This window comes from Parus major, chromosome 3 (genome assembly GCF_001522545.3).
Source record: "Parus major isolate Abel chromosome 3, Parus_major1.1, whole genome shotgun sequence".
Taxonomy (NCBI): domain Eukaryota; kingdom Metazoa; phylum Chordata; class Aves; order Passeriformes; family Paridae; genus Parus; species Parus major.
In genome coordinates, this window is record NC_031770.1 from 62,591,321 (window position 1) to 62,735,499 (window position 144,179).

The 144,179-nt window shown below is 39.1% G+C and overlaps 3 protein-coding genes and 1 long non-coding RNA gene across 4 annotated transcripts in view; 1 reads left to right on the top strand and 3 right to left on the bottom strand.

Moving 5' to 3' along the window:
* Positions 1 to 12,984: 12,984 nt before the first annotated feature.
* CLVS2 (clavesin 2) lies at positions 12,985 to 68,458 on the bottom strand. The gene is made up of 5 exons (XM_015623177.2): positions 68,032 to 68,458; positions 59,676 to 59,850; positions 28,732 to 28,842; positions 26,028 to 26,248; positions 12,985 to 21,306 (listed from the first exon to the last, which is right to left on the bottom strand). The coding sequence occupies exons 1-5, from the start codon at positions 68,418 to 68,420 to the stop codon at positions 21,219 to 21,221; spliced, it is 984 nt and encodes a 327-aa protein (XP_015478663.1). The 5' UTR covers positions 68,421 to 68,458; the 3' UTR covers positions 12,985 to 21,218.
* Positions 68,459 to 115,433: 46,975 nt separating this feature from the next.
* LOC117244130 lies at positions 115,434 to 116,409 on the top strand. Its single transcript, XR_004496637.1, has 2 exons — positions 115,434 to 115,840; positions 116,185 to 116,409. It is a non-coding gene; the product is annotated as an uncharacterized LOC117244130 (long non-coding RNA).
* Positions 116,410 to 128,470: 12,061 nt separating this feature from the next.
* Positions 128,471 to 140,954, bottom strand: SMPDL3A (sphingomyelin phosphodiesterase acid like 3A). The gene is made up of 8 exons (XM_015622719.3): positions 140,811 to 140,954; positions 139,167 to 139,380; positions 137,964 to 138,108; positions 134,951 to 135,047; positions 133,521 to 133,699; positions 132,187 to 132,367; positions 130,155 to 130,279; positions 128,471 to 128,990 (listed from the first exon to the last, which is right to left on the bottom strand). Exons 1-8 carry the CDS (start codon positions 140,899 to 140,901, stop codon positions 128,679 to 128,681), a joined length of 1,344 nt encoding a protein of 447 aa, XP_015478205.1. The 5' UTR covers positions 140,902 to 140,954; the 3' UTR covers positions 128,471 to 128,678.
* A 2,602-nt stretch (positions 140,955 to 143,556) lies between these two features.
* FABP7 (fatty acid binding protein 7) overlaps positions 143,557 to 144,179 on the bottom strand; it is a 3,417-nt gene continuing 2,794 nt past the window's right edge. The window contains exon 4 of the mRNA XM_015622720.3: positions 143,557 to 143,829. Within this exon, the coding sequence (XP_015478206.1) occupies positions 143,779 to 143,829 (51 nt within the window). The 3' untranslated portion in view covers positions 143,557 to 143,778. The remainder of the gene's footprint in view (positions 143,830 to 144,179) is intronic.

A 144,179-nucleotide genomic window follows, 5' to 3' on the forward strand; every position in this document is an offset into this window, starting at 1 on the left:
ACACAACCCCATATCCACTATTGTAAGCAATATATAGACACTATTACAGTACAGCAGCTTCAACAAATTCACAGTGCATGAAAATCCCATATCCATGCTCCCCCACAGACTGATAACTTGCTTCATTCTTTATAAGAAACATGCAAGTACTTACCTCACCAATGAGGCCTGCATAATAGTGGCTGCATCATTTTGGACATTTAGACAGGCATAAATCAGATATGCATTTTTTTTCCAGTAAGATAAATCTTTGCACCCCCATCGCTTTCTTGATATTTTAAAAAAATGTTTATGTTTATATAGCAAAGCAATAAGGTAAAAGTTTTATAAATCTTCAAATAAGCTTTCTAACAATAACAAATATAGACCCACAAAGTTTCTCTTCTTACTACAAGCAACATAAACAACACATTACAGATTTATGCTATAAAGACAACTTCCCCCTTCCTCATCATCTTCTTTTCATCAGATTACATAGCTGAAATAGGCATATATAAACTACTATTGTTGATTAAGTATCTAAGGAGTCATTAAAAACAAATCTACCACCCTTGGAGTCACAGTGCTACTGAAGATTAAGATTCAAGCTGCTTAAAAACACAGAAATACCTAATAAGGTTTTTGGTATTAAAACTTCCCAATTAGCTAGTTTAGACTGCTCACACTATCACCCTCATGCATAAATACATCATTAGATAAATTAAATTGGTCTTGTTACTCTGCTAACTGGAACCTTTTTTCCCACTAAATGAACTTAACGCCCAATTCCCAAATACCATCTTCAAAACATTTAGGTACCCATCTGAAAGTATATCTGCTTTCTGCTTGAATGTGTGTTATTTAAAACACTCTTAGTAAATGTCTTCTTAAATATTGAAATATCAAATTTTGAAAAATACAATAACATGGTCAGTCCATATACTCTTTTTCATACACTTGAATTTGATAGAAATGTGTAAGAGATTTGCCGGGTCTGGGACACGGCAGAGACCTCTCTATAGTCGAGTTAGATGTTAGTAGTTTATTTCAGGGTATGGGTGAGGGAGCCCTGCTAAGAGCCAGCAGATGAATCTCAAAGCAGGCTCAGAGGGAACAATAGAAAAAGGGGTAGAACATGAATACATGAGTTCAGGACTTAAGATAGCTAAGAAAGAGAGTAACAGAACAGAAGTAAGAGAGACGGAAAAAGAGAGCGAGCTCTCCTTTACAATTGTTTATATAATCTATATATTGAATATTCTATTCCTTCACCAACCAATCTTTATAAGTATACTAATACAGTAACATTTGTGTGCGACCTATAGAAATTGTCGGTTTTGCATATATTTAACTATCTCAGGGTACTTCGGACTTTTGCTTATAAGGCTGGGGAGAGGGGTCCCAGCTTAGTTTTATTGGGGGGAAGAATGTGTTCTGGCATATCAGACCGGTTTCTTTGAATTATTCAAATCGTGCTTTGATTTGTATTTCTTCCTTAGCCTCTCTGGCTAGGGAGTCATATCTATAATTCCTTTCTGATTCTACCTTTCCAACAGGAAGGTTCCTTCAGGTCATCCCTACATCAGAAAAGTAATCTGACCCCTGACCAGCCCATGTGTGAGAGCAGGCAGACACATGCCTTACACTAAGCACACACTTGTTCTCTTCCTAAAGCAGACAGAAGAGAAGGACCTTCTCCACCCAGCTGAAAGAGTGCCTTGCCTTCACATCCAAAGACAGAGATGAGTTATAATCACAGTGAAAACTAAAGATATGTCTGGAAATAGAATGTCTATCACTCCTTAAAAGAAGTGTTTTGAGTTGCCCTTTATAGCCTCACAGTTCTTCAAGGAGCTCCATGTCATTCAAGCTGAAGACTCAAGACGTAGCCTGTTCTTCTCATAATCCCTTTTGGAAACACAATACAAGAAATCATGGTCTGAAGAAGAGGATTGCAATGTCATAGGGGATGGGGAAAATAATGCACACCTTCTCAAAGGAGGTCCTGAAGCTGCAGTCTGAAGTGCCAAAATCACCTAAATCTGATCTGTCTCATAAATCCTTCCTTCCCTTACATTTACAACTGCTTGCTTGTTTGCTTTTTTTTTACAAATAATGCACCAATCCTCTATCATGAAACCAAGCTAGCACCAAATCACACCAAGCTGATTCCCCAGAATCCCAGAGGAAGACCATGATCAATATACAATGTCTTTTTGCAAGACTTTAAACACAGTAGGACTACAACCAATTAATGTATTTTAGAGAAGCCAGCCATCCTAAATCATTGGTAAACACAAGTCCAGAAGATTAGACTTCTGAAAAACCTATCACTGAAGTGCAATAGATTGCTATTATTAAAGTTTCTAATGGGTTCCCATGGAAGGAGTGATTGATTTCCAGTAAAAAGCATTGGATTCACAATAGGAAAGCTACCACCTGCTTCTGTTTAAAAAGAAGGTTTGAAATGTATAAAGTAGTTTGTGTACAGCATTCTCTTTTCCTGCTGTTAATTCTTTAAATTACCTTTTTACTGCTACTGCTACCATTTCTCTTTCGTTCATTAGTCTTAGGTGGCCCTATCACAGAATTCTCATAACAAACTAGAAAATATCCTTCAAACTTTTATAGTAAACATTGTTACCATCCATACTTCACAGAAATGTGACTGCATAATGAAACATATACAGTCAGATGTATAGACAATTTCATGGCTGGAGTCAGAGGAATGTAATATAAGGATGTACAAGAGGGTAAGAGCAATTCCATGTGAAACAAGCTCAGACAATTCATGGAAAGACAGAGAGAAGAGGGGCTTTTTTTAATTATTAAGAGGAACAAGTAATTCTGAAATAAACTCGGGCCACAGAGTTCTGATTCCTGTTGAGATGGATACTGTCAGGCCACACTTGATTTTCAGGCTCCCAAATTTTCTGATGCTGCCCTCAGTCATTCAGGAAAAACTAGCCAAACTCAGACACACCAGCAATACACAGATTTTGGCTCTGGTTATGCCGCCTGTCATTTTGAAGGAGAGCCATACACGTCGGTCCATCTCCAGCTTCCTGTGTCTGCACAGCTAGCAGTGCCTCTGGCTACTTTCAATACTCCATGGGAAAGGGTGGGTGGCTGCTTAAAGAACTATTTAATTTGAGAGCAGCCTCCAACATTGGATAGAGTAAAGCTCCAACAGACACATAGACATCCTAATACATTAAACACTTTGCTGCCATCCCTTCTCTCATTCCTTTTACTCTTTTGCCTGCTTTAAATCCTCCACATACAAGGTTAGTTGTCTTTTTAAATTACAGAATAAGTACAAAAATAATTTTCTTCTGACTGCTGCAAGCAGCAAATAACAATCCTTCCTTTGCTGACTGGTAGGTCAAGAGAACAAGACCTGCATCTCCACTCCCTGTTCCCATATGAGTCAATGTTGAGCTAGTGCTCAAATGCACAAATTCTTTACTCAGAGTAAAGATCTGAGTTATTGACATTTTCCAACAAAGTTACAGTAACTTCAATCCCAAGTGAGTAACCACTGCTAGTTCTGAAGATTTCCTTCACTCTATGAAAAATAGAATAATTTTTAATTTAAACATGTGGTAACTTCCAACTGCTCCACTTAAAACAGCTATGGATCTCTGGATTATGATACCCCCTCCGCAAAAGGACAGCAAGACCTTAGAATGAAGCCTCTGAGAGAAGTCTTTGGGTCTCCATTGCTGTTTGAATAGAGGCTGATTTTTTCAAGGGAGAGATTTATCTGACCACACAAGAAATATTCTCCAGATTCATAGGCAACGAGTCCATGGATCCAGCACAGGACCCTATGATTTTTGGATTTTTTTATTTTTTAAGGAAAGAAGAAAAACATCAAACACACCCATCTCATAAGCTAGTTTGATGTTTAGTATGTGTTGAATAAAGAGGCACAATTTGTTAAGAGACACTGTTATTACTCACATTTCTGAGGACTTGAATATTCACCACAATAAAGATCAATGTGGAAAGGCTTCCTGCCCTACCACAATCCATTCTTTTTGCCTTGTCTCTTGGAGGAGTAGCTGGAGCACATTTCAGTACCTCTAGCACGGGCTGATACATCTTCTGAAGGAGGTGAAGGAGAGGTCAGATGTGTGTGCAATGTGCCCCTTTGCTGATGCAAGCCTTATGAACTGCATTTTATTAAGCAAGTATTGTCCTTTAGAGACCTACCTCTTAATTACAAAGAAAGTGAGTAAAAACAGCTTCTTCCATTTTTTAATAACTTGTAAAGAAACAATTCTCTTCTCCTGGGGACTGCCTCTGTGCAGTTCATGGGATGTTTCAGGTTCCCATTATGCCTCCCCTGCCAGTCGTATCAACAGCAGCTTCCCCTAGCTAAGATTTCTGCTTTAGGATATGTTGAGTAGTGCCTTAGAAAGACTGTTCCTCTTTATTGATGAAGGTGTATAGAGTCAGGTCACATGTGAATGAAGGTTGGTCAAATGAATGCCATGCATTTTGACTCAAGTAGTTCTTTGTCAGGTGCTCTTATTGTACATTCTCCTTCACGTAAGTATCCAGCAGCTGTATTTTTGCATCAAAACACCATAACAGCAAGCATTTCGCTACAGATTAGCAATGCAAAACATAGCATTTGGAGCATAGATTATATGAAGATCTCTGGCTCAAGGCAGATGGAGTACCTTCAAAGCATTGTGGTACATTCAATTTGTCTGAAGGAGGAGTGGTGAGCAATTTAAGTGTCATTATGAAGAAACAATGACCTATTATAGATGCAGATCAAGAAAATTTGAAGAGAATGGTTTTTGGCTTTGAAAATAATATATAGACAGTTAAAGGTGTAGGTATAATTGTAAGTATAGACACAGATATTTGGAAAATTATTTTTCACTGGTGATAGGAAAAACACTGAGGTAACAACTTCTTTCCATATGGCAGAAAGACAGTCGATTTTATCTTGAACACAAAAACAATACTCAAAATAATATATATTCTATTGAATGAATTCAAGCACCAGGAGCTTGAACTGGAACAGTCCAGCTCCCCTGAACCTAAGCAATAGCAGCCCACTCTTCCTTGTGCTGCCCTTCAGGTGCTCTGCTCTGTGTATACCTCCTATCTGATATTATTCTTAGGCAGTTTCATTTCCATTTTACAGCTTTTTAGAACCAGAAGTGATTTAAATGCATTTTTTTCATTCCTAGCTAGCCCTACAAATTGCAGAACTAGGATTTTATGAAAATAATGAGGCAATTAACACATTTTTTCTGGTCAAATTTATCTTTTGCAGACATGTTTTAAAGGAAGAAGAGGGTCTTTCTGGATAACAAAAGATGTCTTTAATGTCTTTGTGGTTCCCAAAACTTGTTGAAGTCTGTATGCCAGAGAGATTTTCCAGTTGACTTGCCCTTGCACTTTTGTTTTAGAAAATACACCACTCTCTACTTGGAAAAAAAATTTTAAAACCACTTTGTTTTTGCAATGTGCTCCATGAGGGAGGAAGCAGAACCAGAATACAACTCTCTACTTCCCTTCCTGACCAGTTCTCCCTTCACATTTTCTACAACATGAATGCCGGTCAAGGGCAGTGAGAATTAATTTCTTGGCTCCCCTTACAGAGAATGTGTCCCCTTCACACAGCTTATCTCCTAAGGGAGATGACAATAACCATGAATTTTCCTCGTCACTGATCAGAGCAGGGATTCAGGTGATTACCTCACATATACATGTCTAAAGTCACTTAATGTGAATTTCCCATATCTATCTTAATGACAGCAAGTCCCTGCAGCAGAACAGTCTTTGAAGAATCCCAAAAGAGGACAGCTCTTACAACCAGCAAATCTCAAATCCATCATAGCGTTGGACACTGAATAAGCCTGTAGCATACAAGCTATTTTAGTGAAGGTAGGAAAAGACATACTGGGGAAGACTAAAGGTCTGTGTGGTTGTTTCTGACAGTGGGCTGCAATTGATGCCCAGGAATGATATGAGAATTCTGCAATCAGGAATGGATGCTCCTCTAATGAACCATCAGAATACTTATATCCTTTGTCTCAAGATCTCCCTGAGACAGTGGACATACTCCTTTTGTGTTTAATGACCCTAAATAAATAATCCTTTTATAAATATATTTTTGAAAGTCATATATATTTTCAGCATCTACAGTGCTCTATGGTAATGGTGAAAATGTTTTAATTAGAGGGTGAATGAAGACTCATTTTTTCTCATGCATCCTGAATTTACAGCCTGATAATTTTGTGTGGTGACTCTTTGCTCATGTAAGAAAAAAAAGCCCCAGAAAGCTATTCATTTTCTCCAAACCACTCATGAGTTTTTAGGCTTTTATCATACTTCAAACCCCACTGGCTATTTTCAGGGCTGAACTGTCTTAACACATTTACTCTCCATGTGCATATACCATTACATCATCTTTGTTATCACTCAATTAAAAATTTTTAGTTCTCTTATATTCTCTCTGTGCAAGCAAGCTCAATGCTGAACTTTCTAGACTGACTATTGATGGTAGTCAACAATGCTGCAAAAAGTGAATACAATTTTTTTAATAAATAACACAATAACATGGTGTGCTCTCTGCTAAAGTAAATTGATTTTCAGTTGAGATCTGGTCAGAAAGGAAAGGGAACCATTACATGCTGGAATAATACTTTGAGCATGGCATTATTTATCCTAATGCTTTAGTTCATTGCTCTCACCATCACTCTAGATCTTCACTTTTCCCTCTCTCTTATCCACCTCTCCCCCTCCACACTGTGGGTTTTTTTGCTTCCTTGATACACATTGGTTCCTTGTCTACCATAATATTGAGAAATTTGTTGGTTTTTCATATGTAAAAATGAAAAATTAGAAAGTGATTCTGACATCTAAATCAGAACTTTTAAAATTTTAGGATTTTAAAAAGAAAGATGCAAAGACACAAACATTTATTTAATTAACACCTCAGAAGATCTCTTCAGCTGTCATCAGGTAACAGAGGATGAGGTCAAAGCTTTGGGATGGATAAAGAGGAAAGGAAAAAAAAAGAACAAACCTTTGAATAGATGAATATGATTCTGAAGGACTGGAGTCGCATACTAAGCAAATCATGACCTTTCTTAAAGGCACCTACAGCAAACAAGAAATGCTGATCCAAATAAAAGTTAAAAAAGGAAATTTAGTTCATAAAAAAGTATATGGATTTCGAAATGATACTTACCTCATAGTATAATGAATTGTAAAAATCCCAAAGGTTTTAAAAAAATAAAATATCCAAGTTGAAGCAGAAGTATTTTATGCCATCATTTAAACTAATATATCATCAAAGGAATAATTTTATCAAAATAGACATATTTAAGCTATTTTATAAAATTACTTCAAAAATGTAGATGACATTGAAATGTTTTACAGTTTCAAACTTGCTACATGCAAAATCTTCAGTAGAAAATAGCTTCTTGGACAAATTCTGACCAGTCTTACTCAGGAGAATAAAGAAAGATGGGAAAAATTCAAAGGCTGAAAACTGTCCCTTCCCACTCAGCCTGACTCATCACACAGATGCAGGAATCAAAACAGGGTGGCATTAATCATCTGTGCCCTGGAATTATGGACCTCACTATCTTGAGGATGGAGGCAATAAAGCTGAGGAGTGCGTTGCTTAAATTTATAGAGCAGGTGCAAGCATTAACTAAACTTTTCAGAAGACTAGTCTTGCATTTTAAGATGGGAGTTAATGACATGACTATTTTTCTAGTTCAGTAAATCAGGAAGCAAGTGACTTTTACTGTCCTCTTAGGCTCTTTAATCTTATTTCAGTTCATCTGTTAAAGGAACCAATATATATTTGCAACTTATGACTTTATATGACAAAAGTCAAGCAACAGAGCACATTCAATTTAAGATCTTCTCACCCATGAGAAATTGTGGTAGTCTGGCAGATGAGACATAGAGCCAAAATGGATATGAGAACAAAACTTCCTTTAAGAAATGCAATGCTAATTATTCAGACTCCTGATATCACTAATAATCGGAATAGCACGCTTGATTAAAAAAAATATTTTGTTTTAGTTATAAACTAAACTAGGTTATAAACAGGCAGAAAATCAATTTTAGAATCAAAGCCATTTTGAGAAGGAAAATCAAAGTCAGGTAGCTTTAATCAAAACGCTCTTGCAAATAATGACTGCAAACTTGAACATTAAAATCAATACCAGTACTGCCACTAGCCTCTGGTAGTTTTCCTCACAAAATAAAAAGTCCCTTGGGAAACTGTCTCAGCTTGGAAAAGCTGACAGTTTTATTCTCTGCCTTCCCAAAATTAGTTCTGTGATGGCACTGATACTTTTCTCCCTAGGGTGCAACAGCTCTGTTCAGTCAAGCTGTGTGACAAAAATCCCACAGAAACTAAAAGCCATATAAAGTACCACTTATAAAGAAGAGGTTTCCATATCTGACATGCAAAACAAGGAGCTCTACTGTAACTGGTCTCCATGGCCCCTCATTATTTGATGACTTCAACCAAACACAAACTTAACTCTTCAATCTGAAACACACAAATATCACACTGCAAACAAGCAGTGATAAAAAGCAGCAGGCAGGTGCCTTTTTTGTTGTGGTGCCCAACCAATACACAACCTTCCCTGACAGCCTTTTATAGCAGATAAATTCTTACCTGAGCTTTAAAATGCAAATAAATAAATAATTAAACAGTGGTCATCTTATTAGTATTTTTTTTCCTCAAGTGTGAAAATTAAGACGGGGTAAAATGAATTCTTTCCAGTGGAAAATACTCAAGATAAACCACATTATTTGCATTTTATTCTCTGAAGAGGTATAAATTGCTGTCATCATGGGCTTTTTATTGCATTGTTAAGGTGCTTCTAGGAAAGGGAAACTAGGCAGGAAATTGGCATAATTATGCATTTTTAAGCTGCTTATATTTAATCATTAAAAACAGCAAATATTTGAACAATAAACTGGCTGGAATAGACAGTCAAAAATAAATTTTTGTAGCTGCTGGATTGTGAAAATGTCATTTGATGAATTACCTTGAAACAGAAAAAAGGAGCCATCTCCTCCCCTTCCAAAAAAACCCCAAAAAACCCAAAACCACAACCACCACATGAAAAACCCTCACACAAAAATCACCTCATCATCAATAAAATTGGAAGACAGGAAAATAGTAATAAATGAAGATTAAAGCAATTCTTCTCTAGTAGATCCACAAGCTTCCTTTCATAATTCAGGACATTAGCAGAGAAATTTAAAGGCAATGAACTTGAGAGAATTTAAAGAAGGGAAAAAGCAATGACAGCAGGTCACAGCTGCCCCGAAAGCCTCTGCATGGTCCTCCACCAAGCATCAAGTGGCAGAGGATGTTACTCACAGGAATTGTGACTTCAGGTCAATCTCAGTTAATGACTGAATTTTAATTAATCCACACTGCACTGCAGTTGCCTCTGTATTTTACTAAATAATTATAATGAGGCAGTTTTATCATAGTGAGAAATTAAAAGTAGGCTAAATTTTAGAATCCCAAAACAGTTTGGGTCAGAAGGAACCTTAAAGATCATTAAGTTCCAGCCCCTGCCATGGGTAGAGACACCTTCCACTAGACCAGGTTGCTCAAAGCCCCATCCAACTTGGCCTTGAGCACTTCCAGGGATGGAGCATCCTCACCACTCTCTGAGTAAAGAAATTTCTTCCTTACACCTAACCTAAATCTCTCCTGTTTTGCTCTCCCTTGTCCTTACATTACCTGCCCATGTAAAAAGTCATATTCCTAGAAGATATACTTCTTTCCCCTTGCCTAATTCTGGAGGCTGAAGACCATAATTTCCTAAAGTGACTTCAAATCACATCTCTTTTAGAGACTATGTACCTGACAGGTAGGTTTGCAAGCATTTTTTCAAACACTTTCCAGTGCAGTATCATTATTTCACTATTAACTTTAGTCTGCAATTTATTTTCAAAAGTCACTATATGTCAAAGGGTTTTAATGACACTAACACAACTTAGAAGACTATTGTGGGTTAGCCTGCTTGTATAGGGTTGCATCAACTTGATGATGCTGAGATCCATGGCTACATTTATTTTACAGAAGAAAACAAAGTCACACAAACAAGAAGTTAAGTCAAAAAAGGTAAGTTGTGATGTGCCAGGTATATGTTTAATTTCTTTTTTTTTTCTGCAAAAAACAGTTTCTCCTCGAGGTCTTGGCAACATGAGCATTAAAAGGATTTAATAATGATAATATAAAGCTTTAACAGAAAACATCCAGTTGACAGTATAACACACAGCTGTACCTCATACTTTATTCTGAGCACTTTCAGATTTCAGGATACATTCTTGGTTTGCGCTTGCTTGATCTGAACTGTAAAAGGGTATATGCATTAAAGAAAAAATTGTAAAGCTTTGAATTTGTTGTCACTTTCCACTACTTTGTTTATTTAGAAACTAATTCAAGGCTTAATATTTCACATTCAAATTTTTTAAATTTTTGGTCTATATATCAAAATCTAAAAAAAAAATTCTCATTAAGATCAGCAAACTGCTTCTTCATCAGGGTTAGATTTTATTTGGTGATTCTAGGATTGGGACATGGTTAAAATCAGTCTCATTTTTACTTTGTTGCTTTAAAAGGAAGAAATTATATGTGTGTTAAAAAGGGTTTTAATTTTCAGAGACTGAAATTAAAATAATGCTATTAAAACATATGATTATCTGTTTTCTGTAGCATTACCACTGCTGGAAATAAAATTTAAGCAGTTATATTTAAATAATATTTTTTCTCAATATTTTTTCTGTAAATTTAATGGTGAGAATTGCAAAGTTGTATATCTGAATAGAAGAGAATGATAGTGTAAAAAAGAAAGAAAAATATTGTCTCCATTTTGACCAGTGTGACATAGTTTTGCTACACAGGCACTTTCTCAGTTGCTAATCTCCAGGGGTTTCAGCAGTTAAGCTGATGGATGATGGGAAGAGGATTTCTTGACAGCCCAGTAATCTGTCCAGAGGGGAAAGGATGCTGTTGGTCAGGGTTCAGGTACTGGAAGGGCTTTTGACTAGCCAACCATCTGTACACGTCTGGAAGGCCAAGGGCTGTTTTCCCCCACTACTCAGCTCATGGGAATGAAAACAGCACTGCCGAGAATCATGCAGGCAATGCGACAAATTACTTTATTTGCTACTGACACAGAGAATTTTTTTTTGCTTTGTGAACACTCACTTTGTTTTTATTGTGCTCAACAGAGAGAGATTTGTATAAACACTGTTGGTACTATTGAAATTATTAGCACAGCTCCCAGTTTCACTGTGCACTCCTCTACCCTTCATCACAGCAGCACTACTGTGGGCTGCACCAGAGCTGTGGTAGCACGATAGGTAATTAATCCCAAAGACTCTCTCCCATATTCCTGCACATCCTCCTGGCCATGCCACTACACTGATGGGAGTTACACTGACAATCTCCTTTTGACTGGAGGTCGTGTATGAACTCCTGCCCACAGGGAGCAAAAGGCATTCCTCTGCCCACCTACCTACTGTTATGGTACTCCATGTCAAAATGTCTCTGCAGCCCCTGTGTAGGTCCCCATTGCCTCCCAGTTCCCTCAGAACAGAGGCAGATCTGGTGCTCTTTCTGCCATCCTCCAGCTCCCAGACTGGTCTCTTCTGGTAGGAACTGAAGGTACTGGAGTCTCCTGCGAACTGCGGGCTGCTCCAGCCAGCTCCACATCAGAGCCAGGCAACCTGAGCATATCACAACACACTGTCACATGTCAGCACAAGATGCCAGCTCCTCTTCCCACAGAAAACCAACACTGGGAAAGGGGGTCAAAAACATGGTGAAGGTGGGGTGAGACAAGCACACACACCTACACACACCCCAAAGGTGCACACACTGGGATCAGACTGTTTGCAGGGAAAAGCAGCCTGGCAACACACAAATGGATAGTGGTTATAACTCAGAGCACTGGCATTGCAAACCACATCGTTATAGGGGCTCCAACTCTGCTCAGTCAGAGGGATGCAAGTGAGGGATTTCCAAGGGAGCAGAGACATGTATTGACATGTAACTTGTACAGTTATGTCATGGTGAAATGCACCCTTATGCAGCAAGGCTTATATATTGTGTACAACCATGCAGCACCTGGGAGCTGAGGGACTACATTCACACATAGATGAGAACCCATCAGCATTTCTTCAACATGCTGGAGTAAGAAATGCATCTGCATACACCACTGAAATTATGTGTGAAACAGGAAGCTACTATAGCCTGGTTTGTTTGGGTTTTTTTAATCTCTGTAAACCAAAGAAGAGATATGGGAAATGTACAGAAGAGGTGAATAAGTGTCCTTGTGTCTAAAACAGGACATACTACAAAAATGATATCAAAGAAGCACATAATTACTGTAATTTACCAGCCTCCCCTCACATGGGAAAAACAAAATCTAGAATGAAATATGGTCATTTGGCAGGCAGTGCTCCAATGTCACAAAGCCTGCTGTATCCCACCCTGATTAATCTCTCCTGAGAACAGAAACACTTTCCTGGAAAAAGGGATATCTCTGTGAAGAGCTAATACTGTCTCTCCCTGATGTGGCATCAAAAGAAAAGTCAATGAACACGAGACGATGCTAGGAAACACACTACAGAGGAAGCTTAGAGGCAGGAGAGTATGAATTATCTTGGAGAGGGAAATGAGCTTTTCCTGTGTTGCATCTCTACATGATCTTCACCTGTGAGATAAGAGAGACTTCCAAGTGATGGTTCAAAATGGTATTGTAAATGTGAAATATGTTAACTCTCTAAAACTTACTGATGGGTGGAAAGAGACATTGTGTTACCAGACTTTCATGCTGACATACCATGCAGAATTTTTCTTTCAATACCTTGGTAAAAAAAATGCAGTTCACCCAGTTAGAGTATGTCTCCATATATGTTTTAGCACAAGGAAGCCAGACAAACACTCCCATGTACAAACACAAAAATATATATGTATTTTAATTTTCATTTTGTCATATTTTATTTAACAGAATGTCATTCTTCCTCAACAACCAATGATGATTTAAAATAGTAGCACTCTCCAAAGCAGCCCATTGATCACAGAGAACTGATGATATTTAAATATACAATATAAAGAGTGATGTTTCACAAAGTTGCTTTGTCTTCAGACTTTAGGTTAGAACACACCAGACCAAAATTAACCATTTCACTAGGTCCAAGAATAAAATTCAAACCGACAACAAGTTATGAAAAGAGATAGTTATTGAAACTTTACAGAGAAAGAACATGATTAATAAACTTGTCCTGGCTTTACAAATCTCAGACCCCCTGAGTCCTAACAGTACTAAACTGAGAAACAAACAAAATTTATCCTGAGGATACAAGCACTGTTTATAAATTACTCCTGTAATTTTATTTTGAATCTTGATATGGTGATATAATGTTTTCCAAATATTATATTTTCCAAGGCTCCAAAGTAGATTGCTGCATGCAAAAAGAACATTATTCAGTAGTTACTGCTATGTAAGTACTACAGATCACAAGAGCCTTAAGGCACAGATTGCCAATCTGCAATTTTAGATGTCACCATGACTAGCTGTTAATCATTATTCTTGTAACAGAGTTGTATTAATAGATAATGGGAGTGCTTTTCTATTTGCATGAGTGCAGAATCAACAGAGTTAACAAGATTAATGCACAGCCTTCACTGGGACATGAGTACTTCCATAACATGTTGTTGATCAAATGTTGGGGCAGTAGTTCCTACATGAAGAGTGACAACTAAGTCAGGGAAGGTAACATCTTCAATCACAAGAGTTGTTTCATCTACACCCCTAGCCAGACTCTTTTGTTTAGTATTCCTCTATGATGTGGTTGGCCTTGGTCTCATTTTCCATCTCACCCTGTAAACCAGAGATTTATACAAAGGAAATATTTAAAATACTGGTCCTCAAGATCTAGTCTGCAGATTATCAGTGTGATGGGTTTTTCTTAAGAGTTTTATTCAGTTATTCACAGAATAAAGTACACACAGAAGACAGGATGCTGTTGAACACAAGAGGGTAGGAGAAGGGATGAAAAGCTGGGAATGTTTTGCAGAACACATTTCACACAGTAATCCAAAGGGTGAAAGAACTAGAGAAGCAAATGATTTAAAAGAGCCATTATTCTCAAGCTGAACACTAGGAAACTGCAAAACAATTTTTCTTAATAGTGTCAGGTAATCTCAAAGTGCCCCTCTAAACGTATTTATAGCATTAGAATGACATTTTCTACTATTTAATTCCTTCTACCATTGCTGAATCAAAGATACATGTGAACCTCAGGGACAACCATACTTAAAGGCAAGTGATTATACACTAAGTCCCATCAAGGATACAAAAGCAACCAAACCCTGGATGTCTTTAAGATATCATAATCTTAGGCATTACTTGTAACAATCACCAATTTCATATTCTTAGGCATTAAGTGTAATGCTTAAAGTTGTCAGTTTCCTTTAAATCATCTCTGCTCTGAGTGACTAATGGCTACAGTTAACATCACCAGCAGCACTTTGAAGACACAGGACACAGATCACCAGCTACAGCTCAAAGGCTGCATAATTAGCACCGAGACATCGAGGTTTGCAGGGGACATTCCCACACCACTTCCACTCACAGCTTTCCACAGAGTAGGTGCTGATACTGATGTCAGGGCAAGGCAGGCTGTAACTTGAGCAAGTGCTGGATTCTTCCACAATTTTTTCTCTACAGCAGGGTTTTGCAGAATACATCCCTCCCTTGTCTTCCTATGGACAGGTTGGGAGGCTCTACCCTTCCAGTTCCTGCATGCTACATGATACCCACATCCTGGGAGCTACTGTGGAAACAGCAGCAGCAGAGGCACTTCAGGTTTAGCATATGCATCAGGTTTAAATGTACTGAAATTGAGTTTGTGTGGGAAAGTGAGAAATGTTATCTTTCCTTCCTGATGACACATGCGTCATGGGGTTTGTAAGTAATCTCTTTTATTACTGAGCAGGTGAAAGCCTCCCTCACTATGAAAATGGTTAACCAGTTCACTCCAAATCCCCAATGTTGTCTTCTCCCTAGGCCTGCCACCTTTCCTTATAGCCACAGGGCTCCTTTCATTCTCTCCTTCCATGACCTCTTCAGCCAGGCAGGAGGCAGCACTTCTCATATTCCTGAGACCCATCTACAGGTGAGGCTCTGCTGTTGTGTTCTGATCCCTTAAATCATGTTCACAAGCTCAGCTACAGCACCTACCATTTTACATGGTAATTAATTTTCTAAAGATCTGGGAAACTCCACTGTGGCCATACATGATAGACCATGTGAAAAATGGAAACTCTGCTCATAATGTAGAGGGGGGGACTCATAATAGTGCTCATAATAGGCTACTGATTAATTTCTTGGAAATGCTAGAAACAAATTCTATCACATCATTTTTGCTGTTCATACAGCTCTCCACTGCAAGCTTGTTTCTGTTTTGATTTTTTAATTATTTTGTTTTATCATCTTCTATTATCTCTTCCCTTGATTTTTTTCTTCTCTTAAATTTTTATTAACCAAGGGACCTGATTTGAGATGCCTGCCTTTAGGCACTGCTGTTTGTTGCCGATGATGCGACAGCCTCTTTAAGGAATCACAGCAGCATTTCCATATCAAATAAAAATCCTAATTAACTCCTGCCATTTGTCTACTGCAAATTGACAGATATGTCAATTCTCTGGAAGTGAATTCTCTGCAAAAGGAAGCTTTGTCATACCTTTATTTTTTAGAGACGACTTACTGTAAGCCACTGATTCAGAGAGAACAGAGCTGGCTGACCACCATCTCTGCACACAAAATACTTTGGCCACATTTTAACAGAACATGTACCATAAGGAATTATCAGCATCTTCCTTTGGAGGTCTCTCTATTTCACCTGCGTGCAGGGTCCCCCTCCCTCCCTCCCCACTTTGGATTCCACAGCAATAGCTGACCAGCTCAGATTTTGAACTCACTGCAGAAACCTCTTTTTTCTCCATTTTTAAATTCATATCATGCAAATGTTAACATGTCTTTTATCAATCGAAGAGGTTTACACACACAAAACACTAGAGAAGGAGTGACACAATAGCGGGAACTTCTGTCCATGTTTCAACTTCACCACTGCCCAGCACTGCACAAGTTGTTATTTTTTTAACAAAACCACTTCACAAACTGTGCAATCCAACAGGGGTCAATGTTGTTTTGTGCCAACAGACCCCTTATGAAGGAAACAAATTAAGATCCCAAAAGCTAACAGGAAGAGAATTTGTATACAACTGAAAACTGAAATGCAAACTGAAGGGAATGTCCAGGTCAATCTGCTAAATACAGACTTTTGACACAGGATTGTTCAAAGTTACAAGGCAATACAGGATGTGGGATTTTATCTACCTGGCTTCCTCTTTGATTTGGGGTCACCTGGCCATGACTAAACAAAATGTTGCTGTTCTTTGTATAGTTAATGGGAGATAAGTATCTTTTTTCATTCCTGACAGAATTCTTTACAGGGAAAATTTCCTTTTGAGGGGTCTTTGGATTAAATTACCTTTATTTCTCAACAATCAGACAGGGGAAAAAAGTAATTTAATTTGGGGGACATACACATTTTTTGTCATTTCCTCAGTGCAAATGGTTAAATGTACATTAATATTTAACCCCACAGGAAAGCAGACCACCCCTGGATTGCAAAGGTCTCATGATAAAGTGTTCTAAAGAAACTAGGCATGAGTGAACTGACAGTAAGACCTTCTTATACAAAATAGGGACATGTTATTTTCTCTCCTGCAGTTAAAATCAGACTGAGTGATCAAAGTGTCATCTTTTCTACACAGAAAAATGTCTTTCATTGAGATATGTCTCTAACTCACTGTGTCCCTGCTTTATTACCTGAGAAATTGGATAACTATTATTCTCTCAATTTCTTAGAGTGTTTTGAAGTTTGTGGACAAAAGAACTATTCTCAGCACCAGAAGTACACTCTTACAAGCTACTTACAAAATACCTTTGTTTAGAGGGACCTGATCCAGCTAGCCATGTGATTGGTTTTTTTTCAGTATAATCCTTTGAGACCTTTGCTCTTGTCTTTCATATCGATATTTATCTTCCAAATTTGTCTTGGAACCCAACACTGCCAATAGCTCAGCAGGAAATTTCCCAGATACAATTAAAGATTATAAAATCCAAACTCAGCATCACCCTAAAATCCCATTTTAATATTCTAAATAAAATCCTGAAGCCTGATTGATTTTGGTTTTTTCTCTCTTGCATGCTCTTTCAAATATGACTTTATCAAAAAAACCTAACAAATACCTACAACTATAATCATAACAGAAACTATATAAGAATAGGGATATTAACAAAGCTTATTGCAAAGAGTTTTCCAAGTAATGCTAAATGGTAATTCTTATGATGCTTGACAAACTTTAATTTCCCAAACAGAACAGATAGTAAAAGGCATGAACAAAATACTGTCAGGTTACAATTTTGTCAGATAATGTGCTTAGGCTTGGCTGTGACCGAGATTAAATAATACAGAGAACATTCCATGCAAGGTACTGAGCTAAAACATTTGAGAGCGACATTAAAGTGAATCTGCTCCTTGACATATCAGTGACCTCTTGAGGTCCCTTTTATTCCTCTTTTCTTTAATTCTGTGTTCAGTTTGTGACTAGGCATAGCATGTTTGTAGAGTGCAAAACATCTTTTTAAATATGCTATACAGTAAATTTACATTTCTGTAAAGACATCTCAAACTATTTTACAACTAATAACTATTGGGAGGGAGTCTGTGTATTTGTTGGAGCTTAGTGGGTCTGATTACCTGTCTCTATAAAGTCAAGATTCTATCGACATCTCTGTTTACAAGGAGGTTTTGGTCATGGAATTTTCCATAACTTTTTCATATGTTTTTAAGCATTTGTGTCTTGGAAAAATCGTCATGTAAGAGGATATTTTTAGATCTTATCAAAGGCCCAAAACTATCAAATGTTACACTTTTTTTTTAATCCTCTTTTTTTTTAACATAGTTGGACAGGTATATCCAGTTTCTCCACTAAGTTCCTTATATTGCAGGATATTTTTATATGCATATCTGCATGCATAATTACGACAAGGTTTTATTCTACCCAATACACAAAAAAGGTAAGAAATTAAGAAGAGTTCCTCCCAAGCATGTGCATTCTGTTTTTAGCACTTCAATTCTGCTATAAAAATTAGACAGCAATTCCTATGGTAATAAAGATTGGAAAAAGTTTTCAGTCCAAATTCATCTAATAAAAATTGAACTACCTATAAAGATTTTCTACAAGAAAGGTGGAACCTTTTATGTACCCTGATATGTAAAAGAGAAATGCCTTCAAAGAATACTGAAAGCAGGTAAAGTGTGTTTATTTCTCTTACCCGTTTCCATATTCTTTTTCAATGTCACAACTGCAATTACCACTGTCAGAATTTGCTTCAGTGAAATAAAAGTTGCATCCAAGAAGACCTGTAGCCCAATTCTTCAACAGAGAGAATCTTATTGAAAAAACAATTTTGCTGAAAGATGAGGTCCCAGTTACACAAAATTATAATATATCCTACTTTCACTTTCTGGAAAGAATGTATTAATACTCATTACCTTAAAACTGAAATCAGACATCAGAAAATATTACATAAATTACAGTTAAGTGCACAAATAAAGGATTTTCAAACAAAAAATTATAAGCTTCAAAACAATTTTTAAGCTTCATACAGTGGAACAGATTTGCATTTTTTTATTAGACAGGTGGTGCACTCTGAAATCAGCATTCTGCTGTCTTACACCAGTCTGGCCCATGTAGCTAAAAGGATCCATGAAGATTTTGATCACCACTGTGTCACAGCTTGTATACATGTGGAGTACTGACTAAACCCTGAAGCCCTTATAAAGAGGAAATGTCTAGTGATGTTTTATTTTAATCTGAGAAGAATTTTTAAATCATAACTATGACAATATACTATTCTATTAACCAGAAGTGTGGAAATATATAACATACATTCAGATGTGGCACTTACGCGAATACTGGAGACACATCTCACTTACACAGCATGATTTTACAAAGAATGTGAAAAATAGAACTGAACAGTATATAAGAACTGATCATTTTTTCAAGTCTCTCAAACCACAGAAGTAGTATTAGGACAGTTTCTACTACTGACAACTTGTAGGACAGACTGATAAGAAGTTCAGGCTCCATATCTTTCCTCTCTGCATTTCCTAACGCATACCACAAAAACAGAATTAGGAAAGCAGAAAGGCAATGAGTTGTTCAGACAAGTTCCTGCAAGGTGATGGCATATTAGGGCTTACACTATTTATCAGTGCTGCTAATAACCTGTGAAGCAGGAAAGCTTTATCTGTGTGCTGCCTGGGCTAATCAAGGGTGATGCTGGAAGAGTCAGGGTCGTCTCAGCCCTGAGAAATGCTGAAGCTGCCACCACAGGAGTTACAGCTAAACTCGAGACGACAGACTTTCAAGTTTTCACTCTCTGCTCTTTCCTCAGCCTATCAAATCTTACAGCTGTAATCATCCTGGATGAGAAGATGTGACCTACAACCAGTAACTTTGAAAGTTCACCGATCACTGGAGTGATGGAAGGAATGTTTAAACTTGGGCATTTTGAGGCAGGGTTGCCGTGAGCTGTCACCTCCACTGTGGTGAGTGTTTTCTTAACTTAAATCCCTGTACTGCCTGAACATGCTCTTACAATATCTCTAATTATTCAGATGTCTTGCTGGGCACTCTGTGTGTCTTCCCACTCTGACTGTCAATTTAAGTCCTAATAAGAAATTACATTCTTGCCTCAGCATACCACAGGCTGCACACAGATCAGCCAGCACAGAGATGACACAGTCCCTACGTTTCAGCTGATTTACCCAATCCCTAGTGAAATCTGTTGCCCTTTTGAGGTAAAATGTACTTCTCTATTATGGCACATGTTCAGTATATACAGTTACACTACAACCAAAACAAAGGTGTCCTAAACTATAGGCTGAGATGTTTGACTACAACTTATTCATATTAATCCTTGCTTGGAGTGGGATGCTGTTGATCTATGGAAAGTTTTACTATATTAATAATGACGGTGTCTCAATATACAATCTATAATATATCTAAGTACATTGAATAGGTATGATTTCTTGTATAAACCTTCAATGAAATATACTTATCTAACAATGTCACCTTGTATGCTTGTCAGAGATTGGTAAAAATATATATATATGTGTCCAGTCTCCCAGTGCACAGGATTCAGTGATTAACCTCTGCTGCCAGGCTTTACTTTCAGATACTGGTTATTGGACTCTATTGAGAGGACTAATGTCTCAATCCAAGGGAGAACAGAATTCTGGAAAAATTCTTGATGTGCACCCAAAATGCAAGAGAAGTAACTCCAATGTGTCCCACATTATAACACCCAGATTATGGTACCAAGCCAGTTACTTGTGTAAATGAAAAGTTAGGGAAGAAACGTCAGCGATCCATACAGCTAAACGACAAAGCTATCTAAGAGTTGGTTCCATTTCACCTGTGATCTTTCCTACAATGCACATAGTTTATGCTAAATCACAATCCTAAGCCCCAGTGTTATTTGAGAAACCAGTTCCTACAGTTAGGAAACATTCCACTGATTGCAGCATCTCCCAAGTTCTTATATTCCCTCTTTATCTTAGCACACTGTGTGAGCATTGCAGAAAAAATCCAGTACTAAGTGTACTAGTTGGCTTCCCATGGGAAGGACAACATTTAATTGGCTTTGATATTTTTCTTTGTCCAGTATGTTTGTGTATGTGTGCATGTGCATGTGAGAACACACGTTTTCTTCTCTTTTTTATAGTGCACTTCACTGACATATTTAATAGTCACTCATTCCCATAGCATTTGTTTACCATAACTTACAAAGTAAAATTGGAGGGTTATATTGTATTTACAAACAAGTTGGCACTTACAGAATAAATTATTGATTCCTTTTCTTTTTTATTTCATTTTCTTTTTTTTTCTCCACTTCTTTTTCACCAAAGGGCATCCAAAATTCAGGCAGAATAGTAACACCTGCTGCCAATATGCTACATTAACAAGAGTAAATAGGATTCCAGCTGTTACACTCTTTTCCAATGATTTGCTTGTTGCTGAGAGGCAGTGCCTTCCACCTCAGTTCATGTCCAATGTTCAGAAACTGTTAGTCAAGTGAAAGCAAAGGCTGCATGTTTTCTTCCTCATTCTTATCCATGCGCTTCAGCACCCCAGGATCCACAACTGACTGAGACCTGCAGAGGGACAACATGTTTATTTGACATTTCTAGATCAAGACAAATGAGGGTAAACCTCAGCTTTCTTTTGTTTATTTTAATTTCTGTTGGAGCTTAAAAATAAGGGTACAGCTTTACTGTACAAGCATCTGATCATTGCAATATCCCTCATGGAAAGATGACAGGGCTTTACAGGGCTCAGTGCTGATTTGTAAATATAGGAACAAAAGGCAGAATAAAGCAGTTTCTCTCTTCAGTGAAATCGTGAAGCAGGGAGCATCCTCCACACTCAAGAGCAAACTAAGCTGTCCTCTGTGGTGACTTAAGCACTGACCATCTCTCCAGAAGGTTATACAGCACTGGGCTGGCAAGGAAGGTACAATTCAGCCACCCAGCTGGCTAATCACACACTGCAATTAGCAGGATGTGTTAGCTGGAAGCACAAGTTGCTTCTCTTCGGAATAGCATCTTAATTCAACAGTGCAAGATCCTAAGCCAAACCTAGGAATAGTGCCATGGTTAGCAGGATTTCTGGAGCAGCGGACAAATGTGTCAAACTCACTTTTCAGCTCAACTGAACAGGGCAGGGAAGGATGATCGGGGCAAATTCAGTGATGATTGTAAAATTTCTCTAGATTCTCTGTTTCAGCCCAGAAGCATAACATGGCACTGGTGCCCTGCAACAGCCATATGTGATGGACAACAAGGAAAGACAAGTTTCTGGCAAAATCAAAATGTTCCACTGGAAACAAAGCCTGGAGTGTTAAACTGGGGGTCTCACATCAGTGACGGCTCAGATCATCAAAAAAGCAGCCACATCTGGGGTACAGTAAATGCAACCCTTTTTAGATGTTTCCTTTAGTGAGGAAAATCTCACACAGGAAATGCCTACTTCTCTCTCTTTCTGTAAAGATTTGAGATGACTAAAGAGCATGTGTACATCTCTACAATGCAGGCATCTATTTTTGATCAGCGGAAGCACACTGCGCCTGCAGCATTGCTACAGATTTGCCCATTTAGAGGGCTACAGTGCAGAGAAAAACCTTTACAGATTCTAACCTTTCCTGAGATAAGCATATGGAGTCAATTCCCCCCCGGCATCATCCAGTGAAACCAATGAATGAGGCTGGTGAGGTCTTTCTCAAAAAAATCTAAAGAAAACTTACAAAAACACAAGAAAAAAACATCTGACTTAAAGCCTAGGTGAAAACTTTATGCACAAGGATATTTTTTAATAATATTTATCCTGTTCTCATACTAAAAAATCAAGAAAATTAACTTTAAAAATATGATCATCTCTCTTGTGATAAGCATAATTTAAACTTTTTAAATCAAGAGTATACAATAACACCCATCCTGAACACTAGTCAGTTCCTCAGGCAGAAAACTAAACCACTGAATTAAAAATGCTTTTTTTAAATCTTCACAAGGTACCGTGCCAATGCAAAGCTGATTGAAAATTTGCTGGTGGGAAGCTGCACTCATGGAAAATCCAGTTCATCATGATAAAAATTGCTGTGGAAGCAAATTAACTTCAAAGCTTTGCCAAGTGGATGTAAGTGCTAAAACGGAGCCTTTTCCTCAGCTGCCGATGACTGAGGAAACAGGGTTTCCAGTTCTCATCTGGGGAAAACTGAAGGGGAGCTGGAATGGCTGCAAACCTGGCCTCCAATTCCTGGCCATAAAATCCCAGGGCCTCCAAAACTCCAGTGCAGGTGTGAAAATTGAATTGCAATAATCCTGATCCATGGTTTGTAAGCTCAGATGCCCAAATGCCTTGAAGAAGAAGGAGAAATAATTTGCACCCATTTTTAAACAGAAATTTAATATCATGCTTCATCCCATTCACCAGCAACTCACAGATGAAGGTATGTGGAAGGAAAAACATTTAAGTGTATAGCTCCTTCTCTTCTACCTACATCTCCAAAATAACTTTACAAACATTACTGAATACATTTTGAGAAAACACAGTGGGACTGAGTTATACTATAAAGTCCCGTTGCAGAGGTGAGGAACCAAACCACAGCTCCTCTGCAAAGTTTATCAACACAGACACCTGCCCTGCTGGGTTAGGTGAGAAGAGGATGCAGGTCTCCAGCTGGGTGCCTCAGGATGACAGCCACAGACTAAACCTGACTGCTGAGACGGCTGCAATGTTGCCAGATGACATAAACAAGTTCTCCCCAGAGGTCTGTGCTAGAGGTGGCATTAATTCCTCCTTATCTACATCATCGTCCCCCCAGTCAACCTTCTTTTCAAGGTAAGGTCATCCAATTCACTAAAAATTCAAGGAGGTCTGGAGGAGTGTCAGTGGTTCACACTGGGGACAACAAATAAGTAAGAAAGAGATTAATTCTCTGTAGGATTTTGGTTTTAAAAGGACATTCAGGATAGTAAACTAATTTTAAAATGGAAAACCAAATTAAACAAGAAAATTGTTGGAGATCTGCCAGACGCTTGTGAAACTTGTTCTAAGACAAGCACTTTTCATTGTCTTAGTCATGATTTTTATATGTTAAAAATCTTCTGCACTAATATATCCTACTGACTGTGGGTTAAAACTGAAACAACCATCAGTTGCTGAAACCAAATTAAATTTAATTTTTAATTAAATAGAGTTTATCTTTTTATCTTAACTTTTCTATTTATGTTCTAACAGAATCTGTGTGCTTAATACACTGAAGGCTTGGGGCTTTCTGTCAGTCTTAGTACTAGCCACAGTAAGTCTATTTAGCACTTTTTATGTCCAGCAGCAGGGAACAAGGATTCCAGCAGATGCTGGAGGCATTCTAACTGAGAAAGCATGCATAGAAGGTGAAGAAACTTTAGCATAATATTATATAGATAAAGATTTCAACATGTTTATTTTCTGTACTAGGTCTCCTACTTTGTTAGATCACCCAGACTGAAAGAATGTCAATTTGAAGCTTACACTGAAGCGTAATAGTGTATGAAAAGAGTTTTCAAGAACAAGTTAAATGAAAATAAAAATTAATTGAGAAAAAATTAAGAATCTGGTCAACTCTTTTCCACTCACTACTTTTCCACTTAATAATATGCTTGCCCAGGACAATCTGGAACACTCTGCTCCAAACAGGCAGCTCCAAAAGGACTTGTCACAGGCCTTCTCATATTCTTTGTTGCACCCTTGGATGAAGTTACTTACTCTCACACCATCATTTTGCAGCAGGACTTCTGCATTTCAGTTCCTTAATTCCATCCTTCTGTCTAAGACAGCTTCTCTAGTGTCTCATAATGCTTGTATTGCATGCAAATCATATAAAAGTGTATTTCTCACCTTTTCCCTCCCCTGCGTCTTTTTCTCAGTCACATTTATTATGTTAGTTACACAATTCTAGCTTCATATATATGGGCACTGGGGATTTGGGAGGTTCTGGGAATTTATGGCCAAAACTCCCTCCCTCACTGGGAATTTGAGACCAGGTTTGCAACTATTCCAGCATCCCTGTTATACAGTTTCAGAACCCTTTTTAACTTCTTATCCTAGCTCATTTCTATTCAGTTTCTTGCTATTTCCCACTTTCAATAGAGTGGAGGTTTTTTCAACACAAAATCCTTAAACTTTACTGCTTTTTTCTTTTTTATTTCCTATAGCAATCATATGTTGTCTTCTGTTTCCATAAAAACATCTCCCTTTTAAACCACATCGTCCTTCCCAGTCTAGGCAACATTTTCCAGCCAATATCATCTTCCTGGCTGAGAAATCTGGAAATATTTTATCTTGTTTGATCTGTTTCCAGAGTTTCTTTCCCTTTTGCATCACATGCTGTCTCCTGAAACTGGGTTCCCAGCCTAGCATATCCTAACTTATTTTTAATGACTTGATTTATTGGTTTCTGTCTTATTTGTTCTTTTTTGATCCAATGCTAGGCCTGCCCCTTATGAGCTGCACTTTGACTTTTGCTGCCCTTTCTTCTGCCCTTTCTGCTACCTTTTCTATCTCAGTTGTAATGTTTACCCTTTTTCCTCCTACTGCCTTGGCAAGCTTGGATCAGATTCACCCCTTCCAAGTTAATGACCTCACTGCTTCCACAGTTACTGGAGTTACTGGAGAGGTAACTAAGCTCTTCCTGTACTTTATTCTGAATGGTAAAATGCAGCAAGAAATTACACTGTACCTCCTCAAAGAGAAGAATATCAGAATGCCAGGATGTTTACCAGACTTGAGTATAACAACTGGCACTAATTTTGGTCCTGGTTTTCCTCATATTTTGTTAGGCATGGAGTCACTGTGACTGATGGTTCAGATGCTGTAAATGTCCTGGCACCTATAGGCTGATGGGTACCAGGCAGTGGGCTATGAGATGGAGGAAGATAAGAGCTAACATCACCACCCAGAAAGATAATTGGCCCAAATTTACCCTCTGCACAGAGGCTCACTCCAGCTAGCACTGTTTCTCTAATAAGTGCTGTAGGCTGAGCTGAGATAGCTTATTCCAAAGACAGCGCTGTGTACACAACTTACATGGCACCACAGAAATAATCAGCTGTACTGAGTTCACAACTCACATGGGTAATAATCAAGGCCATGATCTCTCAACAACACTGATCTTTTTAGGAAAGGGGGAAAAAAACCAAGTGTCTTCCTATATAATAGAAACTATGTAGGAATTTCCTGTAGCTACCTATAAGTGAACTACCTACAGCTTCATAAAGAAGGAAGAAGGCAAATTTTAACCTTATGGCAATACTAGAAGACAACAGTACCTTTAACTCACCTTTTCATGGATTTGGGAGAGAGGTCCTTTTCTATATCCTTTGCAGGAGTGTTGTAGGAGTCCGCATTGCATTCACTGTCGTCATCGTATTCATGGTCAAGCAGTGTTCTCGCCCACGTCCCCATGTCATAGGGGGGCAACATTCCTCCAAACTCTGAAGGCAGGATCTCAGGGTGTATGAGTTGATGCAGGCTGTTGAGGTTGTTACCATGCAGGAATATCTGTATGTACACATGCAGGTAAAACACAGGGCTATCATCAAAAAACATCAAAGCCCAAATGACATCATCATTGTTAAGAGGATATTGTACAACTTAAGCATTCTGGTTGTGTTGGGCTAACAGAGGTGCAGAGGAAGGCACACATCACCTCTGCCTTAAGCACGGTCATACCATGTTCATAAATCTCCAAAGTGATTAAAGCATAAATAACTTAAAATGTTTGCAGGGAAAGGGACTTAGTGAGGGTAAGAACTGGTGTCTGGTATCTAGATGGACAGAATATTAGATCGATAAATTGCCTTGTTAATCTCTTGTCAATTGCTCTCCCTAATTCTGTGATTTAAGTTAATAAATTAAGATTATAATAAATAAATAAAAATAATATGAGCCATATACAACAAGGAATATATATTGACTTTCAGCATGCAGCCATGAGTCCTATAAATAAGATATATTGTGCAGAGTAATGGTAACAGTGCTGAAAAACTTTTCTTCCTTAATCTAGTCATACCAGTAACTGCTATTTATACTTGACAATAAATGAAGAAAGTAATAACAGTAAAATAATCCCTTGTGACAACACTGAGGGAATAGCTGATGGACTATTTGATATTTTCCATCAATGTTTTGGTAGACTGATATTCATATATACTTTATATTTATATATCTATATATTAGTTTGACATGACATGAATACTTGTATTTATGTTTAACTTTAGTGCTTCCCCTCAGAGATCCTTCATAGTCCACTTCACCTTGCAGGGACTCCTCTGGGCATCTATACCCTTAGTATGACTTATAAGAGTTAAATTCAAGAGGCTGAAAGACAAAGACCAAATATATGCTTGTCTTTTATTGCTTACTTCAGACCACCTTCCGGTCAGCTGTAGACCCAGGAAAGTTAATATGACTGTGCAAAACTAGTGATTTTCTTCCATCTCAGAAAGGAATTTATCCTTTTGCAAAAGAAAGTTTATTAGTGGTGAAAGTTATTTGCTTTATAGTGCTTTCACAGCTAAGTGTTTCGTTTCTTACCAATTGTTTTTATAAATGCCTAGTACTGCATTTATCTGAATGTAAGTATCAGCTGCAAATATACATGACAAATTGAAAAAAATCATATTTCAGGACAAAAACAACAGCTAAAAATCTAAAGAGAATTCTTTTGGGTTTGGAGCTTTTTTTCCCTATTGTTTGTTCTGCATCTAATAATTTTTTTTTTAAAGCTAATTTTAAGCTTTATGTGCTGGTCATAACTTTCACATTTTGACACTATATTTACAAGTGTAAATCAATATTTAACCACCTAACTACTTTTTATAGGTATTTGGTATTGACAAAAAACGGTTGTAAAAAGTCAGCATTTCTGCAAATATATGCCATTGATTCAGGTGTCTAAACAAAAATTTAGATGCTAGCTGATAAGCCTCTATGTTCAACTGCCTTGTCACTTATTTTTAATGCTGTAACACTCCTATGAGCTGCACTTTACTCCCTAGTTCTGCATATGCAGCACTTGAGTTGAAAAGGCCTCAGACATATCTGGCACTACGATGTTCTTTGCAGAAGCTGCAGTCAACAGAGTGCAACTGAATCCTGCAAAATGGGGCTTTATTTGCATATTTATAACAGATATTACATAAAAGGCTTTGTGATCTATAGTTCAAAAATCAGTAAATACCAGAGGCCTCTCAAGCATAACCTGTCAGTAAAAACCAGCTCAACACCAAGGATCATTGTGGCCTTGCAGAGTGTGTTTGAGGAGAAAAAATAGAGAGCTGCTTAGGGAGCTGATTCCATAAAAAAAAATAATCACGTTCTTTGTACTGCCCCTCTACATGATGTTGATTGTGTTTTCCTGGATGACAAAGTTCCTGTTACAGAAATAATACCATTCTGTATGCTATCACCACCAAGCTCTAATTTAATTGCACTGGTGCAAATGGTACAAATTCAGCAACATCTCAGAGGTTGCTCATGCTTATGCACAGATGCATGCACACAAATTCCCTTCTATTGGCTTTCATTCAAATTAGTATTTGCAAACTAATACTACTAGAGCCAGCTGGGTATTTTAGCTCATGGTAATGTCAAGGAAATCAGACTAGGATAGGACTTTGTAACAGTCACTAACTTTGTTTTTAAAAGAAAGAAAAAAATATTTTTTACAGAAATTAAACAGACCAGAATTGAATACAATCTTAATAGAAACTATAATGTTGGCAATATTTTTTTATATATCAACCCCAGGAGCAAGCATATGCTTACATTTGAAAATATATTTAAGTGCACTGCTTGACTGTGTCCTTAAAGGATAATGTTCTAAAGTTTCTTAAACAGTTGAAGGTACCCTTTAAAACACAGATATATTTAAACATTTCCACCAATAGCAAGCTGCTATCTCATGTTAATCTACTTTATTAGAGTATGATGCATCTGCTGATGACAACAGCCAGGAAACAGGCAATTAAAAAGAAGAATACCCTTTTTCGTGTCTTCTCCTTTAGAAAGGGCCGGATAACTGTGTAGAGAGCATGGATATACCACGGCTGATTGACAAAATGTATTCCTCCAAACCGAGCTGGAAAGCTGTCCTGTGTGTCACAAAACAAATATATTTCATTTCAGCCAATTCTTAACACATGTTGCACATGCATCAAATAGCGTTTTGTTGTTTTTTCCCCAGAATGCCTTCATTGTAATAATAAACCTTTAACAAGAAGAAAGATCATTCAAAACTGTGTCCTCTCAGCTGAGTTCCAGCATTCCACACCAAGAAGCAACACACCTTGTGTGGAGGAAGTGCACTGTGATAGCTTTGCTATTCAAATAAAGGCAGAGCATTTCTAACCTTCAGAAATGTTTTAAACATTTATGATTTGCTCATAATCCATCCATGCAATATATTTTTCTCTTTTTCACTTCTATGGATTTTATTCATTTTTAATAGTAACAATCTCAACTCTCCCAGTGTCATTGAAGAGCACTAAAAATGTCCCTCGTCTCCACCTTAAAAAGAAAGTGTAAATCTAAACTACTATTCAAAATGTCTCCAATATTATCCATATTTCATAAAACTGAGACTGCATTAAATATTATGCATGAACCGTTATGCAATATCCATGACAGTAATTCTTGTCACATAGTCAGAGGCCTTCTGGGAACTTAAATGTAAGGACAGCATATCTGTATTGAAGCAATGGCTTTTCTTTTTTACTTGCTGAAAATCACAAGGGGCAGATAACTCACTAGGAAAAGATTCTGATATGCATTTTCAGTTTCTAAGGCAAGAGAATATGCCAGAGGGTTCGGCAGTTTGAGGAGGGCAGCCACTCTGTCCTGGAATACAATTGCCAAATTCCTTGTGTTGTCCTCATTTTGTCTTTGCAAACAATGCAATAAGGCAGGTCCTACATTTCCTAGGGTTGCACCATTGAGGAAGGAGGAAAGAGATGCAAACAAGTGCAGTTGATGCACATACTCTTTTGTTTTCATGGCTTATGTCAGAACCTTCTCAGTGAAGGACCTTCTCTTAGTTACACAGATGTACTAAATTAATGTTTTTGAAGCTTAATTCAACAGGTGACACAGCATAGGCAGCCATGGTAGTCACTCAGATCAAAACCAGGTTCATCACAGCAGCAGCTCCCATTTGACCATACAGGTAACAAACCAGGACATCCTTTCCAGCTACATCTCCTCCTCTTCCTCCTCTCTTCCTCCACCTATGTGGATGCAATAAAGGCAACTTTAGGTCTGTGCCACTGGGATCAAAAGCTCAAAAGGAGGCAATCAAACAGTCTGACATGATGCTTTGTGCAAATAAACCTATTCTGCCTCCTTTGGAGACAAGAGAGGAGGCCCTACAGAAGCACCCAGCAGCCTTGACGTAACCTGCAAAGCACCACTTGAAGCATATGGTCATATGCGTACACCAACAAAATGCCCATGAGAAAAAATTATAAATTATTCCAGCCAATCAAGAACTGTCACAAAAGGAAGGCAGAAACTGCAGGAAGGAAATCTTTCATTAAATATTTCCAGGTAGGAATAGACTTTGAAAAAGTGCAACTGCCAGCACATCCACAGTACCTCTTCAGTTCTGTAAATGTGTTTAGACCTGTGGGAATAATGAAGTACAAATCACTTACTCCTCTCCAAGGATCCATTCACATCCTGTCAGGCATGCCTAACCCAGGGGCTCTTTACAGCCAGGTACCTCTTGCCTTCACATGGTAAGAACTTGCTGGATTTCCCATCAAGGAGGCAGTACCTTGACAATAATTTACAGGGAGGATGGCAACCACAACACTCACCACTCACGTCTGGCTGGCCAGAGCACGACAGTCAATGCAATCAATGGTCTGTTTTGCAGCTTTTTTTCCAGAAACTTTTGATTAACAGCAGGTTTGAAAGAAAACAATCCTATTGAAAGACCGCTGCAGAAGCCTCATTCTGCTAAATGCCCAATTCCTGTCAGCACTAACAAAATGTCAGACAGGATGGTTGATAATTTGACACATAATTCACCCTGTTGTGTACTGTAAATCTCCGAACACCATTCTGAGGACACAGCTATGATGTGCAAAAGGTAGTAAATTATGTTTGTATCATAGTGATCCAACAAATCCATTAGGAAGGATAAATCACCGAATGACACCTTAACCTTTAGTTACAGGAGATACAATTAATCTACAGACAGTTGTGTTTATTTGGATTACCACTGCTTGTTCTCCAGCAAAGAGTGCTCCATGCTGCATACCATGCACAAAAAAGCACATACTTAAAGCTGCAGAAATCTCAGCAGAGCTGAGAGTCACACAGAAACTGAGGACAATTTGTGAATAAGATGATCTCAATAGGCAAACTGACATGTACGAACACAGATTCAGAGCAGAGTACCAAAGGCATTTATATTCTAATGTGGCCTCAGAATGCTCTGTATCTTTTTAAAGATATAAAATTTCCAGCAGACAAAAGGATTATCCTTAAGAAGTACCAATTTGACACGTCTGCTATCTTCTCCTGTATCTTGGAAACCATTTACAAGGAGGATCACAAATATATGTGGAATGACCCTCAAACAGAAGATGCCACTTGAAGGTGAAAGCCAGTTTGTTTCAGTGTTTCCCAGAAATTCCAAAGGCATTTTCTGGAACTAAAGAAGATGGGTATTCATCAGTCTCTGTGACTGAACTGTGGTGCCCAGATTCAGAAGGACTACCTAAGGTGTAATTAGGACCCCCAAAAATTTGTGCCAAAAAAGAGAAAGGGTGATTTGGTCAGAATGATCCTGCATTGTACACAGTGCTTAGACCAGTATTCAAAAGCTCCTGAAAGTAGATCCAAAAGCAAATCTCAAAAGCACCTTCTGAAAAAATAAAAAAGCAGAATAAGCAACTACATCTGCTGGAGAAACAGGTGTCAGAAGGTTGTCTTGCTCTTCTCAGATGTACCTGATTTCCACAGGGGGATTTGCCAGACAGATGGTCATCCTACACAAACAGCAGGTAGGAATTTCTTTCAAATCACTGATTCCTCTGGGGTTTTATGCAGATTAGGTTACAAGCACAGTGGCAGTCACAACTGCTTCTGCAGACATACTGCACTTCAACAGATGAGCCTGTAACCCATGAATCACATGAATTCTAAGTAAAAGGAATCTCTTGTCAGAAAACTGTAAGAAATGGAGATCAGCTGTAAAGTGAGCTGTGCTTCTGACTGAAAAAGCAATGAGTCTGATGGGGTATTACCAAATTGAAAAAAAGAACTAATTACATATACACAGTGGGTGGCTTTTTCTTCACGTTCACTGTAACCTCAGAACATAACTTTTGCCTGTCTCTGATGAGCACAATTTGTGACATGGCCATGCCATAGACACAGACAAGCAGGCAGCTACTATCAGAGACCACAGGCCCCATGATATGAGGCTTGCAAGTGACAAAATTAACAGTAGGCTGCCGAGGAAGAGGCATGATCCTACCCTACTGTCTGCAGCACTGGGGGACTGCCAGTGCACCGACAGCAGCACAGAATGATCCCTCTCTGGGTTTCCATCTCTTGTGAAATGGTTCTGTGGACTCACAACACAGCAATTTTAACCTCTGTAGACTCAAAAAACAGCAATTTGAACCTCTCTGCCAAACATAATTTATACAAACTTTCTTTACAAGCTTTCTCTCCAAGGACCCAGCTGCTGTTGCCTGCTACCACCCTTGGCACATACTAAGAAGCCAGGTTTCCAGACACCACACTCCACCCTGTGCTGGGCTCGGCCATCACCTGAGCCAGCTCTCAGGGTTTCAGAGTCCCCTGCTCCACTTTGGCCAGCAGCAACTCCTACAGCACAGGCAGTAACAGCAAAACCAGCATATGTCATTTTCAACAGCACTTACGAGAGGAAAGTGACAACTTCCTACTGAAAACCAGTGTGAGTCTTCTTAATGGTGTCAGGACTGTTATCATATCATAAAAATGACCCATATTTTTATCTTTACCAAATGTAAAAAGTTAAAGAACTTCTTAAAGGCCACAGCATTCTTCACTCCTTGAGCATTGTGTTTACATTTAAATCTCTAAAGTCTACTCTTAATGAAGCAGCCCTCCTGGCTGAACTCAGTACTGTAATCAAATTTGTTTGCACAGCTTTTAGAAATGTAGTCTTAGAAACTGCTGAGACCACTGTGTGCCCAAAGGTGCTTTGGCAGCCCATTGTCATCAGAGCCTTGAAAGCATGCTGCTCATCGACAGCAAACAGACTGTCTGGACACACCTTGCCACATATTAACACTGAGACAGTGCTTGGGCTTGTGTGCTCTGGGGTTATTTTTGAGGGTTTTCTGACTTTATGTGCAGTGAAACTGTTTTTGTGGACAGTCAAGAGACATCCTTCAAAGGACAGTCTAGACAAACACAATGAATACACTCACACCCTTTATTTAAGGCTGCACTCGGGTGCTCTGGTGAATTTAGGCTATAGCATCTGCAGATAAGAGGTTACAAAATCAAAACTAAAACAGCTGTATCTTCATAACAAAAACTGCAAGTTCAAAGAAAGCATACAAAACTGTTAATATCTTAACTGTGACTTAAGACCTATTCCTGAAGAGAGCACATTAGCCCTCCTTTAGGTTTTCTGAAAAGGCAAGCACTTCCGGGAGAAAAAAAAAGAATTATGATGATGAACAAAAATAGTTTCTTTATAATGGAAAGCGACACTATAAAAAAACAAACATTCTGTCTGCTACAAAATGCATCACAACTAAACTTAATTTTTAGCATGTTAAAGAGAAGATTGTGGAAACTCATGGAAAGAAAAAGGCTCTGACTAGAAGGAAGAGTTCACATCCTTAGTACTCAAGAGCTGAGCTACCAGAGGAACCATGAGTCACTGCCATCTACATCAGGAAAGGACACCCATCTTGCTACCAAATTGTCACTTTCACTGAAGGTAGGAAAGAACAAGGAATTCCTAATGCCAACCTTCCTGCCAGCATCCATCCATGACATGAGTACTTCCAATACCTCAAAATGAACAAACCTTTATGTCAAGATCACCTATGTGCAAGACATGACTGGAACCAATGGTGAGGACTGGATGATTCAGAGACTGGAAAGTTAATCTTTGGCATCTAAAAGAATTTGGGTTGGATTTTTTTAAGGAACAGAGGCTAAACACACTAGGGAGAATAAATAACAGGTGAGGAAAGAGTCTTTCAAAACAAAGGACAATGTTGACACTGAAACAGAGGGGAGAAAACTGACCAGGAACACAACCAGACTGGAAGCTGGTAGACAGCTTTGAATAGCCAAACATGCAACAAGACTGGCAGGGAATAAGCACCCTAACTCATTTTGATAAAATTATGAAATTCTGAAGAAGCTAAGCTTCAGGTTGTCAAACAACAGGAGACTTTCCCTCTGTACCTCTCTGTTAAGGCTCTGCAAGTTTCAGATCCAAAAAATAAGTCTTGGGTGGTGCAATTTTGCTTGATGCCTGGAACAGCTGCACTTGTGATTTCTCTCTGTAAGACTAAAATGTTGTTCTCTCCAAGTCTGAGCTTTTCATTTTTATTATACAATGTTGAGCCATTTCTAAGACAAATAAAAAGTGCCCAAATAAATTTTTGTTACTGTGTTCAACCAAAAGCACAGTACCTAAAGGCAAATTAACATCATTCAGTGACATTCCTACAAAATAAGATTTAATTATCTAGAACTGTATGTTGTCATTTTGCTAAGAAGCTTCCAGTGAATTTGACTTTTGGCAGTCCTTTCAATTTCTATTAGTCATTTTATCTTACAGCTCATATAGAACTATGATAAGTTGAATGAAATGAGAAGGGAGATGGTATCTATCCAGTGAGAATATTGTTTTTTTTTACTGAAGTATCTGTTTTAATTTCAAGTAGTCTTTTTCATTTTAATTTGCTACTAATAAAAATTATATTGTTTAAATTAATTAGGTGGGATTTAAAAGTCATTTGACCATATGTGTCTGCATGTTTATATATAAATATAATAAAATTTAAAACCTACATAGATTTCGTGCTTTCACTGTTTGGATAAAGGGATTATATCATTCTCAATTTTTAATTAGGTGGACTTGATAAAGAAAGTATTTTGTGTAAAACCTTCATTTTAAGTTGAAATTACTTTATTTCTTTGCAAATTAACTTCAATAGGTTTTGACTTTTTTTTTTAAGTTTTAATCAGAAATTGTGAAATTATTTTCAAAATTTTTCTTCCTTTTGATGGGGACTTGTGGTATTGAACATTGGTGCTTAGCCTATTTGTTTGGCTTAAAACTTGAAAATGGAGGCTTTAATTTTAAAGAAATGGAAAATGCTGATTTTCAAAGACAATACTGTTCTCAACTATCAGCACTGCCTCTTTTTTTAATTTCTAAGACTTCATTTGAAATGTAAGACATTAAAAAGGGGGAAAGGATCCCAAAAGATTTTACAGCCTGATGCTATTTTCCAAATCAGCACAGCCAGAAAAATAGTAAGAACGAGGGTAGAAATAGGTTCTTCTGTTCTGTTTTCTACCCTGTGATGAAGATCATTCTTTACAATAGACAATTATTAGATAGTGATTTCTTCTACAGAAATTCCCATGGGGGAAAAAAACGTCTGTTTTCCAGGCAGCTTGTGAATGTCTTATTAGATTAAGATTACAGACAAAGAAAAAAAACCACTACACTGCAAACTGTTGTGCATAAATACAGTAGCAATACTTTCATAATACTGGTGGAATAAAAATAATGTGGAAAATTACTGTTCATAAAGGATTCCATACTCTAGCTCCTGAAGGCAGAAGTCTTTGGCCAGGGACTGCATAGTAAGAGCTGAAATGCCACACCAGCATCTCAGCTTGTACCGCCCTCGTCCTGAAGCCACCCTCTTTTTGTGAGTGAGACTGTCCAAACAGCCCCTGGTCTCTGCCAAACTGCTGACCACAGGATTACTGTCAAGATGCTTTTCATCATGCAGAAAACTTCCCACAGGCCTGAGATCATTTCACAGAGACGCATTAATAGCTATCAGATACCACCCCCTTCCTTGTATCTGACCACTTCCAAATATGAGTAGGTTAAACAGCACCTGTGAATGAAGGAATATTTTAGGATAATGTTAAGATGAGGATTGAAAGAAACAAAGCAAGGCAGAAACCACAGAAATAACATCAAAGTGAGGAGCAGAGGAGATTAAATAAAAAAAAGGATTTCAGGGAGAGATATCAAGATACTACTACGATGCACAAAAGAAAAACATTCACCTTGCTCCCTCTCTAGCCTCTTTTCAAAATTTCCACAGGAAGGTTGGGAAAGATAAATATAAAGTATTCCTGCATGGAGGACCCATGTTTTACAGTTACATGTCAAGACTGATTTTGCAGACCTAAACTCAAACAGGGTAAATAAATACCAAATCTTGTATCTTCCATGTAATTTTGTATATAATTCCAGCTGACAATCTCCTAAAACCAGACCGAGCCTAAGGATTTTCAGTTCAGGATTGCCTTCTGTCAAAATTTGCAAGAAACTAATCTGAACCTGTCCAGGCAATGGGATGCACAGGTCTGCAGATGGATGAGGTGAAGAAAGATCCTGCAGAGAGGGGAAAAATGCATGTTTTCAAATAGCACAGCATAGCTATCCAGTGCCAGGAGGTTACTGAGTTGAAAGATACCATTTCTCCTACCATAATATTCACTCTTTCTCCCCTGGAAATGGAGAACTTCTAAATTGGTGTCTACAATTTTATCATTCAAAGCTCCTCCAAAAATGCAACTCTCAGTTTCAGACAAGATGCATTAAAATTGGATTAGCCCTTTGTAAGTTTCAATTTACAACAATACAATAAACTGAAAACTATAGTGTTTCAAGAGTCATTTTATAAGCCACGTGTTTCTTCATACTATGAGGAATCAATCTCCATCACTGCAGTAAGTACTATGAGCCGCAATCATTTTAGCCCTCTAATTTTAATCTGTCACTCCATGCAAATGACAGTCCTGAGATTTGAACTGAACTGTAAAATTGGAGCGATAGTGACTTAAGAAAAATCAGCTGAGGACAGCTACTGAGATCTAGAATGCAGCATAATTAAGCTTTAAATTACTGAGGAAATTGAATACTGACTTGAGATCCATTAATAAGTATTATATTTTATTAAGAGTAGAGGTATCATGAACTGTGCAGCATACATAGTTTCAAGAGGTCAGTTCCCCAAAGGACAAATCTATTTCCAAAAAGTGTTCAAGTATCTTTGTCATAGTACAGAAAGAAGATTTATTTCAACCTTTCAGCTTTAAAGAAAGCATTAGTCTGAGCTGCTCAGCTACACTTTGTCATTACAAAGGTGCTTGAAAAGGTATGACTTCCCACATGCTAGGTCCACTTCAGCTTCCCTCTTCTTCTGCACTCCTGAATGACTGCTGGGGGTACACACTGGTACCTGGGAATTTCAATATTGTTTGAGGGAGAACTTGCATTCAAGTTATTACTCTAGAGGTCCCTAAATCACTGCTGTTGAACTCTAACTTCAGACATCAACCCCCTGTCTTTGTAAAGCCATATAAGCATGGGTGTCTCTGTGCTAGCTTCTATGGAGGAAATCTTCCAGTAAAAATCAGAGATTCACAACAACTGGGAAAATAAACAGTTACATGTTTTACCATACACATCTAGGGCAAGGCTAATGTGTTTGCTGTCCTATCAGGATATGCCAGTAATGAAGAAATGTGATGTAGGAGCTCTCCTAAAAATCACACTTTTGAAAATTCATGTTCAAGGAGTTGGGAGATCAAAACCAGAAATGCAAATGTTTTCTTGCTAAGATAAAAGTGCAAGCCATGTGAATGTATTCTCAGCAAGAGTAAACAACAGTAGCCTCAGTTCACATCACATGGATACCCACAGAGAAAAGAATTCAACTCTGAAACTGTCTGGAATGTGGGGTCCAGCACTGGGATTCTCAGCACAAAGCAGACAGACACATACTGGACACAGTCCAGCAAAGGGCCAGGAGGATGACTCAGGGATTGGAGCACCTCTCATATGGACAGAGACTGAGAGAGCTGGGAATGCCCAGCCTGGAGGAGAGAAAACTCAGGGGAATCTCAGTGATGTATATAAACACCTGAAGGGAGGGTATGAGAATCTGTAGCCAGGCTCTCTCCAGTAGTGCCCATTGATAGGATCAGAGGCCATGGGAACAAACTGAAACACAGAAGGGTCCTTCTGAAGATAAGGAAACCATATAGGAGCACACAGTTCTAAACAACTTAGACACTGATGAAAAATATAAAATCAATGAGGTTAAATAATCTTTTTACCTGGTATTTTTCAAACCACTTACCACAGTTGTGCTATTTTTGAAATTCCTCACCAGCAGAAGTAACCAGTGTCATGACAGACTCCTCAAAGGCAATTAAAAAACAATTTGCTAGTAGATGTTAATATTTACCCTATGCAAGTCAGTCATTCTTGGCCTGGCTGAGGTCACTCATCTTAACAAGTGACTGTCAAAAATGTGCTTGGATTTCTCCACCTAAACAAAGGCTTACCTTACCTGCAAACCCTGACATTTTGAATGACATCACATTCTCTGAACCAGGATTACAGAACATAGCCACTGCCAAGCTGTCTGCACGACACTGAACAAGTTTAGTTTCCAAAGGCTGGGAATGAGCTGCCTGCCCAGTTCTGGCAACCACCAGTGAGCCTGTCTTTTCAGAAATGTCAGAGGGCAACACAGGCAGCTCACAGACCAGGGAAAGTCAGCAACAGTCAAATTAACTCCATTCATTAACAACACCTCTAGGAAAGAAGTTCAATTCCCGTTTTGAAATGGACTATTTGCTGCTCTGCTCTTAGCTCTAGCAACATAACAAAGGGTGGTTGCATATGAAAGTATGTGTTTTTTCTAAATATAGCATTATTTACAAAGATATTGCTTTTGCATAAGTAACATCTTCAGATGTTTATAACTAGACACTGCAAAATGTTTATTGCTCTACTGCTAAAACCTTATTCAAATTGTAGCATCTTAAGTGCAATATAATATACTAGACCAGTGTAACCTACTTTTTACAGAAAGCATAAGAATGCATGCAAAAAGATCCTACTTCCCTCACCTTCCATTCTACTTTTCTGATTTAGCCACTTTCTGATTTGCAGCCCTCTTCTACAGCGTGGCTTAAATTTTCTGCTTTCCTCTACTCCTGTCGCTCCAGTGCTAGTGGTTGATGCTAACCAGAGAATTAAATCCCCAGCACAGGGATGATAGCATGTGGCATGCGTGAGTGGAGACTTAATGGAAGGCAGAGACACCCTGCTGGCTGTCTCTTGCTTCCCATCCACTAGCACCACACGATGCCATGCCGTGCAATCTGGCACATCCACACCATCAGTGCCACGGCCGTGCAGCCGCGTCGCTCATGTCACAGCTTGTGAAGGCCCCTGCTGCGACCACCGTGTGCACCTCCAAAGGAGGCTGAAAATACAAAACTCCTCACTTCAGTGAGAGTATCATTAAACATTAAACCCTAAACAAGCTTCTACCTCCACTTAACTGAACAGCCAAGAGTCAGCAACAGAGGAGAAGCTGAAATAAAATCAGAGCCAATGCTAATATAAGCAGACACGGCCTCTTTCAACCTATCCATTCACAAATGGCTGCTGTTGTTGAGACCATGTCACAAAGCTCTTGCATCTGTACAAAAAAATAGTTTAAGCAAGCAAAATCTTCTGTTAGGTATTAACAGGTGTGGGGTCAGAGCTAGATGCAGATACAGACTCAAAATGTATCACATTGCCTAGACTTAAGACGTCTTCAATTGCCAATGAACAGAACTGCATTGAAATCTAAAAGGAATGTGTCAAAACAGAGAGCATGTGTGTCTGTGTATAAAAATAATTATGCCTCAAAATGGAAAATTAGTATCTTTAAAAAATTATTAACATGGATAATTTGGCAATTTCCAGTAGCCTAATCACTTTAACAGCTTTGACTACTGGCGTAGGACAAAAAAGGCATTTCCTATCTAGGAACCAGAATCAATTCTTTGTGCCCTACTGGTAGATCAATTATGTATTAGAGCTGCTGCTGCTTGACTTTTAATCCACATTAGTTCACAGACCTTAAACAAATTTGATGCTACCATATTAAAAAGGGAAAGCACTGGAATAAGTTATACATAAACAAAAAGGAAAACAGATCAAGCAAGAGACCAATTAATCAGTCAGATGCTGGCAGTGTGGGGACAGGCTGCCTACTGCCAGCACACAGGGAAATAAGAAACACACAGATAAACCATTTAAATTCCCTTAAATGTGATTAAATCCAACCTGGAATAACCGTACAATAATTTTAAACATGTTTCTTTGTTAACCTTAGTTTTGGCAATTCAGACAAAGAAATTTGCTGATGTGCATATATCTTCGTAGTACTATAGACCTATAATAACTGTTCTCATCCTGAATAAACACTTTGAGCCACATTCTGGATATCAGACACCAGCTGTACGCTTAGCCATTTAAAGATCCTGGCTGTGTACTTCCTGAAATAGATAATTTAAAGCAGTACTTCAGTCATCTCTCCCCGTTTTGGAGCCTGGCTGATAAATCTTCACATGTAGCCGAAGCATTAAAAAATCTTCCATTTTCTGAGCCCAAATTCCTGCATCATCGTATCCACTACAGTCTTTCAGCACTAAAATTAAAGGCAGCATGAATATTTAAATGTTCTTTGACAAGAACGCGGCAGCTAAACCTCTGCCAGTATACAAAATGCAAAGGCTACCTTAGAATTTGAGTTCACTGGGTGGAGGGAAGGAAGGTAGATGTAAAAAAAATAAAAAAAAGCAGGGGGGAAATTATCTCAGAATTCTTCCTAGCTATTGCTGTTGCCCTAGGAGCTGTAGTTTGAGTGCTCTAAGCTTCCATTTCCTTACAAAGACACTGTTATTTAGTTGAAATATTTTTTCCTACAGTGCACAACAGTCTCTCCTGGAGAACAGATACAGCCTAGAGGTAAATGGGGTGAGATATCTGAAGGCTCTACTCAATGCTGGAAGCTTTCCCAAAATGAAACACTTCAATTTTGACCCATTTGGTACTTTTCAAATTAAAAAAATCTCTAGAAGGGAGACATTTTACATAAACATTTTCTTTTCGTCATTATGGAACATTTGTGATTCTTCTTAGAAAGGCCTCAGAGTAAATGGTTGTAATGTTTCTGTTTAAATTTTTAGAAGAACTATAGGCTTTTTTTTTTTGTGGATAAGAATGCAGCATCTTAGAGCTATTCTAACAGATTTCATTCTGTTTCTTGCTGTGATCATACATAACACAAGCTTACGCCAGGATAAGAAATTGAATTTCATGCAGATCTGATATGGAGAGTTATGTGATGAAATAAATCACAGACAAGTACAGTCCTGTGTGTCCCAAGACACCCTCAGTATTCAAACAGATTGCTTTGTTATTTTAAGCTGTCACACTGCTGCAAATTTCATCACCCAGTCCTGTGACTGTGACAGACCTCACCTGCAAAGTGAGGCCATGCAGAATGACCTCCAGGTGGAACCCAAAGTGATGGCCAGTGGTTGCTGGCACTTCAGTAACTTGTTCCTCTCCTCCAGCTCAACTCTGCCCCAAAGTTCCAGCACAACTGAACAGTTGGTGTGCTCACTGCAGCTGCCAGCTTTCAGCAGGAAAAAAGTAACAAAGGTTCTTGACCATTTCTGGGGGTATAAAGTTCTGCAGTGCCATTGTAGATGGAGAAGCATTAACCTCAATGACTTGGTCAAATAGCAACTCAAGGAACCTCACTCTGTATATCTAAATCCTCTCTATACTTTCAGTTGACACCAGCATTTTTACAGCAGCATTCAACTGCCTCAAAGTATCATCAAGAGCTGGAAAACACCAGACACGACAACTGATCCAATGTAAGATGTGATCATGTCATCACTACAAATGTTGTAAGAATTTATAGCAAGTGGGCCTGATGAGCTCAACTAACTCTGTGACATTCCAGTCCTGCTACCTCAGCCTGCAGGGGTGACTACAGGCTCAACAAAGATCTCCAAAGCAACGTTCCCCACATACAGCTCACTCGCTTGAACTCACTGTGGACTTGCAATAGTTTGAATGTATTGGGTGTACTCCGTCATTTCTGACTACAGAGACAGGGCTTTCCCTAAGAAAATGTGCCATAAGTACAAAGATACACAAAATAACATTGTACAAAATCCCAAGCAGCACCCAGAAACATTCGTGGAGGAGAAACTCAATTATCTACACTGTGTAACTGTTAAAAGTAAGTTATAGTCAGCATCCCTCTCCCAAAAAGTCTGTAAGGTAAACAGAAATCAGACACCATTTCCAAAATGACCTTTGAATGTACCTATATGCTTAGGTTAACAAGAATAATAAAGGTCAGGACATAGCTACTACAGCAGAAGGGAGCAGCCCTGGGCATGTCTGTTTTATTAGTGCATAGCTATACTCTCTTAGAGATGTTGTCCACTGGCTGCTGCCCATTATAAACCAGCAAGAAACTTAGGGGAACATGAAGCAATTTTAATTTATTATGCCTCATACAAAACAAACATACTCAATTTCAAATGTTAGCTATGGATTTTTTAAATTCTATTCATTACACAGATTAAATCTTTTAAATACCATTAATTAAACAGAGTGGCTACTCAAGCACTATGAAGTCTATTGTGTAAATATATATTAAGGAGTCCCTAGACATGTATTTGTCCACTACAGTGACCTCTACTGAATAGCTTTATTTTTACAAATATTAATATCAAACAAATGCTTCTGTTCATATAATATCTGCTGAAATTTTTATTGTCCGTATTCTGTATAGGTTGAAATGGTGACTAGAAATGCCTGCAAGATACAAACAATTCTCCATACAAAATATGCATCATTATTACCTTCTTAGCCATCAGGTCTTCAGCATCATTCAGTTCCTTTTCAACAGCACTGAGAAATGTACTGTCATTTATATTTAAGGTAAGTTATAATTAATTAGTTAATCAAGTTCTGTCCATATTCCAGTTAATTCAGCAGGTAATTCAAAGGTTTCAACCAAGAACCCTGAGATCATTAATGACATTTGGTAAATAGGGAAAGTGAAGGAGAAGAGCCCAGATCTGAATATCAGTCACAAGTGAAGGACACCCCTCATGAAGAGCTCACTGATCAGAAGATACAATGAGAACATGGAGGGGTTTTGGAGAACCTCAGTCACAGCAACTCAACTATCTCTGAGGAGCTGGACTCTGCATCAGGTGAGAATCAAGTCCAGTCTGATTTATTTGGATAAATCCAAAATAAATAAAATCCACACAGAGGGTTGTAAACGTTGATGATAATAACTACTTCTGATAAAAAGTAATTTACCTGGGCTATGTGATTCTCCTTTTTCAAACAACTTACTGTCTGAAAACAGTTCTCTACTACTCAGTATCTACTGAATGCTTTTTCTACGTAAGAGGGTTCACATGCATATAATAAAAACAACTTATTCCTTATCATCAGTAGGGTGAACAGCAAGACCCCAGTGGGAATAGGAGCTAGATTAACAGACAAGCTGAATTCATAGTAAACAAAAAATGTGAGCAAGACCTTCGAATGGTTTTGCATTTCATAGAGGAAAAAAAAATATTTACAAGCATTTTATACTTTTGAAATAAAATGCTCCCTCATTGTGTTGGTTTTCTTTGGCACTAACATAAATATAGATGTAGATGTATTGTCAAAAAATGAATTACCTTTTCTTCAACACCACTGTTAAACAAGCATTGACAGATTAATATAACTCAGCATCAGTGCAAAGACCTTACGAAGTATATTCCAACAGAGCATAAAGTTTATAAAACAGATGCATTGCTGCATGATCAGCAGGCTGTATATAGTTTTATATAGTCAACACAAGCTATAATTCTTCCATGACCCATACCTATCATACTGGCATGTGCTTCTCAGTACTACACAAAGCAATAACAAGTACAGATGCTATTTACATTCAAACATGTGCACAAGTATTTGCATCACCTACAAGTTCTGCAGATGAAAAGTATTCCCAGCAAGGATCACACTGCATTGCCCTGGACATGGCATCCAGCCAGGTAGGGAAGATTTTCTCTTCAAATGAGAGATCCAAACTAATGCCTGAAGCAGGAATCAAGCCAGAAGTCAAAATATTGAAATTCAAGCAAGTAACTCTCTGTCCAACCTGGCAGGCCTAGCTTTGTTTAAATCCACATCAAATTGACACCAGCTCTGATGATCTCCATAGACAGGCGACCGCTGCCAACTCTCAAAGCTGCAGGGCTTCGGAAGCACAGGAGGCTGCACCAGAGCTTGCAGGAGTATGAAGATAGGCACAGAGAATAAAGAGAAAATATAAAGACACAGAAAGACACCAGCATCATGGATAGGAAAGTTTGGATCTCCTGCACTGAAGCTTCTTGTCTAGCTTGAGAGGAAACAGGGTTTGGATCAGTTTTGGTAGCAGTCACCTGCACGCTCACTGCAGGTAACCACTGAGCCTTTTCTGCAAGGATAGAGAGCTGCATTCATTACTTTAATTGTGTTAACAAGAAATTTTATTGTTAAAAATAATTAAAGATATTTAAAAGCTGGTTTGACTCACTGTTATGTAACACTAAGGGAAATTAGATCTATTTTAGGACTCTGAAAATGAGGGCAAAACAAATGGCACACACAAAGATAAGCCTCTATATCCAAGTCCCACTTCACAGTCTGGACATCTCCCAGCCTCAACACACTCACCTGTTACCTGGGAAACAATGTGGAAATTTGACTTTCCAGCACCAACTCCTCTCACTCTATGCCTGATGACATTTTCTTGCAGTGACAGCTCCTATTTTCACCCCTGCTGCTCCTTCTCATTAACATATAAATGCATTACGGTATACTTCATTCTAAAATAACTTGCTGTTCATCCCCTCTCTATTTTACAGTTAATGCCCAAGAAACAGGATGCCCTCGGTTGCTGCATTCTCCATCCTCTCTGCCTTCTTCCCAGTCTCCTGGATCCATGCCAACTGCCCTCCCCAGGTTTCAGTGCCGTGGGTCACCTTTCACCATTTCACAGATTTCAGCACTTATTCCTTGCTCACTTCACAGAGAACATCAACCCTAGAGAACTCCCTTTTCCTACAAGCATTTCAGTATCAGTCCTGTGTCAATATGCATATACCTCAACTCGTGTCTTCCACTGCCAAGCCTCAGCCATCATTACTACTTGTCTGAAAGCTCACTAACAGCTCTAAGCTCAAATTCACTCCATTTTTATTTTTTCTAGTGTTGTACCAATCCTCAGAGTGCACACAGCCATCAAACTCACAGCCTTGGGTTTCTCTGTAAAGTCCTGTTCTCCACAGTGTTTTCAAGACAAACATTTACCATATCTTTCTACATAAAATGTTGTGGGAAACCTGACCCTGTTATCTTTAACATCCTACTGCCACATTTTGTGCTGCCTAAAAATTATTCTAAGGGTTGAGGTTTTTTTAATCAATATGGGTTTGATGAGCCCAGGGCTGTGAATTTCAGTCCATGTTGAAAGGATCAAACTCAAGAGAGAAAAGACAGGATCACCCACCTAATATAAGCAAAAACAAAACCAAGCTAACACTATTTGGGAGACCAGAATTGCGATATATGTGAATCCTGAATGAATTCCCTTCTAAATTTTTACTGTGAGTTGAAAAGAAAAGCAAGGCTCTGAACAAGGAGGGGCGAGAGAAGCAAGCAACACCTGGTCCAATATGACGCACTAATAGCAAAAACATTAATTTTCCTTTGCAGCAAAACATCTCTCCTGCAATATAGCATGTGAGTCAAAGCTCATTAAGCCTGGGCTTTGCTGCAGAATGTGGAAACAAGCAAGTCATCCCAAACCAACCCCCCCATCGGGCCACGGCTGATGCAAGGTCAGGAACGCCAGATAAAAAGCTGAGCAGCATGCCAGGGCTCCACTCACTCCATCCGGCCTTACCTCAGGAAGAAGGACAGATGGTGCCAGTGACTCAGAAGAACGCCAAAAGGCTCTCATCTCACAGCAATAACCTATGTCCCAGCCCTGTGACAGTCTGCCATCCAAGCAAATGGGATTTTTCAAGGACATAAGTGTGAACTTGACACTGGTAGGAAAACATGACAGAGTGCTCTCACAGACAACCTATGTTTTTGCAACCTGGGCAAAGATAATTCTATTGTGCAGTTTCACCTGTGTGCCCCTCTATGTGAGAAGACAGGGCCTTGGGTAATAATGCCTAGCAATATAAATTACAGCTTAGTGTACTGCTTCTGACTAACTTTAAACTGTCAAAAACCTATCCAGGAATAAAAAGCCTCAGGGAAAGCTTAAAAGATTTGTGAGCAAGACTTCATAACCTTAGAGGAAATCAATCTCAACTTTAAAATCTGTTAAAAAAAACCCAACAAACCATATCCTCCAGATTCTGCCCTTCTCTTTTCTGGGTTTTTTCAATTACTGTGTTTGCAAAATAGAACAAAGAAATTGTAGGTCTGTTCCCTATCTCTTTATTTTTTTTTTTTCCCCCATTAGCAAAGTGCAAAATTATGGTTTCCCATTTCTACTTGTGGGGGAAAAAAAATGCTATTGTACTTCTTTTCCCCAAAAGCAGGCACTGAGTGAATAAATGGAGCGAAGCACTGGTTCAACATCTGGTCCCATAGAGAAGGCAGGACTGACTTAGGACAAACAGAACAAGGACAGAGTTCTGCATTGATAGACCAAGACCTGGGCACAAATGAACTGCTGAAAAGACCTATGCCAATAACAGCTCCTACAATGGCATTCTTAGAGACACAATGCTGAAATGACATAAGCACATTAAGCTTCCTGGGGAAGAATAATTTTCTCCTATTAGATAAAATAGCACAGAATGAGACATCTACATATTGGCCCAAAGTGCTATTTTGGGGAGCTGCTCCACAACAAAAGCTTTATGCTGCACCTTTATGTTCCTTACGACACAGATACTTCTAGTCTTCCAGTCTCAGCCCAGTACACCAAACACCTGGGGATTTGTCAATAACAACTCAGTTTCCATCTGCGCTCCCAGCTCAGAGTTGTTTCTCAAAAGACCCATCCTGCTTCACATGGGCCCTGAAGTACTCTGCCCTTTGTCCCATTCTTTTTTTCCCATGTGGCAGTCTGAGTGCAAGTTCACACTTCACCTCTGTGCTGGTAACTCACATGGAGATATCCCCAGTGCCCTTCTGAACACTAACTTAAATATACAGTGTGCTGCTATAAGAAATGTCCAGCTAAAGCTCAATGTAGCAAGAAAAAGAGGCTCTAAACCTGCCAGCCTTACCTCCATTCTCAAAACCTGCACATGACAGAGCTGAGTCATTCATCATATTCAGGCCCTGTCATATTTGATTTCAGCTGCTCTCAAGCCCCACACATCTCACCTCTGCTTACGTTCTGCAAATTCTCCTTGCATGGTGTTGCTTAGACAATATAAATGGCTGAGAGTGTGCTCACCAAAGCAGCAAATTATCATTTTTTTTTCCAAAAACAAAGAAGTGTGGCTTTCCTGTTTTTCGGAGAAGACATCAGTGCTGCAGATACAGTTTTTTCATCTCAGTCCTCATGTCTGCTTTCCTAGCCTGTGATTTAATGAAAGATTAAAGACTAGCTTATGAAAGTTCACCACGGCAACTGCTGATGTCATTGGGAACTGGATTCCCAGTCAGGGCTTAAAGAAGATGAAGACCATATTGATAACTGACAATATTTCTGACATTATTCATCTACCTAATTAAGCCCCAACCCATGCCACTACATATGCTCAAAACCGACAGAAGATGTAGCACCCTTAATATGCTTAGCCATTGGTGATACATAAAATTAGCCTACAGAAATTAACTGTTCATAGAAGGTGTAGATTATTTACTCCTTTCTTATGAAGCAGCAGAAAAACAGAATTATTCATTCATCTACTTCATGATGCCATGCCTTTAATAATCCTACCAAAAAAAAAATATGTGCATTCCTCTTCAGAAAGCGAACCTAAATGCTGCATCCTTCATGCCATAAAACAAAGTGAGATTTTTTTATTCATTTAATTTCAAGCACATTCAAGCATAGAAGGAAAGGAGACACACTGACAGCCTGGACAGCTTTGCTGGTAGTCATTGTCGTGTTTGCCCTCCTTTAGGGATGAAGCTAAACTTTTGTCTATGTACAAACACAAGAATAAAAAGCACATTCAAAGTAACCAAAGTGTACACATATTCCCCTTCTGACTTTTTCTGAAACAAGTTACTGCTAAAATGCCTTCATGGTAGTTTGTTGCTTGCTTCATCCTCCTGCAGCAGTCCAAAAGTAATATACTGATGGGCAGTCAGTCCGTAGCATGGAGATACACCCAGTAAAGGAGATTATCTGCCACAAACCAATAATTTTCAGGGATGGCAAACAGGGGGCTGCTCAGGACTTTAGCAGCTTTCATGAGGAAAAAATGCAATTAGGGGAGGAAGCAAAGGTTGATTTCACAGATTTAAGAAATGCTAGCGATGAGGACAAACAGTTATGCTTCATGTATCTACTATGATTACAAGTATTATGATGACAGGAATGAGAATGGAGGTAGACAGACCATCCTCTCCCTGCATTTAAGTGAAAGCCATGAGACCTGGAACTGTGCCTGAGCACTGGACACAGCCAAGAGGCTCTGCAGTTCTTCTGCACAGTGTGGCTGTCATCCTCATTACAAAAACAGAGTAAGGTTGTCAAAGGGGAGCTCTTGAAAGAAGACATTTACAGTCCCTATACGAAACTAAAACAATCCACCAAGAAGATTTAATGGGACAGAGTATCAAGAAGATGAAGAAAAAAATACATAGTAAGGCTCACCTTGCATGTAAGATGCTGCTTGGTTTGCTTCACTCCTACAACTTAAAGCAAAAACACACATGGTCCAAGATGTTCCCATGGATCTTCAAATAAATTCATTCTTAACTGGCTTTTACATAGTTGTCTTTAAAGACATGTGTGCTACTTTCATTTGGTACTGCATTGATTTTCTCTGAAGTTTCCTCCTACCATGGCTACCCTGATCAATTAGTGTGCTATAAATAGAGCAGTCAGATTCCTTTCACTGGTCTCATTAAATTGCACTCCTGCTGAATTTCTGTGGAGAACAGAATTGGATCGTACTGACAGCAATAGTATGAAGACATCCTAGGGTTTTCCAGAGAAAATCAATTGCTCAATATTCCTAACAAAATGCTTTGAAAAGCATGACCCGATGGATCTCAGCTAATGCCCAAAACATATGTCAAACCTTGCTTGCAGTTCTGCATCTCTAAACCACTGAAAAATAAAGGATGAGAAAATAAGTGGTTAAGAGGCTCAGGCAGCTTCTCACTGATACATAATCCCTCATCAATCACAGCTATTTAACTGCATCCCCTCATAATGGTAACATGTTGTGATGCCTTGAGAGGCTACCTAGAACAGAGACTAGACAGAGTTAAAGGAATAAAGTAGGTATTTATTGAAAAGGCCTTCAAAGGATACACCTTGGGCAGTACAAGTTGCCAGCTGTGGCTCTACCCGAGATGGACAACGGGTCACAAGCTTTCACACTTTTATAAGTTTTGGTCCATTTACACATTGGGGTTAATTGTCTAATTACAGCCTCAGGTTATGAAGTCGCATCCTCCCAGATTGCTCTCCTCAACTCCCTGTTGTTTACACTTTTTGGGCCTGAAGCTGCAACGATGTCCTTGGTTCTTGGGCTGGAAAAGGATTGTTTTGTCTAACTGCACTGTGAAGAGAGCTTGCTAACACTTTATATGAAGCTCAGAGTTATATATCAATACAGTACAGAATCTGGAAAATATGAAAGCTAAAGATTAAGACATCAGTTGCTGGAGGTATGCAGTTAACCCATATAATTCTTCTGGAAAATGAATTAAGAATTTGAGGAGGCACACTTGGTGCCTGTCAAAGTCACTATGTAATGGTGATGTGCTCGCTGACTAAAACTAGAGGGGAATGATAATATCTAGTGCTATGGGAAAGGTTAGTTATTGCAGCAGATGTGTGACAGCTATGATTTCAAAGATGTTTTACTTTCCAATGGTAGGTCAGTACAGCTTTTAAAAAATTTGTTTTAGACATGACATTTTATTCAATGACGTTGATAGCAGTCATAAAATAGGAAATATAATTGTCTACTTTGAAACATTTCAAAATCTCAACTGAAGGGCAGTTTTTAGGTCTGTCTTCTGCCCAGCACCTTGCTCTATCCTTTCAGAATTATCCTGTCTTCTCCTGACATCATTAGTGTCCTCTTTGTCCCTCTGTTAAGCAATATCCTTCAAAACCTTTTCCATCTTCTTCGGAAAATGAATCAACATTTTCACCATATACTCTTTTGCAGGTTGAGAATTCCAATTACAAAGGCTGCACTTGAATTACTGAATGTATCCAGTGTTTTTACATAGATTTACTCTGTCTAGAGCATTATCCACGGGGTTTCTACAGAAAGATCCACTGCAGATTTCAGAGGACTGGCTGTACCTTCCAAAGCCTTTCTGAGGAAAATGCTGGAGGACTACCAGTACTTGATGATTTGCCCTGGGTTCTTCATACTTTACACAGTGGCCTTCAGCCAGAAGATGCAGTGCTCTAAATTACACTTTCAGTCAAATAGCTTAGTATGAGATAAAGGCACATCCCAACAAACTCAGAAGCTTTTGCAGGTAATAAGGCACATTCAGTGTAATGTCAGATAAGAATTAATGAAAATTGCAGATGAAACACACCTTCAGGGAGGCCCACTCCTGAATCACAGCAGAATCTCTTTCTCCTTCCAGAAAATGTTTTCAGTAGTAGAAGTGGCCAAGGGTTGAAATCCAGTTCTTCTCTGAAAGGAAGCCCTACCCCAAAAGATTCTAACAGCTATAATGGGAGAACCAACTAAAAGGAGCAGAGAAATAACAAATACATTTGAAAACACAATCTTTAATCACTGATTAAAGATTGCATTTTTCAATAACACTGTGTGATTATACTGTGAGGGGCAACATGAAATGTAACCCAAAAGAGCAAGCAAGCACGTTGGCATAGCCAGAACTCTGCTGGAGGAGATGCTGACTTGAGGCTTTCTCAGTGTTGGGCACTAGAGTGAAATTCTTTTTTTTTTTTTAACTGAATGAAAATGTATTTTCCTCAAAAAAGACGATATGTTCAACCACCTCAGATTTCAGACCATATCCATGTTATCCATTCATCATGTGTAAACAAAACATTACTACCAAATCCTTTTCATTACGGAAAACACTGGAAAATATTATAAGCACTATTTTCATATTTCACATAATAAGAAGAGATGTTTTTTAAGAACATATTCTGATTGTTGCAAAATATGCAGGAAAAGACTACACAAGTGCTTGTTGGGGAAGGGAGCTTTTTGTCAAAATATATTTTTAATATTTTTAATATTTTTTAAAATATTTTTAATATTTTAAGTATATTATCCACGCTGGAGTATGAGATCTTAGAAAGAATTAATACTTAATTTTTTTCTTCAGAAATACAATTTTCTTCATTTGTTATATATCTAAACTTTCAGCTCCTGAACTACTTTATATCACCACCAAAGTATCACTTATTTAAAAAGTAATTAAAAAGTAAAAATTCAAAAAAATTGAATTTTATAAATTGTTTTATGATTAGGAAACATGAGATGAGAAAAAACATCACCAGCTATATAATTTCACATTTTTTATGGTGCTTCCCTCAGAGAAGATTCCCACAGTTGTTTTTAAACATTAGTGAATTATGACAGCAGTGTTCTTCCTGCACAGCAATCACTTCTAAACAAAGTAAAAATTTTGCTTATAACCAAAGGCAAATTGGATTCATAAAAAATAATTATCAAATGAGGTGAACACTTGCTAAGGAATATAAGCCAAAATCACAAGAAAAATACATTGTATTATTTTGTGGATGAAGCACTGCAAGACTTTACTGGCAGAGGCACTATATTCATGGGCATATGTACAGTACACACTAACATAAAAAAAACTGTTCACAGCCTAATAAGATCACAGGGGATTTATTAGCATGATGGAAAATGAAGGTTAGACTGGTTTCAGAAAATAATTACAAAGTGATCCAGTGTCTACTCTTGAGGTAAAAGTGAAAGATACATATATAGAATGCATTGATAACACAGGTAAATTAAACTCTATAAAAAAATAGATTTAGGCTCTCCAGATAAAGAGGATCCCACCAATTTTCACATCTCAACATCTCCAGTGCCAAACAGTCAGAAGGAACATCTCCAGGTCCTGATTCCAAATTACTGCCACTGCAGATAGGTACTGCATCACAACAATTCTTTTCTATGGGTCACTGAGAGTCACATGCCAATTCCTGCTTTGGACCCAACAGCACACAGTGAAATAGAAAAGGGATTTATAGGAGTTGACATTTTGAAATAGAAAAATTAGGATTAATGCCGAGAGGAAATCTGAAGAGCAAAAAGTCACAGAGAGGTTTCCAAAGAATCTGCCAGACCTGCCTCCGAGCTTTTAAATTAAACTGTGAGAAGCACTAGAAAATATAACGCACAGGATAATCTTGCCTTAGCAGGAAGGTGAACTATGATCTTAAAACATGTCTTCTGTCTCTAACATTACCACTTACAACAAATTAGTTTTATTTCTGAGTGACCTTACAAGGAAGACTACTATTTATTCCCTTTATAGCCTTAAGATATTGAAGAAAAGAGAAATATTTAGACCTTGACTGAGATAAATCACTTTCAAAAATAAACAGATATTTTGAAGCTGAGTTGTAACCATATAGTTGTTGAATTGTGGTCTACCAACAAAAACAGAAAGTCATTCACAGTGACAAGAATTAACTGCCTATACCAAGTTTGTGCTACAAGCCCTTCATGTTTGTGTCACCTTAGTATTGTATTACTCTTTTAGTCTAATCAGAGCAATTTAGTCACTCTCTTTATTTAATGCAGACAGATTCAGTTTCCTGATAAAGAGAAGAAAAACAGAAAAGTGAATAGCATTTAGCAAAAGCTCAAGAAAGAAGCAGCCTGCATGTAAGAGTCTCTTCTGTTTTCTTTCTCTCAAGACGCAATAATTCTATTTGGATGTTTTTCTCTATTGACAGAACTGATGGAAAAATATCAACTATGAGCATTTTCATTGGTTTCTACACTAACCACATCTACTTTGTTGAGTAAAAGAAAACAACAGATTAAAAACAAAAAAAAAATCTTCTTTTTCTAGATCATGCCATGTCATTACAGCAACATCTCAGAAGCTTCCAAAAAATTCTGCTTTGCTCCACGAGCACTGAGCGATGTGTACCAAGCAAGCCAGCTCCAGTGTGAGGAACTAGAAGAAGAGTTTCCCTAACAGCCTGATGTCTAAAGGACTCACCTGGTTTGTGAACAGATTAGGATTCACTCCCCAGTGCCACTTTCATAACTGGTATGAAGAGCAATGAAGGTAAAAGAAGGTGGGGAGATGGGAAGTTTGAAGGTGACTGGAAGCCAGATGTGGAGAGCATTTGGACAGTGAGATCACAAAAGGCTGAAATCTCCTAAGGAGTCTAAGATGAACTTATTGTGCCATGCAGTCATCTACTGTGACTAGGTTTTGGAGGGTGCCATCAGAATAGAGACAGAAAAAAACACATCTGTGAAAACTTGTACAATGACAATGTCAGCAGGAGTGGGTTGAGGAACTGGGGAAACAGTAGGACTGTGGCAAAGCCTGCTCAGAGCAAAAAAGGGCAGGAGGAACAAGCAGAAGAGTCTGTGCCAGTTAGATCAAAGTGTCTGAACAAAAGCCAAGCTCCCCACAACTAATCATGCCTTGCTTACAGCAAATATCTGCAAACCACTGGCAAAGTGCCCTCTGCCTTTCTTGTTCAGGTTCACATGGAGGATGACAACCTACTGCAGGCAGATACTCCACTAGCTCCAGTAGCAGTGTTTGGAGGGTGGGTATTTAACTCCATTAAGCTTCCTTGCAGTTTTCAGTGAGATGCCACAAAGCAGAGTTTCTGGTGGGGGGGAAAGGAGAGTTTAGTTTGCTGCTGTGCTTCTCATTTGTTTCAGAGGTGGCAGCCCACATGGCATTATGTGCATTCAAAGAGAATCTAATGAGAAGATCTTAATTTAGCCATGCTATAACTCAGACTCCTGGCTTGGGGGCTGAAGATGAAGACTAAAATCTTGCATCGTCCTGATCAAAAATAAATGTCAGCTGGATTCCAAATATGTAAAAAGTGACTGAAAATCAGACCATATCCTGCCACAGCAGGCACCCCAAATTAGAAAACACTTAACAGTAATCTTTCAGTGGAATTATTCTCAACTGGGGATAGAAAAATAAAAAGAAAAATGATTATGGTATCCCCTCATCTTAAAAGTGTGTTTGTGACAATACATAAATTAACATTCCAAAAGCATTGAACAATTTTTTATGACCATTCTAAAAGATTCTACCAAGTAAATTAATTATTCTGTCTTCAGATAACAGGTTGACAGCTGGGACCACACTGAAATAATGGCTGTGTCTATACAAACATGCCTGTTTGCAGCTGAACTCAAGCTATGGTCATAAAGTCCTTTCTCAACCAGCAGGTTAAGCTCATCCAGGCAGCAGGTGAGGAGCTAGAAATAACAATCACTTCTAGTCCACTCTGTTTCCACAGTAAATTGCTGGTAAGCCTTTTTATGGCCTTTTTACAAGCAAGGAAGACCGAGTGTAAGCAAACTCTTGAAAATAACAAGCTCTTAGGAAAAATATCCCATTTAACTGCTGTTGTTATAGAGCATGAGTTGAACTGGTATGAAATTATGCTGTTTACAAGCACATCCCTCTGTTCTCTAGCAAGTCCTGGGCTCAGGAGACTCTAGCATTTACAAACAACCTAATTCTTTGATTGAAAAACAAAACCTTAATGAAACTATTTATTAGACTTCATGAAAACAGAAGATACTCCCATTAAAAGGTTGAGTCTGCTACTTTTTAATATTCTCTCACGCAATATGCAAAGTGTCAGGACCTTCCTCTCAAAAACAGGTGGAAAATTCAAGCACTGAATGAGAGTGGTGTATGTTTTTAAGTCTGGATGCAAAAACATTTAAAGCTCTATTTTGTGGTTTGCAGCTCACTGCTAGCACTAACTGTTCATTCAGCTCATTATTAACAATGTTATGCACTGCACGGAGCATGTGACCGTGTAATTATATGAAGTCACAATATTTCAGAGGCATCCTTAGTTCTGGAAGTCCCTGTCTTAGGAATCCTTGTCACTGCAGCATACTGGTTGCATAGATGTAGTCCAGAACCAGGTGGCAAAATTTAAGCACTCTCTGTGCTTGCTGAACTAACCCTAATGTTCAGCAAGATTCCCTGCAGGACCCTGACAGAGTTCACACTAAGAAAAAAATGGGAGTAGGAAGTCCTGTCACCTTCATCACCAGACTGTCCATAGCCTGAGTCTGGTACTTCCACCTTGCATTGCTGCAGCAAATCTGGCTGGGGATATTGTTCTTACAAGCTCACAAGAACAGCTGTGTGAAAGATGGTTTTGAAAGCAATTGGAGCTGCAAGGATGCTGCCTTCATTTACTTTCTGGTTTGCTTTCATTTTTACAAGAGGGAGTTTGTTTTAGCTTATGAAGCCTTCCTCTGTTACAAAAAAAAAAAAAAAAACAAAAAACCACAGTTAAAAGACCTGCCTTGTCCCCCATAACACTATCACTGTTTCCTCCAAACACCCTTGTCCCAGAAGCAAGAGTCTTCTGTCTTCTGCAACAATGCTGGCTGTCCACATATGCTCAGCTCCCCATTTAAATGTGTATCATCTCTTTTCCACCAGCTCTTTAACTAGAGGAGAAGCATTCACATTCAGCCACTGACAACAACACACTTTTGCAAAGCATTGGGAGGTACATCCTGTCTCAGTGAAAACATGCATGGAAAAAAATCTGTCATGCATGCAACTACTATTATGCACTAAACAGAAATCAATATTTAAGAAGGAATTAGTGCTCCAGGTTTTAGAATACTAAATATCAGTTAATCAGTTAAAGTGATTCATGCATACCTATAGTGTTCCATTTTGCAAAACTCAATTATAATTACCCCCAAAGCTGTCTGTCAGAGTTAATAATAACCCCAACTTTCAATATAATTTTCAAATTGAATTTTCAGCCTTTGAAATTGTTTTTACCTGTCTTATGAAAACAAGGTGTCGTGATATTTTTTTTAAAAAAAATCCATATAGGGGCATATGTAAAAAAAGGACTATCACCAAGAAAATAATCATACCCAGAACCTCACCCCTCTGTCTGCCCAAGTGCTCTCAGATAGATGTTTTAGTAGCAGGGGTCAGGGCAGTGCCAGAAGCAGTAAAATGAAAGGCAGGTTTTCAGAATGGGGGAAGAAGGAGTGAAATATGCAACACCTAATTATGTCACAACAAAAGTCCACCTAGCCTTATATCCTGTCCTTAACAGAAGCCAAAAAAGAGAGCCTAGAGCAGCTACAACTTGGACAGCATAAGTGATTATTTCCACTCAGCATCTACCTCATATCCAATTTGGTACATCCTAAGGAATTCTGAACTTTGATTTTTTTATATATTTAATAATCTTCAGTTCATCTCTTTCTTAATTTTCCCTAAACACAACTAAAATTTAAGCATCCAGAATTGCTCATGGCACGGAGTTCCACAAGTTACCCAGATGTAGTACAAAGGAGTCAAAGCCAGGCCTCCTCCTAGTATGGGCTTCACCTGATGATGACCATTTCTTAAAATGTAAATAACAAATAGCATCTGCAACCTGCCCACTCTCTCCAGCCATTCATGACCTTTTTTGTATCCTGGTCTAACTCCATCAGACTTTAAGGAGGAGGCTAGATTTGCCAAGCTCCTGAGGTCTTTTCAAAGCTGAATTATCCTATGATTCTATGGTTTTAGAGATTTCTGTACTTGTCCTCTACAGTTTTTCTTCTTCCATCCAGATGAATTCCAGCCAATTTAATTGTTCCTTGTACAGAAATCATCTGATACATTTTGGCTTTTTGCTCAGAGTTCATCATTGTCTATGGAAATTTAGGACTGTTTTTTTTCAGAGCTCTCAAAAGTTCTCTCTTCTCTGGGAAAAATAGATGAAGCACACAGATTGCAACCCATTACTGATGAAGGAGGCAAAATTTTGTAAAATTTTTGAAAGAGACCTTATCAGGGCACACAGGTATTGAAGTTACACAAATGCAACACCCCCTGCTTTCAGGAACACAGCTGCTGAGTAACATGAGCTTCTTCACAAGCCCAAATTAGTGATTGGCTACTGAGACCAATGAATGGGGAAAGCGGGCACCTAAAGACTGGAACTCCCACATTGAATACACTAGGGAGAGTCAACACAAAGTCCTGAAGTCAAGGCATGTGTTTCAGCTCTCAAAAAATGTCTTCCTTCTGACTTTACACTTGGGAAGGTGTAGGAGCTCTAAGTGCAAAACCTCCTTCTCCCTGATGAAGAGCAACAGGAGTGCTGTAGGCACAAGCACCTGCAAGGAAGAGTGTTGTTCCTTTTTCCCAAAAGCACACAGCCAGTGTGTGAGCTAGGACTGGAGCATCAAGAGTCCCAGCCGAGTGCCACCACCTCCACATAAAGTTTTCTTCTTGCCTAGCAAAACCATTTGTCCTACAAATCAGCACTGACCTAAAATGTACCAACTGTTTGGTACAGCACTGTGGCCATGGGCATGCGAGATTCTCACATCAGATTACAGATAATCACTGTCCCATAAATGCTGTGATCGAAAGTCTCTTCTCCTGGAAACAGCTACCTAGGAAGTTTTTCTAATTTATACAAGTAAGTTTGGGGTATGATTCTTAGCACACTCCTGTTTAACACATATGCAGACAAAGTATATACCAGAGCTCATCTTCTTCTGTACACTAGAAAACTGTGTATTTACTTATCTTGCTTTCCAAAGCAATTTCCTAAACATTAAGCCATTGTGAAAAGCCACAAGCTGCCATGGCTTGTAAAGTCTTTGGTACATACCATATTGAGTATTCTGCTCACCATGGAAGCTAAGCAAATATAATGCAAATTCAGTAGATTTCATTCAGAAGGCAAAGGGATTTGGCTAACATCAAATTCAGTGGTCACTAATCCCACTCTCACTGTCCCCTTCCGCCTAAGCAACACAAATATTTAAATTCTCCAAATGGTAAAGTTCAGCATCTTGAGCCCTGTTAAATCTTATAAGCCAAAGTAAATTTCATTTCTCTGATTAAATATAAAGTATTTACAAAGATTATAAACAAATAGTGTGTGTGAGCTGTTCTTGTTCTTTTTCATACAACCTGATTAAGCACTTTGTACTTTGACATTAATCAGTTATGTTTTCGCTATACATTTTCCTCCAAAGTAAAAGGCAGTCATTAAAATGCCCTTTTCCTGCTCTCTTCTGGAGCCAAAGAGCCCACCCAAAGTTTGGTAGGTCACCTGAAGTTTTGTAGGTCACAAAACTGATCATATTTTCAGATGCAATTATTCACTGCAGCTCTCCTCAAAATAACCATCTCTGGATAATGCCCAAGAAGAAACACTAGAATTTGAAAACAAAGTCTACTAAAGCATTTGTTCATGTTCTAAATCATAAAACAAATGTCTAAATTTGAAAAAAGCATAAAAAAGAAAACAACTTTTAAAGGAAGAAAAGGAAATGCAGTACTTCTAGAGCACAGGTCTCACTGCTGCCTTCTAATGTAGTTGTGAAGATGATGAAATCACACTGTTGCATAAGGAAACAACAGAATGAGAACTGAGATCTTTGTCTCATGTCATTACCCTTCTCTGTGCAAGTATTGAGCCAATTTCATCAGTTAGATCAAAACTCCTTATTACTGCTACAGAAGTTTCTTCAAAAATCACATTATCACAGTGAAAAAAGTTCAAAGGTAAGGCTGTTATTTTGCTTTATGAGTAATAAAAATGTATAAATGATAGAAACATCACAGAAGAGGAATACATGTCCTTCTGAAAGCAAGTACACTGCCACAGGAGTGAATTACAGATATTTTTAACATGGCAACTCAGGCTTGTGCAGAAAACTACCCTAACAACTTTAGTTTCTCATTTTAACAAGAATAAAATACCATAGGAAACAGATGTGAGTTATGCAGTATGCTTTTCACCAGTGTGCCTGTGCCGCGTAAAGTGCATTTAGAATGAGCTGAAAAAAATTTAAATCACTGCATGCTCAGTCCCAGAAGCTGCTGCTCAGATTAATCTTGACCCAGAAAAAGAGCCAAGCACATGCTGAACCTTGAGTAAATAAACAGTCCCAGCTAATTGTCCAATCACCGGGTCCCACGCTTTCATGACAAATGATGTAGAGTCTGTCTCCAAAAGAATCAACCAAAAAAACAACCTGGCATGGCATCAGCAACCCCTATTTCATTAGCCCTGTGCATAATTACAACATAAGCTGATTACTTCTAACTTCCAGTTGCAGAAGCTACCATCTGAATTTACAGAAAGCCAGTCACTTTGGAATAAAGACAAAAAGTTACCTCATATTTATAGCAAGGAAGGAGCCTACACATCAGGAGATACTGCAGTTAGCTTACTGAGTTCACACTTTTGTCACAAGTAGCTTGCCTGTACACCCACACCTTAAGGTGTTAATAGCCTTGCTGTTCATAAGCTGTTGGAATTTTGTTTTGTTTCGGTCTTTTTTATTGACCTAGATTTGTAATGAACTGCAAAACGAAGAAGAAATAGGAAAAGAAAGAAAACAATAATGTTACCTGAAGGCCCTCTATGGCTAATCTAAGCATGCTTGGTGTGAGCTTGGAGGCCTGCTTGAAGGTGAAGTTGCTCCAGTCTATAATCAAAACAAATCCATTCACTTGCAGCTCGGGGTCTTCTATCATGGCTTCCAAAGAAAGAAGTATGGCACGCAAAATATCCACCAGCGTGTACCTGAGAATGGGAAGCGGAGATTTGGTCAGGAAAGGAGCAACAACCACAGAGGTAGAGAAGTTCTGAGTATTCTCCCTTCGTCAAAAGTTTAAGTCAGAGTGGAAATGTGTCCTCAGAAGCACCTAAAGCTGGGAAATCCTCAAAAGCTCAACTAGTTGAGCTCACCTTCTGGAGCAGGATTATGTACCTATAGACCATCAGCCAGCCAGAACAAACTACAAGAATGTAACACATCACAACCAAATTTGAACTTTTCCATATTATCCTGCTTTAGTATCTTTATGTGTAATTACATGTCTGAATAAGAGCTTCTACACAAACAATATTTTTCTAAAATCATAATGATACCAAAACCCAAGACTAATACCAGAAGCATAGATCCAAAGTTTCCTCCTATATTTTTCTAAGGAAATTAAATAATAGGTCCTACAATCTCCTGAATGTCTTTCATGATGCTATCAAACAGAAGATTTCAAAATTGTGAGCCCCTGGAAAATTCTTCACCATTCTGCATAAACAAAAGAGCACATAGCATGCATGCCTACTTAGAAATTACATTAAATTATACTGAATTTGACTTGCTTTAATACAATGAGTACGCTGTTCTGTTGTGGACGTAACTGCATTTTGAAAATATCTGCAAAAGGAAATAACACAAATGAAATTTATCCATTGTATCTGACTCCTCACATCTTTCCATCTTTTTGGGGGTTTTCTAGCCAACTAAAACTCAGTGAACTTTCCAATTATGTATGCATAAGAAAGGGACTAAAAAAGGACTCTCCTAATATCAGAACAGGAGAAAGTGTGTTTTCCCCAGAAAACACTAGGGGAGGCATTAAAAATAATTTTTAAAAACTAAATTCTTCTCTTCGTTTTGGAGAATTTTTTTTAAAATTTTGTTAGATTGACAGGGACACAATTTTTTCATATTCACTCCTCCCCTTTGAACTTTTCTGAGATTTAATTTCTTTCTAATGCTTTATCTTTCTGATATCTAAGGTTTGCAGGAAGTTTGGAATACCTTGATCTGAGGACAATTGACCACAGTTCGTACGAGGAATACACATTAAAAATGTTCAAATTCTAAATTAGCCTCAACCCTACTTGACATTTAGATTATCCAATTCAAAAGATCTCATTCTCCAGAAGGACTCCACAATGCAGAACCCTACATTCAGTCCTGGAATAAGGGTCCCAAGTTCCTGATGTACATCTCTAATGTCCTCCCTAAGGAGTTTAAGGAGACATGACACGCCTTGGATTAAGAGCTTCCTTGTGGCACAAGGTTGCTAGAAATCTGGTGCCTCAGACATAAAGATTTTTTGTTTATGAGGCCAGTCAGCTCCCTAAGACTGAGCATAAAATGTTTTTTTTTATGTATACCTATGTCTTATATACAAGATGTATACACATAAACAGAAATACACCGCATTAGGTGTTGAATTCATTTAAGTCAATGGGAAAATTGTCAGGCAGCAATGGGAACAGGGTTTCAGCTGCCACAGAGAGTAAATAATAGTCACAGGGCTGGGTCTCCACAAATCTATGGCTTGTTCACCACCACCTCCATAACTCCTTTTGTAGGTCCACTAGTGTTAAGAAATACAGTCCACAACAACAATAATATTTATGTTTGCTCACTGAAAATAAGAGAGAAGTCCTGCACAAAACAGGTCCAGCTAAATGCAAGCAAGAACACTTTCTGCCAGAGGGAGGTATCTGAAATATTCTTAAAGCCTGAAAAGCTACATCAGGAGTGCACAGGGACATGTCACTAACAATCAAGTGTCCCACCTCAAATACCCTTCAGGGCAATTAGTTGAAGATAGGAGCTACTCTTTATTCTGTACTGGATCTCCTCTCTTGGTTTTGATACCTTACTTAAGTACAGTACAGAGCACCAGAAAGACAGACAAATCCTTTTGCAGGTATTTAAAGCAGCTTTTACTCTGAACACATGCTAAGGAAAGTCAGAAATGTACACCTGGTGTGGTAGATGAGATCTTGGGTGGTGCAAAACGCTGCGTATTGAAAGTATCAGCTGAGCAGCCCAAGCAAAAAAACACAATTGAAGAAACTGCATGGAAGCTTTCCCACAGCACAGAGTTATTGGTAAAGATTCATCTTTAATCCACTCCAGCCCCATGTTGTCCAACATTTCATCTCACTGCTACCACGGTTAGTGCCAGCATTAGGATGCACAGGCTCAGCCATAAAATACACTCCACCCTAGCTAGATTTTAGGGAAATCAAAATCCTACGTAAAAAGAAGTTGTGAAAAATTACTCTGGATTTTGTTGCTGAAACTTTTATTCCACACTGAAATTACTTTCCGTACAGATACAGAAGTATAACCAGTCAAAAGTGAGAAAAACAGAACAGGCTAGTGTGTGTGAAGTATATTTGGTCCAAGACAGCTATGACTGCCTTTCTACTTTGAAGGAAAAGAAAAAATAAAAAGAAAATATTGGCCTTTAACTTGGAGACTATGGTGTAGAGTCTGATGGGAAGATGATACTGTTTTATTCTTATCAATCTGTACTAAGTAAAACCACGTACTTAGGGAACAGCAAGCCACTCATTTTGCCCTGGCATCAGTTCTTTAATTACTTACCCCAGTGCTGTCAGATATGTTTGGTGTGCTGGGCCCAGTTAGCTGCAGTGCATGTTGTGTAGCAGCCTGAAGTTAGGCTGTGAATAAATAAATCCTAATTTATTTATGGCTAAATCCAGTTGCATTCACTTGTTTAAACAGACTTTTATGGGACATATTGTAGCTAGCAAGATATTACTAATTGCTAGGATAATCAAGAACTCACAGTTAATTTAAATGTATTTAATGCCTTCTATTTATAGAACCATGCTTAATTCAATGGAAAACTTGGACAAGTTTTTTAGTCCAGTTATTAGCGTGAGTAACAAATGCTGAAAATATGTTATCACGTATATAATGCACTCTTAATGTTCCTTTTTCAGTTTGAGACAGACTGAAGCAGGAACTGGAGTGCAAGACACACTCTGCTATCTCTTGAAATTTTTCACTCAGGTTGACTTGAAAGTAATAGAGCCTGAGAAGGTGTGACAAGTTAACAGCCACACTGACAGGGATTCTTTCAAATGCTTTGGGATGGCTGCCATTTCTACCCCAACAGTGACAGAGCTTTCAAGGGAAATGCCTCACTGGGGTCTTTATTTGTCAAGAACAGAAGACCTCAAACAATTTACTGAGCATCCCACTCTCTTGTAATTCAATAGTGGTAATTTCCCCTTTACAAAAAAGAAAAGTTATATGAGATTTTTCTTTGCAGGACATGAACAGATTCAATGTATTTCCAAGGATTTCTGCGGAAAACAGTCTTGCAGACACGGCTATCAACTCTTGGCAATATTTCACCAGGACCTTCCACCTTTACGTCTAAGTTATGTGGTCTGTCCATCCTCTCGTATGAATCCACTGGGATCTCCACCAGGCCAACATAAAGAGAAGAGACAGGGAGAATGCAGGGTACAGATGTCTCATGTCAAACGCAGCTGTGTCAGCTGTTTTCAATACTTTATGCTCTTGATGATGAGTGGCATCAACCATATCATCTGTTTAACCAGATTCTGGTTCCAGCCAATTCACTTTTGCCCTGAATAACAGATAATCTGATTTAGCAGAGTTGCCCTTCTATCTCTATGGCTATTTGTCATCTCCTCCCAAAAAGAAGGAAATTTGAAGTCATTTTGAAAATTAAAACTGAATGGCATGAATCTGCCTCTCAGGATATGAACTAGGAGAGATAAATGGTAAGTCTCCTTTGCTTGAATTTGAGCCATATGTCTCTTGAAGGTCCAAAACACATAAAGAATACACAGACTGTATTTTAAGCTCTTCACCATTTGGACAAGAAAAGGCTTCTGTCAAATGAATTCTTGTGCCACTGTGATTTAAAAGAGAAAGCTGGTCAAGTCTCTGAGACATCATCCCATCTCTAAGCTACTGTTCTGGCTCAATATCTTTAGAATTTCACCAAAACAAGAGTCCTCAAGATACACAAAGGAGTACTTCGAAATGATGCTTTATATCTCCTTGGTTTGTCACTCTGGGTACAGATTTGAATGCTGAAAAGATGGGGAATTGTAAGTTCTCTTGTGGCTATTCTGCATGCCCTGAGGATACCTCATTCTAAAAACAAAAAGCATCACCACTGTTACAAAATAATGCACAGGAAAAAAACAGAAATAGTTTTAAATATTTTAACAGATTGGCTTTTAGATTTAGATTCAGATTTAATACCATGCATTATGCCACATATTTGCCCAGTGTCAAACAGTAACAACCACAGATGAAGATTTACCTGATATAAATTTTACATTGATCAAAAAGCTCCCTAGCCAAAACCCCTACAGTCTAAATACAGGTGATGATAAGCTGATAAGGGAAAACTAGGAAACAATAAAACAGCATCAGTCAGCAGGAGTAACCATAGAAAAAATGACAGTTTACACTAGTTAATAGTTATCATTTGGAAGATGTAACTTCCAAACAAAAATCTGTTTTTACTGTTAATATGTTACTACTGTTAACACTGCTATTTATTTTGTCATACTGCCTCCATCAGAGCTAGAAAACTACCTTGCCATCTTGCCTGTTGTTTATTGTGAGCTGAGGAGCAGACCAGCCTCCTCATAGCTACAGAAGTTTATTTTCATTTAACAGAAGGGAAAACTTGTAGCACTTGTGCACATGAAAGCCGAGTTTTGAAAGCAAACCTGTGTACTCCGTCTTTGGCCTGCTGTAAACTGTCGGATGCAGCAGCAGAACCAGCAGTACATGAGTGCAGGGGACTTCTATATTCACTGAGGATAGTGTGAGCTGACTGGGTCACTGTGACACCGACAGAACAAGGTACCAGTGCACTTTTCTAATGCAGTTTCTAGGGAAAAACCTGAGATAATTAATACCAGAAAGGTTTCAAATGCACAGCATCAAAATGGACTGATATTCCTGGGGAATGTGTGTCCAGGTGCCAGGAAGCATACAGAAGACTATGCATTTCAACAGATCCCTTGCAGCTGAGAGCTGAAGTTAATTGTGCTGTTAACTGAAAAAAACTTCACCAGCTGGACACATTAAGAAAAAGGGAGTCTTCAAATGCACATAAGACACCTACAAGCCAAATGTAGTTAAGAGTCAACAATCTGGAACCTAATAGAGAAGGCTGATCCCTCCCTGAGTGCTATCCAGCTTCCTGGCAGCAATGCCACTGACTTTCATTCTCCCCATAGTACAGGCAGGGTGGAGAGTTAGCCTGGGTCCCACTGAAAAACTGCTGGGCTACTGAGTGTGTTATCTTTCACCTTTCCTTCTTCTTGTTTGTTTGTTTTAAATACATGTCTGATTGGGTTGTTCAGATGGCAGGACACCTGGTACAGTGTTCAGGCCCTGCTTTAATTTAATGATTTAACATCTAGTACACAGGCTTGTTTTACCACAGGAATTTTTTTGCCTCCCACACTTTTCTTTCTAATTGGAACTATGTAAATCATAGGCTGACAGTGCTATATAAATCATCTCTAGTATGTCTGCTATTCATTTATATAACAAATTGGAACTTTTTATTTATAATTATTACATCCTGGCCATAGTAAGTTGCATATATATGATAAATGTGGAGGCTTGCTGTGCTCTATTAACTTTATATAGCACACAAAGAGGGCCTAAAATGACAGGCTTCAATAAGTAATCCTCCTATTGTTGCCGTAAGAGGAACACTGAATTATGTACTCCAAAATCTCAAGTTGGTTAAGGCATAAGCTTGAGGCATATTGCATTGCAGCCAGGCGTAAGTTCCACAATGCTCCCCAGTTCAGCCACTGAGCATCAGATAATGGAAGGCACTAAATTAATTAGAAAAGAAAGTGACCTAGCTCCATTCCCAGATGTGTCACTGACTTGTCATGTGCCTTGGAGCAAGCCACTCCCCGCAGCTGGGCTTCAGCTCTCTCTGCTTTGTCTGAGCGGTTTGTGTGAAAACAAACCGCTCGCTCTGGAGGAGAGGCGTGCAGTGCTCAAAAGCAGTATGCACCCAACTGCAAACACATCCATTAACTACTCCAGTGTACCCCAGCCACTTTGCTGTCACAGCATAAATAATATTATTTATACCAATAGGAGTTCATAAAAAAAAAAGACACAAAAAATTTATTGCTGTGTCAGCTGAGCTCGTGTACTTTAAATATCCGCATATCCAACGTCAAGAAGAAAATAAACCAATTCTTTCTACATGGAAATTACTATTTTAAATGCTACTTTATCTCTACACTTGAATTCTTGGTATTCTTTTGACTAGGATCAAGTCAAGTGCTATGACAAGTGTCACACAAAGCTTTAGGATTTTCTCATTAATAAGAAACAATAGTATTGTCATACCATTATCCCATACATAATAGGTCATGCTACCTTTAACAAGAGAACATCATCATCATAGACATACAACTTAATAAAACTCCTAAATATCCATTTCTTTGCTTAGGGGATTTCTAAGAGTTTGTGGAGTCATTTTTAAAATTAAAAGTTGACCTGATCCTTATGTGGGAAACAAGGAAGGTCCTTATCTGGGAAAGGAAACACACTCAGTGAGTCCTTAGCCTCATCACCACTGCTCTTCACTAGGCTTTTATGCTCCATCTGCTAGAAAACCAAAGCAGAAAAAGGACACCGGCCCCAGCTCTGCATATATTCAGCCACCCTTTCCAGTCATTACCCTGGCTGTGGGCAGTTTTGACCTGTGCCAGACAGCTTTCTCCTAGTCTCTAGACTTGATTCATGGGTTAGCAAGGGAGAGGAAACTTCTCCCATAGACAATGTGGCTGTGTCTGCCGTGTCTGGAGGAGAGGAAAGCCAAGGTGGGCCAGCATCCCTGTGGACAGAGACCTGTCCGTAGCTGTAACACGAGGCGGGGCCGTGGGAATGCTCCCTGCCATAGCAATCCACACAGTCCGCAAGAGGACAGCAAAACAAACACCAAGTTTGCCAAAGGGCAAACTTAAACATGCATCTCCCCCAGATTTTGTCCTTTCTATCCACACTGACAGTTGTTTGAGTCCCCCCCCTCAAAGTTTCAAAGTAGCTGAGCTGAGGATATCTGCACTGAGCGCTCAGCACTGCGTTGTCTGCAATAAGGATGGCAATTTACAACATTCTAAATTTCTCACTAAAAAGCGCTTCAGATCCTAAACCTGCACTCAGGTTGGGAGCTGCAGAAAACAATGCAGTATCCCACAGAAGCAGGTTTTAGAGAGTTTAAATGTACTGAAATCAAGCTATTTTTGTGGATGTAATTTTAGACTGCAGGAGAAACTGAGCGTGACACCCCAACAATGTATTAAGAATAAATAAATAGTGTCACATAGTATCAAGCCAATTGCTAAAAAGGGCCTTGATGGGAGACAGCTCTTGGTTCACCCTACTAAATCATCTTCAGGCTACAGTAGACCCCCCAAAAAAAAAAAATCTAATTGTTCTAGAGACTAGTCTTCAATATGCTATCAAAGCTTTGTGTACTTGGATCTTATTATGCAGAGAATTGACATTTGGAGCAGCATGGGTGGATAAATAAGTGGTTACAGAAACTTCCATCCTGGCATTTCCAGGTGGCTCAGGAAGAGCTTTCTTCAGCTGAGGGAAAGGATTCCGAGTCTCAGCTTTCCTGCACAGGCAAACTTTTCAGCTCAAAAGTCATGATGGATACTCCTGCTCTACTCACAGTGTCTCCCACTTCCTCCCACGGCACCTGAGCAGTTCTGTGTGTGCTGAAGCAGAAAGACCAGCCGAGAGTGCAACCAGCCTTTGTCTGGGGGATAATCACATCATCTACGTGCCAGCTCACCTCGGCTGAGGGGAGGCAGAAGGGTGTAAACCTCCTAGCAGACAGCTGAGAACACACCAGCGGTGTCTACTTGCCTCCTAAAATTCACACCCCTAAGGATGAGCTGGCTGAAAGGGCCCTAAGCCACAAAACATATTTCTTCTTTATTCTCTCCCTCTGCCTTACAGGCTGCTGCCCAGCCCCCTGTGGGCAGCGCCGGGTGTGTCCCTGCTGCCCACCCTCTCTCCCTCTGCTCTGGCACGGCTTTTCCACGCATTGCCCGGGGAAAGAAGGGGCTGAAGTGGGCGAGTAGATCTGCTTTTACCTGCTCTGGTCCCAGTTGGCAGCAAAAAGGACGAGGATCTTCCTGCCGTAGTGGTCCAGGTTGGCCAGCCCGCCGGGGAAACCATCCTTCAGCGCTTGTTTGATACCCGGGTCTGTGGCCTTGAAGCTCTTAAACATGTCCAGGTTCTGCTGGCGATATTCAAAGTACTGGGCCAGGAGACGAAACGCCTCGAAGTGCTGAAACTTCCTGGCCCGCAGAAACCGCAAGATGAAGGCATCGTCGGTGCGGAGGAAGCCGATGTCCGGCCGGGTGATGACCATGTCCCGCACCTCCTGGATGTCCTGGTGCAAGGTGTCGGGGTTCTCGTTCAGCTCCAGCCGGGCTTTCTCCAGAGTCTCCGGGGAGAGACCTGCCTGCAAATGAGTCATGGCTCTGCCCTCCTCCTCCTCCCCGGCTCTGCTGCCTGCGCTCCTCAGCCTCCCGGCCGCTTGCCCCCCGGAGGGGGGGTGCTCCGGCACGGCCGGCCGCCGCTCCCCCGCCCCGCCGGGCCTCGCCCCGCCGCTCCCCGGCGCCGCCGCCGCGGCCAGTCCGTCCGCCGAGATGCGAGCGGCTCCCAGGCAGCCGGGTCCCGGGGGGAGCTGGCACCGACACTGCCCCCGGGCTGCTGGCGGAGGCGCGTTATCTCTCTGACATAGCGCCCTCCCCGCCGCGGGGACCAACGCGCCGCATCATCCCCGCAGCCGCTCCGCGGAGGCGCCGAAACCCGCCGGGAGCGGGGCTGCGGGCTGCCGCTCACCGCCCGCCCCCGCCGGTGCCGCTGCCGGTGCGGATCTCGGGCAGGGCGGCAGCGAGGAGCCCGGTCGCTAGGCAGGGCGAGCGGCGCCCTGGGATGCTCCCCTGGCCCGGGGCTGGCAGGGGAGATGCCCTCCCCGGAGCAGCACCATTTACGTAAGATCAGCGCTCGCCCCGCTTCAGAAGCGTCTCCCTGGATTTGAGGGAGGGTTAAGAAGAAAAAAAAAAAAAATAAAAAAAAAGCACCACTACCACCAAACTAAAAAAAGCCAGCGAGGAGGAGGAGGAGGAAAGCCGATCCGCAGGTACTTCGCCGGTACTGCTGCCGAAGCGCCTCCCGCTCGCCGGCGCGGAGCCCGGAAAGCCAAAGGGAGCCTCGGCCTGGAGGATGCCCGTGTCCCCCTCCCGCGCCCTCCTCCGCTCCCCGCCCCGGCTCGCAGACGGCACCAGCCGGCGCGGGGCTGCCTGCTGCGCGGCCCCGCCTTGCGCGCGCACCCGCTCGGGCCCGCAGCCGCTCACGCTCGGGAGCGCGCCCGCCGCGCCCCCGGCCGCGGAGGCAGCGCGGCCCGCGGGGCTCCCGGCGGCGCGGGAGCGCGGAGGAAGAGGGTGGTGACCCGGGGCGGGGCTGCGAGGTCACTGGGGCCACGCGTGAGCCCCCACGGAGCATCCCGCGTCCGGTCTCGGGGTCGTGACAGCAGCGAGATGTTGCTCACCAAGCGGTGGTTTTCCGAGCAATCCTCCTCTCGTGGCTGAATTTCCTAACATGAAGCACTGTGAGCTTAAAAATCTGGGAATAAAATAAAGCAGCCCTCCTTTGTGGCCTCGTATTGGAGGCGGCATGTCTTTAATTGCGTTATTGCAAAGGGCAAAAATATCTTGCTTCTGTGCACAGACTATTCCGGTGAGGAAAGATGTATTTTTTTCCTGCAGGAAAGTTTGATGCTGCAGTCTCTTTTGGGGAAAAGTTTCCACTGAAAAAAGCATTTAACCTTTGTCTGTAGGACTGGACCTGCCCGATGCAAATGCACGTGTGAAAATCAAGCTTACACAAAAGATACTCATGGGAAAGCCTGCAACGTGTACCTCCTCCTTCTTGTGGGGAGGGCAGCTCTTCGGTACTGCATTGGGCTCCTTTCCCAAGGTGACAAAGCCGGAGCACGCAGGCTGAATGACTGAAAAGGCACTGAGGTCACTGATCCGATCAGAGGGTATGTATGGGGAATGCACCAGAGCAAAGTATAGGATGGGTTCTCAGACAAATAGCGGGGCTCATGGAAACATTCCAGTGATAGCCGGGTCATCAGCAGGTGCTTGGCAGCAGGATGGAGCCGTCTGCAATGAGCAAGGTCTAAGCAGTGAGTAAAGCTTAGGTAGCAAAATTGTCTTTCTTTCGGAGGCTGAAGAGATTTCTTTCTGGTTTGCTGGATTTAGTATGAGTTCCTGCGCTGGGACCAGATTTCCCATGTCCTAGCTTAAGGAGAAACTTTTGGAAGGACCAGTCTAATAATGCCCAGTCATTGTGCCCCAGCTCTGTTCAATCTGAATTTAATGATGTGATTTGAGATCTCTCACAAAAGAGAAAGATACGCTATCTATCTAAGGGCTGAATCACTCTCTAAAAATGCTTATTTCTCTTTGTCTGATAAAATGACTTTAAATTACCCCCCTTTTGTAGATGTGATTCATCTAGGTTGATACATTTTTCTTAGAGCAGTTATTGCTCCAGAAATAGTTTGTGCACTTTTTTTATTATTTTCTATTATTCTGAAATTTTCATTTCCCTTTGCTCTTACTATCTTCCTCTACATTACCTCCACAGAGAGCCTTTCAGAATAGCAGTTTCCATCACCCCTGTGGAACAAACTGCCAGGCTTTTCCTGCCATCATTTTCCATTTCTGATGCTTCTGTTCTGCCTTTTCCATTGCAACTAAGCTAATAAAAGAGTAGGTCATGTGACAAGTGCCTTAAATTCACTCGGTGCGAGGCGAGCTGCAGGCATCCAGTGTCTGGCAAAATCAAGTCCATAATATATCCTGTCTGTGACCTTGTAGTGGGTTCATGCTGGCTGAATGCCAGACACCCACCAAATCTACTTCCCCCTCCCCACCACAGCTGGACAGGGGAGAGAAAATATAACAAAGGGTTCATGAGTTGAGATAAGGACCAGGAGAGATCACTCATCAAATACTGTCATAAAACGGGCTCAAATTAGAGATATTAATTGAATTTGTTGCTAAGAAAATCAGAGCAGAATAATGAGAAGTAAAATAAGACCATCTCTGCACCCTTCCCTCCTTCCCAGCTCTACCTTCTCCCCCAATGCCACGGGGAGACGGGGAATGGGGATTGTGGTCAGTTCATCACACATTATTTCTGCCACTGCTCAGGGAGAGGAGTCCATTCCTTGCTCCATTGTGGGGTCTCTCCCACAGAAGACAGTTATCCATGAATTTCTCCAGTGTGAGTCCATCCCACAGGAAGCAATCCTCCTTAAACTGCTGTAATGTGGGTCGTCTTCCACGGGGTGCTGTCCTTCAAGGCTGCTCCATTGTGGGTCCCCCATGGGATTAGAAGTTCTACCAGGAAACTGGCTCCAGCATGGGCACCTCTCTCCATGGGTCTGCAGGTCTCTGTCAGGAGCCTGCTCCAGCACCGGCCTTCCATGGGATCACAGCCTCCTCTCAGGCATCCAGCTGCTCCAGCATGATCTCCTCCGTGGGCTGCAGGTGGATTTCTGCATCGCTGTGGAGCTCCATGGGCTGCAGGGCCACAGCTGCCCTGCCCTGGTCTGCACCACAGGCTGCGGAGAAATGCCAGCTCCAGTGCCTGGAGCACCTCCTGCCCCTCCTTCTGCCCCGACCTCGGTGTCTGCAGGGCTGTTCCTCCCACACATTCTCACCCTGCTCTTCTCTGGCCACAATTACATCTGCACAATAACTTCTTTTTCTCTTGTTTAAATCTGTTACTCCAGAGGTGTTACCACCATTTCTGATGGGCCCAGCCTTGGCAAGCGGCACATCCGTCTTTAGAGCCACCAGGGATCAACTCTGCCCGACATGGAGGAAGCTTCTGGCAGCCTCTCACAGAAGCCACCCCTGTACCTCCCCTGCTACCAAAACCTGGCTGTACAAACCCGGTACAGACTTCTAGTAACACAGTCCTTAATCTGCTTTAGTTTTCTTTTGCAAATAGAAACATAACACATATATTAGATTTTCTTCTTTTTTTCCACAGCATAAATGCACTGAACAGTGAAAAGAGGCAAACTGGCCAAAATTAAAATGTTAAAAATTTTGACAGGAAAGGCTATTTCTAAAGGAAATAAATAAATAAATAAATAAATTTTTAATTTATCTGGAAACTTTCATTATTGTTCCATATTTTTTTTTGTTTTTCCATTTTGATCATATTTAAGCCATTCTTCTTACCTTTTTTAAAATATATATATAAAAAAAAGGCCAGACAAACACAGGGAAAAGTATAAAGGAAGAGGATAAAGAAATATTGAAGCCAAATGAATTCATCAAATCTCTCCATTTTCCATTTCCATCAAAAACATTACACTTTTCCATTTCATACACTTCCTTTTTAAAGAAATTCTCGGTCTCCATAAAAATTGATTGAATAATTTAAAAATTTCTAAATTGTAGTTTTCCATATTAAAATAAGATTCACTGAATTTGAACAGCATTTCAAGAAAATAATTTTGGCAATGAATTGTTGAAAGATAGATCAAAACACCCTCGTGGAGGGCAGTGTGGAGGTGGAAGGAGGTGCTTTAGCCAGCTCTTTCCTGAAGTGAGTAGATTTAGGAGGTGGATACTATGAAAAGCACACATAGCAAGGCAGCCCAAAGGCAGAGTAGGTGAAAGAACAAGATATTGGTCGTGTTCTGTTGAGCCACAGACACTAATTCCTTTTTTTGGTTTTTTTCCAATATTTTGAGGTCTTGCATGTACACACACAAAAGATCTGGTTTCAATATAAGTAACTTGGTAGAAGCAATAAAAAATTCTGTCATCTATAAGCAGATTTATCAAACCAATTAAAGAGGATAATGAAAAAATATGTGCTTCCCAACATGTTACACCACCTAAGTCATGAGGGAAAAAATGGAGCCACCAATGCAATTAGATGCAACCTACTGATGGCAGAGTGTAATTTATTTATTGTGCACATGCACTTTTCCCTCTATAAAACAGTAGGGGTGTCTGACAAAATCCATTATGTAAATCTCAGCATCTTTTCACTTGCACTTAGAAACTATTATTTTTCTTTGAGGCTTTTATAGTCACTTTTGCCTGAACTTTATACAATTAAAATCCAAGTGCTCTACAATTCTACAGGCACTGCAGTTAGGCACCTGATTTGAAATAAAATTTAAACACAAATAAAGCACAAAGGTTTTTGTGTAGGTGTTTGATATCAGAGTTCTTAACTCATGTTCAGAATTAAATTGTTTAAAATCAGCACTAGACCAGTGTATTCAGGAACAAAAATAGAATGCAGAAATAAAACTTTAAAAAAATACTGTTGGTAGATAAGAAAATAACTGTATTAAGACCAACGCTGGTACCATACTTTCTCTGAACTGCTTTAAGAGATCCTAGACATTTCTTGCTGTTGTCTTTGATTTAAAGTAACATTGTCCTCAGTATCCTGCTCTGGGCAGTCTTTCAGGACAGTTGTTCACTTAGGATTAAATTTCCAAGACAGTTTGTCTTCTGTAGCTGTGATATAGCTAAAAAGCTGAGAGATATGTTTGAATGTATGCACTTACATCCATTCCTCTTCAGAAGCATTTCTGTGGGTACATATTAAGTGTGTCCTTGAAGCTTTTGAAAAATACAAATATAAATACAATACAATACTAAATACAGCTTTGTCAAAAGCACCAAAATGACACCTAAATCAAAACAAGCTAAATTCAAAGTCTAGGTCCCATTTTCGGATTCAATTTTGAAACTTCAGTGAAACCTTTTAAGAGTATAACAACAACTATAGGTGGTCTGAACAAGAATCTTTGTCAGTTCATGGTGTGCCTCTAGAGTGGCTAAATGTGGAAGCCTCAGGAACACTATCAGCTAGTGTTATGCTCCATGACTCCTGAAATATTTTCTTCAGTGTGAGTTAATCTCTGAAGTCTGCTGCTACTTAACAAGTTCCTGTATTACAACTGAGACTTAGTAACTGATTATAAAATCATAGAATGACTTGGGTCAGAAGGTATATTAAAGATCATCTAGCTCCAACTCTCATGCCATGGGCAGGGATGCCACCCACCAGATCAGGTTAGTCAAAGCCCTGTCCAAATGGGCCTTGAACACTTGCAGAGACGAGGCATCCACGATATCTCTGAGCAACATGTTCCAGTGTCTCATCCTCACAGGAGAGAATTTCTTCCTAATATTTAATCTAAGCCCACACTCTTTCAGTCTAATGCCATTACTCCTTTTTCTGTCACTTGTGAAAAGTGATCTTTGACCCCTGTCAAAAGTCCCTTTCCAGCTCTTGCAGGCCCCCTTTAGGTACTGGAAGGCTGCTCTAAGGTCTTCCCAGAACCTTAATGATCTCATTTATGACCTTGTCTCTCTACAAATAATAAAACTTCCCAGTTTTTTCCACTTCAGTGGAAGTCACGTGAAGTTGAGGATTAGCTCAGATCTCATTCTGTAACTAGGTGACTTACAGGAATGCAGCCCTGTGTCTGAGCATGATGGGAGTTCTTTACTTGAGCATATTTGTAGAAAGTGTCAGGATGCTTGACCTAGAAAGTCCCATTATATCTGAAACAAAGGAACTTCTAGAACTGAGCTCTGTAGGAAATCTGTCTGCAACTCCAGATGCCAACTGGCTGAAAAATTGGCTTCTGAGAACAAACTAGGCATCTGTCTTTTATTCATCATCATAGGTCTCTAACAACATAAGGATAAATAGCTTTACAGGAGACAAGGCATAGCATCAGACCCTAATCAGAGAAATATTTCAGTATGACAAACCTGCTCACAGAATCATAAAAAAAATAAAACTGGAAGGTATTTTAAGAGATTGCCTAGTTTATCTATCCCCCATCCTGATGGATGTTTGTCTAAATGGCATTTAAAACCTCTAGCAGCAGATACTCCACAGCTTTTCTAGACAGTCTGTCCCAGAGTTTCGCTATGCACTCAATACATTTTTCCCAATGTCGAGCCTATCTATCACTTGCTGTAATTTAACCCCCCCTTTTTTTTTTTTTTTTTTTTTTAATCTTATCTACTGTAGACTGACAGAATAATTTATTTCTTTATTTGGAAACTGGTATAAAGTCTAAGGTAAAATCTCCTCCTTTCTTGAGCTGCACAGCATTTGTTCTGGCCTTTAAAACACTTCAGACGTACAGTGTAAGAGCATGGTTGTCAGGAGGGCATTAGCATCCTAGGAACAACATTTGGATGGGCTTTCCTTTCCTGTCTACAAGGGGTTTTTTCTTTATTTATGCAATCCTTACTGTTGGGACAGATGGACTTCCAGAGGTATAGTTGTAAGTAGCAATAATTAACCTGTGATTTAGAAAATCCAGCATCTCACAAAAGTAAAAGTTTCACCTGGCAATATTGCCAAAACAAATATCTTAACTGCTGTATTAACTTGAAAAAAAACAAACAAACCAAACAAACCAAACCTAGGTAACTGCAGGACTCCATCAAGCAAATTCAAACATTAATTTAGTGTTAGTAAAAAAGGTATCTGGAAATGTAATGAACTTCATTGTTATATTAATACCATATTAACAGGGAGCAAAGCACTCAGACATATTTCACCACTATAGAAATTTGCATCACAGAGATATGTAGGGAATAAAAGATAATGAATTCATAACTTCCAGTAAGCTTAGTCAAATGATGAGTTAGGGCACTAAACATTCCATGGTTTTGGTACATAATTAATACAGAATGCTGAAGAATGCTAAGGTTGGAATAAATGTACATTTTATTAAAAATGTATGAATGCAGTCCTGGAACAAAATTATTCATTAAATCATTTTTAATGCAGATATGAGAACGAAATATAAGTCTGAAAAGCTTTCAGTGATGAGCTGTGCCTTGGGTTTCTTGAAGTCAATATTCAGACTTGCATACCAAAGTAGAAGGTGATCAGTTTTGCCCTTGAACACATCCCAGCACGTGCATCAGATGGATGAGAACCACAACTTTGGATGTGATGTAGAATGACAAATCCCAGATCTTACTGGCATTACCTATGCCAGGATAACTGCAAATTCATGCCATTGGAAAACCAGGTAATGTTTGGTTTGGCTGCACAAAGTACACGTGTTTGTGATTTCCATACGCCTCGTTCAGTTTACAGCTCAGGAAGCTGAGTACCTTCCAAGCTAGCATCAGCTATTTTCTTCAGATCCTGATGGGAGAGATGCTGTAGAGTGGATTCAGTGCTGTGAAAGTACTCAGAAAACGCCTTTGCCAAATCTGGGGATTCGTTTTCATCTTTTTAAAGTGTGGTTATGGGAAACTTCAGTATCTCCAGCTTTTAAATCTCTCGTTGGATTTTCTTTTAGAGTAAGGTGCAGCTTTCATCTGACTGGAAATACTGTCTTGCTTTGCTTCATAAAGAATTGTCTTCTATTCCTGAAAATACAGCCTTTGAAAAGTTTTCAGTCTTATTACTCTCCTGGCTTTTCTGTCTGTCTGTGTGTTTTTCTAACTATTTATCTTGTTTAGAGCTCATTTTCTACTAAACAAGTAAGCATTTCCTATTACATCCTGGCTTCAAGCTCTCATTTCCTGATAATTTTTTATAATATTTTTTTTAGCACCTGCTTTGTCCACATGGTCAGGTAACTCTGTAGTTCCTCACTGAAAGTCTGCTTTAGTTGATGTGTGACATTGATCCCTGCTGGCACACACAGCATCACACATTTTATCTCTAGAGGTAGCACTTTGTCCCAAATCCTACTTCTTGATAAGAAATACAGGAATTTTTTTCTCTTTAACTTAGCAACTGATGAAGGATACTTTTCCCTTGATATGTATTTTCATAAATAGTTCCATAGGTACTTCTTGGTACAGTATTATTCTTAGTGTTCTCTGGACAAGCTTAATTCAAGTCATACCCGTTGCAATAATGATGTATGTGACTCTGCCAGCTGGATGTGATGTCTGACATTAATCCTACAATATCACCACACCATTTCTGGCACTGTTTGGTCCCCAACATCTAGATGCAATAACAAATCTGTCATCGTTGACTTGGTTACAGCCACTGATCAGATGACTTCGTACAACCTGCAGGTGAGCTCTTTGTAAACATTCACATCACCCTTTCACACACTGCAGTCTTAAACCACCTCCTCTCTGTAGAAGTCGATTATTTTCATCTACTACAACAATACAGTCTGGATAGAAACATCCATTCTGATCTTAAAGGTCATAATTTATACCCTTTGTATGACTGAGTTTGTGAATTTGGCTTGATTCTGTCAGTTGCTTTGAAATATCAGAAACTGCTTGTAAGTAAAGCAATTGAATAAAGCTGAAGTCAGCCTGTTCTCCTGTGGCAGCATTTTCAGCCTGTTCAGCAAAATGTACTTGCACTCCATCACAGCACAAATACTTCAGTCACAAGATAATGTAACTACCATAGGCTCTCTTTAGTGATATAGTTTCATTAGGCTTTTCCAGTTTTCTCCTTTCTTTGAAAACTTGGTACATCATCCATATATTTTGTGATTTTCTATTTTGTTTTTGGAAAATACCATGGAGGATGAAGAAGCTTGCTGCCTTTTGAATTTGTCTCTAGCCTTTGTTTTTCTTAGTAAAAGAATTCAGGGTATTTGAGAGCTTCATCTATTTACCAAGTCAAAAAACAGATTGCACCCAAAAGCTATTGAGTGGCAAAATTGCTGTATGCTGTAACTTGTTTCAAAATAAATGGAGTCATTGAAAGTCATTAAACCAGAATGGGAAGAAAGGTGGTGTTATTTTCTAACTTACACACATGGAGAGCCTGTTGTCACAGCATCTTACAGACAGTAATGGTAGCAGGCAACAAAAGTTCAGGTTTTTTTGAAAACACTGATGGAAATAGCTCAATGCTAACAAATGTAGACACTTTAGGTTTCGGAAATGAAGTTCATTCTGCTACTGCTGCAGGTGATTTGATTTTAGTACCTTAAAAATGTCACTTAGGATTCAATTCTGTTGCCAAAGCACAAGCATTTAGAGTCTTTTGAGATGCTTTCAGTAATGGCACTTGGTCTTCAGCCCAGCCCTATGCAGGTGCCATCTGTATCTCAGGGAATCTCACTTGGTGGTAGCCACCTGCCTTTTGAAAAGCAAATTATGCACTATCAAATAGCAACAATGTGGGATTGTATGTTTACTTTCAGGCCAGCTTGAACACCTAGCTATATTTTGGCTGTCAGGGTGTTTGTAGAGACATGGAATGGTAGGAGGGGAAAAGGACACCTACACCTACACCTGATCTGACAATTAGAGACACAAGCAACTACTTCTAGTTTTGCCTAAGTTTAAGGTCCCTTTATCAATGAGAAATTCAAAGAAGGACAAGTTAGATGGCTGTCAAGACTTTTAATAAACTCCTGAGGTCTTTCCAGGCACTAAACAACAGAAGATTCATAGGTTGCATGGCTCACCTTTCTTCTCTGCAGTGACTTTGCCCAGAAGACAGGAACAAAAAAGAGCTGGGGCTGCATTGAGGCACAGACATATTTGCAACAACAAAAGGAACCCTTTTTGTTGAACTCAGATTACCCAGAGTAAAACCACAGTATCTTCTACAGTTGTTCTCAGTGGCTGAGAGACCACTGGGTAGAAGAGATACACTTTTAAACAGCTGAGATTATCAGGGGAGTGAGCATGTTCAGGACTAAGAGAAGAAATTGTGAGCTCATTTCTCTGTCACCAGTTAGAAGTGTAGGACAATAAATGGAAACAAGAGGTAACACCATGGTGTGGCCAGGGCTCAGCAGGCTTTGCCCTAACCAAGCCTGTTTTGCACAAGCAATACTGAAGATGAGGTACCTTGCTATCTTCTCTTTTACCAAGTTTACCGAAGAGCTGAGAGAGAACCTGAGCCCTAACCCAATAGGTCCTGTAAATAAAAATAAAATATGATCTGCATTTTACCAGTCTCTTGTATAGCCATAAACTTCCCCCAAGCCCTTTTCCAACTCTGTAAGTTCTTTTGAACACGGGTGTTATTTTCTGACCTTCAGCTCTCAGCTTGTTTCAGTGGATTATCCTAATGAGGTCATAGCAGCAAATCTGGAACTAATTTACTTGTTTTCACATATCAGTGCTATGAAAATACCATACCAACAGGAAGTCTTGGTCCACAAAGTCAGAGTGACTTTTCATCCTGCCTTTGAGAAGGGAATTCACTCAGTTCTTAAACTTCTCTAGGAATACTTCTTACAACACAGCTTAGAATAACACAGCTGTCCCCATGACCTTAAAAATATATGGCTCTCTAAAGTTTAATGTTCTTGAAAAGTTTAACTGCCTTACTATTGATAATGAAATAAAAGCAATTATATATATATACCGCAGTGCTAACTAAGAAACCTACTGCTAAGGAATTGGCAAAATTCAGAGAAAAGTAAAACCTGAATCATCGGATGAAATAAGTGTCCTCCCAGACTCTGAATATTTTGTCAGATTTTGATGCATCTGAATGAATAGAAAATGTTACAGATGAAGCAGCAGGTGTACTTCCACAGGTTCTTTGCCTTTCAAGAAATTGGGCATTGTATCATATAAAAAGGCACTTTGTTTATTGGACAAAAGGCACTTGACGTTCTAGCACCATAGAAATGTTAAGTAAATCTTTGAATCCCTCAAGTCAGGATGCCATCAGATTTTAAACTACCAGGCCCATACTAAATGAGTCCAGGATATGTCCATGCCTGTGGTTAGAGAGCTTTGGAAAATTAATTCTGAAAGGACTTTTGGCATAAGCAGCATCTCTGAACTTCCCTCATACAATTTCATAGTCTGTGGCATAGAGGTAAATCTCAGCCCAGCACAAAAGCATTCAGCTTCTTAGCTGCCACAAATATTAATGAGAATCTTTTGGCTAAACCTCTTCCTGCAAATTGGAAAGTTTACATTTAAAGGTCAGAAGGTTTCCATGGCATTTCAAAACAATGAAACATATTCCCAGGGCACTCTTTATTCTTCCTCAAAAAATCAAATTGCTGAGACTCAAAAATCCTCTCACTTGCATTTAATATGGTTTATAAAGAACAGAAAACTACACTGGTTGTTAAAATATCAAGAATCCAGCCAGATTCTCACACTTAACTCCAGAAATAACCACAAAAGGAAACTGAATCTGCATAAAAAATGAGTGATTCAGAAGTATTTCTAAGCTTGCAAGTTTGGGTGAGGTACAGTGGTGGTTTTGAACAAGTTTATTGCTGCCAAGTTTGTTCCTACCATGAAGCAATGGCAAAACCACCACCAACAACAACAACAAAAAAGTCAAGAAAGTCATATACACTCTAATGCTGTTACAAACATATAAGTTAAAAAATAAAGTGGACAGCCCCTAAGTGGGTTTGAGATTTTTGGGTGGGGTTTTATGAAAATCATTGTTTAAACCTCCAAAACAGTCTGAGGTAGACTGTTGTGGAGAAAAGAATGACACAGAAGTCTCTCTGCTCTCAGGAGATGAATATGGCCATTTATCTGGTTCTGTTGGATTTTTGGCAAGGGGCTTCAGAAGAGTTGTGAAAGGCATGCAATAGTTTCCTCTTCAGAGAAACAATTACTGTATGACAGGTAGCTCACTTTTCTTGCCATTTAATACACAGCAGCCCTCCTAAGATGCTGTGGTTGGTCCAAAAGGATTGGAACAAGAAATCAAATAGCATTTTCTCTGTTACTTTTTCACAACATTATCCCACAGAATCTGTCCAGGCACAGATTTAAAGCTGTTTTCTTAAGATAGATACAGCAGAAAATTGGTTCTATCTTTCAGAACTTTATGAAAAAGTTACAAAAATATAATTCTCCTAAAGGTGCCCTACCATCCTCTGTATTGTATGGCCACATGCTGTATTAAAAATGCTAACGTTTCCTGAAGATGCAAGAAAGAAAAGTAGATAATTGGATTTTCTTCTGCTTGTCAGGAACATACAACTCAACACCAGGCACTGAATGGAAGAGATACCACTGTGTAGTAAGTCATGGTAATTGAGCAGCTGACCTAAAAGGTCATTTGACTGTGAACAATAGGTATCTGTTAAGGGTGTATCACTGCTCCTGATTATATTATCAAAGCCTTGCTTAGGAAAAGTCACAAATGCTTAACAGGAGCAAGCACTTTCTTCTGTTATCTGGATTTTTATTCATGTAGCTACACTAACCTTAGAAGAATTATCTGTGATTTGTAGTAACCAGAGATAAGAATCAAGACAAAAATTGCTTCTTTAAGTTAGATATGTGTCCCATCTATTTCATGGGGCTATTTCAAACTAAATGTAATAAAACTGGATATGTTCTGTTTGGGCATAAATACAGATTAAAGACAAACCAGAACATGTTCTTGATGAAAATTGACACAAGAGAAGATGAACTGCATTAATTGAATGTCTAAGGTAATAAATGGTGGACAATGCTGAAAATATTCCTTCATCAGCCAAACAAGTCACAAGTGTAAGAAATCTTGTTTCTATCCACATATAGCATTTCTATATGGATCCTTTTGTAAAAGTTTGGATACTGAAAAAATTTCCTCAATAGAAGGCAGAGTGCATTCTCCAGCAACATTGTAGTCATGATGAGGAACTTGAAAAAGAAACATTTTTTCTGATCTTTGTATTCTGTTGATTTAAAATTAGGCAATATTTTTATTTCTTTATAATAGTTGCAATAGTTTCTACTGTGCCTTTTATTGGAAAGTGTTGATTTTGAAGTGTGCTGCTCTCATGTTTCATATTTTCTTTTATTATTTCCTATGTTTCTATCCCATACTCCTTTCTTTTCTATGTCCCCAACTCTCAACCCATTCATCCCTTTTCTTTATTGCCAGTTCGACTGGTGGCTTGCACAGGAAAAGAAGGAATGAATGTGAAGGAAAATTAAAATAATGAGAAAAGGAAAATTGAGAAGAAGAAAAAAGATACTGCATTAAGTCAGTAATACAGAGTAAGTTACATTAGGAAAAAAAAGACCTTTTTAAATGAAGTGCCTAATCTCCTGAAAGATTTGTCAGCTGTTACACGTTTTTCTGAGGTCATTTAACCCCAGTTTCTCTGGGTTCTGTGTGTCACTATAATAAATATCGTATCTATGAACTCCAAAAGGCAGTAAGTGCTGGGTTAGGAAAGCAGGGAAGACCTGTCACTGGCTAGGCTATAGGCCCTATTCCTTCTTGGCAGTACATCCCACATGAACCCACTGCACCATGTAATAGGACTTCCAGTTTGTGACAGTTGCCATCATGGTGGTGGCAGTACTGAAGTCAGTGGCCACAAGGTGATGCCTCAAGTCCCATGACCCTGATTGTCATCCTGAGTGGGTGGCACCATTTGCATTCAGACTTCCCAAGAGCTGGATGAGCCTCTCCTTTTCCAAGTGATCAGTTACTTAGTGAAAACCAGTGCCAAAATTGTTGCATGGAACTTGAGCCATTGCACTCTTTCCTCCCTTGTGCAGTTCCTTCCACAAATGCTGTATAATAAAAAATATTAAACTGCCAAATAACATTAGGCACATTAGCATTATTCCAACTGAAAATATGTGCCTGCTTTTGGTTACTTAGAAAACATCCCATTTAAGAATGCTGTGCCCACTCAAGCCAGCTGCTTCTGGCTTCAAGGGTATGCTAGCTCTTTTTACCCAGTAGGGACTCTGATTTGCCCAATTTTACTCTGAATTTGTATCTTCAGTACTGCAAGTTATTTATATGACAAGTTTGCTCAAGTGAATTTGATTTTCCATTGAAGTGTTGAAAACAAACTTACTGATGTTTGGAAAATTAAACTTGACCTTTCAAACCTGTGGAACATTGTACTTTCCTTGCCATGAAAGCTCCAGCTAGTGACGATGAGTAAGCAGAGATAACATCAACTAGTTTAACACAACGCTCACAGAAACATCATTGTTTCTTTATTTACACCAATTATTATTTCATTCTGTTTTTTCTCTATGACATATCATCATGTCTGTGTCATATGCATAGACAGCTGACATACCCACATCAGCATTTTTGAGAAATGGCAGTGAAGGTAAGTTGCCATGATAGGAATGTCAAACGGCGTGGACATAGATACAGAATGTCAGCTTTCCAGTTCTGAAGTGGAGAGTCTCTGTTTTAAAATAAAACCTGCTCAGAATGACAAAAATTCAAAGGGATATGTTAGCTAAATGCTGCAGTTTGATTCAGTTTCTATCAAAGTCAGTGGTTTCTCTTTGGATAGTTACCCTTTTTCAGAGTGTGCTGATCTGTAGTTCCTTTAAGCATTACTGCTTGGACTTAATTAGCAATATAACTGAATGATCAGGGCTAGTGATGCCAGAGAACATTTTCTTCAGAAGAACAACAGAAAGCACTGGGATCAGTAACAGTAGGAATTATATCATTAGTAACTGCCAAAAAAAAGTAAATCTTATTTTATATTATATAAGAGCACATATATAAGCTTTCATGCTCTACTGATCTTGTGTTTCTAATACAAAACTCCAGATTGTCCCTTGTTGCCTCTTTTTCACATGCTAGTGGAATGATGAGGTTTTTTTATCAATCCTTTAAAAATGCATATTACAGAACTCTCATGATGGAAACCAGAGTCAACCTTCAGCCCACTGAAGTCAGAATAAAGAGCGTAATTGATTTTAGGGAATGCTTTGTTGTATCACAAACACATATATCTTTCAGCATAGCTATGAAAATACTTAGAAATCAATTAAACTTATCAAGACTTGAGGAGCTAACTGGCCACTTTCCCATGATTTCTCTTTTCAGTTTATATAGTGGTGGGAGGTCAGGGGATAGAGTTGACACTTACCATTTTCTTTTCCTTCTCCATGTCTTTGCACAATTATGCCTGACACCCCCAGGCTGTTGCTGAGGTGTCTGCAGAGGGCAAAGCAGAAGAAATGCACACAGGAAAAATGAAAGGTGATCCTGGCAGACAACAGACTCCTGTTAGTCTGTCAAAAGAATTTGTGCTTTAGGTATTTTTGCCACTATTCTTGTCAGCTCCAGGTTGGCATCTTGGGAGTTTACAAAAGACCTTGTCAGAATAATACAAGCAGAATTAAAGAAAGAGAAATGAAGGAGACAACGCAAAAAGAGAGAATTAAGTTTAATTGCAAAACTGCACTTTTTTATTTCAATGTTTTTTCTGCTATCTGGTCTCAGGCTGACACTTGACTCTTGTAGGTGTCCTTTAGCACTGCTAGATTACAGAAGTAGAGGGATAACTGAGAGAGGGGATTTTTTTTGGCATGATGAGAAGTTAGGCTCTTTCTCTGTGCAGAGAAATTAACTCTCCTTGGAAAATCCTCCCTGAAAGGATACAGGCTAGTTAAGTGTTTTGGTTTCTTATTTGTTTGTTTTTGTGGGTTTTGTTGTTTGTTTTTTTTATAGACTTTTAGATTATCTGTTTAGTTCATGTCCTATCCTGTGTTTAAGATCTTTCTTTTTTAGTATTGGTGCAGTACCCAGTAGTCAAACTGTGTAGGTTGCCCTAAGCTCCAGAATATTTGGAAGGGACTAACTGTAACATTCTTAATTTGTATAGGATTTTTGGAATTTTTCTCAGCACACACTATTTTAAAGACAGTACATCTTGAAAGGACAAGGAGCTGACACAGTTCATAATCAAGATTCTTAACTCTCTTCTCAAGGTAAATAAGCTCTCACGCAATCAGAGGAGGATGAATGCATAATGCAAAAGTGATTGAAGCAATGCTTCCCTATGTTCTTCCAAAACTTTTGTCCTAAACTAGTGAGTGAAGCTTTAAATTGGATTTACTTCAATCTTTTTCAAGCAATATTTGGAACACATTCTATGATTTTGATCAATCTAGAGCATATTTATCCATTATGTGGATATATAACATAATATGTAACATTTTGTATGCTCAAAGTGACTCAAGGATACCATTCTAGACTGTAGTGCAGTGCAAGAACATGGAGGAAGTAAGTTTATGCAAGGAGATACAGATGGGGTTTTTATCAGGATGAATTAACATTTCATCTGGAATTAAAGCCTTCTGGTGGCAGAGGTTCCACTCTCTCTTACTTCTTGTCAATATTGGTCAGTTTGCAAACACCAGGATAGTGACATATCTGAAATACCACCGTAGGACAAGAAGGAGGAAATATTTTTAAATTGTACCTACTAGAAATGAACCAGTAAACAATGTTTCTGTCTACAGTCCCATTTCAAATGCCTGTGGCTTACTGGGAAGAGAGGTGTACAAAGGCCATTAGTGGCCTCTTCCTTTGGAAAGGGCAGGAAATATTTCATTGTATTACACAGCAAGTAACTTGACATTAAAACACTTATCATTTCTAGGAAGGAACTTCCATTTGGGAGAGTTTTGCTGGCCAGAACAGGGCTCTGGCAGACATGAGAGGGCTGCCTCCAAGGTGCCTTATGATCTCCAAAAAGAAATGGAGCAGCATAGTTCACCTGGGTGTTATGGAAATAAATGGTGGTATAGTGAGGAAGAATAAGGTGGAATGGGTAAGTGTATAAAACAGATATGACAAAGGCAATGCTCAAAGTTATTTTCAAGAGGTGTTGAAGTTTCTTTTTTCATTCAATAGCATGGTACAGTGATGTACTACTGTTCACAGTGGCACTCAATGAGACAAAGCATAATTCAGCAAAACATTTTCAGTAAGGTGAATACACTTACAGGACTAGTGGCAAATAATCAAGAAATTTTTATAGATTGGTCCAAGAAGTCACCAAATGGCATTGAACAATTAGTTCAAGTTTATTAATTCTGCTCAGATGTCCAAGAAATTAGATGCCTTATCATCCTCTCATTTAAGTATTTGCCTCTAGCTGAGACCATGACCCTGAATTTTTTTTCTCAAATTAGGCCAATTTTATACAGCTTTTTTTGGTCATTGCCTTTATCAAAAATGCAGGCATGCACCTAGCTAGTGTCTTATTAACCCACTTCTAAAAGTTGTGGGGAAAATACAAAGTTATTTTTCCCGTTTTCAGTATTTTTCTTCTTTTTTTTTTTTTTTTTTTAATCAGTCTAGTCTACATCTGTGACTATTAAGATAGATGTTATCTGTAACCCATGCCAGCCTACAGGCTGAAAACCTGCGTCAGAATGGGCTAAATATGTACACTGTTGCAATAAGAGTTATTAAGGTGCAAGCAAAGCACCTGACACATCTGAACAGTGCCAGAATCAAAGTTTTTACCTTCCTGAGGTAAAAAAAAAGGCAGAACTGCTCTTGATGGAGGAGGACTGGGTTAGGGAACATTTGAACAAGTCCATTCTCCCATGAACACTGAGGGAGGTGGCAGATGTCACCAAGAGGCCACTGTGAAAGCCATAGCAATTGAGAGAGGCTTCCTGAGAAGTGGAGGAAAGAAAATGTCACTTCTGTCTTCAAGTGGAGCAAGAACAAGGATTATGGGAACTAAAAGTTTTTAGCATCACCTCTCACCTGGGGAAGGTGCTGGAGCAGCTAATCCCAAAATAATGTCTAAATATAGTGAAGGTGATTTGTCATGGTCAGCAGGTATTTATAAAGGGGTCCTGAGCATTGTGGTCTATCCAGTCCTGTTCTGAGGCAAGGGGCTGGAGTAGATGATATCCAAAGGTCCCTTCCAATCTCAGTTATTCTGTGATCCTGTGATCTTTGCTTTAGGATAATATTAATTCTCACAAGTTCTACTTCCTAAGGAGAATCATAAAATGTACTGTTCTAGTCTTATCTTTTAAATTGAAGTGATAATCCTCAGGGGTTGTTTCACCTGAGTAAACTTTAGTTAAATTTTTCAAAGAAAGTATATTTCATAGCTCTGTCAAAAGAGATGTAGTCAAATATATTCTTTTAACAACTTCAATAAAGAACCTCCACAAAACTAAATATGAACAGGGAGGGAAATCAGAAGGTAATCAGCAGTTCCACAGAATTCAAGGTAATAAAGACATCCTCTAACCCAGTCTAAAATCTCATTATGTCAGGAAATCTCAGAAGATACTCAAATGTCATTAAGAGTGAGACAGCTTGCTGAAATCTACAGGTCACGTTTTCTCAGACATGATTTTTATTCTTCTTCATGTGATTTTTGAAAGGAAGTGCAATTTCTACCTATGATTATTCTCACATTGCCCAGAGACACTATTTTAGTGAGCACAATATTGGAGACATTCTTTACATACTACTGAGAGAGCAGACATTCATTAGTTCAGTCTTATTTCCCTCTAGGTTGCCCTTGGACTGCATCCATCTCTCCACCCAGTGAGATTTAATATTCCAGCTTTTGCAACAATATTTAGAACTACATGGTTATAACCCCATAGTCTTACGGTAACCTGGTTCATTCTATTCTATCTTCTCCTGCTCCTCTGAATTGATATTTGTCTCTGGAGGAAATGAAAGTTGAACATTACTTTCCTGAAGGCAAGAGGGTTTTTATACATTTTTAACTGATCACAATGGCTATTTTATTACTTAAACATTCAAAGAATGTAATAACAATCCCCCTCTGAGAGTCATATCTACTGCTGCCCCTTCTCTCCCCATTCTTCCTGATATCAAGGAAATTATACAGGCAGGTACTCCAGGCGCTTCAAAGTGAGTGGAATATGGATTCTTGGGTAAGTTGGATGCTTATAAACAGTTACATCTGAGAGAGCTCACAAGACTGGAGATAAAAGTGTGCAGTGGCCATGGCCCTCAACCTGGAAGTTGAGGAGTCTAGGAATACATAATTTTCTATGGAAATTTATTCTATTATTTTCTATTGATGCTCCCAGCTCAGATGTAGCTTCTATACCATTTTCCTTTGCAAACCTGTAGCACGAATATGGCACTACTGAAGTCATCAGAGATCCCTCTGAAGTATCAAGCAATGGATTGAGCAATTGACCTATAAAATATTTCACCAGTTGTATTCTGTAAGGTGATAGGGTTGGGATCAGCTGTAGGTCCTGTACAACACTGCTGTCAAGAGATCCAGATACACAGGTGGCCCAGGACACCACTGCTTCATGGAACAGCCAGAGCACCTGGCTGAGGGTTCTCTGGACAGACCCTACCCCTGTTGCCTCTGGGAGCTGGAAAACCCCAGCCAAAACACCAATACTTTGTTGGAGTCCAGCTGCAGCTTGTTCACTCCAAATGTACATTCCACCAGAGAATGCCTGCTTACACCTTTATCCTTTAGAAGGCATAAAACCCACAAAAATTTTATCAGCCTTTCCACAGTCTCTCCTGGTTTTTAGTTTTTATTGTTTCTTTGTTCCTTTGCCGTACCAGTTGCTGGTGATCATTCCCACCCATGATCCCATCCATCAAACAGCTGTATAGTGCATTTTCTGCTCTCCCACTCTCTGATCCAGGTATGCAGCACTTGCCCCTTTACCTGACTCTATCTGCCAGCACATGACAAGGGAAAGTAAATTCAATTTCCCAAGGTTGCTTACCACATTGGACTGCCTGCAACAAGAGATTGATTATCTGGAATTCTGTCCTATCATAGTGAGTGGGAAAATCCACCCTGAATACAGCACAGTCAGCCTAAGAGAGGACCACACCTATTTAATAATGAAACAGATGAGGTTTTTTGAGGGAAAAAAAAAATGGGAATACTATTGCTGTAATGCTCTGTATACTTTGTATTCATTGTGAAACACCTTCAGGCTTCCAGAGATCTTGCAATTATTAGAGTAGACGACAGGATATATTTATGTGTTGCTTAGAAAGAAATGTTTTCTTTACTTTTATAAACAAGTCTTCTGTGTCTTTTGACACCTGCAAGCATAATTTGCCTGATTCCACACATCACAATATTTTTCTTCCTGTTAAGCCTTTATCTGCATTAAAACACACTACATAATCCAACTAAGAAGCTAAATTAAGAATCAATTTTATTATTTTATTACCTATAATTCTGATTTTTTTAAAAAATTGACAAATAGTTTTTAAATAGTTTTTAAATAGTTTTTGAATATTGTATAAACAATAATATTACCAAAATCCTAGTATCATAGAATCATGTAGGTCAGAAAAAAACCTCTAAGATCTTCAGGTCCAACCATTAACCCAGTCCTGCCAAGGCCACCACTACACCGTGTCCCTAGGGCTGGTGGCTCAATCACTACCCTTAGCAGCCTATTCCAACGCTTGACAGCCCTTTATGTGAAGAAATTTTTTGTAATACCCAACCTAAACCTTCCCTAGCACAACTTGAAACTATTTCCACTCATCCCATCTTTTGTTACTGGGGAGAAGAGGCCAACCTCACTTTGCTACATTCCCCTTTCAGAGAGTTGTAGAAGAGTGAATGGTACAAATGCATGGTACAAAAATTTATTATGATAGAAAACAGAGCAAAATGTGTTCTGCTGTTTAGACAGATATTCCTGGGATTCAATTTACTTAACTTTAGCCAATCAGAAATTTAATGTGCATTCTTGCCTAGAGTAGCAGTCTAATCACAAGGGGACAAAGAGGCATCTACAGGCAATTCACCCATTCTCTCCTGAGATGGATGTCTAAGATATGTAGGATAGATGACCTTTTGGAGAAGGTTCACTCTTGCTGCCTTTCTGTTGATAAGAAGGAGACCAGACAACAAACTTAGATGAGATATTGACCTTTTAGAATACTAGCATTAGGTGGAATTAACCCTCCTCTAAATAAAGTCGCATTTTTCCCAAGGTTTTCATGTTGTGCCTGTGACAGTCATTTGTGAATGTTTGCACATTGTGCATGTGGCAATATGAAGGACAAATGCTAACAACTTTTTACATGGGATTCCTCCCAGAGATTGACTGGGATTTCCACCAAAACCATTAGTAAAGAGGCCACTGACTCTGAAAGCACACTCACTGTGCTTCTATTCATTACTCAGCTCCCCTAAGAGCAGCAGCCTCAGGTTCTGAATCTTCCCATTGTGCATCCATCCAAGCTCACTTCTTGTCCTTGGTCTTCTATGAGTACCAAAATAGCTGTCAGGATCTTTCACTTCAGGTTATGAACATCACATGCAGATTCCGTAGCAGCCAGACAAATATATTCAAAACCCAAATCCTTATTGGTCCTTTTAGATATTGGGAACAATAATGATTTCTGTTTGTAATGAGTGCTTCTTTGAAAAGAAACTTCAGGGAAAAATATGGCACATTTACATACAGACAAGAAAGTTCCCTTTACTTGAGAAAAACTGCTTCTCTGTATCTCAGGAAAAGGGAGCTGAATGAGCTACTTTTATGGTAGAAAAAGTAATCACTGTTCCCTGAGCCAAAGCAGATCTGTCTTGCCTTGCTTGCGGTAAAGCTGGACACTAAAAACAGTGCTCAGTCTCTAAGTGCTTGTCTTTAAGCATGAGATGGTCCTGGAAAGAACAAACAAACGTCTTTTCTTAGAGACGTGTGCTTTTTGTCCCAGATACTGTGTTTTAGTCCTGTAAGTCATTAAACAAAATCCTGAGAGCTCAAGGGTGCTTTGGCTCAGCCAGCCTGCAGGTCAATATGCCAGCAGCATGTTCTCCTTCAAATTCCCCAGATTTCGCTGAAAACTTAACACAACCGACAACTTGGCTTTAAAAGCAATGCTCCAAGGTACTTCCCTTTGGCTCCTTCAGTCTCATCCAATACATTCACCAGCACTTGCTCTTACTGCGGTTTTGTGTTTTGTTCATAAAGAAAGTCACTTTGCTCTGACTGATTTTTGTTTGCAATTGTCAGTCAGGCTGATGTTTTGAGCCTCGCAAAGACATTCAACATTTCAATGTAAAGGTCAATGGAAAAAGCTGGCAGTGGCTTAAATATTCTTGTAGGCTTTGGTAGTCACCACGTGCAGGAGACTGAAAAAGAACAATGAAGATGCTTTTCACATAGATCTGGAAAAAATATTCTAAAAAAAACCCCAAGGTAATCTAAAAATTGTATTATTCCAAGAAGGAGGGCAGCACAAGATACTTGTCAGTAAATTTAAAATACAAGTTAATGGAGGCTGTGACTGTGGGTTCAGCAGAAGCAGTTGTTGACATTGTCAGTGCAAATGAGAGATGACAAATAGGCTACAGTTTTAGGGGACTGGCTGCAAAGATGAGTAATGTAAGCCTGATGCACATGAATTAGAATAGCACATGACTTTATCTAGAGCAAAAATTAAATACACAAAATGCTGTGGTGATACAGTGGATAATTGATTTCTTTGACCTCATTTATTGGCTGATATTCTGTCCAACAGAAAAGAATTAGCAAGGACATTAAAAAAAATCATGAAAGTTAAAAAGCCAATCATGGATATGACATACACAAATGTATCCCAATATCACTTGTATTTCAGCATTTTTTGTAGTTCCAGGAATAGGAAAGACATTAATTAGAAAACAGCTTTATTAATCTTCCTTCTGAAGCATTGTATAAAAGTACAAGTGGTTTTAATATGGAAGTCACAAAGTAATATTTAGCTTTTCCTTTTTCTTTATCATGAAGTCCATGAATCTTGAAAATGAGGGACACCACAAAAAATATACTGCAATAGGATAACACTTGCATTCAGTATTCAAATTGTCTTATTTCACAGTGATGTATATGAACCAGGAGAGCTTGGAATTGTTCCCGTAGAGCAAAACAGAAAAATAGCTCATGCATCTTTTCCTTCATGTAAAAAAGGGTTCATGTTCATCAGTGTCTTAATTCACCATTCCAAATCAAAATCATCATATTAAAGACATCCAGTTCTGTAGAGATAAATTTCCTTCTAAAATAAAGAAAAAAAAATCTGGAAATTGGATAACATTTGTCTTTTTCCTAACTAAGTTAGATAGTGAAAGAAAGCGCAGAAATTTAGAGCATATCAAATTACACTGTCTCTCTCTGAATCCAATGACATATTATGAAAAAAAAAAACAAAAACATGACCTCCATTTGTAATTTGATTACAGGAAAACAGAGATGTAGAGAAAGCACTTTGTCATAAGTGGCAGTTGATACCCTGCAACTAACTAAATGCTTGGTAGGTTGATTTTTTTTTTAGGTTATTTTTTTAGGTCTCCTCTGCACTGTGTGTGGGGGGGAGTTCATTAAAAATAGATGTCAAAATGTTTGGATAAAATCCATATTAATAAGGTATTCTATGCATATGAAGGTGCATTCTATTAGTTTTTACAGAATTACCCAGAGCTGCTTGTCAGTGGTTTTGAAAATATTACACAGTGTCCACCATAGCACTATCAATGAAACTGCATTATTTTGACTGTGCGTTTAAATTCATGTCATGATTTTGTTGAAAAACGTAATTTATAATTAGGATTTCATATTAAAAGTGCTTTTCATGAACAATGTCACATATTAGTACACTAGGCAGTGTTTTGTTTTTACTTAAGGAAATCTTTTTCATCCAGCTACAGTTTTCCAGCTCACAATCATAACACAAGGAGATATTCTTTTACATACGTAAGGATCAAAATACAGATATTTGAGGGTTTTTTCTGGGAAGCCTCTGAAGATTTTAAAGTGAAATGAGTACCATGACATATTCAAGTTACATTCTCTTTTTTACATTTCCTAAAGAACAGTGAGTGCCTGACAATTTCTTATCTTTATTGTGTCTCAGCCTGCAGTTAAATTATAGTTAAATTATAGTTTGAGATGTTAGCATTAATATGTTAATTGCTGAACATCACTTTTTACATATAGTATGACAGCTACTGAATAGCACAAACTGTGGATGTGTACTAATGCACTTTTTCTCAGGTTCCTGTATTCTTCTAATCTTGTGAATATCTTGGAACAGAAACTGTTTATTTTTAGAACATGCTCTTCTATAGGTCCTGCTTGCTTAGGAAGGTATTGATGTAAACAGAACTTGGAGCCCTTTCAGTTTTAAAGGGGTTTTATCAGAGAGATTTTAGAAATCATGTATGCTACTCTCTAGGTTAAAGTTATATTCATTACAAAATAAAGGTCTGTGCACTGATTGACAAAGCTCCTTGCAAACTCTGGCAACTTGTACATGTGTTTAATTGAATTTTGATTTTATATCTGTGCTATATAGGTTCCAACCCTATCAATTCTCTGTGCATCCCACATGGTCTAAAATAACCTGTAGATATCTTACCAAAAGTAGTGCTTCAGTGAACAGACTTGCCTTTTCTGTTGTTGTCTTCCCCTTTGCAAATCTGCTCCTTCTCTCCCTCTTTTCCACCCATACAAATCCTCTACTCTTCCTCTTTCTCACATTATATCTGCTCCTGAATGCAGCAAGATGTTGCACACAGAGAAAGAACATTGAAAACAAGAATTCTTGCCTGTCCAATAATGCCATGGCTCTGGCTCTTGGACCAAGGCAAGAATTACCCTTTTAAAATCCACCATCTCCATGAAAGCTTGACTTTGGAAAAGAAAGAAAAATATTTATTCTTATACTTGATGACAGAGAAGTAAAAGAGTTATCTCCCCCTGCTGCACATCTCCAAATATTAGACTGGAAGAGAAAATAACCCATTTTCAATATACAGTGCTTCAAGGTAAAACACCTGGGACAAAACAACCACACTGACACAAACACAATATGATTTATTACCACTATGTAAGAAAGAGATGCTGTGTCACACTACAGAATTATGAATGTCATCCCTGCTCAGCAGCAGTTAAAAAATACACAAATAAGAGGATCACAGTTTATGGCAGCCTCACATCTTGAGCACTGGGTACACCCCAGATATAATAAAAATACATACTTGATTTTTAAAAGGGAACCAAAAAAAAAAAAAAAAAAAGACAACAAACATAATGGGAATATGTGGAATAGCTGTTCAGGGGAGGAATTTAAGAAAAGTGACCACATAGACCGTGACCACACAGCCTAGAAAAAAGGCAAGGGAAATAAAGCTTTTTCTGTAAGAATGAAAAAACAACCATTAAATCTTTCAATATAACAGCCAAGAACACACAATCTACTGATTAGACAACAGCTGCATTCCATGCATAACTAAACTGGGGAAATCACTTCCAGTGTCAAAAATAATAATGGGCTTAAAAATAGAGGGATAATGGAGGGCTGGATTAATTTGTAGTTGTTATATGTAATGGTCTTAATAAAACCTCTATAAAATCCTGTGCCACAAACTGCTGAGAACTGGGAGAAGACCAAGGGGAGGAACCCTGCACATTTGCTCAGCTCCAGAGCATCAGATCCATGGCATTGCAGCTGGATGGAGCTTTGATCTAAAGGAGCAGGGCAAATATTGCACTCTTGTGATAACCCATAACTAACTAAGTGCTTCTGCTGAGACTTGTTTAAATTCAAAACAGTATGTAAAGCAGCCACCTGCTTCCCTTTTCACCATAATGGTTCTGGTGACAATTGGAAGACTCAAAATGAGCCAGATTATGTTTTATGCCTTCCCCCAGAGGCCCTTCCTTCTCAGTGCAATCGTACTTTGCAGCCTATTATGATGCTCCCATCTGTCTTAGTCATCGTGCAGCCAAGCTATTTGTATTTAGCTCCTTAACCTTTCCTCATGAATCAATTTCTCTAACTTGGTAATCAACACTGTCTGACAGAGAATGAAAATAAATCTTGGATTTAGAAATAAGGCTTCAGACAGCAACTCCTGAAGGAAGGGATGCAGAAATTCTCTAGGTCCCTTGTACTTCCTTTGTTTAGATAAACTTGAATACTTACAGGGGAAACAATGAAGCAAAAAGGATTGACCATGTTTGGAAAAAAAAATTGGCACTGGATAGGAAAAAGCACAGAAAAGTCTAATAGGAAAAAACAGGATTATGATGTGTTTTACTCTTTCATGATTTATTATAAAAAAGCATCCATTCATCCATCCATCTATCCATCCATCCTTCTGTTCCTGTCCCCAACATCCTGCTACTAACTTCGATTTTGACTTTGACCTAACCAAAAGTATAGTTGTAATATTCAATCAATGTTCATTCATTGAGCATGTCCAGTTCAATAAGTTATAAGGGTTATCCTGTACAGTCTCTTGTTTAGCACTGTGCTGCCAAAAACCATGAGAGGCAGCTTTCAAGAAAATTTTGGAATCAAGTTGAAAGCCAAAGACATGCAAATGAATTAAAAAGTATCTGTCACTGCCCAGTAGTGAGAGCAGGGATTTTTGAAGCACTAATGAAGCTCAGGAGCTGCTATAGCTGCTTCTGACTTTCCCAAGTGTTGCTGTTCCACATTCACATTCTTAGTAGTTCTCTGTTGAGGATTGTTTTTAAAAACTCGGGTAAAAAACTTCACCCTGCTCAGTTCCAAAATGATTAAAAGGAATAGCATAAAACTCTGAAGCAGCTCCTTGTGTTTGAAGCAAGACCTCCTCATGTTTGCCTTGCCATGGACTGTTTGTCTAGGTTATACTCATGGCTGGCTCAGCAGTTAAAGTAACAAGACTCAGGGTGAGACCTTATGGAAGGAGAGATGGTATCTGTCACAGGTTAGCACTTGCTCATCTCAAGCCTAAACACTAATAAGAATCAAGAGGAATGTGTCAAGAGGAGGGTGTATGATCAGGATTTCTTGTGTGCAGCCCAGGGGGAAAGGAACAGCTGCTGTAGGTCCTCAATCTGTTCTTTGTCTTCCTCTTGAAAAACAATGAAAAAACAAGGTTGGTGTTTGTGCACACCTCTTAAGGCTCTCCTTAGGAGCCAAACAATTATTACTGTGGGGTCATTCATCTCATAGCATCAGTGTCCTCATCCTCCATAAATCTTAGACAAGGGTGCCAGGCTCTGCCTCTGGTTGCTTCTTCTGGATATCTCTTTGGCTACCATCAGCCTTTTGGTTTGGAAGGAGAGAGCACAAACAATGTGAGCTTGTGTCTAAAATTTGCTCACTGAACAAGTTCAGCCAAAAATCATTACACAAACATCTCAGCAGAATGAGGGCTAAACAGCACAAGCCCATGCAGGGGGTCTTCTCTGCTTCTATAAATTGATCACCACATTACTGGGACTGAGAGACTCTACAGAAAAACTTACAAGGTGTCATGCTATGTTCATTAGTCCCAAATGAAACAGGAATATAGGAGACTTCATGTTGTGTTTTACTGTCTCTCCGACTCCCTTACTCAGAAACTGATGACATTAAAGATAGATATCAAGATATCTAGATCGATATAAAAAATATAAAGAAGTTTAGCCCAAGAAGACTCCATCCTTATTTATGGACTCTTTCACTCAAAATAGAAATAAGGATTTGATCCCACCTCACACAGATGAAATTTTTTCTCTGTTTTGGCTCTGCTGCACTTCTCAAGACTTGGATTTCTTGGTCTCTTCTGAGCCAAACTCTTTTGGAATACTCTTTTACAGGGGGTTCTGTTTATCTCTGTTTTCTGTGTCAGGAAGAAAACTCTAAAGTTTGTTAGGATCTTGTTTCTTGTGTTTATTAGGATATTATCAAAGACTTGGAAGGCCTTTATAGACTTTTTGTACAAGTCCAAATCATTATTACTTGGCACACTTTGGCTCTGATGGCACAAAATGGCTTTGAACTACACGGTTGTCTCATCTTTTTATCTATTTTTAGTTTATTAACAATAGACACGTATATTGTTTTTATATATTAACAAATAATATTTCTATATCTACTTACGTAACTAAAACTGTGATTAACTTTCAACTAATCAGTTTTTGTGCTCTTAAAAACTGCAGAATTATGGAAAAGAAGGAAGAAGGAGAGCTAAGAACTACATGTTTTTTTCTCTATCTTTACTCCATGTATTAAACACTCTAAAATATACATTTTTCACTTCAGTGACATACTAAACATTCTAATACTTTTTACTTAATTTTTTTATAAATCTTGGTTTACTCAGGAACATTTGGAAGCTTTTCTGTCAGTGATAAATAAGATTAATACTTTTTTTGGAGAATAGGACAGAAATGTCTTTCCATTTCTCTATTCTTACAACAGATGTCTCATCCTTTTGGAACAGGCAAAAGTTCTTGTATTCTGAAGTGAAAGAATATTTTATTCTTAAACTTCTTACTCTGCAAGGAAATCAAAAGGGTGTCCTGAATGACCAAGACATAAAATCCATTTCAATAATAGAATTGACTTTTTTTGGGGATGTGAAAACTGGCTTTTCTTCACAACATATTAGGCTGAAGAGAAAGTTTGTATCTGCACAGAAATCAGTGCTGCTACCGCTGCTGGTCTCTACTGCCTTCCTCTCTTATAATAGCAGGATCACTGCCATAATCTTGGCAATTTTACCTGGATATTACTGGCATAATTAGTTCTTTTTTGAATGCAGAGAATGAATTTGGAAATTAATATCTATTACTAGGAAGCATCTGTGGACAGAGGTAATTTAGCTTAATACATCCTTCCTGAACTGTATCTTCTCATCATTTCATGTGACATAAACTGCTCAGTAGCTGAAATCCATTTATTTCAATATTAGAGATTTTTTTCCATTAACAATGGCAATTCTGATAAGAAGAAAAGATGATTATATGAAGACCAGAAGTGAAATAAAGCAAAAATTTCTTGATGATAAAACCAAAATTTAAATCATAATAAACTTTGATGACATTTTGTGCTTAACAAAGGAGGAGAAAAATGTGTGTCATAGCCCAACACGCAAGGAGAGGGGGAATTTTAATAAACACAGCTCCATAAAATAGCAGTTTATTTATTTAACTTGTGAAAAGTACAGATTTTAAAATTTCTCAATATTCTGGCTCACTTGCATTATTTGGACTTTCATTTGCTACTGACTAAACAATAATGTATTAATGGACATGTAAATCTTTTTTCAGAATTATTTCAAGACACAAGGATAAGAAAAACCATTAAGTATTTGATGACAGTTGCAGTCTCTGCCTGATTTAGAAGCAGATCTATTCCCAAGAAAACACAGAGAGGATGGTAAAAAGATGATCAATAAAACTCAGCTTATAAGTATCATATGAAAGAAATAAAATGAAGGTAAACTAGATTAGATGGATTCATAAATTAAACTGCAGGTGCAATATAATTTGTTTCTTTCTCTCACATCTTTGTTCCAGTGAAAGAACAAAACCAAAACCAAATTAATTAAAAACATTTTAAAATAAAAATTTCACTCACTAAAATCCAATGTCTGCCCTTATCATTGCCTTCAGCTTGGATGGATTATCATTTATTCTCAGCTCTTGCTACAACTGGATCTTTACCTTTGTGGATGCAAAAAAATTGTTGACACAATACAATTAACTTACAGATCTCTTATCAAGTTTTCATTTAGCCCATTTTCAGAACAGAAAGTACTGTAGAATACTTCACCTCCTCTGCAGAGGTAGAGCAGCAGAAAATGAAAATGACACTATGGGTGGGATGAAGACAGCTGTTGTTGTTTCATGTCATTCTACCCACGTAGCTAGGTTAGATTAAAATTATTTTAGTCAGAGATGTATGTGTTTCTAATCTAGTTACATTAAGCCTTACACTTTATTTATTCCAGTTGTACTGATAGTAAAACCTGAGGTAGGAAAGTGGTATGACACAGAACAAATTAGAGCTGAGAATCAGAAGTAGGTTTCGTCATCTGTGGTAAACCCAAGCTGCACAGCTGTTTCGTACACCAAGGCCCCAAAACACCATTTTCCGAGTACTGCTGTTTTGTTGCTTGGGTTTTTTTAATTTGCCTAAGGAAACGTGCTTGTAGTGCGTGGCTTGAAATGTTACCCAGTAATTGGCCTATGAAATTTTTTGTTTGCATATTTTCTTCCTCTCTGCTTCCATTTCTCTTTATTCAACTGACCCTTCTTCAACAGAATAGCTGAGCATCTTCTTATGAACAACCCAAGCCACAAAATAGATTTTTTTCCTACCTCTTAAAAATAGCAAGATTTTCTTCTTTCTTGAGCATACAAGAAATTTAATTTCTTTTTTCAAGTTCAGGGCAATTTCATTTGGCTTCTTTGGTTCTCAGATAATTCATAATTGACTTGGAAAAATGTCAAATTTGGCTTGGATCTAATCCATATCACAAGAAGTAAAATCACAGCTGACACTCTTGTTAGCACAGTCAGCAGAGAAACCCAGAGCCTGCTTTTATAAATGTTACTCAAGCAGAACTTATATTCTGAGTAATTTATTGTTAAGAATTTTGGTAGCATGAGGACACTCATGAACTTGAGACATTACTCCCTTGAATGAGACCATGTCTGTTCCCAAAAGTACACCAGTTTAGTAAAAAAAAAAAAAAAAAGTTTCTTAAGCAGCTTTTGTTCATTGCTTTTGTAGGAGTTGAGAGGTTTTTTTGGTTGAAGTACGATTTCTCCTACTTAGAAATAAACATAAATTAAATTTTTGAAATAATCTGCTTTCCACCTGAGTAAAAATGTTCACAGTGTTTCTTGTACTGACTTAAATAAAAGCAACCCACTTAGGTAAGATAAGGCAGAGCCACTTCTTTGCCAGAAAGGTTAATTCTGCCAGGGAAAGGATAATACTTGGCCTTGTGTCTAATCAAGACACTGATAAGCTCTCATTACTCTTACTTAACCTGCAGGAGAAACTGGAAAGCCAGAGCTTGTGGTGTGCCCAGCTGATAAAGGGATTGCTTTCCTTTCCCTGTCTGGTGCCTGGGTCTCCTGTGCAGTTACACAAACTCAGCCCCATCAGATGCCACCAGTTGGTGCTGATGCAGTGGTCTTAAGCTCCTTATCTCCCTTCAATCCACGCTACATGTTTTATCATTCATGTTTACTCCTTTTGAAATGTAGAATAAAGAGCCCTTTTTTCAATTATATTTCTTCTTTCCTTCCCTCTGCCAGTTTTATTGCTGTGTCCCTTAATTGCTGTCTTTCACTAAAGGTTTCCAGGTTTCACCATGCCAGTAAATAAATTATTTCCATTTATAACTCCAAACAGTCTGTTCATAGCTGTGTATATTAGCAGTGGCTAATATATTAATTCATATTCTGAAAGGGCCCCACCTTATTATTAAAACCTAATTAACATTTACTGAGCAGAAGAAAATTGTGTGGAAGAAGCAGTTCTCTCTAGCCTGTATAATACATACTTGCTCATTTTTCCTTTCCTGGTTTTGTGTCCTTTACCCATATTCAAATGGATTTGCTCTAACTCCCTTTGCTTTAGGAATGGCACATAGAGACCCCTGGTTTCCCACCTGAAGCCTGTGGCATGTGAGTGAAGACATCCTCCTGAGAGCAGTGAGTATCCTAGTGGCATGGGAAGGATTCCCACAGGTCTCAAAATTAATTGTGAGCAGACACGTAGAGCCATGGCCAAAGCTACATTCCTGTCTGCTCCCCAGCTGTATTCCTGCACTGTTCCTCCTGCTCTCAAAAGTCATGTGTTTGAGGGGAAAATTTAGTAGACCCAACTTAGCAGTTTAAAATTAAGATCTCATTTAATAGAAGAGGAACCCCTTCTCTAGTGGTTCAGACCATTTGAAATGGTCTTAATTCCATTCTGGGGTGTATTCCCCACTCTCTACTGTGACAGGTATTCTTTGTCTCCCCTGGCAGTGGACAGTAAACAACCTAATATCATATTCTAAACATCCCAGAGAGGCAGAGATGCATCCCACAGTGTAAATGCATCGACAATCAACGTACCACCTACCATTCAGCTAGGATCTTCCCACCTGCACAGTTTGTCTGCTTGGGCTATGGCAGCTGGAAACTCAGCCTGTCTCAAATCCCACCCCTCCCTAAATCTAACCCTAATAGGACAAATTCTCTTAGCATTCAATAGGGGAACAATGCAGCTGAGTACTTGTACCTGAGTAAAATTAAATGATTTTGCATTAATCTGATGCTGTCTTTGTTGGAAGGGTCTGGACTTTCTATTTGAGAAGAGCTTTCCCAGGCTGAGCTTTGTTCTCCTGCCAGATTTTTTGTTTGTATTTCATTTTTGAGAGTGGCTTACCCAGAAGAATTGATATGTCCACACACCCACTTTGCTCTTTCACAGGCAGAATTTGTCCACATGGCTGTGAGAAAACTTAGTGTTCTCTATTCAGTTTCCAGCACTGGAACTACTTTGCCTGAACATTGTGGAGGCAGAGCCTACAGAGAACCTGCTCACTGTCCAGGGAGAACTTAGAGAAGCCTTCCAGTACCTAAGGGGTCTGCAGGAGAGCTGGAGAGGGACTTTTCCCAAGGACATGCAGTGACTGGACAAGGGGAAATGGCCTCAAACTGAAAGAGATTAGATTCAGATTAGATACTAGAAAGAAATTCTTTGCTGTGAAGGTGGTGAGGCACTGAAACAAGTTGCCCAGAGAAGCTTTGGATGCCCTGTCCCTGGGAGTGTTTAGAGTCAGGTTGGATGGGGCTCGAGCAATCTGGTTTAGTAGGTGTCCCTGCCCATGGCAGTGGGGGTTAGAACCAGATGATCTTCCACGTCCTTTCCAACCCAAACCATTCTGTGATTCTGTGAAATTAAGCCTTTCCTGTGAGTTTCAAAGCTGAATCTGATATGCAGAAGAGAGACCAAACATTTTTACTGAGTCAAGTTAATGCCCTTTGGAATAAGATAATTGTTACATATATTTTAATTCTAGTAGAAGAAGCTATATTAACAGAAGAATTTCTTTATTATTTTGTCATTTAAAGATTATCATCATCTTGTCTTTCTTCAGATTGGAGGGCACAACCCGTATGACTGCAAACAACAGATGAAAAGTTCATTCTTGCTTTTCAGTGACACTGATCATTGAGTTGTCATAAATCTGTGAAATGCAGCTCTACTTTATGAACTTGGACCTTCTGTTTCTGTGGCACAATTATTTAGTTATTAATTTACATAGAAAAAAAAATAATAAAAGCACTTGCAACTGAATTTTATCATTCAAAGGTCTAACCTCAAAGTGAATCTCTTTGTAATTGTTTAGAAATTAACTAACTACTTGGCTATTTTTAAGATGCAAGAGTAAAGAATGTTTTTAGCTTTTTGTCTTTTTCAGATTTTTTTTCTAAAATAATATTGGACCAAATGTTACAGGCAGGTTTTTTTTAAATTATTGATTTTACTACTGTAATGTAGTGAAAGGGTTCTGTTTGAACAGATACTTACACAAAGAAGTATTTCCCATGCTGTATCTAAATAACTCATAGCCACCTCAGGCCAGAACCATCAGTCTGCATGTGACAGTGCTGGCCAACAGGTGTACCCCATCTCTTGGGGACTTGTAACAGGTGTTACTCAGGCTTCTCTTGCAAACTGCTGCTTTAATTTGCAAGCTTAAACACCCTTCTGCTAATAAAGCCTTTGTACAACATGAGCAGAAAGGCACTCGCTCACAGAGACATGGCAATACCCCAGTGCCCTACAAATGAAAGTTCAGTATGAAGCACTGTGAAGTCAACCAACAATTATTTTAAAATTACGCTTTTTTTTTCTTTTCCTAAGTGGATGTTTACAATAACAGTTTACATATTTCCTTGAAGGCTTAAATTTTAATATCAAACTTAGTTCAAGAAAATGGTATCAAATGGATTCCAGGGAGGGGGTTACGGTACTGAGGCAGAAGGAAATAAGGCACTTGGGAAAATTCTGGGCAAACCGATTAAAACAAGGATTCATTTTCCATACTTTGTAAGGTACGAACCAAACTGGTCGTCTAGATTTCCTGTGTATGGAAAGAATACCCAGAGAGCAATTCATCACAATTAACTTAGATGTTTATCCTAGACTGAGACAAAATAAACGTGCTCTGAAGGTATCCTTTCTCTCCACTAACTACAGGGGAACCGAAACATGAGGTTTAAATAAGACATATAGGTTTTATGTCTTTATATTTTAGCAAAGTGAGGTCAGATATACGGCTTGCGAAGTAAAAATGGGAGCAACATCAACAGCTGAAAAACAAAAGGAAACCACGATGGGCCTTTGAGGTAACAGGAAAAATGTGGAAGAAGAAAAACAACATATTTAGGTAATCAAGGGAGGGTCACACAAAAGGATTTGAAGAGGAAGACAAAATGGTTTCACAGCAACCAGGTGAATCTGACTGGGCTGCCATGCAGTATAAAAGAAAATAGAGAAAGTGATTAGGGAGAAGGTTTGCAATAATCGCTGCAAGAGTTACTCAATGCACGGATACAAGAGTCTCCTGTATGGGTGCAAAAGAATTGCCAATCTTTGGGATATTGTGAAAATACAAAGGGCATTCAACCGCAGCATCTTCAAAAGATGAGGAAGGCACTGAAGGTGAAAATGGGTTGCGTTTTTACTGTAGTGGAGATAAAAAATATGATATGCCAAATTGAGTGAGAAAAAGATTTGTTGTTTTTTTTTTCATCTTTGAACCAGATTTAAACCTCACAAAGAGAAAAAGTCTATTGCATGTTAAGATGGATTTTTTCTGGTTGCCTACAGGGGCATTGAGATACTAGAGATAAAAGAAGCATTTACATGGAAAATCTCAAATCGAAGACTATAAAAGGGAATCTATTTCATTGAAAAAATAAGTAAAATTTACATGATTAAATAAGGAAATCTGCTCCTTGGTTATGCATTGTACCACCTAGTCATAAAAGTCTGACTACACATTTAATAGTCTCAGTCTGTAATATAACAATAAACATTACATAATCCAGACTAAGAAAGAGCAGATTATTTGATTCAACCAAATCAGAATAATGAACTGATAAATATCAAGTGACTGCAAAATGGCTTCCAAGGCTGGCTCATTTGGACATTTTGGGAAATTGTATTATAAAAGCCTCTGGTGATCATCAATAACCTGTGTTATCTGAAATCAATCACAGGGCAACTGAAGGCACTTTTAGAGAAAATCACTGCTTTGTGACTCATATTTAACTAAAATATTTTTATATTTTCCTTGCCTATCTTCCCAGCTCAAAATCTGAGCTGTACTTCTTTCTGCTTTTCTAGGAATTCATCTAGGACTCCTATTTTTCTCTGTGATGTTTTGAATGCATTTTAAGCATAAATGTTATGAATCATTCCCTGTCAACTTTTGATTTACCAAACATTTGGCCAAGTCAATGAACACATTAAGCTCACTCCATAATACCAGATGGCTTTATGGGCTTGTGTCCTCTCCTGGGCAAATCCTGCTGTCATCTCTGAGCATCTGCACGGAGCCACAAGGGATGTGTGCACTTTTCATTCATTCAGCTGGGTCACTCATCATTAATATTCGGAGGAGGAAAGGAGGTGTCAGACAAGAGAATTGGTTCTGGCTTCTGTTAGCACATTGACATGTCAATCATCCACCCTAGAGGCTGCCAGGCCCAATTTAGAACAAAAGTAACTGCTGGGCTGAGCACAGCACAAAAGGAGACGAGATTTCTTTGTGTTAACCAGTCCCCACACAGCGTGGAAACGTAATTAGAGTCTTCCTCACAACCAACAACACACGAAAGCCAGTCGCTAGCGGGACATACTTTGAGTTAAAATCTCTGACCCCAATCACGTTATGAGTGATTCTGCTGCAGTCATAGGGTGTTCTCAAACTGAAATTGTATTTAAAGTGCCTCTCTCAGGAAAGTGGTCCGACCCAGCATGGTGTTAACTGGAATATGTTAAATTCCCTGCAATTCTTACATGACAGCTTTGATCACTCATAAAAGGTACTGTTGTTTTCTAGATTAATACAGTCACCTTTAAAAGACAAAACAGGAGACACAAATTAATCCTCAAGCCGTTTGATCTCAGTGCAATTCCCCAGCAGCTGCATGTGCAATAGCCTCCTAGTGCTCCCTACTGGAGTCCATCCAGAATGCCTCCTGCTTCCACAGGCAGCTTTGAGGGAAGAAGGTGGGTATGACAGCAAAACCTACATGGGCTGAGCTGTTTGGACTAGGGAACACGAATTCCTGCTCCATGAACCCTTCAGCCTTTTCTTCCAAAATTTTGACCTTTTTTTCGGAACCTTGAGATAGACAAAACAAATGTAAGCAGCAGGAATGAGAGTGTTTTCTTTCACAGCTCATACCTGTGTACCATCAAGTTTCATTTTGCTCTGGTAGGTGGATGGGCTAACATAGGACAGCTTTCAAGTGACTGCCTTTATAACAGCAGATTCAAACCCCTCAGACACTAGCATCTGAATGTCAAAGTTAGTTTCTTCTGTGGCCTAAGTTGGACCAACATCCAGGCTGCAAATATTCTGAGGAAGGTTAAATATATATTGTATTGGTCAGCTCTACCTCTGTGGGTAAAATCTCCGCCCACCCATTGATATTTAGAGAAACATTTTCTCAGGACAAGCCACATGTACACCAGTAAATGTCTGTCAGAATCAATAGAGATACATTTGTATGCCAGCTGAAGAACTGTTTTCTTTAGTTTCAATATAAGGTTATGAAATATATAGTCTTTTCCCTTATGCTTGCAGCCATCTGCTGTTTACTACATGTGACACAAGCAATCCACCCTGAACTTCTGCCTTGGTCTGAATGTGGGAAGTCTTTCACCTCCAGCATTTCTCATAACAGATAGCCATTGTTTCATATACTTAATTCCTCAGGAAAACAAATGGGGAAAAAATTATTTCAGTATCTTTAATTATTTTATCTCCTGCAGCCCCACTGACTGTATCTGACTGCATCATGAAAGATACATTCTAACTGTGGCCTGGTTTATGGCCAGCTATATTTAACCCAAAGTAGAACCCCACACCTCTATTTCAGACCCTATAAAACAAACACATAGCATCAGCAGCCAAAGGTTGGAGCTAAACTGCAGGAGTAGCAAACAGTGACAGCGGGAAACAATAAACCACTTCTCCTTTGGCTCTCATAGCTATATATTACTAATGCTGTTTAGTGATAAATGTGTTTGGAAGGCTGCAACTCACAAGCAGGTGAGAAAGAAGTCTGACCTCTCTACTTATGTAGCCATCCTGGGTACAAGGAATGAAATATCACTAAATATTTGTCTTTGGTTCTTGCTTAGACTGGTACTTTATCTGTACAGATACTTTGATATTCAAGTACCTACACTGAATAAATTACATACAATACAATACAATACATTATTGTGTGACTGATTACACTAACTATTCTGCATCTCAATAATATGGTACCATGCCCACAGAAAAGAAGAGTAAAAAGACTGATTTGATGAACTTTTAGGAGGGCATTTTGATCATCAGACCATTTCCCTTTTATAGTCTAAGAGATTTAATAGGCAGCACAGTGGCACTTTTACATGCCTTAATAAATGCTACTGTTATGTAAATTATATTATTCCTACCATTAATATCGCCTTCAAATAACATATTCTTGCATATTTCATGTAGTGTTGTAGTTTCCTGAAAGGATATGGCACACAAACTCTGGCCAAAATATCAGCATCAGTGAAGCATATGTCATGGCTAAAGAAAGAGATGCAGAGGAATTTTTATGCTCTCTCACAAATGGCCAAGTCACTGTGAGTGAGTCCAGCATCCCTTCTGAAGCTGTCTCCTCTAAATGATGTGAGGGACCAAGGAACTAATGTCCACACCTTTTTTTTTTTTTAAAGGTGTATCTTCAGCAAAATGCTGATCCTTCAATACTTCAGACAAAAAAATTTTGCAGAGAAAATATGTATATCTTAGGTCAACCTTAAGCCAAATTTCTCCACCTGTCACAACGTGAAGAAGGTTAATTCAGTTCTGAATAAATGCCATCACTGATGATGTAAACATCTGTATGGCAAGTAACTCAGGGGGCAGTTATGCCAATACATGTCAAAACTATGTTACCAACATACACGTTTAGGTAGCACATCAGAGAGGAAGAGCACATTGGTGCTAACCCATCAGAAAAGACAGGAGCTCTGTTTGCTCAGCAGAGATTTGCTGTGTTCATTTGTGCTCTTCTGTTCCTCATCTCTATAACTGAGATGAATGTATTTTTTCCACACATTAGGGAGATGTATGAGGTCCTCAGGAATAATATGAATAGCATTGGTATAAATACCTTCTTTTCATTGAAATTGTTTTCCCACAAGGAAAGTTGCTGTTTCAGGATAAAAACGCTCCAATTTTTAACATGCTGACAGCATTTTGATTAGTAACATTGTATTTTCTTCCCCTTGTTTCCATCAGCATGATTTTTACATAAGACACAACTGGTCCCTCTGTAATTCATCTCCATACCCAGCATTTCTACACACAACTTTATGAATTCAGAGATAGATAGTTTGAGAAGGCCGTCTGCTTTCATTTGCATCATTCTCCGTGTGCTGTCTGATCTGAGGTTAAGTTTAGCAGCTGCCTAATACACAGTCCCAAGACTGAATTATCTCTGTTACTTGTGAGGACAAGAACTCTTCTCATTATAAAACATTCTATCTGTTGCAGGAGAGGGAGCAGATATATGCAAAATGGAGGGGTGAGCCAGCACTATTGTTCGCTCACAGTTTTAGGGAGTTTATTCCACATTTAAAAAAACTGCATGTGAGAAGAAATTGTATCAAAGTACTAAAACAATCACGATTTTGAAGTTTAATTTTAAACAATGGAGTATTATCTAAGAAAACTCACACCAAAGCATCCACGGGAGGATGCAATATTTATTTGGTGTTGAAGTTTAAGAACATGTCCAACGGAGACTTCTCACCACTAAACAAAGCTTATGTTGAGAAAGCAAGGAACTAAAGTTAATAAATTGAAAAAAAATTATACAATACTTTGATTTTCAGAGATTAAAAACTGACTAAAATCCCTGTATTACAATAATATTGAAAATAAAATGTTTCTTGTTAAAAATCAGCAAAAAGGCATTTACAGGACTAACAAAAACACAGCTTCTTTCAGTGTGGGTTTAAGAGAAAACTGTCTCTGAGAAGACTATGGCTCTTGATTTTTGATTAAAGACATAGTCACAGCAAACTACATCTTTGTAACTTCCAGGGTGGATCAATACTCCTCATTAAGCAGTATCTTAATGTACATGCTGAGATTAAAAATCCCAGATTAAATTCCCAGCAGTTTCTCGTAATGGTAGAAGCCTTGAAGAACATGATCCCCCAGCACTTTTCTCCCTAGGATGACTCCAAAGCAAAGAAGCCAGTCGGCCTTCTGTCGTACAGTGCTGAGCTCCGTGCTGAGCTTTCTCAGCAGATGGTCCAAGAGCTCCTTGTTGGAAGAGCTGTTAATCACAATTAGGGGTTATACTCACAAAAGGATTTAAGGTTGAAAATTCCTCTTCAGGTTCTTAAATTGTTGGATTTAGGTATCAGCAGCACCCACAGCTGTGGCTACCACTAGGTCTGAGCCAACAAAGCCCCACAGATGATTCTCATGTAAAAGGAGGGAGGGGGGAAGGAATGGCAACTGCTGGCCAAAGTTCAGGAGACTGGGAACAGTCTGAACAAGGAGTGACTTTCTGGAGGCCAGGCTGAAAGAAATGGCCTTACAAGAGATGAGATGGCAAAGACTGGCACAGGAGAAAGAAACAAAGCACAAGGCAAAGCTTAAAAGATCAAAGCTCTAAGATGAGTACAGGAAATGTTTCCATGAAAAACATCTGAGAAAGAAGCAGATCATGGAGAAGGATACTATAGACCTGAACCATAATCTGCTCAACTGCAAAGCTTCATAGGCCTTTGAGAAAAGGCCTTTGAAAGAAACTGAAGAGAAGAAGAAGAAGAGATGGGAGTTGATCCAGCACAAAGAGGCAAGACACAGGTACCTGAAGTGAGTTAATCACCAGGTCAAAGCTGATGAGCTTTAACAAAGGATTTTGCTGCTGCAGAACAAAAGCTTCAAAGATCTCAAGAAATCCTGGATCAACTGATAGAGGAATGGATTAGGGAATCAAAAAGAAAAAGATTTAAAGGAAGAAGAATTAAATTCTATGGCCATATTTAGAGAAAAAGAGAGTGAGGGTGAAAGACATATAAGTGTGCTGTTAAATATAGCTGAGAGGAAAATTCAGCAAGCCCCAGAAATTCTGGCTAAAACTAGACAACGGAAAGTAAAATATATCAGGGAAATTCTTTGGAGGAAAGAAATCACTGCTCTCAAAGACAAAACTTTGTGGTGGAAAATGTCATTTACAGGAAGCAGAAGAAACAATCAGAAAAGGAGATCAGAGAAGTGATTTGTTGTTAAGAGTTTTGAAATCTGTTGGAGGAAAAAGTCATAAAAAATAAGAAGAACCCAAAGAAGTGTATGGCCTGAGTCAAAAGGAGAAAAAAAATAGTGAATACTTAAGCAAACAGCTGGATGTCTTCAAATGCCTTTTATAGAGCAGATTATCTTAAAACTTAAACGAAGATTACAGCTAATTTTGTGTCCAAAAGATAGCTTGAAATGTATTCTTTCTGAGATTTGGCAAGAGCTCTGGATTGTACTGAATTAAAATGGTTTCATTTTAACCTCACTGCATCCAATGAATATGCCAATCACCATCTCTCCTGGCCTGGCCTATCTCCTTGCTGCTCTGATGTCCTTTGGTGGCACTTGAAACACATGCTAAATATACCTAATTAATATAAATTTCAAATATATTTAATTAAATTTTACTAGGTTACCTGAGTTATGCACATAAAAATAGAGATCTGTTCACAAGAAACGTTTACCCTTCATTAACTTCTGCAGCTTCGAGGAGAAAGAATTGCTTTATATCTGTTGTGCAGGTGTTTTTGCCTCAGAAGTGCAACATAAAATAATGAAATTTTTCAGAATTCAGAAACTACAAGAGTTATTAGTGCTAAAACAAGAACACAGTTATATTTAATCTAACACATAACTAGCTAGTTTGAATTTCTGTTGATGAATATGCAATTAGTCAATAACTTAGGACAAGCAATGGTGTCACCTGAAAAAGTGAAGAGCTTCGTTTCCTAGAAAAGGAAGGCTGAAAGAAAGTTCATGGCATTAGGCACCACACCTTTGTGAGGAAGAGCAGCAGAGCATTCCAAAGAGCTGGCAGTTTCAGCTGATGGGAACTACACAAATGGTGAATGATGAATGGGAAATTGACCACATTTGAGAGCAAGCCTTGATCCGGATGTTATCAGAGACCTTTAGGGGCTTCTGCCTTAAACTACGTTTGGGTTTTCCCAAGCATGTGGTTCAAAAATAAGAAGAGTAAAATTCTGGACAAAGCAGAAAAATCTAGCAACTGAGAGAGACTAACCCTTTCACAACCAGTGCTGAACCTCAGTATATTAGTTTTGTTCAAGCTCCTGTGTGAAATTTTCTAGCTTCAGGCTGCAGCCCAACAAGTTAAAAGCACTTCTTGACATGAAAGAAAGTAATTGCATTTTGCCAATATAAATCAACTGTGATTTGAAAACTTGTTCCCACTAAAAATTCAAAGAGATTGTAGAAGCAGGATAGTCTAAGAACCCTACATTTGGAAATACACATGTTCCCAGTAGAATTGAGGAATCTAATTTGTTAATCATAACAGCAAGATATTTGCATACTTAGAAATCTACAACATTTTCTACACTGCGTCCCAATACATCATAATCATCTGCTGAGAGATTCTGGTTAATCTTTCCTGCTTTTTAGATGGAGTTGGAAAGTGCAATGGCTGTGATTCTGATTTCTGCGTGCTGAGACTCTGGTGAGGCACAGACAATGGACTGGTTTGCTGCTTGCCATGCACTTATTCAGCAGTATAGAACCTTACTCCAGCTCAGTAAGAAATGCTAATACTACACAACTCATATTATTTCTGGATAAATGTAGATTTGTCACCAATTTCTCTTTCAAAGAAAAGATGATGTTACCTCATTCTGGCCTGAACAGAGACCCAAGAGTCTGGGGTCTTGTGAGTTATTTCAAGTGCAGGAGAAACTGCCAGAGGCCAGCATATCTTGGATATAAATTAGCTTATTACAAATAACTGTTCAAAGCCACCTTTCCCCAGTGCAAGAGAAAATAAACAACAAGAGGAGGTTTCTCAGTGAACAGGTAAAGGTTGCCTGTTTTGAACAAGACTTAGAATCCTCTCTCTGTTTTCACCCATGCCTGTTTATAATTGTCTTTTGTAGACTTTTCTTTTGGTTATTTCTGTCATTCTGCATCCCACAGATTTGTACATCATCATATTGCAAAACCCATTTGTGCTGTGTCTTTTTTAGATAGAACCTGTTTTCATTTCAGTTTTCTGAATATCTACAGAAGCATAATCTTTTCTTACCTTTATCCCTCACAAAAACCTTTTGTTAAACCTAGAAGCATTTAATGACATCTAGCCAACTATAACCACATCCTGGTTTTGAACATTTAGCAACAGCTACAGAACTTCTCATTGCTGCAAACAACAGACATATCCAGCCCTGTGCCCCAACATCTATTTCAGCAAAAGGCAGATAAGGATAAATTATCCTGGTGCTTGGAGATAAAGAAACAGCAGCACAATAGTTCTCCTATCCTTTAGTGCTTCAGCTTCAAAGAGGTGCAGTGACAGAAAGGGAATTGACTCAGGAGTCACTACAGGGAGACAGCACAACAGGATAAGCTGGGTGCAGGAGGAGAGAGAGATCACAGTGGTGCTGCCTTTGGAAATCCTGTCAGTGGGTGAATGCTGTGAAATATACAACATCCAAACAATAGTATGGATTCATGCTTAGCAAGACCTTGAAACATGGTCTTACTTGTCTTTCATGGTGCATTTCTGGAATAGTTTTTGTTTTGTAATAACACACCCCCCCACCCTTTTCCTAATTTGCTGTATCTGAGAAGAGAATCCACTCTTCCTTTTAGTTTTGAACAGCAATGGGTGGACATCTATCTAGATGTCTGTAAGTGTGTCTGCAGTGCATGTGAAGGTCTTGAAGCCTTAATCATAAAGTGAACTCCATACAGCAAACAAACAAGCATTTTGTTAAATTTCAACTGAGACACACAATATTTACAAAAATATTTACAAAACTACTTTGAAATTTAAAATAAAACCCATGAGGGATTTCAAAGCAATGTTTATAATTGATTTGGATAAGCTCAGCTTTTAGGATTACTTCCTGCTGCTTTTTAAAATAACTGGATTATCTGAAGGATGAAGAAATCTTTGACCTATATATTCTAGTTACTGTCTCTTTCTTCCATTTACTTGGTTTTAAAGCATATTAAGACAAGCTAACCCATATAAGTGTCTTGCGGGACATTAGATCCAATTTTAGTCATGCAAAAAGTACCTGTGTACCACAGGATGACAGATGGACAGACTCTTATTTTAGCACATATTGCATGGCAGAAGGAAACTGGTGGAAAGCAGGATTCGAATTTCTCTCCACCCTAGAAAATTACAATCACAGAATTAACCCAGAAAACTATAATGAAATAAGATAAAACAAAACAAACAACAACAGCAGCAACAAAATACCCCCCACACAAACAAACAAACCCCCCAAAATCCACAAAACCACCACCATGCTGCTTGTATTGATACTTCTCATATCAGTGTTGGTTATATGCTCATCAAAGCTACAAAAGCTACATATTATCAAGGAGAAAGGACAGACAGGAATGTGGCAACTTAATTTATTAGTGAATTCAAATTCCTGCAGGGAGGATGTGGCAGGAAGATGAGAAATAAGCATTAGGGGAAATTGTTCTTTACTAGGAAGGAAATGATATTATGTAAAGAAATACTACAGAAGCATGGGTCCAAGGGTGTGAAGCAGCAATCCCTTTCCAAGCAAGGATCACGGCTATTTCAGATAACATCTCCCAGAAGTCCAGGGAAATCTGAGTATCTTGACTGCACATCAAACCTTCTTGTTCTTGCATGGAACTGGCATAGAGTAGCACACAGTGAGGCTGTAGGGATGTGGTTCTAGGGCAGAGAGGTTGTGGAGATGCTGCCCTGGCTCTCCACAGGGCCAGTTAAGACATCTAAAAGTATGGATGAGGTGAGTCTCCTGCATCTGCACACACAATAGATATTTTACTTCATTCTCCTGTACACTGGCTCCATCCCCTTTACATTCATTCTTTCTTTGAGCAATGTGTTGATTTAGAAAGCACACATAATGCACCTGTCCTTCCTTTCATCCAGGAGAAATGCACACAATGTTCAATGCTAAATGACCCATGTGGATTAATATCTGACTGACCTAAGGAGCAGTAAATTTTACTGTTAACTGATTTTTTTTTCACTTGCCTCTCTGGCATACTTGCCTGAGAAGTCAATATCATTATGACCCCTGGAAAACAATATGTAAAACAAAAACATGGCACACACACACACATTCCTTTGGCGGTTTTGATTTCTTGTTCTCTGAATAAATGAAATGCCCTCTTCCCCACTTTTAAGACAAAAAGATTGATTTGAGAGATACAAGAGACAACAATAACATTTCAATTTAGTAATGAAGTCACAATATTATTTTCTTAACCATATTTAAACAGTTTTCCTACTGAACACAGGCATTTCCACACTGGGACAGGGGAGGGCACTAAAGAGTTATACATAGATCTGAAAGCTGAAGCAATGCTTTGTCCAACATGTAAATTGGCTCGACAATGATTTCGGGCTCAGCATGTACTCTTCTTGAATGAAAAAAAAGCTTTGATACAGCCTATTTTAATTGCTTGAGCAGCTTCCTTAATCGCTGGGAAAAGTTGCCGAAGCCAAGCTTTGCTTTTGTGCTTTATCTTATCTTTCTGCCAAGTAAGGAAAAATTCATCCCTGTCAATAGTTTTCTAAGAATATGTTGGGCTCTGAGAGAAGTAGACATGGTTTGAACAAGACTAGTGTGTTTAGGCATTAGCTTTGTTTGTCTCTAGTAAATCAAATTAAGTTTTAGGCTAAAAAATCCCCTCAAGTTATAAGATCCTTGTTTTATCTGGGCTAATACCACTACAGAATGGACACAGTTCTTGGATAGTGTCAGTTTAGACAATTGACTGCAACCATCACTGTCAAGAAATCTCCTGCAAGACTATTTGAAAACTTACTGCACTTGCTAGGTTCTTATGGGAAGCAATGATTCATCTTTATGTGCATGTGTGTTTTCTCGACAGAAATGAACACACAATTATTTACATAATTAATTATCATCAAGCTTAGAGTAGCATATGAAGCTGAGACAATTCTTCCTATTTTCTGCCTGTCAGAGTCCACTGTCACAGCTCAGAACATGAACTGAGGTCTTTCTTTGTACAAGCACATCTGAATGAAGACTCTTTTAATTATAGCAACTTCTTTTTAATTAGTGGATAATTCTGTAACCAGTGGTAACATTTGTCATGGTGCAAGGCTATAATCAGATCTCATGCACTGGTGGATGAATTTATCACTGCAGAGATCAGGAAGGCTTTATGAAGAGCATTCAACAGCTCAACAAAGTACAAGTTCTGTATTTTTCTAGAGACCTCTTTTTCCTGTTTTTCATACTATGCAGCATGTAATAAAGCAGGAGTAAACCTGGGTGTGTTGGTCAGTCACAGGAGAGTTATGAGGCAATGGTATGCAGTGCACACGAGGAAAACAAATGCTAACAGAGGGGGAGAGGCATGAATGCCAGTTTACAGGTCACGGATACAGTTCTGTTTAATCTTTACGGATTAAATTAATTTAATTTTAAATTTTAAAATTGAAAAAATTGAGCAGAGATATCAGAGGAAGACTGTCAAGCAGAAACTTTTGAGTTGATGTTGAGTTGTCCTGTGTGCAATGAACACATATGTAACACATCCAAGGGGTTGATTTTGATACACATCCAACTGCATCACAGTTTTCATTTAGCAACTCCAACAGATGCTCTAGGGTAAAAGAGGGTTTTTGGAAAAAAACAAAAGGGAAAAAAAAAGGTTTCTCTAGCCATCTGGATGACATCCTCCTTATTGACATTTTAGAAGGAATATCACATGCAGCACAAGCAGAACTAGGGAACAAATAGAGGTGTGGAGGAGAATGCCTGCCTGGAGAGTCCTAGAAGACAACCCATGAAGAGGTGTGGTGGAAGAGTCCAACAGCAAAAGTCCTCCAAAAGCTCACCACCCCATGGCCAAGCTCTGCTCTGATTTTCAGAGGACAGGTTTGCTGCCTGCCTTCATGGTACAGAGAGACAAGTCCCCTAACGGCTCACAAAACATGTTTTTCTCTCCACGATCACAGTTTCCCATGACAACCGTGTTTTTTCTCCATAGGGACACTATGCCTGGCTGCCAAGAGAGATGGACTTCTGTGACAAACAGAATTTTCACAGAAGCTGGACCTGTCCCTAACAGATGGAAATGGTTCAGGTGCTTATGGTGTCCAAAGTATATACAATGCAAATACATTTTTCCACCTTTGAAAGAAGCAATAATGAAAACCAGATTGCAAACAGAAACACTATGCTTCTTTTGAATTTCAAAAGAAAGAGCAAAGAAGGAATCACTTTCTCTTAAGAAAATACCAGGAGCTTGCAAAAACAAGGACGAGCTGTGTGAATGTACCCATCTTGGCTTTGTGGGTGTAATAGAAAACTGGAATCATAAACGCACACCATGTGTTACAATATTTTTTTATTTTTTTTTTTTTGAAAGAGATCTGGCTGCTGTGCTACCATATTGACACAGACTCTCCAAATCAATGGCAGGGACATTGCCATGAAAAACAGGATAAAGGGAAGTGCTTGGTCTTCCCAGGAGCCGCAGCGGGCTCTGCGCTGGGGGTTACTGGAGGTTATTTCCTCCGCACACTGCGCTGGCCTCGCCCGGTCCTTCCGATTACACACCCTGCTTTTGTGCGTCCCGGCTTGCCGCGGGAGAGAGCTCTGCGTGTTCGCGGTTTTGTTCCCTTCATTACCATGCAGACAATATTCGGCTGTTCTCAAGGAAGGTCTGGGATCCCTGCTCTTTTCCCAGGCTTTCTTCTTGTCGGTGAAAAGAGGAAAAACAACGAGGAGCCTGTTAGGCTGCGTCTCGCCAAGCCATGGTGTGACGCTGATGTAAGCGGCAGCGCGGCGGTGAGTGGCTGCGGCCGGGCTGGTCATGCTGAGTGCAGGCATGGCGTGGGCACCGCCCGGCCCCGCCGCACCGAGCCCGCCGGGGCCAGCACAAAGGGCCTGACAGCATGGAGTGCCGGGGGATGTCCCCCTCGGGGACACAGTGCCAGCCGAGCATGGAGTGCCGGGGGATGTCCCCCTCGGCACAGCGCCTGCCCGGAGCTCGCACCTTGCTGGCTCGCTGCCTGCCCGCGGCTGCCGATGGGAGTGAGGATGGTGGCGATCGTCATTAGCGACGGGATTTTGTGAAATCGGGGCTGCCTGAGGGAGTAAGCGCAGAAGGAAGAAAACCAAATTTGTTTTAGTTTCGCAGATCTCGACCGATGTAAATCAGCGTGGCCTCATTGCCTCCGGCGGCAGATAAATTCACCAAAAAGATTCACCGGCACAAAAGCCGGTCCATGATGTCAGACAACCGAAGGCAGTTTATCTCTAAAATTGTTGCACAGCTCCTTGTTGGACAATTAGTAAGCTAAATGTCTACTAGCATACATTTAAACAGAAACATTAAAGCAGTAGGTTTAAAACCAGTCTGCTTCTTGTTTCTTTTCTTTTTTCTTTTTTTTCTTTTTTTTTTTTTTTTTTTTTTTTTTTTTTTTTTTTTTTTTTTTTTTTTGCATTTTTGAAATTTCATATTGCCTAAAAAATATTTATTATTCTCAATAGAAAAAAAAAAAAAAAAAGAAAAAAAAGAAAAAATTCCTTGGTCAATCCTTTGGTGATTGCTTGTCAACTTTGCAGGTTTAATTTTGAAAATGAGTTACATTATTACAGCTAGAGATAGGTTGCCACAGAAGACAATGAATAATTCTCAGGCTTGTTCTGTCATCTTGCCAGACACCCAGCACAGAACGCAAACCCCCAAATACTTGGGGTTTCTTCACAGCAGAGAGTAGTAAATACAGGATTTATCCTTGCAAACAAACTTGTTAACTAGCTCTAGTTTTTCAGTCTTCATTCTGCCTTCACTTTGCCTGCTAAAACTGACTCCTGGGGCGACACGATCAAACACTTTGTGTCTCACAGTACTTACAGCCTCTTGACAGATCCATGGGGAATGAAAAGCAATGGAAGTTTGCAGCTTGTTTTCAGAGGGGCAAGACACTGAAAGCACATAGCCAAATTTTTCTGACAAAATATTAGACCTAAGTGAAAGAGGAGGAGGAGGAGGTGGGATGAATTAAGTATTCCATGTCATCTGAAACATCTCTTGCCTTAAAATTGGATCAGCTTCCAAAGTAGTTGCCAATGTACTTTTCAGATGCAACTTCCCAAGACATTTAAACGTGGTGTCACTTAAACTTGATAAAGGGTATCAGACAGCATGTGTGTCTTACATGCCTTGCAGAGCCTTGAGTTTGAAATGTGCTGTATTTAAATTCAGCCAAATTATAGGTTGTAAATTAATTAATTGTTGATTGTAATGAAAATAAGTGCCCAGGTAGCTAACCTGCATGCCTTTATAATCATTAAAACACAAAGAAAAAATAAACAGAAAAGCCCTGATTATCATCCATCAACACAAATATTCATCAAAAATGCCCTCCTCTTAACTTTGTCATCAGACTTTTTAAGTGCTTCACAATACCTTTGCAAATTTCTATCTGCTATATCCCTTTCTCAAGACTATGCAGGTGCTGCCTATTTCTGCAGTTCAACGACATACAGTGCATGCACAAAAAGTGTAATGAACATCTTCATTTGGGAGATCAGAAGCTGTCTTGTGGGCAGTCTCTCATTGGCATTTGGAGACTGCACATAAAAATGATGGTGCGAAAACTGAGATTTGCAGCAAAGCCATGCACCCACCAGGACATTCAGGGTCTCTGTCTCTTTACCTTGCTGTGTTTCATACATACACACACAGATGTTTATGACAATAGGAAATGTATGCAGTAGAAGGTCTACAGTTGCACTAGTAAAATCAGAAATTAGAGGTGCTTGAAAATTGGAAAGGGTTTCTGTATTAAACAGTAAAATTAACAATAGTTGATGAATTCCCTGAGCCTGACACTGTATGGACTTACAAAAAATAGAGCTGGGGAGAGGAGTGTTTGGGGTTGATTTGTTATTAAAAGAAAAAAACCAAAAACCTAAACAAGTCACAACCTAGAAAATTTCAGTCTTCCCCCAAACAGTTTTCTTTGCTAATTAATTTGTCTTCATCATAAGACTTTTTTCTTTTCCTGTAATAACAAGCTATGTTGTATGACCTCACCCTTTTTCTTCATGGCACTTTTCATCTTGGTGCTCTATACTCTAGCAAAGACTACAATTTGCACAAGGTGTTACTTGCATTCCTGTGCTGTTAGGATTCTCATTATGACTTGGCAATTCACAGTTCAACTTGGTTTTACCTCAATGCCAGTAATTCCTTCCCAGAGCCACCTTTCAAACATGAAATCTGAAAAAGTCTGACAACAGTGATTTCTTAAAGGTTAGTCCTGTCCTGGGTGTTATCCAAAGCAGTGGATCCTGGATGTGGATGCCCCATCCCTGGCAGTGTTCAAGGCTGGGTTGGATGGAGCTTTGAGCAATCTGATCTAGTGGAAGGTGTCCCTGCCCACTGCAGAGGGGTGGAACTAATGATCTGCAAGGTTTCTTCCAAGACAAACCATTCAGTGATTCTATGATCTCTTGTATTTCTCCAACCATTTCCTGTTTTTTACTGGTCCTCTAAGCAAAATTAGGAATTGCTTGAGCTATAATTTTTAACATCGAAACATTTCAAGCGATATACAGAAAATGCGTCTACAAAGAGGAAGGTGAGGCCTGTGAACAAAGCATGTTGCTTTGTTATATCTACTTTGTTATCATGCTTACAATTGTATTGCAACAGGTTTTCCTAGGCAAAAACTACCCAGTGTTGATACTGTTAGTGACTCAAAAGCAGCAGAACAAACAGAAGGTAAATATTCAAACAAACCACAAAAGATAACTATGACTCTTGAGAATCATGGATTGCTTTGGTACAATTCATAAATTATGTGGTTTTGGTTTTTTTGTTTTTTTGTTTTTTTTTAAAAATAAAAAAAATAAGTAAAACCTACATAGGCCTCCAGAGGAAAAAAAAAAAAAAGCCATTTATCTGTACTTATATAAATATGTGTTTGGTTAGTTTTGACAACAGTGAGCTCCATTGTAGCGAATAAATATTTCCAGTTCCAGAGGGGAAACCTTCACACTTCAGAAAGGCAGAAAGCAGAAGAGGCTTTTCATTCTGCTGTGAGATGCTGGGTTTTGTACTTGTTATGTATATGGGGACCCAAGCTTTCATGCTCATGGGGAAGTAAAATAGTTCTTTATGGAGTATTTTATAAAGGACTATCAATCATTCCAGTATGAGTCTGAAGCAGAGGGGAAGCACAGGAGAGGTCATGCACAAAAATGGTTGTGTTTCTAGCCATGCAATGAAAGATTTGACTGTGGGAAAGCAGATTCACATTCATGCAGACCCTGAACTTGTCCTTAGAGAGCGGATAAGTGCTGCTTGTGCCTGCAGTATCCTCTCGCTGAGATCTACCACCTATAAAATAAATCCTGTAATGAAAGCAGATCACCTCATAATGCAGTCCTGGAAGGGGCTGATTCATCCAATATCTCTTGCTTACAAATGTACCACGGGGTTACCATAGTTCAGGCAGCCTCATTAAAAGCAGTGCAAAACACACAGAGCCTGAATGGAGATGAAATAAAAGCCCTATAGATGGTTGTTACACATAATCCATTTGTTACTATGCTTCGGGCAGACAAAGGAGCACATTGTTTATAGAGCTGCTTTCTGCCAGCAGCAGGACAAATGCTTATATGATTCTGGTGAATATTTTACAACATTCAACAAAACGAAGAGTGTGCCTCCTTCATAATGCTAGTAATTCATAACTGGGAGAGGGATGAAGGCAGAAGAGTGTGAGAATAAAATAGTGAGATCAGGTAATTTGTAACAGCTCTACAAGGAAACCAAAATTATTACTGATTCTGAGCACCTGAAGACCTGCACTGGAAAAGAGATGGAATTTTTCATTCTTTTATATGCATTGCATATAGTACATATAAAGTTTAGAAGCTATTCCCTAGCCACTAAATTCAATGGTTTATTGTTTTGCATACCAATGGGTGAAAATGTCTAAGTTCAGAAAGGCAAAAAGAAAAGGATATTCTTGAAATACAAGTTTGCCTAAAAACCACAAGTGAAAGCATTCAATGCAACAAAATTAATAAGTATAGGACCTGTCTAGTTACACAATAAGAAAATGATTTAAAATATAATGGCAATTTCTAGTTCTCTCTTTGGCATGTATGACAAAGGCTTTTTTTCACCTGGCAAATTATTGAAAAACATAGTTTGCAATCTACGTATTATTTGCTTTCTCACATCCTGTGTTAAATTATGTAGATGATGTAGATGCAGACTTCATCCTGACCTCACTGGAGTTACACCAGACTCTAAACATGCCAACCTAGGTGTCAGCCTAACCAATTAGCACTGGTTAATTCACATTTTTCACCACTCCTTACTTTGTTTTTCAAACCGTGTCTTCAGGAATACACTATCATTGTTCCTAAGTGTGAACAAACAAAAATTCCCAAAGCTGGATTTCTGAAAGGAGGCTAAACACTCCTTAGGCTGGCATAAGCTGAGAGGTGGGCCTTATGTCTAAACAAAGGAAGCGTGTGATTATTCTTCAAGCTGAACATGCTTGAACACTACACAGAGCTAACCTTTTGCAATTTAAGCACAGGACACTGGTCTGTCACCACACCTACAAAAAAAAAGTGCTAAGAAAAAAATATCACCTGAAAAATAAACTAAGAAAAGGGGTATCAGAGACAGAGCCCAAAAAACCCCAAACCCATTGTGAGGTTTTATTTAGCAGCAGCATAGTAACAGTTGTGCAACTGCAGCTGAAGCAAGAGATTTTCACCTCCCCTGGTCATGATATGACTTACACTGGCTTAGAGGAAAAGGGGCAGGTCTCTCTCAAATGGCCTTAGCTCTCCTTCTGGGGGGGAAAAGCAAAGCAAAGAGACCCTGAATGCAGTTAGGGGCCTCAAAAGGGAATCAACGTATGTGCAAGGAAACGGCACACCATGAGGCCCCGGCTGTTAATGCTAGCTTTGTCCTGTGAAGAGAAGTGGCGGCAAAACACGGCCTGGTGAAAGGACGTGAAGACAGCACTAGGGCAGATATGCAAATTTCTGTGGGAAAACATCCCCTTGGAGGCATTGAGAAGCTCTGACATGTTTTCACATAAATCATTAGGCAAGACAGGATCCTATTTTCCATCCAAAAGGCACTCCAGAATCTGAGGGCCACCCTTCTTCCATGCACAAACAACCACTCTTGCTTCTATCTAGCTGCTCACACAGCAATTGCTTTTGTGTATAACTATATGAAAGTAGCAAATACATTAAGGGTTGTAAGGAGTTTTATTGTTTGTGCATGTGTGGTAAATACTGATAACTGGGATACAGGAAGAGCCACGTTCAGATTTCCCAGTTGCTGATTTTCCAGATTCTAAGTTTCCAAAGTCATTTAAGGCACTATGACACTCTTTGTGTCAGAGCCGCTAATATGTTCAATACAAACTCCCATGGGGTGGATTTCTGCTGCAGCTGTAAGGTCTTATGGACTAAGTAAGCAAGTAAATGCAGGGAGTGAGTGGGAATTTTTTGACTGTTTCAGTGGATCAAACCTTAATTGCAGGCATATTCTGAATGCTGGACCCCCCTGAGAACTTGAATTTGACTATGCAAAAACACTAACAAGTAATAGCTGACATTTAGCAATTAAATAAAAGAGGAACTATGACTGGGTGACAGAGAAGGTTGCTGAAAGAAGCTGTGGATAACCCCATCCCTGGAAGTGTTCAAGGCCAGGTTGGATGGGGTTTTGAGCCACTTGGTCTAATGGAAGGTGTCCCTGGCCACTGGCAGGGGGATTGGAACTAGATGATCTTTAAGCTTCCAGCTAAACCATTCCATGATTCTATGACAGGAAAAAACCTGGGGCCTTAGAGAAGTGACTTTAAAATCTTGAGTAGAGGGATGGGCTTAGGAGAGGGTGCAGGCTGCCCAGGGCAGGGAGCTCATGTTACTGCCATGAGCAGTGGCACCTACTGAGCACCACTCCAGCCCCAGCACCTGCACCCGATGGAGAACTGCTGAACAAATGCCCTGATGAGCCCAGTGAGAGTGTTCTGCTCTGCCCTGCTCCCTACCAGCCTGCCTTCTGATCCACTCCCTGGCAAACGCCCTGCTCCTAATCCTCCTTCTCCTGACCAGACTAAAGGGAAAAGCCCCGTTTCCTGCTGTCGGGAACCCCTCCGTCCATCCCTAGAGTCACACACTACAAGTAACACGCACCCCTTCCTCCCGTGGGTCACTTCCAGGGGAGTTCTTCACCCATACAAATATTTTGCAACCGTTTTCAGCAGAAAATTCCCAGCATTGCATTGGATGAGAGTGTGGGCTTGGGGCAATGTAGTGATTAATGGGTCCTCTGCAGGACAAAACCTCCTCAGCTCTGTCACAAGATAGTTGCTATGGTTTTTTGACATTGCTTAGCAGAAATTTACTTTGGCCAGGGGATTGGAGGAGGGGATGTATAAAAAAAAAATACTATAGAAAAGCCCTCCATTGTACGCTGGCAGTTATTCCAAGCAAATCCTGTGCCTGTCTAGAATTTCAAGCTCTGTATAAATACTTTCAATTAGATTTAAAAAACAAAACCAGGAACAACAAATGAGGAGACTTTGTTAAGAACAGACAGCTTGAAACATGTCTTGCTAGCTATCAACAAAGTCTGTTAGAAATGCTGGAAGGTTTCAGCTAGGTTGATGTAAAAACAACACCAAATATCCTGTGAGAGACAAAGTTAAATGTTCTTTGCAGTGACTCAGTTAAGGATAGGTAAGAATGCACACTTCATTGCAATCAGCTGCAACAACCTCAGAATCTTTTAGCATGATATTTTACCCAGGTCTCAAATTTCAGCTGGCTCTGTGGCAGATGGCAGCTTTCATAGGTGTAAAATGTTCTAATATATCAGACAAGTTCTGCCTAAAACATCCAACAAAATAGGAATGAGAAGTTGGCCAGGGAATGTTTTTGAATGTGTTTAAAAATGGATGCTTCCCATTTTATACAACATAAAAAGGCCAGAGCAGCATGCAAGAGTTTTAAGACACTCTACCCATCTGGAAGAGGAGTCTTTCTGCATGTATTTTGAGCGACACGACAGGCTTCTATCACCACCCCCACTTGAAGGAAAATCCTGCTAGTCTGAATACTGGAGATTTGGGTTTCAAAGATCATAGAGAAGCTGCTATTCTTTAGCAGCCTTAGGCAAACCTAAATTGTCTTGTAAACTCCAATCCACAAGATGCAGAATTGATGCCCCACCTCCTTAGAAACACTGTACTAGGGTGTTGCATCTATAGTCAACAAACATCAAACTGGAACATCTGGGAGCACAATTCATTTGGGTTTGTACACTTAAGTCTATTGGTATGGATCTGCATGTCATAAATCAATGTTATACAGGCACACATCCAGGGTAGCTTGGAAGGGAAAGCAGCACAGCTGTGTTATCGTGTCACTCTGGGCTACAAGGGGAATTATTCTAGGAAAAGCAGTATACTGATACAGATACTGTGCCACTGCTACCTGAGTCTGCTTATTCAGTTCCAGGAAAGACTGCATTATGTAACACAGAATATATTTGAAAACCCATTCCTGAATCTCAAGTAAAATTATTCATTTCTTTATTAATTCATCGCTTTACTAATTTCAGTGCCCTGAAGCCTGTATTTACCAGCTGATCATCTGATCTGCACAAAATATCAAAAAACTTAGACTATTCAAGACTAATAAAGTTGCTGCAGCTTTATTGGCATGTACTCTGTTGGATAGGCAAGGCATCAAACATTATAGCATGTGGGAGAAGTTTTGAGAATTGCTTAACAGTTTCAGTGGAAAACGCTGCATCTCTATCACAAATTTTTATGTAAGCTTAACAGTTCCAATGGAAATTTTAATTTAGAAAGCTTTATAGCTCCAGGGTAGAAGGAGAAAGCATAGTCAACACCATGACAATGCACAGCAAATGCTTGAGGAGGAAGGTGACAGGCTCAGGTGCAAATCCCCACTTTGCATTTCTCCCTGCCGAAAACCATGACATAGTCTTGGTTTTATTCCAGTGGGGAATACTGAAATCTCAGGATGCTTTTTAGGATGGGAAAAACTTTTTCTGTCCAGGTCCACATTTGCAACTTCTCCAGCTCAGTTATTCCTGATGTCTGGTTGCTTTTTAACCCACCAAAGAGTTTATAGGGTATGAGAATGGTGTCCAGTTTGCTTATCCAGTGCAAGCTAGAAGGCATGATGGGAGAATATTTCAGTAATTAGCTGTAACATATTTGACAGGTAGGTCCAGATAAAATTTGATTAAATTCTATACAAATGCAGGTTTGTATAATAGGAAAATAGAAGCAATTTTCTAGATGTTCTATAACTACAACTCTATCACTGAAGGAAATGTAAGTTGAGTTTGAAAAGCTGCCATTTGGCCACATGTGTAGGCTGTGCTCTTTCCACTGCTTCACTAGGTCTTTGAGGCTCAGGCTGCCACATTTCCAGTAGCTTTCCTTTCAGCATTTTCTAAGTTGATTCCCTTGTTGCATTTTCAGTCATCTACCAATTTATTGCATGTTCCAGCCTACATGTGACCACTCTCCTGATACCTGCTTTGGCAGGAATTCATATATGGTGATCAGTAGGACAATAGCAGTGTTTAGTACGATGGCTTCATTATTCCCACAAACATCAGAAACTAATTAAGCATACATAGGGTACTTTAAAATTTTGGTTATTTTTTCTCTACATGTTTTATTTTTTTTAATTCCTACAGTTGTGATATTCAACGCACAGTAAGAAAACAATATTCACCTTACACTAGGGTTCTTTGTAGACCAGGAAATAACTAAACTGGTGGAATTCCTAGGTAGGAGGTTCCTCCAGCAGAACAAGAAACCCAGGGTGACAGATGACAGATGAATTACCTAAAACAGTATCTTCTTATTGAAAGCTCTAGTACTAAACATATAGCACCTAGTCTTTAGTTTTTGGAAAATAAGGAAGAAAAGCAATCTTGAAAGTTCCTTTCTTCATCGACATTTTCATAGCTCCTTTTTACTGAGCATGAGAGGGACTTCCACGAGTTTTATTTTATTCTTAGACCAATGTAACAATTTACCTTCTTGAGATTGCTTTTCCGTGGAGGGAACTTAGATACAACATTAAACCAGATACTTCTCCTTAGAGATACTGTGTGCTCATCATTTGTCCATTTCATCACAAAAAATGCACGTACTAAGTTACCTACTGCTGGTTTTAGACTCATCAATTTTACTAACAATATGTTACCCACATATTCTCCAGTCCCATCTCCTTCAGTTATTTCATTTCTTCAGGCTGACAAGTGAAAACAATAGAAGTGATGAGATCACATCCAGACGCTAATGAGTGCAATCTAAAGCAATTAACATGTCCATCTGGATGTACCTTCACTTTGGTTTGGACCAGAAACACACCTTTTTGAACACAGTTTACTGATTATCCTCACTTACTATGCCTTTATTCATGTTGCAGAGTGCTCTTGGAGTATTCTTTCAGACCTAACTGCAGCTGGCAGCTGCATTTCAAGGGTACATCTTAGATCCTTCAACTGCTACTGAAATGTGCAGCAGTCAGATCAGCTCCTCAGCACCAACACTCCTGGTAAAGAAGGCACTCCTACTAGGCTGCAGTTGCTATTAATGTAGACATAAGCTTCCACAGGATTCCCTGTGGGATTCCTTTCAGTTCTTCCCTGGATGGGGGATGAGACCTGTACCTACCACAGGGTTCAGGACCTATCAAGTGACATGGCCTCTAGAATCCAGCAACATTTAATAGCCAGAAGTGCAACGTGGCAGTACTGTTACCAAGAAGTAGTAGTACTTCCTTTGGAAACTAGTTACCTTCAAAAGCTAGTTAAATCCTAGAATATTTGAGAAATCCTTGTTTATATGCCTCTAGCTCAACTGCAGACAAAACCTTTTTACTCCACTAGGTGGTGTAATTTGTCTTTCTGTCAAGTATAGCCTTACAAATATTCCCCCTAATTCATCATTTCAAGACGGTGCCATAAATATATCATCTGAAAAGTGAAGTGGGAATCTGGTCTATAAGGGTCAGCTACTTTATTAGCTCCTGCTTTTTTGACATTTTCCATGATTCCTTAGAAAAGGTTCTGTCACCACAGGGTAACTTTCTTGTAGAACATTCCCAGATCTATGAAGGAATAAAGTAGGAACCCAAAACAAAAAGATCACAGTCTCTCTCTATTTTCCCTTATACCCAGGCATGCTGCTTAGTTATCTAAGCTATTCCTGTGATTTATGTCATGTTTTTTCAACTGCAACATCTCTGGAAGCTCTCTCCTTGGTTTTCCTCCAAGTTACAAGATGATGCAGTAAAACATATAGCTGGATCTTTCTTGTCCAGTTATGCTTGCACTTTCATGGCTATAGTTACATACAGAAAAAGCAGAGAACGCCAGCCTGCATAACAGGATGTATCTTGGGGGATATACCCTGGCTATAATGTAATCCTGGTGGCTATAACCCTCTGTCTGAAACAAAAAACACCTTGGCTGGTGCCATTCAACTCTTGGCTTCAATTGAAATCCACATTAAAAAAAAAAACAAAAACAGTATGCCTGGAACATAGCTTGCTATATAGACATTTGGAGGCATTAATTTGTTCATGTTCATCGAACGACATCTACCGACACACAGACACAAAAAAAAAAAGTAATCTAGTAAGCTGGATGCCCAACATCCCATCAGAGCATACCCCTCTTCCTAGAATTCTGTAGCTGCCAAATCACCACATGGTCCAGCTCTTCCTAAAGTTTAGCAATAAAGAAGCCTGTAATGGAAGAATACAACTAGATAATTTTCCAGGATGTCTTGTAGGTATTAAGCTTCAATAGAAGCCACAGAACTCACAGAAAAAAAACATCATGTTTGAAAGCTCAAGATTGAACTGAACAAAATCCATCTGGCAAATTGGAGGAAGCTCAGCTATCCTACAGCTCCAACTGCCCTTATGCTATCCACCCACAACTCTGCTTGCTTCCCTTGGGAAATGGGTACTGGTAACAGGCATTTTTTTAATAAACACACCAATGAGAATCACAACCAAGGGACATGTACAACACACAGGAATCATCAGCTTTCAGAACGGAAACTTTATGGCACTTCCTCACAGTCTGTACACTCACAGTCTGTACAGCGCCCATGTTAATTTAGGTTATTTACATATCCAGATCCATTTCAGGCCAGGCAGAGCAGATAACTAAAGAGTTTAGATGCTCACCATTATCTTCTCCAAGCACCGAATTTAAAATACATGACTGCCTACTGTGCACTGAAGGATTTGTTTCTGAAGGCAAATTTAACAAACCAACCATTTCCTCTGTGGATGACTGATGCATGAGAAATCTGAAGTATCTGCATCTACAGTTGTGGATGCTACAGACTCCAAAAATTTATCTGCACATTTTCTGCTGAATATTTCAAGCTTGAGTAGAAACAAACCCAGGAAGTTCCTCAACAGCTGCAGTAAAGGCTTTAATCTCATTATAAAAAACCCATCAATTGGATTTGTTCCATAGCCACTTCTAAAGCTCCCCTTACTCAGGGATAATATAGAGCATGGTCTGTGTTGTATTTTATTACCAAAGTTTCCAGAAGTATAGCTTTTTGTGTGGCAGAAAAATGAGTAAAGGTCCTTCTTGGTTATACACACAGCAGATAAAGGGCTATCTTAATAGCATCATCTTGTGAACATATGTAGCCATAAGAAGAGGAAAAAGCAATCTCTGCAATTGTAAATTTGAACACGTGATACACTTCACATTAAGGACTAGACTGTTCTCTGAAGAAAGAAAACCTAAGAAACAGCAAGACAAGTAAATGTTTACCTGTACTACAGACAATGTATATGCTGAGTCCAATTACTGTGTGTTGATCAATTTAAATCTGATATATGGTCTGCTGCAAAATCTCTTACCAGGACAGTCCTTGACAGCTGTATCAATGTACATAGTTCCATTATAAGAAAAAAGCACTTTGTGCTGGGCAAACATATTCTGAAAAATTAGATTAAGCATTTACAGAATTGAGGTTTGTATTCCATTAAGTCACTTTTATGCCATCATTAGAAAATGCCCCTAAGAAATGGGTTTCAGGGATTAACAAGGAAAACTTGGCACAGAGAGATATCTAATACTGGCATTGCATCAACAACGTAACTGCACTCAAGTCTCAGCAAATGCAGGTTTTGCCAACTTCAGTTTGCAAATTTTGACAGCCATTGGTTGAAACCTGCCCCCATAAAAAACCCAAGCCTGAAATGGCATTGCCTGTGTTTACACACCCTGAGAAATAAGACTCGGATTTACAAAGACCTGAGTAACTCCTATTCCAACACAATGGGATGCCTGTTACAGAGGGTACAGAACACTTGAGGCAAAGCAAAGTATCTGGCCACTACTACATAGCAAATAAATTTTTATTTAGATGATAAAGGAAAACATACTTGCAAAAAGAAAGATCTAGGGAGTTTTACCTCTCCCCTGAAATGTAGAGAAGTTCCACAGGCTCAAGCATGTCAGTGCTTGAGCGAAAGAAGAAGCAGGTTCTTTAAATCACAGGCTAAAGTCACTATCTGCATTAACTGCACAGAGATTTCATCTCCACATTGCCCCCTGATTGATGCAATCTGTGTACGAGGAGTAATCTAAATAGAGGATTGAGCATATTTGGCAGGTCTTGCACCCCTCTTCACAGAGAATAGTTTTGTCATAACTCACAATATAGTTACTGTAATACTGCTCAAACAGTGTGCTGTGTGGCATAGACAACTGCTTGGCCATTTCATATAGGCTTTCTGGCTTCAAGTCTTCAATGCCATAAGTTTCAGTCAGGATGTATTCTAATTTCCAGTTCGATTCATTTTTCTTGTTGGCGTCTCTGAGGTCCAAGTAAAACTGCCAAAGATCCTACAGTTAAAAAAAAAAAAAGAAAAAGAAAAAAAGAAAGAAAAAAAAATAGGCGCTGCTGTATTGCTTTCTTCCCTGCTTCATTAAGTCTCTGGAGTGATATATTGATTAGGAAGCTGTCACTCCTCATTATTCACATGTGAATAGAAGGTCACGTCCCACCCCAAGCGCTGGGCTTACACCCAAAGCCGGTACTTGCAGAGCGGTAATGGTGGGGGGATGGGGAGGAGGAGAAAAAGGAGCCACAAAGGCAGCAGTGGCAGTCTTAGAGGGCTTTCCTGTCCAAACTCCACAACGCTCATATCTGCTTTAGGAGTGGGGCAAAAGAGCCAGAAATTTCCTTTCTGTGGGCTCTACTTGAGGGGCAGAACGGACAGAAAAAGAACGGCCCAGGGAGAAGTTAAGGAAAAGGAGGGATGTCAATGCAGGAGTGAAATCTGAAGAAGAAAGGAGCAGCCTGAATTAGCATAGGTCTCCAGAGAGAAACCCCAGTCCCAATCAAGCTGCAGGGTGCATTGTCACTGAACTCGGCAGGGTCAAGATTTTATCCTGAATTACAGAGAGAAAGCCTAAACCATTCACAGCCAAAATAATTACACAGGATTCACTTTATCTCCAAAAATCCCATGAAACTACAAAGTAGAAGCCTTCTACTTTTCACTTTCCTTCTAAATTTATCTAATATTTCCTATAAAAACTCTACATAGGAAGGTGAATGATTACAAAAAACATTCTATGGTTAAAAGTGCTTTCTTCATCAGCCCTTTTACACCCTTTAGAAACATTTCATGGGCTGCATCCCAAAACTCGGGTTATCACCAGAAAACAAAATTGGTATGTAAGTATGCAAGATTCAGATGAACCTCTTTCAGCATTGCAGAGATCCCTGCAAACAGTTTTAGGATTTTGCCCAGAAAAAATCTGTCTTTGATTCTACAACATAAAAATATTCAATACAGAGCAGAAAGTACTGTGGAGATCTGCAGGCACAGGAAGAGCAACCAAGTTCTCTTTCAGATTTCCTTTCCTATGCCCAGGAAATATAACTAAGCGTAGGCACCTAAGTTCCATCACCAGCAGCCATAATACTACAAAGACTGAAATCTTATTGTATTTTTACAGACACTATAAAGTCTTAAATAATGCTTTAAAATCCTTACTTACCAGCAAGCTATAGTCAAAAAGATCATATTGATACAATCTGACACCAGGGTTATTGGACTCTATTTGCCATACATCCTTCACTGGGGTTACAGCAGGTGCCACAAACAAGGAATTGACTGGCTTTTCTGCAGAAAAAGGGAAGTTGAGGAAACAGTTTCCTTTCAATCATTTCTTTTTCAAACAAATGTTTTTGTAGAGTACCAACACAGCAAAACCAAGAGTGACAGGCTTAAAGACATTAGAAATTTTTTCACCTGATTTAGATGTATCTACTGTGAACTGCCATACTTCCAATGGATAGACCAAACCCAATGTGAAATATCACATTACCCACTCCAGTGTGTAACATTTAAGCCTGTCTATACTAGAGGCTTCCCAACCAATTCAGCTGTCTGTCCAAAGCCGCAAAATGGTCTTGCTTATATGTAGTCTCTGTATTTTGTATATTTCTACTAAATAAATATTTAAAAACTTCAGTTGCTGATTCCATACTGTATTTTACATGTTGCTGTATGTATTTATGATGTTATTGGAAACACCAGGGTCTGTTTCATCACCTGACTCTGAGTAGCTCAGCATCTACTGTGTGAACACTGACCTTTACAGCAACTGAACCATGAGGATGTGTGTGAGTTTTATTGAGACAGTATGTGCAGGTGAGTACATTGAGAAGTTCTCAGTGGAACAAAAAGAAAGCAGTGTCACAGCAGTGAAATCACAAGGTCAGCCTCCACATATAGGCAGAAGTTCTGAAAGTTTGAAAATCAGTAGATTCTTCTGGAGAAAATACAGCTGAGGTCTATTTCAGTACACTGGTGTTGGCTGCAATATTGCATTTGTCTTGAATTCTCTGGAATTTTGTCAAGAGGAAGATATCCTGAATAGAATAGTTTAAAACTGTACAGACAAACACAATGTGTATTTGATTACTATTTAAATTTTGTCAAAAGATGCAAAATTACTAAAATAATTGGGAAGTAGTTACTTGCACATGCAAACTTTAACAATAAACATGAAGATCAATCTGTTCCCAGTGAAATTTGCAGTAGAGATGATGGTTTCATGAACAAATGGGACAATGTGGAAAAATATAGGTACAAGACTGCATTGAGCATAATTTAAAAAAAAATAAAATAATAAATAAATAATAAAAAATAAATAATAATAAAAAATAACAAAATATAAAATAAAGCAAACCCAGTTTTTTCACTGGGCTGGATTCTTTTTTATTAGAGATTAGCACCATGTAAAAGGTAAAAATTTGGAATAGTGTTACCTAGTCAGCATTTTGCGCATTGCTCATATGAGTTTATATAAATCATAGATGAAGAGCCATTTAACGTTTGGGTAACCTCTTACAGTTCTAATATGAAGACAAAACTTGTTAGAGTTCTTCTGCTAGAGATGTTACGAGTGCTCCATATGGCCATGCCCATGCTTAGAACTAAGGGATTTCAAAGCAATAAACAAAAATTTCAACGTGGGTGATTTTCTTGAAGGGAAATTAGCTGATCTAAGAGATGCAACAGGCAGAGACTTTCTTTCCCCTACCTCCTGCTTACCCTTATCTTAATTAACTTTGAAGCAGCAGGGAACTCAGCAGAGAGGCACAGTAATGATGCAGGAAATACAAGAACATAGAGCATGTCTAGCTGGCCTGAGAACATTCCCTTTGACACATTACACAATAGCAACTGGCTGGTATAATTTGCCCATGTCACTGGGAGAGCAGAGAGGAAAGACTAGAAATTCTTGAATAGGCATAAGCATTCATTTAAAAAAAAAAAAAAAAAAAGGTTAGGAAGCTTGGGGTGTCTCTGCTGACATCAACAAAAAAAAAAGACAGTCACCCTTGCAAGGCTCTCTTTGGAAATAAAATTGGAGTGTGTGAGATAAGTAATACATGACAGTATATCCCAATTTCCTTTTTTCAATTATTTATAACGCAGGCTGACTAGAAAGAACATGCAAGAAAGTATTAATTTGCTGTTAATCAGGAAGAAAAAGTTCAGGAGTCAACAAGCATCATTACCTTCTTCATCCAGGAGGACCATGATACTATCTCTATGTGTATGTCCAAAAAACTGGCCCGCAATAACACTACTGTATTTGCGAAAAATCTTTACCAGCCTCTCATTGTAATACTCCCTGACAGCTGTAGTGTTCCTTGCATATGGCAAATATCCTACTGGGACATGACCTATTATATACACCTAAGGAATTAAATACAGAAAGCACAATTAGCACCTTAATTTGAAACTTAAAATCTTAACTGTATCCTAGAAGTGGTTACCACAGTTTCATAGTAACACTTTATTTAAAGCATTTTAAAATGGCATTCTAAAAGCTGTAAATCATGACAGTTTTTTAATATAAAATCCCAACAGTAAGATCACCTGAATTCATAATACCAGTTTAGTATATTATTGGGGAGAAAAAACGTTCCAATAAATCTGTGCATAGTCTTAGGCCTAAGGAAAATGTTATCAATTACTTCAAATGAAAAAAAAAAAATAAATTACTATGGCAAGGCTTATAATTTGGCATAACAAGAGGACAGAAGAAAAAATTTATGTTTGAGCATTACAGTCTACTCCGGAGAGTCAGAGAGTCACCAGAAACATGGATAACTAGTTAAAACTCCTCTGTCTGAGGTAGATACTTAGTGCCAACTGCACACACCAACTAACATGCTGCAGGGTCTCCTGAGAAAGGGATATCTCTTTTCTCCTGAGTGTACTATAACATTCTAAAATTGGAACACTGTAGCAAAATGTAAACATGTTTCAATTAAACACTTTTGCTCAGATGATGATCCAATCCCCATGACAATGAATCAATCAATCAATCAGGAGCCAACAATTTAAACCTTCACTTCAAAACCTGTGTATTATAAGACAAGTTATTATAGCACTCAAATGATAGCAAGTACTGCAGCTTGGCTAAATTTTTTGGCTGATAAACTCTTTTCTAATTTCTATTTTTGATACTTTACATTACAATGAAAATAAAATACACTAGCTTTTGTCTTAGGCCAAGAGCATATGTTTTAAAATTAAATGATATGTGTAAAAAGGTCAAACTGACCTCTACAGTATTTTACATGGTAGGAAAGAAAAGGTATTTTACTATATAATTTGAGAAACTTAATTCAAATAGTTTATTAATTATTGCTGTAAAATGTGCATATTAAAGGAGGAATTATGAAAAAATAAAATTTTGAATTTGTAGTATCTTTGGCAGCATTATCATTATTCTTCTAGAAGCGTGTTTATACTTTCATTATTTCTACTTTTTCCATCTTTTTTTTTTTTATTTTTTTCAAAATTGAAACAAATAATGATTGCTTCTGTTCCAGATCCCTACCTTTTCCTTCTTTTGTGAAGAGGTTTCAAGTATTTCCTCTAGCCAGGCAAACTGGTTGGCTGGATCTGTGATATTCACAGTTACCTTGTTGGGGCTGTAATACAAATTTGTGTTCAGACTGATTATCCTGAGTGGTTGATGGCTATTACTGGATTCAAACAGCTGCGTGTAGAAGCCACCTGTGAAAATAAGACCAACACCAGATGACAAATTAAAGGTTTCAAAGCACAACTTTACAATCAAAGTACACCACTGACAAAATACCCAACTTTCCTCTTTCTAACAGAATATCATACTCATTCAAGACGCAGTCACCTTATCACAATAGAACTTGTTAACAATGTTTTCAGCCACATTTTACTAGAAGCTGACACTGAATTATTTATGAATTCTTGCCTGTATTATCTTAGTGTTTATTTGACAGTATTTAGAAGCAATTGTCCAACTGACATGCAAAAAGTGCCCTGTAATATTTCTTCCACGTTGACAGATACAGTAGTTGTGAAAGGCCCATACTTCTTGAAATACTGCAAACACAGAGGCTCCTTCAGGAACAACTGTTTGAGCTTAGTAGCCTTGTACTTTGGAAGTCATTTAACTTCAGACTGATGATATGATGAAAAGTAAGGATCACATTTTTCAAACCTTGCTCCAAAAGTTCTCCATGGCATGCTGAGCTTCTTCAATAAGTATAAATTCATAGTTCATGGACTTCAATGGAGCCATGGCAACAGAAGAATAACAATATAATTTAACTTAAGGTCTGCCTCTTTGAGTTTTATTACCCTCATTCGAGTTTCTACTTCCACTCTTATCCAGAGTTTGCTTTCATTCAGGACACAAAAACACAAATGTAACTTCCAAATCCCTAATGTTTGATTTGGAAATTGGATTGAACATTTCAGTTGTTTGCTAAAAAGAAAAGTTCTCATTAGGATATAATTATTCTGCCAGTTTAGTAAGGTTCACACAAATATTAATGGCATAATCACCAAAGCTATGTGCCATCATAATCTGAATAAAAATGTACCTATTCAGTGTGCTCTGAAATGCATATGCCATTAAAACAGAAACAGCATTTTTACAGTTTTTTCCCCATCAAAGTAAAGTTTTGTGTGCGTCATGCACCCTCATCTAAAAAGTGTTATGAGGCCTCGAAAGCAGAAAGATATTTCACATGCATTGGTACAAAGTCAATAACACTAAACATGTTACAAGAAGTGATAAATATTGCATCAGAAAGTAATAAATGGATTCTGAATATAGGCATTGCCATTCAAAAAGATAAGTAACTTCTTCCAGGAGCAGCATTATAGATAATCCATTGTTCTGACTCATCCTATGAGACTTAGCTAAACAAACAGGACAAATCCACAGAAACATTAATTTTCTAAGCCCTAGCTTCACAATGTATTATTGCCATACTTTACCTTTTCTGAAGGTATTGATTGCTTCATCACTTAGCCAAGGTTTCCAGAAATCTGCTACAGCATTGTAAACTTCACTGGTAGTTACAGGAAGCTGGTCCTGTGAGAGAGAACCTGCCTAAGTCTTAGTATTCAGACACACAGTCAAAAAACCTGCCTGACCTCTTGCATAAAACGTAAGTGTATCCACTCATCACCAGGAGGAATTCAAGAAAGGAAAAAAAACAACTGCTGAATATCCAGTGTGGCTGATCAGGAAAAAATGCCTAAACTTAGAACTGATTGCATGGCATTGTTAATGCATTATTAAACTAATGCCAGAAATATGTCAAGCCTTAAGAATACAGCAGAATGGAAAACCATACATTCTGCAAAATTAATAAATGCATCAACTGTCAAGTCAAAGTCTAAAAATAAAGTCTTTTGGACGAAAATAAGTTTCTTCTTCAAGTAACTTGAGTTTCATAGCAGCTCCCCAAAACTCTTTGGCCCTCAGAAACATTCTGGTGAAATTCACAAATGTTTTCAGGATGTCCTTTTTTTCTTGTAAGAAAACATTTTAAAATGTACAAGGGAAAGTTTTGTCAATGTTTTCTCCCACTGACTGTAATTAGGGCTGTAGCACTCTTCAGTCTGATGAGACCCATGCTCTGATCTAACCCTGACAGGAAGATACCAGCCTGTTCTTGCCTTTCCTAAAACATCTGGAGTCTTGGTGCTAGAAGGAGAAAACCCAGGGATTGAAAAAATTGCAGTGCATGTTTTCTTAAACATAAAATTTGACCTTTCTAAGATCTTTGAAACTAAACCTACATTATTAGAGGTTTAGGCAGTAAATCTCTGTCTAGGAGCAGAGCAATCAGACGTCTGTTGAGGCATTTGTTGATTGCAGTGCCCAGACATGTGCTGCTAGGACAGCTTTGAGCCAGGGCTAACAGTCACTAACAGACACAGCAAAAACCTGATTCTAGATAAGAGGCCATGTTATAGACTGAAGGTGTTCTGGCCCCAGGCAAGTCAGTGTTCTCTGAACTGCTATAAGCAGTTTGGGGACTTGTTTTAAACAGGAGCAAGGGTGTGAAACAAGTAAGACTACGCAGTAAGGCCAATGTTACAATATATGATCTGAAAAGTATGCCAATGCTTGATTAACCTGAGTAGTATTTTTAACATGTTCTTCAAGAAAAATCACCCAGGATTGTTCAGTTGTTAAGACAGACAGCTCAGAACACAAAAGAGCAATAAAATTCTTTGGTTTGTGGTGCGTGCACAGCTTTTACACTTGGTTTGGAACAGCCTACAGTGCGTGGCTTGCTCCATATCGCTTCTACTCTACAGGATATTTGCCAAGCCCACCCATATGAAAAAAAGAAGAAATGTCATAAAGAGCAAAACACAAACATTAAAAAATTAAACAGGTTAAAATAACCCCATAGTGGGGATTGTCTGATCCCATGTCTTTTTCAAACAATAACTGAAAAGCATGCCAGTTCTGCACATTGGTGAAACATGCCATTTCAAAGTATCACAGAAACACTCCTGAATTGCTTTGTGCAGGGAGAACTAACAACAATCACCAGTTATTCCAATCACCAGCTTGTTTCAATTTTCTATTTGCTGCCCATCTGCCCCTCCTGAGCATCTTTTCTTTCTGTCTCCAGATTTAATTTCACAAACAAAATTCATATTTGTTGAAAAAGTCCCTACATTCTTTGTTTACAAGGTTTCTTAATGTTTTTTTTTCCTCTATCAGATGAGATTGCTGAATAACAATTCTCTACTAAGACATTTTTAAAAATTAAACAAAGTGAACGCAAAACACTCTGTGACACTTCAGTTAAGGTGTTATTTAATACTTTCCCAGTGTTTTCTAGTGAATCAACCTGTCCCCATGCCAGTGCATATGAAAAGCTGAAGCTTTACTACCACAGTAAGAACACAAAGGACTGAAGTCACAGTTTGGTTTGTGCACTCACACTTCCAATATACATCCAGCTGTTACTTTGTCTCTCACGTTTCCTTTGCCATGTCTCTCAGCACCTCTGCTGAGAGTGGTTTCCCTATTAGGAAACCACTAGCTCCAGCAATGACACTGGCAATCCCACAATCACCTGCTGCACCAGCCTACACCTTGACAGGCCTAAAAAACACCACAGAAAGCTGGAATACAAGCCTTGAGGATGTGAAGGGGTGTTACTGAATTCCCATGAGGAATTTCAAACAAAATACTTCAGCTGACCTGCTTCACATCCCTTCCAATATCCTCACATCCAATGACAGCATTTGCTTCTGATCCAGTGTGCTGCCAGCTCGACCCACAAAACACTTTAAAGGACAAATGAAGCAACTGTTTACTTTTGAGCGTGCCAAGAACAATATTCAGCACAGTCAAAGTGAAAAAGCACCATCCTCAGCTGCACATAACTAGTGAATCATCAATGTGATTATTTCTAAATGTCCAATGAGGAAAGAAGACATATTTTTAATAGTAGTGGCAAAACTATGGGAACATTACAAAAACTCAGCCATTATTATTTTAGTTAAAAAACAAACAAACAAAAAAATCTAGTGATGCTAGCTGACAGATTTCCAGTAGGTCTTTCAGTAGGCTTTGAAACTTACCACAGGCTCATAGATCCATTATTGATGTCATTTCTGCTAGATTAAGTTTCTGTATACCCATGCATGACATGACACAGGACACAGTAAGGAAAAGTATGTGTGTATTAACTACATTGACACATGGTGGTTCTAAGCCATGAGGAATGATTAGTAGTAAATTTGTGTGACCTCAGGCCATGTACAGATTGTACCCAGGGTCAGGGTTTCCTTAGGTAAGTGCACAGAGAGTCATGTAGTTTCTGTTCTAAAGTGGAACTATTTATACTATTATATGCTAACTGTAGAATTCTGTCTCCAGAATACCAGTTACACATAATTATTTTTCATACGTGCTTTCCCAGGAGCTAGGAACACACTCAGTATGATGTATGAACAAATTTCTAACTTGTTTTACCTGTGGCCAGTAGTCATGATTGCCTAAGGCTGGGAAAACCTGAAGATCTGGAAAGAAACTACGAATTGTAGAACTCAGATTACCAATGATGCTGATGACCAACTTCGTTGAGAGCTCTTTTACAGGAACATGAGGAGGGCTATCTCTGAAAAAGGAAAATGTTTGATTAACAAAGGTTTGTTAGCAACACAAGGAAGGCAAAAAAGTCTGCAAACACATCTACATTCTAGCATGTAACACTACTATACAACTTAATTAAAATCACAGAATCAAAGGCTCTCTGCAAAGGCTTTTGTTTAAAAAAACACGAACAAGTAGACTTGTTTAGACAATGTCTATCCTATGATTCATATTTATCATAATGAAGCTTTCTTAGAAATTAGTCATCATTTTGAGCTACTGTGCGGTTTGTGTTGTATATCTTTCATCACCTGCATATCATTGCTAGTTTCTTTTTCCCTTTTAACAATATCCTGTTGAAAATTAAGTACAATAAGGTAAGTGAAATAAATTAATCACTTGCCTTCATATATTTAACACTCTTTCCCAGCAAAAATGAGTGATTTAACATAAACAAACTAGTTCTCACAATCAAAAATACTAATCTCTTTGATAAATTATCCATAGATGTATGCTTTAAAAAATTGTGTGATGTTAGAACTGAGAGTTCTGCTATGGCAGAAGGGTAAGTTAATGCTACCTTTTATGAATACCCAGGAAGTAACAAGACACAGTACTATGCCTTGATAGCATAGTACTATGAAGCTGCTCCCTTTCACACTTCTTTGTCTAGTCCCACTGCTAAGGCACACAGAACCTCACAGGTAACATCTCTGAGAGTCTGGAACAGGAAAGGTAAATGTTCTTACCCAACAGAAGCTTGCAATGAGTCAGTTACTGCCCTGACCTTTCTTTTTGCATTTTTTACTTCCCGCCCACCCTGCACCATTTTTATGAACTCATACTAATATAGCCCTATGCTAAATATTACAATGAACAGTCTAGCAGTTACTACAGAGATCAAACTCTGTCCTGAAGCCTTATGTTCTTACTCACTCTTCCACTTTCACAATTTGGACAACTAAAGGAACAACTAGCATTTGTGAGATACTGAACTTAAATCTGTTGGTGCAAATACAAACTTGTGAGTTATCACACTATTTGGCTATCCAGCTTTAAGTGCAGAGTGACTTGAACACTTACCCTGTCCAAATCATGAATGAAACCTGCTCTTTTGAATCCTTCATGAATGCAAATGCTGACAAAATAAGTTGATAAGGAGAATCACACAAAAAGTCCCCAAAAGGGCCTGGGTTGGAGGCATTGGCTCCTTTGGAAGAAGAACAGACTTTGGTGCGATCAGGGGTAATGTGGTAAGTCGGATCTAAATGTAGGTCAGACACATGCCAGAATTGCCCTGTTTTCAGAAAACAAAGATTAAAGGAAATTCTTTATTTGCATTTGAACTGGATATACCAGGGTAATGCCAAGTTTACTCCAGTTTATCTACAGCTCCTATTTAAAGTTAATAGGTTTCTGATTAGCCTGCCTGGTAAGTATGGGCAAGTTCTTCCTGATGAGTCCTTCATGTAGACTGCTTAGAAAATCTGAAAACAGAAGCAGAGGCACGGGTATATGCTATTCACTAAAAATGAAATGGAGATTGGAAGGAACTGAAAAATCACCTCCTTTCCATTAATAGCAATCTGGAAACTGGATAGTAGAAGCAATAGAAGGACTTCTCCATTCCACTTGAAAAGAAAGGGAGCCTCATTTTAATTATTTTTCCAGACTTTCCCTGGCTGGAAGCTACTGTAAAAGATGACAAGAAAGATGTCTAGAAAGAAAGACGAGAAACAGCACATGTGTAGAGACTGGGCCTCTCACCACAGAGCATTGTGTTAGCCCTACCTACCCACTACTGTCCAGGCTGACATGCTCTCAGCCACTGTTACATAGCACTACATGGATAAAGGAGCTGAGAAGTATAAGAATATGTAGAATAAGATGAACAAAGTCTGTGTTAGACTATCAGCCTTCGAGTTTCATGTAAATTTTAGAGTAATTTCTTTCTGTCAGTTTCAAAGCACTTGGTAAAGGCACACATGTATCTGGGGCAGTGGTTGTGAAATAGGGACAGATATAAATTGATTTTTCCCAAGGTCACACGCTCACTCTATGGGTGAGCAGGCACCACACGGCTGTACCTCATGGAGTTTTATTTCAGGAATCAAAGGCTAGAGGTGATCTTTAAAATCTGTAAAATTGTGATGCCTACCAACAGGAGACAAACGCCGGGACACTGCTGTGTGCTTGTCCCGAGGCAAGTGTGAGTAACATGGGATGAGAATTCTGTGGGAAACCATTTCTACATGGTTTCACCTGCACGCACGCCCCGAGCGGGGATCAGGCCAGGCAGAGCGTGTGTTTGCTGCCAGCACGGCCCAGCACAGCCCCCAAACGCGGTGTTTGCAGTGCGTACCTCGGGACACCGCGCCAGAGCAGGGCAGGGCTCACCTCACCTCACCCGCCGGCCTGCCGGGACGACTAAATATAAACCCCGTGTAACCCCCCGTACCTGAAAAGAGCCATGTGGACTGATCTAGCAGTCACGTGTGGCCGAAGCCGGTTGGGACAGGGAATGCTACGGCAGCAGGTTATATGCGAGGAGCGGTGCCAGAGGGAGGGAAGGGCCACCGCAAGAAGGGACCGCACAGCCCGCCCCCCCACCTCCGCCGCCGGGCTGGCAGCGGCCCCCGGCCGGGCCTCCCTCTCCGGGCCGCCCCTCAGCCGCCTCCCCCGCCCTCCACGGGCGGCCCCTCAGCCGCTGACCCACGGCCGACTCACCCACGGCGGAGCGGGGCCGCTGCGGGCCGGCCGGCGCCGCCTCCAGCGCGGAGCAGAGCAGCGCCAGCCCGAGCACCGCCCGCAGCTCCATGTCGGCCCTGCGGGAGCGCCCGGCCAGCCGACGGTGCTGCTCGTGTGACCGCCCCGGCGGCCGGGAAAGAGGCGAGCCCCGGACGGCTTGTGCAAGCCCCGGCCCTCCGCGGGGCCGCCGGAAACCACCGCGCCCCGCCCGCACCGCTCGGGGCCAGAAGCAGCCCCGGTCCGCGACCCCGCTGTCGGACTCGGGCTGCCGCCTGGAGCCGGCCGTGCCCGCGGTGACCTTCAGGAGGTGCCACCTCCGCCCGGCTCGGCGCTAAGGAGCTCGCAGGAGCCAAGCCTGGCCTCGGGCAGGGCTGGAGTCGGGGCACCGGCTGATGTAAGGCGGCTGTGCTCTACACCCCGCGCCAGTCTCAAGCGTCTTTCGGAAGGTTTCTCATGGTATACATGTAAAAATGGATTCCGATTACTTTTAACGCTTTAAAAAACAAAACAAAACAAAATCCCAAAAACACCCAACACTATGAAAAATACTGTCAAGTACACCTTTAATAAAGCTTAAGGGGAGCGATGAGGTATATTGTAAATACAAACCTCTGCTGCCAAAGATTTTAGAACTGCTGTTCATAGAAGTCAGAGTAGTCTCATGTAGAGGAAGAGTACTTGGCGTCAGTTTTAGGAGATGGTCACAGTTATAATGCAATCCTGTGGCTCCCCTGAAACGTCCCATTGCTCACTGCTGTTCCTGTCACGGCTCTGCAAAGTTGTGTCAGCAGCAGCTGGAAGAAGTCCTATGTGTCAGTATATTCGTCTCTTTTCCACTCCTCTGAGCAGTGTCACTTACTTCACAACCACCACTTTTCTCTCCCTTATTTGACACCAATATAATTTATATTTAGAACAGGGAAAAGGAGCTTTCATTTAAAGGGTTACTTTTCTTTGTTTAAAAGTGACTGTAATGCATTATATTTACTAATCAGAGTTTATTTCTAAACCAAGTCTTAATAATTTTCCTCTGCATTCCTTTCCTAGTATTTAAGAAAAACAAACAAACACCTAGGTTTTTTAATTCATGACCCCACAAAACATTTGCTGTGCAGATAAACGGCAGTATTGGGAAAGCAAGTCTGTTTACTCCAATGAAAAGGGAAAAGCAGCTGCTCCCAACTTTCTGAGAAAAGGTGGCTGGTAAGGACAGTCATGTGGCAAATGCACCCACAGGCAAACAGGCAGCAGCAGAGGAGAGGGAGATAAAGGCTGTTTTAGGTACTGAAGCTGAGGATTAAATAGATTGATAAAACCAAAGGGCAGAAGATTCTGCTTAAAAATAACTTGCACTGTACCAGTGAAATAGCTCAAAGCATAACAAGTGGAGTTCCCCATAGCACTAGATCACATTTTACTTTTCATTTCTCTGATTAAAAAAAGATAGCTCTTAGATTTTAAAGACTATCACTGTCCACCATGTAAAATATATTTAGAAAAGCTTATTATAAAGGGCTCTGTTTTCTAGATGTACAGTGTTCTACCACAAGAGAAAATAGACTTCAATATTCCTTTCAAACTGTCTTTTGTGAAAAAATTAACAGCACTGAATTTTATGTTTGTGTGGGGTAGGTGCCAGTTACACGTGGACTTTTGTCAGATGAGTTTCCCATGTTATTCTATCCATCCAGGGAAGCAAGAAGCCTCTTCACATTATCACATGTCAGATCTGAAGGATGAGGCCTGGGAAGTTGGGCAAGATGCCCCTCCTGCACCTCTGGCTGCAGCCACACATACCACTCACAGAAAAATGACCAGCTAAATCCACAGCTCAGCTTTACCTTTGTTTACAAGGCTGTAGGTAGCTACACCTCTGTGTGGTTCTCTGAGTCAGTGTGTAGAAAACATGGACTCTCCAAACAATTTCCTCCATGCTGCTAAAAATCTGTTTCAATTTTCCTAAGCATATAGCAGTTTTTCCCACTCTGGCCTTATAGGAATATATTGTCAGGAATAAGGTTTTAATTTCTCATTTAAGAAGCATTTTATTTTAAATTGCTCACAGTGCAAATTGTTATCTCTTGTACATATTAGCTATGAAACAACAGCTCTGAGGGAAGTGCAGTAGGTTCATGGTGTATTGTTTTCCTCCCATTCCTGTGGAGACCGATGTAAGGGAGTTATGATCTCTACCCTTTCCTCCCACCCTGTGAAAGACTTCAATATTTGCATATTAGCAAAAAAAAAAAACAAAACAGCAAAAACCCACCAAACCTATCAAAACAAATTTAAAGCTCTAACTATTAAAATCAAAACTCTACAAACTCTGGAACATCACCTGTCAATCTACTGACCTTAACCTGCACTTAGTAACAAATTCCCAGTGAAGAGCTGAAACTTATGTGAACATCTCACTTCTCTGTCTACATAAATACAGTTAAGTTGGTATTTTTCCAGCAAAAAGCCACCAAAGTAAATTTTTCATTTCCCCAAGTATTCTACACTGCATAGAAAGGTTGCTGCATCATTGTGTACCACATGGTTTTCTGGCCTTTTAACTCAGAAAAAGGAGCTCTGAATACCTCCCTCTGGGACACCAATACATTAGCTGATTAAATACAAAAGGAACACAGGTTTAAAAAACGTTTTAATTTGTTTTATCTGCATTTCAAAACTATTCAAATATTTTTCATTTACTGTAAAAAAGGAAAAAAAAAAAAGAGAGGCAAGTGTATCAGAAATTTAATGCCAAGTTTAAACTGTTTCACTATACAGAACAAGCATGCCAGTTTGATGGCATAACTTTTTTTATAAAAAAACACCCCCCCAACAAAAAAAATTTTATTAACCTTTCATGCAAGAAATGTGCATTTTAGCTACGATCAATCATGGACAGGGCATTAACCCATCCAGCAGAAGTAACATCTGGACAGAAGTTGGGTGTGTTCTATGCTTTCTCATAGTGGCGAACAGCAACCACGTCACCAAAGGTGAGAGTCTGCAAGTCCAAGGAAAAGACAAATGTTAGAGGCTGAACCATTTTCTGTAATGGTTTAACACATTATGAAGTCCATGCTAAATCAAGGTTGGCTTATATTATGTAATTTACAGAAAAAAAAAAGACCATTGACATTTTAAATGAACAAGAAGCCAAGCATTAGCTATGATTCCCATAAGAAATGATGCTTTCTCCTTGCTGCTTTCACACCAAAGAAACACAATGCACATTTACAAGGCAGCTGTTAAAAATTTAACTTTCTGTTTATTTTCTTAAAATATAGCATTATTTTAATACAGACTTAACACTTATTTTCCCAAGCTTTATCCCACTAAGATATGCAACCTAAA

Bases quoted from the DNA above. Each gene is read 5' to 3' on its own strand.
- CLVS2 (XM_015623177.2), bottom strand. From the start codon at position 68,420: ATGACTCATTTGCAGGCAGGTCTCTCCCCGGAGACTCTGGAGAAAGCC. The intron at 59,851-68,031 runs GTAAAAGCAGAT...TCCCATTCTCAG, and splicing joins GCCAACTGGGACCAGAGCAG to GTACACGCTGGTGGATATTT. The intron at 21,307-26,027 runs GTGAGTTAAAGG...GTCCCTCTGCAG, and splicing joins TCTCCCAAATCCATGAAAAG to GTCTCAGTCAGTTGTGGATC.
- SMPDL3A (XM_015622719.3), bottom strand. From the start codon at position 140,901: ATGGAGCTGCGGGCGGTGCTCGGGCTGGCGCTGCTCTGCTCCGCGCTG. The intron at 138,109-139,166 runs GTAAGTGTTCAA...TTCCTTTTTCAG, and splicing joins TCATTCATGATTTGGACAGG to AGATAGCCCTCCTCATGTTC. The intron at 133,700-134,950 runs GTAAAGTATGGC...TTATTTTCACAG, and splicing joins AATCAATACCTTCAGAAAAG to GTGGCTTCTACACGCAGCTG.